Raw genomic sequence first — 144,179 nt, 5'->3', positions numbered from 1 at the left:
CACACCAGATAGCTCGCCTTTTACTCCGGGCTGGCTGCTTCATGAAGGTCTAACCGAGCGTTACCGAGTCGTTCCGTCTTCTCCCACGTGCGCTGCAAGACTCCGATGCTGTGGTTACAGCAACAAACATGGACGTGCTTGGCCAGCGTCATAGCATTGTGTTTCCTCGGATCTCGAGGACGCAGCTTGCGTTGCTTGTTTTCCCTTTTTTTCAGTGGCAAAATCACTTTGATACCTTGGTGTGGTAGTTAACGTGTAATAAACACAAAGCGTCGTGAGAGTGCTGATTTGGGTGCTCCGGAGCATTCTCGAGGGTTCGAGATGTGCGAAGTTTTCCAAGTACAATAAATGGGTTTACTTTTGTCACGTGTGCTTTCCAGGTTTCAGTGGACTCATCAGCACCGACGTGTTTGTACGTATGTTCATGTACGGCATTTCGATTCTTAGACAGTGGTCATGCATTCCATCCAAAACTTAGGTGTAGTCACATTCCGATGCAAGTGATTTTGTCTTCAAGTTCAAATTCTTTCACGTAATCATGCTAGATCGGGGATATCATACACCACTGCATTTACTTTGATTGCACCGTGTTTTCCGCACATCCGCTGCATTGTCACGTGTTACTTCGAGAAACCGGACCGAACGACAAGTTATAACTGGTTCCAGGCAACGCTTATAGACAGTGCTACTCCCATGAATTTACAGTGTTGTTACAGAAACTCTTCCTCTTTCTTTCGCACCCCATTTTTCCTTTCCAATTACACTGCAGGGTAGAAAAGCAAATACTCTTTATAACCTCCTTGTCTTTCCTGTATCTTTCTCTTTATGTCTTTCACGCCATCTCACCTGGAAGAAGCTATTACACAATCAGTGTCCAAAATACTGGTCAGACTATAAACTCATTGCATGTACTTTTAAACGAACGGTGGCTAAAGCAAAGGCAGAGTATGATAAAAAGCATTTTGAATTTCGTTTGAAATCAAATAACAAAAGAGCTCTATTTGGATATCTGAGACATAAGAAACTAATTCCTCAAGCAGTAAATCCTGAATGTATAGTTTTATCACCTCAGGAATTGAAGAAGTCATTGGAAAGCATAGCTCATGGTTCGGAAAAGTGATTCTCGATTAATGTTTATCCCCCTCCAGTAATCTGACTATTAAGTGACAGTTTCACCAAAATACAGGTTATGAGAAAACTTCCGATGGCGGCTCCAGGCCCGGATGAAGTCACTTCAGCAATGCTGAAAATTTTATTCACTGAATCACGGGAGGATGTACTCAATGTAATAAATTATTCGATAAGGGAAGCTTGGATTCCATCTGAATGAAAAATCGCGAAAATCATACCTATTCTAAAAAAAAATCCAGGTGGAGGTTACGTTTTGGACAATATCAGGCCAATTGCACTTACCCCCAACTTTGTCAAAGTAGTGAATGTTCGCATAATGAAATTTGTTGATAGAGAAGGGGTTCTTCACCCATGTCAAATCGGATTCAGGCAGGGATGTTCCATATGCAAGCGCATATCGACCTAGAGAGTCGCATACATCTGCCATCTGCGTCAAAGGCAGTACGCTGCTCTAGTTACCCTGGACATAACAAAAGCGTATGATGGCGTCGACCATAGTGTAATAGTCAATCATCTGATACAAATGAATTTGCCAGATTATTTAGAAACGTGGATAACGGAATTTTTAGGAAATAGAACATTTTACTGTTCGCAATATGGTGTTTCGTCACGTACTTATAAACAGAAAAAATGAGTACCGCAGGGCGCCGTTCTTTCTCCGGTACTATTCAACATTTTATTAAGCTCGATCCCATGCAATGAGAATGTTCAGACGTATGTTTATGCTGACGATATCGCAATCTTTTCGTCTGCTCATGACATTCACGCTCTCTATCAAATCCTCCAAATGCACTTATCTGAAGAGCACTGGCTCGACGTTATTCATCTATCTCTAAACGTGAACAAGTCCGCATTATTAGTATTTCCGATAAAAGACCCAGTATACATATCTTTCTGATACAAAATTGATTCCATTCCACAAGTGCAAATCATTAAATATCTAGGAGTGATAAACGACAGCTCTCTAGTATGGCGAAACTCCATAGAATATAATGCGGCAGAGGTTGTTCGGGTGACTGGCTTATTACGGAGGATAAGCAACAGGCGATCAGGAATGCGCAGAGCCACGTTATTATCAATATACCCCATGTATGCGAGGCCGATTCTAGAATTTGGATGTGTCTTATACTCCCGGGCACCTGCTTGTAAGCTATACGTCCCCTTGTTCATCTGGAGAAACAGGCACTGCGCATGTGCTTAGGGCTACGTAAATTTGTAGCGAATAACGTTTTATATATAGAAGCAAGAATTACCTCACTCCTCACCAGATTCAAAATATTGACTGTGCGAACGTACTTAAGGGCATTTGAATCTCCTTCGAGGCATAAAGAAACAGTTTACATTGCGCGACCTGGTTTATTTTTTAATTGTCATTTGCCTAGATTTCACACAACTCAAGTAAAGTTTGTACAGTCTCTTCTCGACCCACAGTCCGCGCAAAATATGAAGGTCCTGCCAATTTGTAGCTCGACAAGTTCTCTCCAAATATACTTTGATGACATTTTCTCTAATAGTGCTAAACACCTGCCGAGTAATTTTTTAAGAGCTACTTTACAGGACTACCTGCTAGGAATGCAAGCACATGTCATCATTGCGACAGACGCTTCGCAGCGAGATGAAAAGAGTGGCATCGGTATATTCTGCCCTGTTCTAGACTGGTCCTTTTCCCTCCGATTTCCAGATTTTACACCTATCTTTACTGCAGAATGTTTAGCCGTAGTATTGGCCTTTCGAAAGCTGCCAACATCAATGAATTCTGCCGTAATAATTACCGACTCCTTGTCGGTCTGCATTGCTCTCACGGTATCCGGTGATTCGAAAGCATTAGGCGAATTCAACTCCCTAGTACCAAATCACTTAACCCAGGTGCGATTAGTATGGGCGCCGGGGCATAGAGGCATAACTCTAAATGAAACAGCTGATGCACTAGCGAAAGCGGCGCTAGACGTACAAGCTATCAATATTACCCCTACAACAGCCTTTATAGTAGGTTCTAGATTTCAGAGGCAAATGATGATGCGAGAATTTTCTACACCATTTTTAAAAAACAATTTCTGGATTTCAACTATCTAAGAATACCCTGGAAAATTTCCTCATGTCATGATCGATGGCTGGAAGTTTTAATCACTCGATTTCGCTGTCGTATTCCTCAATTAAATTTTTATCTGTTTAGAGCAGGCTTGACTCCCTCTCCACTTTGTTCTTTTTGTGGAGAAGAGGAAACTGTGGAGCACTTTTTCGTCTCTTGTAGAAAGTTTTCAACGTTAAGAAAGGTATCACTAGAAATACCATTACGAATCCTTGGCTTAGCTTTGTCAACGTAAAATTTACTATCCTTAGGTGCACATACCCTAGGGCACAGCAACGGGAAAGTGTGCGCGGCCATGCAAGATTTAATGTACAGTCTAAGAGATTTACTTAATAACCTCAATACCAAAAGGTTCTCAGTTAACCCATGTACGCTATTGAAAAATTTTCTTTGATATCAATATTTTAAGGCTCAGTCAATAGGAACTAATACATCCCAATAATTTCTCAAAAATAATTTACAAAAAACATTATTCCTGTTAATTTTCATTTTGCTAGTATTATTTATATACATTCGTTTTTTTGGTAAGCTACTTGATTCTTGGCCGATCCCCCACAGTGCCTGTGAGCCATGAGTTCAGGATCTACATCTACATCTACATCAATATTTTTGACAAAGAGCTCAAGGTTAGCCAAATAGTATCAGTTGGCTGAAAATTGCTTTACGCAGAATGTTTCTGCGGACGTGATTCACCAAAAACTAGGCATGTTCAGCATTGCTGTAAAAGCATCATTAGCATTATTCGTAGTGTTTATTTATCAAAACAGGCCTCAACGCTGTAGCGAAAAATCGGCAGATCCCACGTACTTGTTAACCGAGGTTATACGAAGCATGTGGAGGGAAGGTGACTGTGTTGCAATTTTTCATTGAACGAGACGTCATGAAGTGACGCTAAAGATGTGTACAATATTTGCATGCAGAGACATACACTGAAGAGTTGCAGATGTCTATATAACCAGTTGTTTGCACTTTCACAGCGATGTCAACTGGAACATGCGTATTAGCAACACCAGAACCTGATATGAATCTCTGATGCTCGCGGGGATGCTGGCCCTGGACACTGCTACATAAATCAACTTCAGCGCTTGGCAACTAACCACAATTGATGCTAACCCGACGTGACGGCTGTATCAAAGGAGTACATGTGTAATGTTTATAAAAGTGGATAGGCATCACTGGAACCACTATTGACGCGTCACAAAGATTAGTGTCTATTTGAGAAGTTTTTTTTTTTTGAGAGCGGGCGTAGCTCTGTGACAAAAAGCTTCGTTGCCTTGCAGAAGGCTTGGATTCGATTCCAGGTGGTATTCTGACATTTATTCTTTGCCTTCGTCGGGTGGACGCTACCGATGTCGGGTATTTCTTAACCGTGCGTTAAAATTGACCATGTGTGTTCTCGTCGTCCCTGGCTAGATACTAAGTGTCAATCGCCTGTGGCACATACCCGCATACCAGCGGCACATACCCACCCGTGGGTGTGTGCCACTGTCCGGTAGGAAGTGTTTGACGACGTATGCGCGACGTGATTGTGACATTTTTCATGTCTTGAACAGCGCGTCATATTCTTCACAACTTCTTACCGTTCCATGCTAATTTTGGTTCATGCCAAGGGGGTGACCACGAGAGCACCCAAACGTAAGTGGCTAGATAGATAAATACACTTAATGTTGCCGAAGTTCTCTAAGAAATGCTTCGCATTTAAAAAAAAAAAACATGGCTAAACCTTGTTTCGAGGCATTGGTACAACATGGAAGTGAAACGTCTCTTGACAGAGGTCGAGCGTTTATTGTGCATTGTTTTCCCACAAGGGAGAAGGAATGAATGCTACAGCAACAGATTGCCAATTCGCGCAAAGAACGGCAAGCAGCTTGAAACTTGCAGCGCGCACCTCAAGCAAAAAGGACGCACGAAAGGAGCATACACAGGACGAGTGAGAAAAACTGCCCTAGCTAGAAAGCGCTGTTCAAATAGAAAGAAAGACGCAAGAAATGAGAGACCTTTTTACGGAGAAGAGTATTTCCTCCTTTCTGGCAGGTTGCTCGAGAATACAAAAACCGACGACACAGCTTCGGCAGTGAATTTTTTGGGCTGTCACGTGGCCTAACAACCACCCTGAGAGTACTATGACGGCGCCCAGGAAGCCTTTAGTGAAAAGGTTGCAAGACAAGTGTGAGGCGTCACAATTCTTATGTATACCTCCGTGCATGAGCGGCATGCTTCTTTTGTAAACGTGGTCCCAGCAGCGCGGGAAGTTCCTTTCGTGCTCTCCCGAATCACGAGTCTGATAAGCTCGCGCACAGGAAAAAAAAAAAAAAAAACACGCTCCGTTGAGGCGGCGATCTTTAAAACGCTAGAGGCGACGACCTTTTGAGCGCGCCCAATGCCACACCTTCGCGCCATCTCGTTACTGATAACAAAAAACACACCGAAGTCGTGGAGCTCTGAGGACCGCAAAACAGTATATAGTGTATATAAACAGCTTGCCATTAGCACGCTTCATCGCCCTTTGTGGTTTTACCACTATTCTTTTGTGTTTTATTGGTATGTGAACAGTCTTGATATGCAAGGCAATAAATATAAGAACGCTTCGAGGTTTCATGGTTAGCGCCATGCGCTGCAAATTGAGAGGTCGCGGGTTCGACACACCATGACAGAACTTTTCCTTCTCAATTTTGTCTTGGCAATCTGTTATTATTATCTTACAACGTCATATCGGTAACGGAAATACGTCAGTGGAGCTGTGGTGGACGCCGACATAAAACACCTTCGTGTTAAAATATGCACACGTGTTCAAGGTTACTGTAACGCTTTTAGCTTAGTATGGCAGGCATGATATAGTCATACAAAAAACCAATAAAACGCGAACACAGCCTTTCGTTGCGTTGCTGTCTCCTGTTTTTTTGTTTTTTTTGTCAAACGTGACAAATTTACAGACCACATTTCCTTGCTTATCACACGCAAAGACCCGTCATTTCTCTCTAAGTTCTCTCTCTTTTTTTTGTATAATTTTCTTTTCCTCGAGAGACATCTTTGTGCTCGTGGCGCTGAAGTAGCGCCATTTCCCAGCGATGGTAAATGTTCCTTCCCGGGCGCCTAACCAAATCTCCGGCGCAAAGCTCTTTCACACGCTTTCCCGACTTGCGGGCAAAGCACATTACTGCGACAACGAAGGCTTTCAGCAATTTGGGCGGCTTGGCTTCGATTAGTTTTATGCCGACATTCGTCGCGAAGTGCCGACACTTCACGCTAATCTTGAGCCCTTCGCCGATGGGAAATGTCGTTTTATCTCAGCTAGAAAAGACAGAGAGAACGAGTGAAAGCAAAACCGAAAGAAGAACTGTAAAATGTTCCGGCCCGGGTTACATAATGCCAGACTTAGAAGAAATCTCCTGATAACTGTGTATTTCAAGTGTATACCGTGCTACAATTGACGCATAGGCTTCACCACCTTGGGCTGTTGAAAAAATGTGTACTTATTGTGGCTAAAGTCTCAGATGCTTCATCAAAGGTGAAAATGGACCGTAGGCACTAACGCGAGATACGCAATATAATCATCCCGTAAAGACGCTAGCAGATTGCGTGATTATAACGCTGTAGGTTAGCAAAATTTGTGACGTCATCTTAACATGACTGTTACGTGACATTATGACGTTACCACACGACATACTCGTTTAGTCAAGACAGACTGGTCACGGAGGTGAAAATTAGGTGACCACAGAAAGCTTGCGATGCCTCTGATTATGTGTTTAGAAAACGTGTTTAACGATTCTGAGTGTATGTATATATATATATATATATATATATATATTTACGGTTTCAAGATTGGAAGGGTTGTGCCCCCCCCCCCCCCCCAAAAAACAAACTTCCGATCACCCTCATTTACCAGCTCGTAACGTCGCAAATCAAAGGACGTTCACGTTTTTTTCAAGGGTAAAGAAAGTTTCTTATGAGTTTTTCAGATAAAAAGAACGTGCTGAATGTTCAAGGCAATCTCTTCTAGTTTTTATGCAGCTCAAAATAACATTTTATTGAATATATTTGACCGAATGATGGAAGAAAAGTGTACAAAATCAGCGGGCTATTTTCTAACGTTCTCCTTCCTTTTTCTGCTATCCAAGCACATCGGTGGACGAAACCGGAAGTCATCAAGGGTATATATACTTCGTACATATTTATGTTTTATTTTTGTCTCTTGTTTACCTTGAAGTATTTTTTGTGGTTGTGTTTGTGTGAACCATCGAATGCACATGTTCTTTCAACGTCATCTCATATCCATGTTCATGTAAATGACGTCTGTTTTGTCATCATCGTTAGAGTATGTCTAAGAAGGAAATGTTCTTTTGAGTGTTATTGAAGTTTGTGGAAATAAATTTTTTCTAAACATATATACTTCGTACTCAACTATGGGAGAGCAGTAAGCTGTTCCGACTATGAAAAAAAAACAACGACACGAATGGACTGACACATTACAGGACTGGTTCAGTTGGCAGTGAAAAACCGCGTCAGATGCAGAAAACTTTCAGAGGGGTGCATCGGAGGGCCAATACATCGACTGATAGATAAGAAAAAAAGAGATGGTTTTCAACTCGAAGTCGTCTTAGGTTAACGCAAAAGAGATCATGACAATTTTGATTGGGTATAGCGACTAATGTCGAGTGAGGCAATCCAAGCTTTTTATGAGTTCTCGTGCGTGTGTTGAAATATGGCCAACCAATGCATGTTCCTTCTGCGGCAATATAGCCAACTTGGAGTGTATGCTCTGGCGGTGCCCCGCGTTACGCGGTGGGGAAGTCATCACGCTGTACAAATGGCAGGGCGCTATTACAAGCTCTGAACTCGAACAAAAGTTATGGGCAATTCACCGGGCCCACGACGCAGCAGAGAGACTTGGCCTTTTTGTTCCGACGTGGGAGTGGCCCGCAACGTGCTCAAGCGCGTTCAGAAGAACCAAATAAAGTTCATCCATCGATACATTCGTGCGTTGTAGCACATTGTTGCTTTAGTTATAAATTTAAAACGGCAAATATTGCAGCCCAATACAGTATCACTGAAATCAATCCGCAAAATAATCTCTATCAGTTCAAGACAGAAAATGCCCGCAAGAGTCTGTGTAGCCTAACCGCTGATAAGCTCGGCTGCATAGCAGTTTAGGAATAGGGCCTTCAATTGGCACTGCAATGCTTCCATTGTTGCAACAAAAGCGTTAAAACAAGCGCAAACGCGCTTTTACAAATACAAAATCTATTGCGCAATTTTTCCGTCATTATTACCTATATGTTTGCCGAAGTAATGCACTAGCCTCTTGCTCGCATTTCGCGAGCTCAGCCTTGTTTTTTTTCTAAGCAAACGATGCATTAGCAGGCAGTGAGAGCAACAGTGTATTTTCTTGTTCTCACGAGCTTTTATTGGGTTTAAAGCACGCAATGAATCATACTAAAGCCAAATAAGCGCAGCATTTTTCATGGTAATGCGTTATTTCAGGCGTAGCTTTTCCAGTTCCGATATTCACTACGCAAGGCTCGAGTGAAGCGAGTGTGTGGGCTGCAGATTTCATTTCTTACATCTGTGAGAAGCGTACAAAACTTGACGAACTGATGGCAGGAGCATATGTTTCATGTAGCATAGGAAGTGTCCCACAAGCATTTGGTTATCGAGGAAAAATGCAGAACCAAAGACCATCTTTAAAGCCATGTGCACGATATAAAAAGTCACAGTTATGCCGGAAGGGCGAAGCAATGTATGCGATAGCAAGGAATAGAAAGGTCACCCGAAGACGACAAGCAGCTAGCAATTTGCAGCGCGCCACTTAAGCACAAAGATGAAGTGGTAATTGCTGTATAGAAAGAGTTTGCTAATCATTTTGCCTGAAGAACTATACACGTTGTTTAGTGAATAGACGACACAAGCCTCATAGAGACGCCTATCCCGCACTCGAGAAAAAACGGATTATTCTGTGGAATGACCTCAAGGATCAGCTGGAAACACATGGCGAAGAGGCTGCCCTTCGGCGATGGCACAGACGTTTCTTCAGAGTATATGGAAGGGACAGCTGTAATTTCCAGTTGCTCTGTGGTAGGCAAGTACCCACTATGGTACGCATTCATGCGTGTCATTTTCTGAATTGTGCATAACTCGTTCCATATTAATTTTTTTAACTGGTAACATTCGGACATGCAGAGATAAACTGGAGTTTTAGGGCTCATTTGTAAGATAAATACACTGTTTTTACTTGTTTGCGTTGTTTCGTTTGGTTATGTACAAGTTATGGGTACAATAAAACCTCCCTTCTTTAATCGCACTTTAAGTGAAACCCGTGATGTAGAAGATATATTGTTACGTGAGTAACGAGACAAAGTATTGCGAATATATTCGAAAAATATATTTGCAAGAGCGGTTGCAGCACTGGCCAGTCTGGCTCCGAGCTCGAGCAGCCAGCGAGCCTCCTCTTCTTCGTCGGGCGCACACGCGCATTCGCACTATGGTTTGTGGCAGCCTACAGGTAGCATATAACCCCCGTCGGCAAAGGCGCCGTCTCGGCGCATCTAGATGTCAAGATCATTGGGCGAGTGGTACTGCTTCAGGCGTGCGACGTGTACGATGTCGCTGGCCCTAGGGGTGGATGAAGACGGCGAGGCAGCAGGAGTGATTTCATAAGTGACGGGAGTCACCTCACGAAGCACTCTGTAGGGCCCTGTGTACCGAGAGAGCAGCTTGTCAGACAGGCCAACGTGCCTGGTCGGAGACCACAGCAGAACCAACGAACCGGGCGAAAAGTGCACATCGCGGTGTCGTTGGTCGTACCGACGCCGTTGGTTTGCTTGGGAGGTCAGAAGGCGAGCACGAGCGGTTTCGCGTGCGTGGGCGGCCCGGCTGATGGCGTCCAGAGCATATTGTGAAGTTGGAGCTGCTGGTAACGGAATCGTCGTATCGAGGGGTAATGTGGGTTCGCGGCCGAACAGCAAGAAAAAAGGGGAGTAACCAGCCGTGTCGTGGCGCGAAGAATTGTAGGCAAATGTCACGTATGGTAAAGCGATGTCCCAGTCAGAGTGATCTGAGGAAACGTACTTTGCAAGCATGTCAGTTAGGGTTCGGTTCAGGCGTTCTGTGAGGCCATTTGTTTGCGGATGGTACGACGTAGTGAGCTTGTGGCGTGTTGCACAAGAGCGTAGAATGTCCGCTATGACTTTCGATAGAAATGTGCGGCCTCGGTCCGTGAGCAGCTGGCGTGGAGCACCATGTTGCAAGATCACGTCGTGTAGAAGAAAATCGGCGACGTCAGTGGCGCAACTTGTTGGAAGGGCGCGTGTGATTGCGTAGCGTGTGGCGTAGTCTGTGGCCACAGCTATCCACCTGTTGCCAGCAGAAGACAGAGGAAAAGGGCCGAGTAAGTCCAAGCCGACGCGAAAGAAAGGTTCAGTAGAAATATCGAGTGGTTGAAGGCGCCCAGCCGGAAGCGTCGATGGTGTTTTGCGGCGCTGACATTCCTCACACGCCGCGACGTATCTTCTGACGGACCGTGCCAGACCTGGCCAATAGAAGCGACGGCGAATCCGGTCGTATGTGCGGGACACACCCAGGTGACCGGCAGTAGGAACGTCATGAAGTTCGTGGAGTACAGCCAAGCGGAGGTGTTTGGGTATGGCAAGCAGCAGAGATGGGCCGTCTGGATGGAAGTTATGCCGGTATAATGTGCCATTCTGGAGTACGAACGAGCGATAGGATCGGTTCGATGGGGAGGAGTCGAGGCGCTCAATGATAGCTCGTAGGGCTGCATCACGGCGTTGCTCGTCGGCTATGTGGTTCAGTTGAGAAACGGAGCACACGCAGGCGTCGTTGTCAGGTATGGTGGCCGATGGGTCAACTGGATAGCGAGAAAGGCAATCGGCGTCCTGGTGCAGGCGTCCAGACTTGTATATCACAGAAAAGGTGTATTCTTGCAGTCGCAGAGCCCAGCGACCAAGTCGACCTGTAGGATCTCTTAAGGATGAAAGCCAGCAGAGCGCGTGGTGGTCGGTGACGACGGAAAAGTGAGTGCCATATAAATATGGACGGAATTTTGAGACCGCCCAGACAAGAGCAAGGCATTCTCGCTCTGTGATCGAATAGTTACGCTCTGCAGGTGTAAGGAGGCGGCTAGCATACGCGATAACGCGGTCGTGTCCCTGTTGGCATTGGGCGAGAACGGCTCCGATACCGTGACCACTGGCATCAGTTCGGACCTCAGTTCGGGCAGATGGGTCAAAGTGGGCGAGGATAGGGGGCGTCGTCAAAAGTGTTATGAGGTGAGAGAAGGCGGCAGCTTGAGTGGACCCCCACGAAAATGGAACGCCTTTCTTCAAAAGATCGGTAAGTGGTTGGGCGATTGCCGCAAAATCTTTCACGAACCGCCTAAAGTAGGAGCAAAGTCCCACAAAGCTCCGGACATCTTTGGCGGATTGGGGTACTGGGAAATTCGTGACGGCACGAATTTTCTCAGGGTCCGGTCTCACACCAGAAGCATCGACAAGGTGGCCCAGCACGGTAATCTGTCGGCGGCCGAAGTGACACTTCGAGGAGTTCAACTGGAGGCCGGCTTTGCGGAAGACGTCGAGAATGGCCGACAGACGCTCAAGGTGGGTCTCAAACGTAGGTGCAAATACGAGGACGTCGTCTAGGTAACACAGGCATGTTGACCATTTGAACCCGTGTAGCAGAGAGTCCATCATACGTTCGAACGTGGCGGGGGCATTGCATAGGCCGAAGGGCATAACCTTGAATTGGTATAGGCCATCTGGAGTGATGAAGGCGGTCTTTTCTTGGTCTTTCTCGTCTACGGCAATCTGCCAATAACCAGAACGAAGGTCGATGGATGAAAAGTAGCGTGCGCCGTGGAGACAATCGAGGGCGTCATCAATACGTGGTAAAGGATACACGTCCTTTTTGGTGATTCGATTTAGATGCCGGTAATCGATGCAAAAACGCCATGTGTTGTCCTTCTTTTTAACCAGGACGACGGGTGACGCCCATGGGCTTGATGAGGGCTCAATAATGCCTTTAGTTAACATCTTATTCACTTCAGCTTGAATAATCTGGCGCTCCGACGCGGACACGCGATACGGTCGACGGTGAATGGGAGCAGCATCACCGGTGTTGATGCGGTGCTTTACAAGAGAAGTTTGGCCGAGTGGGCGGTCGTCAAGGTCGAAGATGTCACGGTAGGAAGCTAGAAGGCGTGCGAGAGCGGCTGATTGCGCTGGGGGAAGGTCAGGGTCGATCATGGGACGTATTGACATGTCGAGGCATGTGGCATCGAGTGGGCGACAAGGAAAATTGGGGCATGCGTCGGCTGCGAAAGTGGTGACGTGATCATCGGCTAAGGACCGCAACGTGGCAATTAGGATGCCTTCAGGGAGGACTTGCTTTGTGAAGCCGAAATTTATGACGGGTAGACGGGTCCGGTTGGAGGCTACAGTTACGATGCAGTGAGGGACGGTGACGTCACGTGCCAGTAGGACATCAGGAATCGGCGTGACGATGTAATTCCCATCCAATACGGGTGAGGTCGTGGCGAATTCGGTGAATGTGAGGGCTTTAGGCGGTAAGCGGAGGAAGTCTGTGGCAGAAAGGCCGTGTTGAGGTTCAGGGTGAATATCCGGCTGAAGAGGAAGGTCTAAGCAAAGAGTACCAGCGGAACAGTCGATCAGAGCAGAATGGGTCGACAGGAAGTCCATCCCTAAGATGAGGTCATGAGGACAGTTCTGGAGCACCGTGAATAGAACAGGGATGTAACGGTCGGCGATGCGTATGCGAGCCGTACACATGCCAATGACAGGAACAGTGCCGCCATCGGCCACACGTACAGCTTCGGTAGCAGGGGGCGTGAGTACTTTTCTTAAGCGGCGACAAAGATGAACGCTGATTATGGACACATGAGCGCCAGTATCGACTAGTGCCGACAGAGAAATACCGTCCACGTGTACATCGACAAGATTTTTGTTCGTATGAAGCGTCAATGGAGGGTTTGGTTCAGACAGGGATGATGCAGCACTACCTCCAGGGGCTGCACTGTCTAGTTTTCCGTCGGGTACGATGAAAAGTTAGGCGGCGAGTGATGGCGGCGTGGCTGGGGCGACGGGGAACGACGGCGTTGAGGGGACGGAGAACGAGCAGGAAGGCGGCTGTTAGACGTGTCGAAAGCAGGGGCGGTACGGCTGGACGAATACCGGCGAAGATCTTCATATGGGCTATAAGGTGCGAAAAACTGGCTCCTATGTGGCGGCGTCCAGGAGGCACGGCAGTAGCGGGAGACATGTCCAACGCGGTGGCACCGGAAGCAGATCGGTTTGTCGTCAGGAGTTCGCCATTCCGCCGGGTTGCGAGATCGTGGAGCAACAAATGGATCACGTCGAGGTGCATTAATGGGAATTGGTCTGGAGGAGGGGCAAGAGATGGGGCAAGCATCAGGGAACCCGCGGTTGGCGAATTCTTGTCGTACGACCGCCTGAATAACGGAGATCGCGGGGGTTGTCGGTATCGTATGTTCGAAAGAAGTGGGCTGAAGCGGCGCTGGACTTGCTGCTTCAAGTTCCCGTCGAACGATACGCGTTACACTCTGCTCAAAGGGCGGTGTGACGGTAGAATCGGAGCAGGTGGACGTAGCCGCCGTGTTTGGCAACCGAGAAAAAGGAGGGCGCACCCGACGGCTTTTTGCTGTTTCGAAACGGCGGCATTCTTGAATTACACGGTCGATGGTCGAGACGTTAGTGTACACCAGCAAATTGAAGGCGTCGTCCGCGATCCCCTTCAAAACGTGTCCAACCTTTTCAGCCTCAGACATCGCCTCGTCCACTTTTCGGCAAAGAGCGAGAACTTCTTGGATGTATGACACATACGATTCAGTTGGCGACTGGACACGGGTAGCCAGCTCCTGTCGTGCAGCTGCGTGGCGACCGGTCGGGTCCCCAAAGATGTCACGTAGCTTCTCCTTGAACGTGTCCCAGCTGGTGAGTTCGGACTCATTTGTCTCGTACCAGACACGCGGGGTTCCGTCCAAGTAGAAGAGAACATTAGCGAGCATCATGGTAGGGTCCCAACGGTGAGTTTGACTGACCCGTTCATAAAGGCGAAGCCATTTGTCGACGTCGAGGCCAGGTTGCGCAGAAAATGTCCCGGGATCACGTGGTGTTTGGACGGCGACAAAGGTTGTCGGAGAAGCCGCAGATGATGAAGCGGACGCGTTGTCACTGGAAGCCATGGCGGGAAGCTGGAGGATGCGGCCACTGCGGAGCTGCGTGGTGAGGACGGGGATCGTTCCACCTCCACCAAATATGTTACGTGAGTAACGAGACAAAGTATTGCGAATATATTCGAAAAATATATTTGCAAGAGCGGTTGCAGCACTGGCCAGTCTGGCTCCGAGCTCGAGCAGCCAGCGAGCCTCCTCTTCTTCGTCGGGCGCACACGCGCATTCGCACTATGGTTTGTGGCAGCCTACAGGTAGCAATATAATTAAAAAAATGATTTTACTAAGTGCAGGCTCCACCTAATTTTGTGACGGCATTTGTCAATGAATGGTAGGCCTGCTCGTTTCCTACATCATCAACACTGTGCTAGATTTGATGTTGCCAAAGTTGGAACTGCAAATGGTTCCTTTAGATATATTTGTACGAAGAAAATCATACCGGTAAAAATAAAATAATGCAAACTAAAATGTCATATTCTGGCGTACTTAAACTACATTGTTTTCTGATGATGGTAATAAGCGTCAAAATGCACAGTCTTTGAAATTCACGTCGAGAAGAGTCAATTTTCGCACTTTTATGGTCGCACTTTCAGCTCTTTGTACCTAAATATTTAATGTGGTGCCTATAGCACTAGCGTATAAAGTTAGAATGGCTAGTTAACGCCTTCATAGAAAGATTTCAATGCAAAGCAGTCCTCACAATGGATAAACAACACATTTATATACATTGTTGCTTCAAGCCACAAATGCCGCATATTCCACTGAGATAGTGGCAGCCTTCTCGTAGACATCCGGCCTGTGGGGAAGGAGCAATAAGCTCTTTGAGCCTCTCCGTGCATATAAAAATTAAGAAAATGTCATCCAAACGCAAAACCACAGTAGACTAATGACGACGCTCATTAAGTGGAAAGTGCCTGATCAAACATAGGATCGGTCTTGGTCAAACAGCATTTCCGACGGCCATGATCCGCTTGATAGTCAAGTAGAGCAAAATAAAAAAGAAATGCACTCTCGAAGCCTCACGCCTTGCTACACTAATGTCTACGTCCTTCGGGCCACATTTTCTGACAAGCCTGTCTTGTGAGTGGAGTACGAGAGGGAAAGAAACCGTTAGATGTGCTCTCGAAGTATCGATGGGGAAAGTAGTAATAAAAAACGCTGGGGTCTGCTTCCGGTGAAAGGGAGATTTCTTCCGGTATACCCAACTATAGAGAAGAGCCCCCTAGCGTCGTCTTCCTCAATTCATCATTCGGCTGTCAGAACCTCCAGGATCAGGCTGGCCCGCGTGATGGGCCCTGAAGAAGCGTAGCGGGGCTAGCCATACGCCCACCAACCCGACACGGCTTGACTCGGGCTTGCTTCTCGATGCAAGCTCTGCAGCAGCTGTTCCCGCAAATGAACGCTGACGAGACGCTGTGTCTAAAGCCGAGAAGGCATAGGGCCATAGCTAGCATTGGCCGTGGAGCTCCAAGTCCCTTCAAGTCGTCGGTGCGCAAGGAGAACAACTACAGCACGAGAAAAAAAGGCTTCTCGCAAAGGGCTGGATATGCCTGAATCTTGTCACGGCGGCCAAACCTTACCACTTACACCGCCACGGAGAACCATGGGCTAATGTTAAAAGGCCTTGTTTTTGGGCGCTTCTTTACAAGATGTAGTTGCCGAATGCCAGACACTGGTTTCGGGAACTGTGATGTGGAAACAGTCGAAGGTAGAAGGCTAAAAAATAAACCGTGCAATGAGAAAGTTGGAAAGAATTGTCTGCTTTGTTGTGCGATGTATAACTATGGTGAAATGATGTAACTAACTAGAAAATGTGATGGCTGACCCGTAAGTTTATCACGGATTTGTTCCTCAAATGGCAAATAGGTGTGGGACTACTTGATTTTCTAGTGCTTCCCGTAAGAAGTTTGTGATTGCTTCAGATTCGGTTGTGACTTGAGGGCAAAGTTTAAGTAGGTCAACAATCGAATTTCGAGATATTATGCTCGCGGATCAAGGCAATATCTTTAGAGAATGTGAATATCGAGACCCCAATATCTATCACCCCAGTTACAGCAATCGGTATAATTACAGCTTTTACCACGACCATCACTCGATTAGGATAATCTCTGGCAGGGATATTTCTCAACAAGTTGGGATAACTGTGCCACCAGTGTAATATAATGCCCTCGCAGTATTATAGCGTGAATATTATGCCCTAGACTGTATTGTTTTTGTAACCGGGAATGCGCGTAAGTTTTCTCACATTACCACTTCTGTTTCGAGGCCAAGTAAATGGGGCTGCCGGACACTTTCAAAAACACAAAATTCTCAGGCTCTGTGATTATCGTTGGTGGTAGAGAAAGCAATGTATGCATAAGTTCAGTTTTTGGAGTAAAGCAGCAACAGTAACCTATTGTAATTTTTTAATGTGGACTACGGCTTGCGCACTTTACTCATTCTCTCCCAGTTTTTCTCAATTTATTCAATTTATCTCTCACGCCCAGTCAAGTTTAACAAACAGACCATTCATCCGGTTGATCTCCCTTCATTTTTTGTTTTTGTTTTTTGTCTTTGTGTGACAACGCTTCGAGACAAATTCCCTACTTGATTTTTGCATTTTTTTTTGCTAAGTGCCAGCTTCGAACAGAACAACTCCATGCTCAGATCCGATCAACGAACATTTACAGAAGGCACCCTGAACAACTGGCTAGTAGCCGCAACTGTCTGTGTCAGAAGAACAGGCCGAAGTTTTATTTCTTCGTTTGTGTAAACCACCAACTACCAAGTCCCTACCAGCGTTCGGTTTTTGTCACACAAAAGTTGTAACTGCGCGGTATGTTCCACACCTATTTGACAAGAGAAGGAGCGCATTAGCGTTATCAGCGCCTATAGGTATATCGCACTATAGGTGATCGAACGATGTGGTCAAACATTTGTTATCATTGAAGGCGCATGTTGATAATCTAAAGAAAAATACATGACTGTTACTCGAGTTTCCAAACCATAGTACTTGGAACAGTTCGGACGCGAGGCTACAAGCCCTTTCTAGCAACTAAAGCGCTAACTCGCGATATTCCCGCCCTTCCGTGACCAATAAGCATTTGTCTTCGCCTGGCAGCCGCACGAACCACGAATCTGCACAGCACCGGAAGTTTCGGCACATCGGACGTGGCCCAACAACAATAACGCAAGAATGACAACGTCCTCGTTTTCGTTGGCCGGCGGGCCACCATTCCTTCTTCGCCGATGGGTACGGGCCGTCCGGTTGGACCACTTGCACATAGAGCTATCGTCGCAGCCAGAAAGATACGAAACACCGAGGCCTATGGACCAGTGGCCTGACCTCGTCGCCTAGAGCGAAGATCATTCTTTCCGGGCCCGTCGTCGACGTCGCCTCTCGTTTCCTCCCAGTCCTGCGCAACCATTAATCCCGCTCTCAAGAAGCAGTCAACCTTCGTTGAGGGCCCCGAAAACGGCGAGCAAGCCGTTCGCGAACAAAGACACACTTCCTTGCTACCAAACCAGAAGCCGATCTGCCCAATGTTTCTTCTGTCCGGGTGTTTCCGTGAGCGACGCGACCCGCTCAAGAGGATTCCAATGTTTCATTTATCACAAAAAAATTCTTTTACTCCAACACCTGGTGGATTGTAACAGTTATTGCAACACACTGTGAAAAACACAAACACTGGCGCAAACACGACACTCTGTGTCCGTGGCGTTCCACATTTCGTGTCTCCGTTGTGTGTCACACGTTTTCTTTCTTTCCTTAGAGGCAACAACCAGACCACACACTAAGTTTCCGTCGCTTCTTAGAGCAAACAAGACGCGCTCTCAAGAACGAAACGTGAAATCGAATACTCGAATTGTTCATATTATTTTTCTTGTGTTTCGTCCAGCTGCCTGTGCTCATGTATATTCAGACGACCATTCACAAGCGTTCATCACTGTAACAATCATGCAGCAAAGACTTGATGACCAAAAAATTTCTTTCATACGCAATGAGAAACTATTGATGTTGACAACCATTAACTTCAAAAATATTTGGGCGAGATTTAGTTGAGATGCAGCATAAGTGTATCTGCGACACCTTTTCGCAGCTTTGCTTTTTTTTAACGTTGAGGCGCATTTTTACATTGGTATACGTATTTTATCATCGTATTCCCTGTTATACCTATTTCCTGTTATGCCTGTTATACCGATTCTTGTTATACCGATTCCTTTGACATAGATATTAGTGGTTGTTGTTCATGCAAAGCATTTATTAACCAACTGCATGCACTTTGATTGTTCCCTTATGTCTGTCTCTCTGTCCATCCATCCGTCCGTCTATCTATCTATCTATCTATCTGTCCATCCATCCGTCTATCTATCTATCTATCTATCTATCTATCTATCTATCTATCTATCTATCTATCTATCTATCTATCTATCTATCTATCTATCTATCTATCTATCTATCTATCTATCTATCTATCTATCTATCTATCTATCTATCTATCTATCTATCTATCTATCTATCTATCTATCTATCTATCTATCTGTCTATCTATCTATCTATCTATCTATCTATCTATCTATCTATCTATCTATCTATCTATCTATCTATCTATCTGTCCATCCATCCGTCTATCTATCTATCTATCTATCTATCTATCTATCTATCTATCTATCTATCTATCTATCTATCTATCTATCTATCTATCTATCTATCTATCTATCTATCTATCTATCTATCTATCTATCTAATCTATCTATCTATCTATCTATCTATCTATCTATCTAGCTATCTATCTATCTATCTATCTATCTATATCTATCTATCTATCTATGACGAGATCACCTACTTTTTCTAGGTGCTGTCGTGATCACCTCTTGAACTTGACCTAGACTGATATTGGTATAAGGGAAGATGAAAGTGTTTGAGGAATAATAATATCTGGTAGCGATATGAATAACGAGAAAATTATGTAGCGCACGACGTCCAATCCTTTCGTCCAGACATGAATCGCTCATACCCGTAGATCATGGGCCGCGATAGGCGTATGCGCGCTATTCATTCATTCATTCATTCACTCAGATACACACAGCACCCAATGGGCATTATTGTATGGAGGGAAACAAACAAACAAACATACAAACAAAAACAACAACCAGGCCTGCGCGGAACACGCAGCACATGTCAACGCGAAGGCGTTAAGAGCCTTTCAAAGCCTTTTTTGAACACTCTTTGGGAAACTGCTACAACGACGCTTGCTGGAACCCACTACGCCATGAATAATATTTCTGTGCAGTAGGCTGGCTACCTTTCGTTAGTCTTCGGAGAAGCGTTGCAGCCGCTACATACCTGAGAGTAATTTTATGCAAACTTTTATACTTTTATGCAGTGGCTCACAACGATAAAGAATTAGACCTGAAGTTGGTATGCGCCACAGTTAATAGCTCACGAAGAACAAGGAGGAGGAGGAGGAAGAAAGTTTAAGCGGAAAGAACGGGAGGTTAGCCAGTTCTTAGACCGGCTGGCTACCCTGTGCTGGGGAAAGGGGTGAGGGGAATGAAAGATGTTAAAAAGAAATGTTGCGAAGAGAGGGAGAAATTACAAAAAAAATTGCGACAGAGGAAAGGCAACATCAAAGAGTATAAGACACTAAAGTCTGTCTCTGAGGCCAGTTGTCCGCAAAAAGCGCAGCAAAGCTTTCAAAGCCTTCTGGGCTGAGGATAGGCTCGGCCAATGACCCAGAATCCTTTGTTCCGACAAAGGCCGATCGTCTAGCCTATCCAGAGCTGCAGTGAGTTCTTGTCTTTGCGCGTTGAAATGGGTTCACTCACACAGAAGGTGCGCGATGGTTTCTTCGCAACTGCAGTAAGTGCATGTAGGAGAGCTGGCCATCCCAATGAGATAAGAGTATGCGTTCGTCAAGGCCACTCCAAGCCACAGGCGGCATAGAAGAGTCTCCTCAGCTCGAGATATCCTTGGGGGAAGACGAAGCTGCAGATCGGGATCCAAGTTATGCAGGCGCGCGTTTGTGAAGTCTGTTGAGTTCCACTGTACCAGTGTGAGGTCACGTGCAAGCGAACGAAGTCTTGTAGCTGCGTCGGTTCTTGAGAACGGTATGGCTGTGTATTGGGTACCATCGTGTGCAGATTTAGCGGCCTCATCTGCGCGGTCATTGCCATATATACCGCAATGACCTGGTATCCACTGGTACACTATGCTGTGCTGTTTTTCGGTTGCTCGGTGATGAAGAAGCCTTATTTCAGCTACTAACTGTTCATTAGGTCCATGGCGAAAGGGTGATATAAGACATTGAAGAGATGCCTTCGAGTCCGAGAAGATCGACCAAATTCCTGAAGGTTCTTTCACTATAAACTCCAGAGCTGCACGAATGGCTGCAAGTTCTGCAGCTGTCGACGACGTCAAATGCGATGTCATGAATTTAATTGTGATGTGCCTCGCGGGAATAACCACCGCCCCTGCAGAGCTTACTGAAGACACCGAGCCATCCGTGTAAATGTGAAGGCGTCCATTGTGCTTCCCTTGCAGGAAAAGTAATGTGGCCTGTTTCAGGGCTAGATGCGACGACGTTTTCTTATTTTGGATGCCAGGAATTGTAAGAAGGGCTTTGAGTGGGTGTAGGCACCATGATGGTATCGGCGGCTGTGCTGCATGCGTGAAGTGCAATGGAAGCACTGCGCAATGCTGAGCTACAGTTGCGCTGAACGCTGAGTGGGGCCTGGAAGTTCGAAGTGAGGCGAGGTGACGAGATGGAAGCCGAGCGAAATGTCTTATGTGCATTCTCAAAGCGTCTACGCGGATGTATGCGTTGACTGGATAATCACGCGCAATGATGACTGTCGCTGCTGTAGACGCGCATCTCGGGAGACCAAGGCATATTCTCAGGGCTTGGGCTTGGATCGACTGGAGGACGCGCAAGTTTGTTCTTCGGATCCCGCAAAGCACGGGTAAGCTGTATCGCATATAACCGAGGAACAGAACAGTGTAGAGTTGGAGCATTGCTCGTACCGATGCACCCCACGTTTTTCCAGCAAGAAACCTCAGTACGTGGGTGATCATGGTGAGTTTAGTTTCATGTGGGCGATGTGAGGGCTCCAGGAGAGGTCGCGATCAACTATGACTCCGAGGAATCGGTAGGTCTTCACGTAGTTGATCGTGTGTCCGTTGATTTTAATAACATATGGGCTCATAGCCTTATGCGTGAATGCTATAAGCGAGCATTTCTCTGATGACAGCTCTAGTCCCCGTTCTTCCAGGTACTTTGTCGCTATTGTAGCCGCTCTGTAAAGCCGGGCACGCAAATGAAGGCGTGTTACGCCTGACGCCCAGATGCAGATGTCATCTGCATATATTGATAGATGGACAGATTCTGGAAGTGCGTCGACCAGGCCGAGTAGCGCTAGATTGAAAAGTGTGGGGCTAAGAACACCACCTTGAGGCACACCTCGACGGTTGCAATGGTGCGTTGTTGTGCCATTCTCCGTCTGTACAAAGAAAGTTCTGCCTTTCAGATAGCTGTGGATCCATTGGTAAAGCCGACTCCCTAATCCAACATTTTCCATGACATCCAGAATGGCTTCATGTGAAACGTTATTGTATGCACCTTTCACGTCCAAGAACAACGCCGCAGATAAACGTTTCAGTCTTTTTTGATGCTGAACAGATGAGACCAGGTCTATAACGTTATTAATTGCGGACCGCCCACGCCGAAAGCCCGTCATAGCATGAGGGTATACCTCGTGGCGCTCCAGGTACCACTCTAGGCGAGTCAAAATCATCCTCTCCATCACTTTCCCGAAACAGCTGGTAAGCGCGATGGGGCGATAAGAGGTCAAGTGCAGAGGAGATTTACCTGGGTTAAGCACAGGGACGAGGCGGCTGGATTTCCATGAATGAGGGATAAATCCGCTGCTCCACGAGTCGTTGTACACGGATAGAAGGGCCCGTCGAGCTGCTTCTCCGAGGTTGCAAAGAGCCATGTACGTGGTCCCATCCGGACCAGGCGATGAAGATCATTTGCATGCCGTCAAGGCCGCTTGTAGTTCCTCTAGAGAGAAAAAAGGTGTCCATTCTTGAATCTCTGGAAACTGGAGCGTTTTGTAGGTGGCGCGTGGTGAACGCAGACGCATGACCGGCAACTTTCATGCAGAAATCTTCTGCTACTTCAATTTCGGTGCGTCCCTGGTGTAGAGAAAGACACTTGAAGGGGCGATGTTGATGTGGCGATGTTCGTAAGCCACGGACAATCCTCCATGTCTGCGTCAAAGGCTTGAGTAGATCCAAAGATTCGCACAGATATTTCCAGCGAAAGGATTGAAGTGAAATGATTCGCCACTGAATTTTTTTTTTGTAGGCGCCTTGCCTCCCTCAAGTCGTGAATGGACTTAGTGCGCCTATATCTTCTTTCTGCGCGACGATGGATCGCTCTGAGCCGTTCCTATTCCGCTTGATGTTGACAATAATCTGAAGTATGTTGAATATGATAGGTCGCTTCTTGAGTAGCACCTCTAATCATATCCTCGAGGGTGTCAAGAGGAGGCGTTTTATTTTCTTGACACCTTTTTTCCGTCAGTGACCTGAACTTTGTCCAGTCGATGCGAGTCGAAGTGTCGTAGTTTGGCGATTTTTCCAGGCCGTTGATCGTCAAATAAGTTGGTATGTGGTCGTTTCCATGAGTTTTATAGTCTGCGAACCACTTGACCTTTCCATTTAGGCTTCGTGACACAAATGTCAAGTCAAGGCAGCTGCTGTATGTCGTTTCCCGTAGAAACGTTGGGCTTCCGTCGTTTACACAAAGCAGCTGCTGCTCCAGAGCAAAGAAGAATACTTGCGTTCCGCGACTGTCTGTCTTCTGACTTCCCCATAGTGGGTGGTGAGCGTTGAAATCTCCGGTGAGGATCCATGGTCCAGGTGTGGCTGTTAACAGTGCACGTAGTCTTTCAGGTTCAAAACGGTTTGAAGGTGATATATATGCACCTACAAGCGTGAAATTGAGGTCTCTACGTTTAAGTGTCAAGCAGACATACTGGTTGTCATCGTGAGGTGCTACACGGTGCTCGATATAGGTAAGGTCGCATCTGATATATACAATGACTTTACTCTGTTCGTTGCAGGTAGCGGACTTGAAGGCTTCGTACCTGGATAGTCGTCTTGCATTGTGTAGCCTTGGCTCACAGATAACAATGATTGGAAACTGGTTTTTAAACACAAATTGTCGGATATCAGAAATGCGGGGCTTGTGGCCTCGGGCATTCCACTGAAATATCGAAGCTCCTTTGATCTCTTTACGAAAGGCTTGCAGAGGCGGAGCCATGGTGCCTTTCCAGACTTGATAGCACCGGCTTCAGCGCATCCACTAACTGAAGTGCACTCTTTGCAGCCGGACTGTCAATGCTAGTGAGGAGCATACGAATGGTATTCATAAGGGCCTTTACCATGGCTACGATTTCTTTGTCGCGACTATCACCGCATTCTCGTTCCGAAGTGAATGTAGACGAGCGATGGGGTGGCTCAAACGGTGGGTCTATCGTTGGCAGCGCTGGCCATGCTTCAGGCGAGCCGGTAATGCTCTTGTCTTGCTTGGAGAATTTGTTGTCGGCGTGTCTGGACGCTTGAGGTGGTATGCCGGCGGTCGTTTGGTGAGGTTCAATCCTTGCTTCAGCACTGGGTCTCCTCAGGGGCCTCCGGCGACGAGACCGCCGGCGTCGTACTTGGGCAGCGGCCTCCCTGTGAGTTGAGCCATCCCGGACCATTTGCCTCAACACTTGCATTTCCTTTTTCATGATTGGGCAATCTTTTGACGATGCTTCGTGAGGGCCATGACAGTTTCGACATTTTCGAAGTTCTGCCTGGCAAGCGTCTGCGCTATGTGATTCTGAGCATAGCGAGCACACAGCCAGGTTTGTACAAACAGCACTGACATGTCCCAATTAAACATTTCCGGCATTGAAGGGGCTTCGGTACAAAGGGTCGCACTGTGTGTCGAAAATGGCCGACCTTGACTTGCGATGGAAGGCTGTCACCCTTGAACACGAGCTTCACGCAGCGTGAAGTTCTGCAGACACCGGTTTGATGAGAGCAGCAAAGTCACTTTCGCTGATGGAAATGTCGACGTCGTAAATGACGCCTGCCGTAGAGTCGCGGCCATCAGGTATATATGAGCGAACATTGATGTTATCCAACATCTTGACGTTGCTCAGCACTTCCAATGTGCTTCGTTGAGTGACGTCTACGGCGAGGATATTCTTACGGCCATTGATCCGCACGTCCGCGATCTCTCCCTGGGCGAGTTCCTCAAGAAACCTAGACGTGACTTGACGATTGAGCCGGTCGAGACTATGAGCCGCATCGACCGGCACAAACAGAATTGTGTTTATCGTGGGCTTTCGCGTCGTCGTCACATTCTTACTTGTTGTTGGAGACGGCATCACTAGTCTTCTTTTTCGCTGCCGCCTTGTCACAGGCACGAAGTCACCTTCAACGGAGCTTTCGTCGCTGGCCGTAGAGTAAATCAGCGTGTCTTCGCTGTCGGCATCACTCGGGTGGCCCGTATGTTTTCTCGTGGTAGCTGCGGACGACGTCGATGGTTGCGGTGGAAGCCCAGGTGAATCCACGTCCATCGGCGCAGTCACTGGAACCGTGTCTTCCACAGAGTCGCAGAAAAACTTTGAAAAATTACAGATAGTGACAGCAGTGTTCTACGCCAGAATCACTTCGTCGTCGTCGTCGACGAAGAACAAGCTTCTGGAAAGGGTTGGAGCATTGGATGACCCACACGTTACGCAACGTTACGCAACGTTACGTTGTCCACGAAGAACAAGCTTCTGGAAAGGGTTGGAGCATTGGATGACCCACACGTTACGCAATTCGCACTGTGTTACACATGGCGGTTCCTTTGCTATTCTAAAACGCTTTATTACTGATATTAACGCCATCAGGCCTGCCTAAGGCCAGCTTGCAAAGGAGTTCCACGCACCAGCGTGGCTCAGTGGTAGAATAATGAACTGGCACCCAATGGGCCCGGGTTCGTACTGCACGGCGTCCTTGTCGTTATAAATTGGCTGAGTTTTCAATAGGGGTTACGGACACTGGTGGCGGCGACGACGAACTACGGCTCTGCACGTGACTTGTGTTGTGATCTCATAACAGCCTGACGATAAAGTCGGGTTTAACGTCCCGAAAGCACCATAAGACTATGAGAGACGCTGTGGCTTCGGAAATCACAGCCACCCGGGGTTCTTTAACGTGCCCCCAAATCTGAGCACACGGCCCTACACCATTTTCGCCTGCATTGAACATGCAGCCACAGCAATCGGGATTCGATCCCCCCCGCGAGTTGCCGGTCAGCAGCCAAGTGCCTTAGCCACTAGACCACCGCGGCTGCGTGCCGTTAAAGTAAGAACCCCTCATGAGCTTAGAGATGGATGTGTCTCGCAGCTCACGAAGCCGCCAATAAAACGAAAAAAAATTCTACCTTGTTCAGTGTTCAAATCAACACTAAACTGAAAAAGGTATTTAAACGACACAGCGAGAAAGAAGCCGCGTTGCGAATCTGCAACGTTTCAAGGGTGAACTGAGCTTATACAACATGCATGCTATATATGAAACATCGCAGCTTTATATGAAACATCTTTCTTTCGCGATTTTCTTTCAGTTCTTTTCCTTCCAACCTGCTCTTTGCATACGGCTGATATGCCCACTTTGGTATCTGCTTCTCGTGACGTCTCGTGTTCGTCTCGTGAAATGACAGCTTCATCTTCGAAATATTGCTTCGTGTGAACCGTTAAGATTCTGGAGATGTTGGTGCTCTTCAGCGTGTGCATTCGTATGTGTTCGTCTCCTACAGGAACTCACTTTCCGCTCCTAGCTCGCGTTTCTCGGCCTCTAATGTGATGGACCGAGGGGTGATGTTCTCACTTTCTTCTCTTTTAGCAATCTTTATATTCTTTTCGATTTCTTTCAGTTGCTCACAGCCTGCTTCTTTTATCTCTGCAGTATCTCATTTCGCGCAGCGAGAAAGAAAACGTCGGATGAAACAAACGGGCGAATGCCAGGAATGATCGATGACCTCCCAGACTTTTTCATCAACTCAATGGAAACTTTAAAGCAGCGTAATGGTGGAAGAAGATAGGAGGTAACAAGAAACTGGGAGAATTTTCCAGTCTCTACAAAATGGCTTGACTGATCGTGGCTCCGGAATTTTTCGAGCAACAAAAAAAAAGAAAGGAACGTTTCTGAAAAGATAATACTAAAGAAATTCAGCCCTTTTTCGTGCGTTATCATTGTGCTTCGAGAACTGAAGCCACAAACCTGCCGTAAATTCAAAATAAAGTTGTTTCCCTCTTTCCCTCACCTGTAAATGCAGACAGTGTCCCTGTTTTGAGCACATTTTGTATTCCTGTCCACGGCGGGAAAGTCGTAGTAACGCGATAGCGTTATAGAACTCATAACTCGTTGCACGGAAACTCCGGTGACGATATCGGTGTCGACGTCAGTGTCATTGGTTGTGAGCGAAATATCCTCACCTTATGCGTGACTGAAAAATCCAGTCCAATGCAAATTAAGTAAATGAAAAAAAAAAAGTCTTCCAAGCAGAGTGGGGACTAAACCAGGGTTGTTGAGTCTAAGTGTAGATCACACCTGGGTCCTTTGCGTTCCAAGTGGATGTTGTACCACACGGCCATGCCTTTACTTTTAAGAACAGCGGAAAAAACTTATTCTGCTTGGAAATGCAGTGAAAGTAGCTTTCACGCTTCGAAAACAAGCGCGTCTTGTATACATTCTCCACAATGCAACATGAAATATTGCAGTAATGATGCGTGGTACAAGCATTCATTGCCAACGGGTGTCATGAATATCATAATGGCTCATGGTTATTATAATGGCATAAAGCCGGTATCCCACTACAAAAGACACATGATACTGCACATATTTCTTTAAAGCCACGTTCTGGGCACATAGCGAAATTGAAAAGGTTTGATGAAAGGAGTGTTTGAAATACACACTAGCAACTGCACGTCGCTGTCGCGTTCAACTCTTAAAGGCGAAGCTACTTGTAAGAACAGCGGAAAAAACCTATTCTGCTTGGAAATGCAGCGAAAGTAGCTTTCACGCTTCAAAAACAAACGCGTCTTGTATACATTCTCCACAATGCAACATGAAATATTGCAGTAATGATGCGTGGTACAAGCATTCATTGCCAACGGGCGTCATGAATATCATAATGGCTCATGATTATTATAATGGCATAAAGCCGGTATCCCACTACAAAAGACACATGATACTGCACATATTTCTTTAAGGCCACGTTCTGGGCACATAGCGAAATTGAAAAGGTTTGATGAAATAAGTGTTTGAAATACACACTAGCAAGTGCATGTCGCTATCGTGTTCAACTCTTAAAGGCGAAGAAGCATTAGGGTCCGCTAAATTTTTAAGCTTGTTTTAACTCTAAGACACAGAAAAAGTGATTTCACTTTTTTACGAAAGTGTGGACCTGTAACGTATATGACTATATAAGAAGAGGCACGTGAACTTTCTTTGGAGATTATTATACTCTCGTGGCTGGGTCATGAGACCCAAAAAAGGATTATTTTGTATCAAAGGTCACGTACAAAGATACCAAAGAAAGGTCTTAAATCACCGCAATAAAAAATTTATGGAGATAGTAGAGTATGGGAAATTGGTGAAACTGCATTCTATCTATAACGCATTAATCACGCTCAAATTGGAAGATTTGGAGACACGTTCAAGATGACGTTATAGTAAAAGCACCACGAGTAATTACTTCCTTCATACGGGATCTAATTTTACCGGCACTAGTCCGAGCGTTATCTACGTTGATACGTTGAGGCATGTTCACATGGTCACAAATGATACATCATAGAAACTGGACAGGCTGGTAATGACAGAATAAACAGCCACTGTGCCGACACGACAAAACAACTACTAAAAGCAGTGATCCAGTGCTCGATATAGCCCACAACAACTTTGATGATGTCAGACTTTACATACTTCAATTAAACCTATGGTCTTGAAGTGCCAGAAAATGTAAAGATTCGTGACTTTGCCGCAAGCTCAACACAATCTAGCGAGCCGGTATACACCTATCTAAGAAGGCTGTTGTATTCATTTGATATAGTACACTCACAACGCAAACAAGGGATGCTTGAGCCCTCCTTCAAGAAGTTTCCTACCAGTTAATATTAAGTGGTGCACCTTCTAACAACAGTGGTACAGCAAAACGTCTGAGTCCTATCCCCTTTCCATTCCTACTTTTTTTTTTTCATTCAGAGAATACCTGTTCCTTTTTACTAAAGGAATTCGTAATGGTGGCTTCATCCCCTCCTGTACTGCCACATGCACAATCGTTTTTTCTCCTCCTTTGTTCTGATTGGATTAGAGGGTAGGAAGCATATACACGCTAGCGCTAAGAAAATGAGTTCTACCTTTGAAGAACAACTTGTCGGAACGCCGGGTAGAGCAGACAGCCGATGTTCATGAATTGTTTCATTGCAAAGTTCCATCTTCTGCTTCTTGCTGTTTTTTTTTATCAAAGAGACTTACACACTTTGTAAGTAAAGACTACCCAGAAAGAGTGAAACATACCTTTCTATAGTGCAGTTTTGCATGTTCGGTTGCAAGATAAGCGGTAGATAGATAGTATACAAGTGCATTTTGCAGTTATTACGGGACTGTTCTGCTGCATACAGGTAACGGGAAGGAACTCTCAGCTCAGCACGTTTCTTATCGCATTCAAGGTGCACACCTTCCTTGTCGTAGAAGCGGTAAGTCAGGAGTGTAAAGCCAGAACCACACGTACGCTGCCCGAGCGCGAGCAGGAGTGCGTCAGCGCGCGTACCGCGGGCGCGACTCGCGAAAAATTGCGGCTTCAACCTGAAGACCCAAAGGGGTCTCCGGGATAAAGCCGGTCGAGCTGGAGCGGCTACTGGTGCCCTGGATCGGGGAAACCTCCCTTGACGTTCTCCCCTCCCCTTTTCTCTTTTTTCATCATAAATAAAGATGTTGTATCAGCATCATCCACCCACACAACGCGCGCAGGCGAAGGCGGGCGCGCGCTTACCCCAAGAAGGCGGGAATAGGCGGGTGGTGCCAACGTGCTGAGCTGTTTTCGAGCTTCGAAGTGATTTATATGAACCTCATCACTCTCCGTGAGTTCATGTGGTGCCAAAAACTGCCGTACCACACCACTCAGCACGGCCAGGCAAACAGGAATGCGTACACGAGTGCACTGCACATCACAGTTACGCGAACAGGACGCGTAGTGCACCGCCGGCAGCTACGCCGAATCCGCCGCGAAGTGATCGAGCCCAACGTGTGCTGCAGGTTAAAACTACTCAGCACTGCACAACATGGGCAAACGACCATAAGAACACACTTTAGTGCACGGTGTGCATCACTACGATGTGCACGACGCGTCGTTAGAAATAGAGCTAAGTGGTCTGATGCAGTCATATATTGTGGCGTAACATGTATGAATACAGCTCGTAAATGAATAAATATGGCTGCGAGTGCACTTGTGATAAACATAATAAACATGAGATGCGTGTAAAGAACATGACTACATAATTCGCAGCTATTCACAGATGGTGGCCTCGCCATGTGGCATCCATCGTAACTGTCGTTTGGGGGATGTCCACGCAGCCAGCTCATGCCAGCGTTCAGTCGGCCTCACTTTGGCGGCTCGCTGGTGTTTTAAATTTTGTCGCTGGAAATTTCTACTATGGTTATTGTGAAGTCGGACAGTTACTGCGAGTCGTAGTAGCAATGATTTAATCTTTATTGTTTGCTTGCTGAGCTAGAATAATCACAAAATATGTTGGATGCCGCTGTGCAGACGCCGTGCAGTCAAAGGCAAAGTTTCCTGCTCTGCACGAGCACGGCCACTCGATCTTCCCCGGCCGTGGCATGAGCAGCATTCACAAGAAAGAGAGAGAAAGAGAGAGAAAAGACTTTATTCACAGAATGCTGCGTGGGGTGGGTGCCGGCCTAGCAGGGCACGGTGTACCCTTCTAATGTTCTAGTCTATACAGTCCTAGAAACACTGGGCCAAGAACTCGAGGGTTGAACCTGACCCGACAGAAGATACTTGGGTTCCCGCGACCCGCGCTTGCGGGTCACGAGTTCCCGTTCTCCTCAGCCTGGCCAGAGCCCCCTCGAGCAGCGTTCACAAAGCGGTACACCACAGCAGACGATGTGCCCTGCGTTCGTCACTTCTTTTTCTTCAATATACGCCGCACACGTGTTTCTCAACACGCAGCGTGGGATATAATACATGCTAGACTCAATTACCTTCTCAGCAAAGCCTTGACAACACGGTGGCTGCAGCCGAAAATACTACACAGGCCGAAGTGACGGGCACACCGGCGGCAGCTGCCGGCACGCTGGCTGCACGATCCCCCAAACGACAGCCATGTTGGGCTTGCACCAGCGCCCTCTCTAGGTAATGAAAGTTGCGAATACACTCATGATGCGCTCACAGCCGTTTCGCTAGCGTCACTGTAGCAAAGTCGGTATTACGCGACGCTAACGGACGACATAGGTAAATGACACATCCATGCATGATAATCACGACATGCGTGTCATGTAACAACATAACTACATGCCACACTGATGTTGTGCTCGTGGTCGTTTCGCTAGCTTCACATATGCCAAATTTGGTATTACGTGATGCCAATGGATGACGAAAGTATGTGACTGGTGCAAACGTGATAATGACGAGATGCGTGTCATGTGAGAACATGACTACATGCCACATTAAAAGCGCTAATACACTTTGACGTGACGCGATGCACGTGCTCGCCGGCGTTCATTTCGACGCGTCACGCAGGTGTTGCCACGCCAGGCACCCATCCTGTCATGCTTAGACGCATGCGCATTTCAGCGCGTCCGGCGTCCCTCCGTCACGAAAAGAGGGAGACCCAGTGTTGTCTGGGTAACGCATCGGCGTGAAATACAGCATGTCGCATTTTGCGCCAGTTGCCGTTGGGCCGCGCCGACGGACACTGGTCTCGTCTTGCGTCAGACTATAGAGTGCTCGTGTTTTGCTTACGTAGCGTCATTGTGCCCAGCGTGCGCGCGCGTCAACGCCACATTGGAGTATATTGGGCCCTTCATGATGCGGTCGTGGCTGTTTCGCTAGCTCCACATATACCAAATTTGGTGCTACGTTACTTCAATGAATGACGAAATATATGACTGGTAGAAACAGAATAATCCTGACACGCCTGTCATGTAAGAACATGACAACATACCACGCTCAAAGCATGCTCACGGCCGTTACACATATACTAAATTTGATATCACGTGACGTGAATAGATGACGAAGGTAAACGACACATCCAAACATGATAATCATGACACGTAAGTCATGTACGGCATCATTTACCTCCATCTCGTGGCGTTGTGCTGATTTTAAAGTGACAAGTCAAAAGTTTCATTCGTGCTTCGCATATCATGAGTTCCCACTGTACGTGGGATCTGTCATTTTTTTTTTCGCAGTTAGATTCAGTTTGGATAAAAGTTGAAACAAGGTGATCATCATCTTCATTTCTAACAGCAATTACACTCATTCACAGGACTACAAAGGACAGCTTGGGAAAAGCAGCTTTCCGGCTACATTCTATGGTACTATACGTACAATATGGTTATTAGTGACAATTCTCATGTCTGACAACGGAACATGGCGGTCTGTAAGAACGATGACCGTTTATGATGAAATAATAAAGCCTAAGCTATAAATGCCCCATCCGACGCCAAGTGACCGTCGCGCTGTTAGCACGAGGGATGATATATATAACCTCGTGTTCATGAAATCACATTTTCCTAAACCTCGCGACGCAACATTGACGGCAACATGACGTCACAATAATAGACATTCTGTGATGACGTCATCGCTTGACATATTCGCTTTGTCGTAAGTGGGCCGATACAAGAGGCATTTCAAAACCCCATCAAGGGTAGAAACCTTACTGGAGTCCCCTCGACAGAGGAAATAAATGATTGCTTGACGCCTTCAAGCTGTCTTAGATCAATGGGCTTAGGCGAAATGATAAGGGAACTGAAGCCACTTACTTCAAGAAGGCATGCACCAATTACCTATAGTTCATGAAGGCATACACACTCTAAATCATGTTAAAAAAATCTAACTTCACAGCACGCCAATCGGAACAGGCACTTTTAGTCTCGCTAGGACCTAGCACACAAACGTGGATAACTGAGATCTGTATCATCATCATCATCATCATCATCATCATCATCATCAGCCTGACTACGTCCACTGCAGGACAAAGGCCTCTCCCATGTTCCGCCAGTTAACCCGGTCCTGTGCTTGCTGCTGCCAATTTATACCCGCAAACTTCTTAATCTCATCTGCCCACCTAACTTTCTGTCTCCCCCTAACCCGCTTCCCTTCTCTGGGAATCCAGTCAGTTACCCTTAATGACCAGCGGTTATCCTGTCTACGCGCTACATGCCCTGCCCATGTCCATTTTTTCTTCTTGATTTCAGCTATGATATCCTTAACCCCCGTTTGTTCCCTAATCCACTCTGCTCTCTTCTTGTCTCTTAAGGTTACACCTACCATTTTTCTTTCCATTGCTCGCTGCGTCGACCTCAATTTAAGCTGAACCCTCTTTGTAAGTCTCCAGGTTTCTGCTCCGTAGCTAAGTACCGGCAAGATACAGCTGTTATATACCTTCCTGTATCTGTATAGTATAGATCTGTATAGTGTTGCACAATCTATTGATATGAAAGGATTCGCTTCAAGGCACCTGTGTGGTCGCATGCTCGCAGTTGTGGGAGGATTTCTACACTCTTGGAACACATCGTCTTGCTTTCTACAGCTTCGACACTTTTGCTTCGATTAAGCTTCTTTAAGAACTCGCAAACAAGCTTTCATAAGTATACCGTCGGCTCCAATCTATGCAGTGGAACACATTTCTAGTAATGATAATGTCACTGTTTTATTGTGATGGTTACCTTGTACCAAAGTGCTGAAGTATTTCATCTACCCATTCACGTTTCGATGAGTTTCTTCGGAAAGATGAATCACCAAACTGGTATGCTTGCGCCTAAGTAAAAAAAAAAAAAATAGCTTCCTTCTTCGTCGTGATGCGAGTGCAAAACGGTGGGTCTTCTGCGTTTTGTGTCTGCCCCTTTTTGTTGCGTGATATTTCCATCGGCAGGTGAACCGCAATATTCTGTTCCAGTATGCAAAAAGTTTAGCATATTTCTCATATACTGCTTATATTACACCTTGTTAAAGTCTACGCACGGGGTAATCATGAAACCTGTCATCACTATATCGTATTTATTTGTGATGGATGGTATTTACAGATGCCCTCGGAGGGATATCAGTGGCGTGCACGGAGTAAATGAGATATGTGCAGTAGACAAACATTGATGCACAGTTCAGAAGCCAACTCACATTAAAAAAAAGAGACGAGAGGCTGTACGTAGAGAACAAGTACATGATCCTCCATGATGCGAAGCAGTGACGTGACACTTCCCACTATATTGATAGCCATGGCATATCGGTATGGAGTAAGCATCCAAACACGCGAGCGAGTAATTTCACTGTGCCAAAGTCGTACTGCAGCATACAGCCTAATAATACTGCACGTGCGTTTTTTCTCCTCTAATCGGAACCATCTGCACGAAGTTCCGATACGTCGAACTGTCTATTGCTGCTGCCGCAGAGAATTGAATCTAGCCAAATTGTAATTACAAAGTTTGTCACATTTACCTGACGGATTAGTTTTAAGCGTTGAACACCCCGATAAGTTCTAGGTAAGAGACTACAAAAGATTTTTTTAAACGCAATTCACGCTTTTGTTGACTACACACCTTAACAAAACTTTATGAATAGTGATGGACTGGGTATGTGCGTGCTTAACAGAAGTTGTTAGTAGTGTGTACATGTGACTACTGTATATATAGCAGTCAACACCTGATACATGGAGTATCAAGCCAAGCGTAAAAACTCGTCAACATCTCCACTGTAACCATTTAAAATTAGCTATCTATCTACATATCTTTCCATAGCCAGCCAGCCATGTAGAGTATTACTTATCGCGGTTTATTATTCCCTCCCTATTGTCGCTCTGGCATCGCTATTATGCTAGCGCATGCAACGTCTAATTCAGCTGATTCGAACAGGCGCGGCCTAATCAAAGTATCGCACGCGAGTGAAGATCGGTGCTTCTCTCCACGTCCGTGTCCTCTCCCCGGAACAAGTCCGCATTATGTCAATGCGCGGCGCTGTTTTCCGACCGAGAAACAGGAAATTAGTTTCCGCCCCCCTCTCCTTGCCGCGGTCTTCCGCCCGCGTGGATCGTAAGTTCGAGTTTGCGTGTACTACACGTCGGAAGACCAATCACCTCCAGGCGAGCCGGACTTGATAATTTTGGGCCACTCGCCATCGGGGCACGGAAGCTTTAACTCAATTACTCAAGACGTGAAACGGAAGGTGAAATGGTAAAATCGCAACGACAAGGACCTGGCTACGCTCCCCAACCTCTTCTTTTTTTTACTACTTAAATATTTTGTTTTCTCATACGTAGGCAGGCTCGAGAGCTTTAGCCGCAGTGAAACTCGAGTGGAGCGCTCCAGCGCCTGCTTCGCCAAAGTGAGTCATCACAAACATTGAACGTCGTCGGTGCGCGGCTCTCTATTAGAAATTGTCAGCAATTTCAGCGTATAGAAGCGAAGGACGTTTGTTTATGTGAAACGACGTCGAATTTAAGCGTGCGAACGGGGCCAGGCCAGCTCCTCAGCGCTCTTCACGAACTTGATTAAGAAGTATAGACTTTATTAACAGCGCCGTGCCCACACACCATCTCCGACCACTGTCGTGCTTACGTTCATCGTGAATCTACGTGCACCCATGTGCCAATCACTCGCACTTCTATGCTGGCTGATTCCGAGAATTTCAATAAAATGTAAACTTAAGATGCTATTCTTTTTATCGTATTTTTCAGCGCGTACAAGCTCGATGTGATAACCACGCTTCTTCTATGGAGTGAAAGAGCTTTAAATGCAAATCGCATTAGGTCACTTTGGACTGTCAGTCTCGAGCGAAAAAAAGTGAAAATCAAACCGGTAAAGAGAAAAAAAAAATCAGCAGCCATGGCTTCATGTTCGTATCGTCTCTTTAGTACGTCTAGAAGTATATCTAGCTTTATAGCTTGTATCCCTGTAAGAAATGAGAATCGCTTATAGCAAGTGAAACAAAAAAAAAAAACTATCTTAGCGCGTTTGTGCCGTACAACACTGTTATTATAATTGGACTCAATTGCTCTCTTTTATTATAGATTCATCTGTTTTCAGCAATGCTGAGGTCAATTAGGCAAAATTACAGAAACTTTACGAAGTCATACTGTCTGCGAAAACGAAAGCACACGAGCAACATACAAACTGCAGTGAAGACTCGCAGCGAACATTTCGAAGTGCAATCTAGTATACGTTTATTTTACCTTGAAGACTCACTGAATCTCAAAGGCAGCTAAATGAAAAAAATTAAGACAAAAAATATCGAGTTGAACTTGGATCAAATTACACTTAAATGTTTAGCATCACATTGAAAAAGTGTACGTCGTAAAAAAAAAAGACTATGCCGTTACATTGTGTGGATGATATGCGAGCATTATGAAAGAGGCCGTTTCATGGTCACATTTCCTTTAGCTCTGCTTATGAGTAAATAGTTTAGAATTGGTGTTTCACTAAAAACTCTGAACAACCTGCGATGAATACTGAAGGCCGTATATTTAGAAAGAGATGCGCATGTTTAAAATGTTTTCGAATAATTGTGTGACAGCTAGTTAGCACAGCGACCAAAAGTCGAATTTAATTAAGTGATTTCCGCTTACCGAGTGGTTGTCCAATTGATATAAGATTTGTGTGTACCCGTTCAAACCTCTTTCCTTCATACACATAAGTATGAGTGGTGGTGATCATGCGGGCAGGACTCCTAGTCTAGCGACTCCACAAACTGAAAGGCTTAATTTGTTAGGTAGCGGCGTGGAGGCTGTTTGCTACCACTTCACATTATCAAGATGTGTGTTAAAGATTGGCGCTTTGTGCATAAGTTCACGAAATCACCCACTGAATGGGGCATTGTGCTATGGCAGGAGTTCTCAAACAAGTCCAGAGAACTCACCTCAAACTCTGTTACGTGCCAAAGAACACCCCCCCCCCTTTCCCCTTCTACCCGTCATGCAAGCATTTAAGCATTTTGATTTTGGTTCCCGCTACATTCCTGTGTAATAATTTCAAAAGCAAGGTTTCAAATGAATTTAGTCACTGACATGCAGCTGAAATCACTTTCCTTGCACAACAAATCGAAGGGAGGCTTTATCAAACTTAGGGCCAGCCGCATGTCGGCTGCAGAATTCAGCTGATTCTTGCGCTTACTTTTCAGAACGCCTTTTTACTAGCATATCTTGTTGCAAATCACAGCTGCATGTCCGATATCTTCTTTTAGACTTCCAGAAGGAGAAATATGCATCGAGGCACATGCGCATCAGGCCTCCGAGATTCAAGTAGAATAGCTTAACCACGCGGTCCATTTTTGCAGTGTGGCTGCAGGAAGCAGCTGGTGGGATTTATAGCACAGCTTTTGCGTTTCTGTCAAGCAGCGAGATGTGCTCATTGACACTTGGGCATAAGCATTGTTGTTCCTCAGAGAGATCGCGTCTCGGTTCACCATGTAAGTGACTTGGCGAGTGTGCATTATGAGAGAGTTTTATCAGTGGCTCACGAAACTCCAAGGAGAGGCCTGCGGAATCCACTTTGAGAAATCATGTGCTACAAAATAGCATCCGTAAAAAGGCACCCCCCCCCCCCAACTTGTAAGCGACACAATGACTAGTTACTTTGTACACATCCGTACGAGACTCAGCAGCAATAACTATTAGGTTTAAACAACGCGCATAGTTTAGAAATTTTATGTTTGTGTAGTTGTTGTAAGGCAATGTGGTACTTTTTATTATTTCATTCAATTGTTACAATCCGTCATCAGCTGTGCCACAATGGCTCGCAGTTCAGCTTCTGAAATTCCCTCAGCAGTGTGTCGGTGTACGCAGTAGGTGTTCCTTCAAAGACGTACTGAAAAGTAAGCAACAACAAACTTTTTCAGGAGAGCACAAATGCAAGCCAGCCTACCAACAAATGATAAAAATAAACGGTGGTAGTGAACCAGCAAAGATTGCACAGCATTTTATTTTTAGTGTCCTTGAGCCGCTTGATTTGGTATATCTTTTTTTTTCTTTTTTTTCTTACTCTCTGTGAAGCACGACCTAAAGATGTCTTCGAACATTCAGAAGCTTTGACATACTACGAAGACTGAAAGCGAATAGATGAAAGATTTTTGATGGCAGAGAAAGATAATATCGTGAATACTTTCTCTAAGCGAAGTGGAATGATTCGGGAAGTGTTGGCTGAAATAACATCATTTAGGTTACTGCGTGTAACATGTTGACGAGTGATAGCAAACACAACGATTACTTATCAGGAGGAAAAACTTTTTTAAGTGCCACAATTATAATCTCTATGCCCTCACCTGCTCTTTCTGCCCGTTTTTACGGTGCTTCGCAAGAGTGTACACCTGAGTAAATATATAAGAAAAGCGTGAATCAATAGCTTTGCTTAGTTTGCCATGTTACCGCTACATAGGGAGGACAAAATTTCGTAAACGCAATTCGTTCACGTCTCTCTTGAAAGAAGTTACATTGTTGCAAAGTTTAAAACTACCGAGTGTGGGCGTCTGGAACATGCTTCGCTTGTTCAGAAATTGAATATTCATGAATAGGTGAAGGTCAGCTGCTATAAAACGCACAATGGCCCTTTGAGAACAGCAACAAAGGAAAAAAAAACAGAGAAGATTAGCTAGGAGGCTAACGTAGTACACGTCCGACTGCATACTTTCTTTTTGGGATGACTGAAAGAACAAAAAGAAGGAAGAATACAAAGTAAAAAACAAGCAAGGAGCAGAAGCGAGTGACAAGACATTGACGTTAGCTGTCTAGAAAACGTAACATGCATGGGAAAGGTATGAAGATGTTTGGACGTCAGAAGTATAGAGAAGAAATAGAGAAAGAGAAAGAGATTCTGTGCGCTAACACACAGAACCAAACTTCTTACAGTCACAATATCGCTATTGATTTATCACCACCAGTGCAAGCCAGATGTATTCAAAAATTTTAGCAATGCCTTTGTTGCCTTCACACGTGATAACTTTTCAGGACATCCTAAAATGAATAGCTTACTATCATCATGGATTTGTGGTGAAGGTGAGAGTGTGCTGTAAAATATAAAAAAATTACCATGGGAATAAATATTGTGAGCACACATAGACATGAGTTATCAGTTCGCAACTTTTTCGTTCATCCAGTTAACCTTACGGAACCGTCGTAGGACTTTCTCGATCTCGTATTGTATAGACACCACACGATTAATAATCGTGTGGCACCCATAAATCCTATGATACATTCGGATCGTTTTCTTTGCAGTTGGGCGAAAAACACATCGCTCACATATATGAGAACCAGCATTATTAATGTCGCCTGAAACAAAAATGAAACAGCTTCTCAATGACACGTGGCCACATTTACAAATGTCCTCTTCATAAAACATTGCGGGCATCGTGCCATGGCTGCTGTTAAGGACATAAATTTTGTCAATGTCTAATTGCCGAATGGAGTATCCCATGCCAACTTCATTACGAATGCTGAGATAACCATCGTGTTGGTATTTCATACACTGAGATGTCAAAACACGCGCGCCTACGTTTTCGTTTGCCCTCGTAAATGCATCTAGTGCCGCCCAAGCATTGCATTTGTCACACTTCGTTCCGCCACTTCTCCGACATGTGCAACATTTTTCCCCAGCAAGCACACGCCCTACACACACGCTGGCAGTACGCAAACAATGTGATATCCGCTGCCCATTACCGGGCTGCGAAATTTGTACTTATTATCAAACACTCGCAAACAATACATGAGAAGCACGAGTACAGTATGCAACCACATTTCCTCATTCGCTCCTACACGACAAAGGGTACACCTACGAAGGGACACAAAGAAGCGAACAAGCTTAGAAGCAAGCTGTGCAGCAAGGATTGCCACAGGAAATGACAAATATCCGACTCGCCGTCGCTGCCTTCAGCACGAGGGCTCAATACCGTTTGGGTTTCTCGGTGTGGAAGTACGTTAGGATTAAACAGGACGTTGTTTTTGTTTATTATGAAGGCAGGCTTGTCCTGTCTTGATAGATACGCCATGCAATGGTAATCAAGAGCCGACCGCATCTGCAGTTCGCACGTGGGGCTGCGCTAGCGAGAGCCGCCTCCGTGAATTTCTCATGAGCCGAGTCTCGAACGAATGTCGGTCGGAGACCAGGGATTCGCACAAGCCCGACAAGACACACCGAGAGTCGCCGGCATTCGTGAGCGAGTCTCGGTCAAGATTCGAATGCCTCTGCGCGCGTTCTACGAAAGCAATGACCGCCTTTTCAAACATATTCCACCTCATATAGAGAGACTGCCGCCGGATATTGAAACAACTCAAGAACTGAAACTTATACAATAACCCCAGGTGACTCGAAGGTGAAAGCGCTGTTCTCTTGTTTTTTTTTTTAAGGCGAGCACGTTACAGAGGTCGTTTCGTAGATATTTTGGCGTCGTAGTAGGTGTCGGTATCGTTGGTGTCAGGTCGCTGGTGAGCGAAAAACGTTCTTTACGTTACAAAAAAAAATCGAGAATTATGCAAATAGAATAATGACTAAAATCCCGAGTCTCGTTGCCGATTGAACCCAAGTCGTTTGCTTGGCAAGCGGATGTTTCAACACACAGGCATGCCTCTGCTTGTGAATACCATGAAATAACTTTCGCTGCTTAGAAATGCAGTGAAAGTCACTTTCATGCTTTACAAACACATGCGTCCTGTATACATGCTTCACAATACAACATGAACCTTTCCCACTATAATGAGTGGAACAAATGTACATTGCCATCGGGCGCCAGAACATCGGATTAGCATAGTGGCCTCATCGTTGAAAGCAAGGTACCCACTATTAAAGGGGCACAGATTCTATAAGGTTCTATAAGCTTCTATAAGGCCACGTAGTGTGTGCATAGCAAGTTCGAAAATATTTCATACAATAAGTCTTTGAACCACGTACTAGGAACAGAATATAGGTACCATGTTGAACTCTTAAAGGCGAAGCTTAAGGGTCTCCCTTTTTTTTTTTTTACATTCTCAATTGATGTGTTCATCCACCCACACCACATGAGACAGCTTTGTGAACCTGAATTGGTTTCAAACTGCCTCCAGGATTGGAGCCATTAGAATCTTTCAACTCATGACATGGTTTTGCATAGCCTCCGTGATCAGCCTGCCCTTGACTAAGTGTCATTATCCTGTGATGTCATCGTTATGACCTCACTGTGACGCCAAATTTGTGTCAAATTGTGACGTCCTCGATGACTTCTTGTAACACTGAAGTCATGGGACTTTGGTCGGACTGCGTATACAATCACTTGAGTATAACGGAAACGTTCACTGATTTTAATTGTGCAGTAGTTTTTCAAACCCTTCCTGTTGATGACCGCTTGCGTGTTATGCAAATTGAAAGCATTATTCAGTATGCTTATGTCCAAATTTCCGTCAATGAATAAAAATAACAGCTTTTATGTATGACGAGAGCTCAGGAGCATTTGTACAAAAAGTGTACATAGAAAAATTATGCACACTTGTAGAATAATAAAACTGTGTTACACTACTTTATCTATATTCCAGAAACTCTGAAATGCTGTATACAAACATGTCAGAACACCTCATTAGATTCAAAAGGTGTCTTTTGGTATCTAGTTCAAGCGTAAGGAACTTTTTTTGTGCAATGATATAAAAGTAGTCATCATGAATTACAGTAACACCACCAGGAAAAGACCAAAGAGACATTAAAGGGAAACAGGTAAACAGAGTGAAATTTTTAGTATGAATGATAAACTCCCCTCTCCACCGACATCCCCTACCAACACAATGGTAGTAACAAAAGAAGGGAGAAGAAGATTACAAATTCTTGAAAACAAAAATCAGTGGCTATTACTTCTAGTGTAAGTCGTTTCTATTCGTTATTGAATGACAAAAAAACACTCTTTCCCACTGAAGAATCGATTTCCCGGAGCAGAAAGAATTCGCAAACAAAAACGCTTCGCTGCATTTATAAGATGACATTCGTGACGGAAGAAGTTTATAGCGCCGTCTGTGAATAGAAGCTCATCTTCCCTTTTTTTTTCTTTGCCCAAGTAAAACACTCGAGAGTTTGAACAGAAAAACTCGAACGAACTGGCATCACTGCTGCACCGCTGACCTCGATCAAATCGACAAGAATCCTACGTACATGCACCTTCACAATTTTTCTTCACTTAGATCGAAGGAGTTTGCGAATGGCTGTTTTTTTTCCACTGCCTATAAAAAAGTATTTCTACTAGAAAAAAGTAGGTGAAGTTGCAGCAGAAGTTTCAATGTCTGACACAGCCAAAGCCTTCGATGGCTGCGCTTTAAGAAAAAAAAGATAAGAGGGAAGAAAGAGGGCATTGGAAGCGGAGATCAGTCCGACATTGAGTCACAAAAGGCTACAGGGAAACACTCGCATTTTGAGAAAACGTCACCTCAGATTAGTAGTTTTTCTGCTTTTATTGTATACAGGCTCGTCGTTGAGAGAATAATCGAAGTTGTTAGAAGGAATGAATGGAGGAAGGAGGGGGAAACAAAAAAAATCTGTGAAGTGTCGTCGTGACAGAATCGAGAATCAGTGCTTCAAGATTATTAACGAAGGTGTTTAAGACCCGCGCTCTCAGAGGCCGTTACTGTTGACAGCCAAAGAGCGCAGACAGTCCGGAAAACTTTGGACATTGTAGGTTTAGTTCCATCTGGCGAGCATTCCTAACAGAACGCTAGAGTACGTGGAAACAACACGGCGAAAAAAATTTTTCCTTTCAGAAGTGGTGGACACAACTTAGCTTAGGTTCTCCAAATACCGAGCCAAAATATGCACCTGTAGAATGCAGCTTGCCAGATTTTAAGGAAGGATACACGTATAGGACGCTTAAAAAACAGGTAGCGAGGCTAGCTGGTGATACACATTTTCAACAGCGAAGATGTTTGTGGGGCCTTTACGGTGTGCCTAGCAGGTATCTGCCGTAGAAATTGGGCAAATCCCACTACACTCCTTATATTCTTTAAAACTTTCTCTGAACCCTACATTCTCACTTTTATTTCTCTGTTGAAACAGCTTCACTGATTTAAAAGTGAATCTGTTTAGAAATTGTTTTTTTTTTGAGAGTCAATTGCAGAAATTTTCATCATCTTAACGTGTATGTGCTACCCTACGGCTTAAAAAAACGTATCACCCCCATAAACGAATCGTGCCACAGAAATTGGGTAAATGCCACTACTTATCAGTAGTCTTCTGAAAATGATGGTGATCTCACTCCACCGAATGTTTCTCGAGGGACTGATTGGTATTTTGAGATTGACATTCATTCTAAGCTCCTATCGTTTGGAGCCAGTCAGTTTGGCACAGGCTGCAGTGCTGTTCTGTCCGTGTTACATGAATTCGTTCCCGCAGCCGTAAGGATACGTTGCAAGTGGTAGGACCTGATAGATACAATTCTTCATCCCCCTTTTTTTTTCTTGCTAACTTTTCGAATCATTCCGTCCTTCTCACTAAATGACATTGTATTTAAATTTCTTTATAAAGTACAGTGTGGTCAGTCCCCATTGGAGGTATGAGCCAAGATATTTTATGCGAAAAATGAAACGAGACAAATGACTTTGAACTGACGGTGGCAAGCTGAAGACCCCGAGTACACACAGTGAGATAATACTAGTTACCGGCAAAGGTGAAGGTGTCTGCTGCAAGACCCCGAAGCGATAGAAGGACAGCGTCAACGTCGCGTGCCCATAACATATGAGAGGTGCAACCTGTTGGTTTCAGTGCAACTTTCTGTCTCGGAGTTTCGGCATCTGTGTCCTTTGTCTAGTTTTTTGTGGACCTCTTCGTGCTGACAATGAACGCAGAAACCACATAGCATCACTGAGCTAAAGCCCAGCAACGACGTAGAAGCAGGCTAAAAATAACCCTCACAACCTAGACACCTAGCTAAGGCCTATGAATACAAACCGAAGCAACCAGATCAGTCTTCATAATCGTCCAGTTTCACTGTGTCAAGCCTTGCGTTGTTTAGTTCAAGCTTCGCTAATTTGGTTGAATCTTCAGCACTCAACTAAAGTTTGTATACAGCGTACACCATGAAAGGGCCCTAATACTTCACAACATTCAGGATGTAAAGCTGTAGAATAAAATGAACAGGAAAAAACTAAACAGCCAAGCGCAAAGTCTTTTAGGTTGCTTAAGCCGCTCGAATGTTTAAAGTGACGCATAAACTAGAGTGCTACTACTATGGACAAGAGCCTAGATCGTATGACGTCATGCTGGTCACTCGTTGCTTCAGTGAAAGAAAACTCGCGATTGGTCTCTAATGACACTGTCTTGTCTTCCTTTCTTTCTTTTTGAGCTCTACCTGACAGGTGCACTGTCGAGGTAGCTAGTTTTAAACCTCACTCATTCACTGTGACACACATATGGTTAGAAGAATGCGTCCGCTGTTGACACTGACTGTGATTTATTGCGCTGCCACAGCCATAGGGTTTCTCTACAGTGACTCTACAAGAGTAGAATAAAAACATTGCTAGGGAAGTGTAGAATGGGATTACGAGAAAGGTGCATATCTCAACCCCAAAACCATTTTGTCTGTGAGGGCCAAGAGCGAAACGCCAGGTTCCTAAACCACCAACAGACAATCGCGCTCGCTTGGTCATATGATAGCAGATGTGCGCGTTTGGTTGCGTTTTCAGATCAGACGCTGAAAAAGGTCATTGAAAAAGTGGACAGACCAGCCAACGAACGCATTTTCTCTAGACTCGCGCTTAACTGTAACAACGCAACTAAACTTTGACCACTAGGTGGGTTAGGGACCTTCCAGTAGTTGAACTTAAACAGAGTATCTTTATTCGCAATCAGGCATACAGCAGAACACTCAGTATTTTTTCAATAAAGAAAACACAAAAGAAGCATCAAAACTACATTTTGAATGATAAGGCGTCTGTTAAAGACGATAACACCGTCCCACACGTTCCCAGTAAACATTAGGTTGAAGCTTCTATGCACTTCACAGGAGGGCTTCGAATGACTTAGAACCGCCCTTCCTTCTTCTGATATTTCATTCCCACTTTCATATAAGGATAACAAAAAAAGAGACGCGGACAGCAACTCATTCAGTTTATTCTAGGGCTGCCATGGGTAGACCATAGAAATTAAAGACACCAAAAGAGCGATGAGAATACAGTGCTCGAATAAATATACCAATTAGCCTCGCTGAAAACATTCGGAGAACCAATCACAGTCTGCCGCAGGGACAACAAAGCGATTATCACTAAGATCACGCAAACGCAAATTAAAACACACCCCGCTACGCTCCTCCTCATCATGTGTGGTGTTTGATTCAGCTTCACTTGACATTCACGCTCAAGGGCGGCACAACGGGCATTTTTTTTCAGGAAACAACTACATGTTTAGACGTTCGCTTTTCTCTTATTGGTACACTACAAGGAAAAAAATAAGCCAGTTTTGCTTTGAAAAGCTACAGTTTACTTTGTCAAGGAACAGCATCAGCGGGCGCGCGCACGCACACACACACACACACACACACACACACACACACACACACACACACACACACACACACACACACACACACACACACACACACACACACACAAGCACGCACGCACACACACACACACACACGCACGCACGCACGCACGCATGCACACACACACACACAGAAAATCCCCACGAATGCACATAAAATCCACGCATCTTCCCCAAGTGAACCATGACGACATGACGAGTGGACAAGAAATTGCGGATCGTTCTTACCGTAAATACCACGTGAGAATACCGCTGCTTCCTGTGCTTTTGCCTCTGGGGTAGCGAGCCGGTTCGCGTTTGCTTCGATTAATGACCGATTAAAAATGTGTGGTCTGGAACGTGCTTATTTTTCATCGTCATCGTCATGGTCTATATGGCTACCTTTCATCGTCATCAGCTTCCTCATCATCATTACCATGGGCACAGACAAAGAACACGCTTAGACCCTAAACATAGGTATGCCCATGCTAACGCCTGATTGATTGATATGTGGGGTTTAACGTCCCAAAACCACCATGTGATTGTGAGAGACATCGTAGTGGAGGGCTCCAGAAATTTTGACCACCTGAGGTTCTTTAACATGTGCCCAAATCTGAGCACACGGGCCTACCATGCTAACGCCTCCTTCGTTTCTTTAATAGCAGTGCCAACGTGCACTTCTCAAAGGGAGCTGTCAGATTTGTTCCTTCGTGCTGCTTTGTGCATGGCGCGAAGCAATGCCATCGTTGCCTCACAACGCAGCGCATGCAGTAGCGTAGCAGTGACGCTTCCTCAGTGGTTGCCAGCATAGCGCCACGAACGGCGACACACTATCTTGTGTCTTTTACAGAGCCAGCGTGACTACCAATATTGTGAATACAAGGAATACAAGACGTCGCCCCGCGGACTCGTACACAACTTAACAAAAAATGACTTCATACATAATTTTCGTCATGAGACACCGCATGAGGGATTCGCTCCACCATCACCGCAAGTCACCCGCGAAGGCTGGGCGATGGGGTAGAGCAGAAAACGGCTAGATGAGGGGGTGGTGAATGGCTGTACTGGCCACACCTGGCTTGGCATTGATAAAATAGAGGAGGCATTGCCCACACTGAGGAGGGCCAGCATCGCCATTCTCGCTATTCACTACCACTTACGACGCTCGGCTATTTCCGCTAAACAGCCGAGTGCGCAGGGCAGTGTGCTCCTGCCTGTGCGCACAAAGCAGATGGAAAGAATGGGCGAAGGCTGTCCACGACAAATTAAATCCAACTTAAATTGAAGCAACACAGACTACACCACCGACACGATCGCTCAAGGAGCGCGGAGGTGACAAAACAAATACCAAAGCGTGCCCGCCAGGGGCCCGCGCAGATAACACGAGCAAAGCTTTCCAGGAGAGCGTTTCTATCAAGCCTCAATGTCGGGATGCGCGGGACGAACGGAGCCAGGCCGGGCGCGGCCATTAGCGGGATGATTCAGCTGTCGTGACGCGTTGTTTGAAAAAAGGGGGCGCGCGCTCTTCAGACATTGCATTCCCCAATGGCTGCATGACACTCCCTCTCTCTCTTTCACTTTCTCACTCTGAGCCACAGCTAATAATATTGCTGCTCTGCTCTACGGTTATTCGAGACAAAGCGCATGCATTAGGACGGAAGGAGAACTTCCCGACGTTCGCTTCTTCTATACGTTATACGCTGCTTCACCGGCATGTTCCGCCCCGCGGCAGCGTTCCTCCTTCCCAGCAACGCTTTCTACCCAGGGCCGTGAGTGCACGGGGTAATGGCACCCGCTCGCCGTGTGGCCGTACGCGTGCCCTTGGGACGAAGACCAACCACGCGTACGCTTAGATAAGGATCACATTTTCACACCGCGCGGAATTACGAATACACTGGCCACAAGCTACCGCGACGCGCGCACAGCGCGTTAGCTAAGTGGATCGCCATTTCACTGCCACCGTGTTGAGTGCCTCGTGAAATGAAGCTTTCACTCACAGGTGGTACTCGCAGTTTATGAGGCATGTTAAAGGAAAATTTATTGCCTAATTTATTCGTCGCCGGCATATTTAGTTGGATGGCCACTGTTTCTTTAATCTCGGAGAGCCTTCCTGTTAGCATCTCGAAATGAAACTGCGCATTGCGAGTAATGGACGTGGAACAAAAGCAAGAGCATCCTTGAACCCCGCGATACGCTGTGTGCGAATTGAGCGCTTAACATTTTCAAACTCACGAAAGTGGCATAGTGAGTGTGGTCATATGCTGTTCAGCAACGGGTTGAGCATTTGAATACTACCCCTCGGTCGCATTGTGCTATAGGGCGAAGCGCAAGAAAAATTTCTGATCCGTATAGCAATGATTCCACTATCGCACATGCGCAAGATATTTGCAATAAGATAGCAAGTCGGGCCAGCTGATTTGTACAGCACCGTCTTTCCTCTTCTTTTGCTCTTTCCTTGCGTTCGTGTTTCTATAGTGTTGAGCTGGAAACCAAATTACGAAGATAATTGCAGAACTAAGTTTGTCCTCGCGTAGATACCACGTTTCCATTTGTCGCGAAAGCTGTTATCAGTGTGCGCACTTGATTTCATGCTCTTCGCTTTCTTCTTTTTAGTTTCCGGTACTCCCTTACTCAGCGTAAGTCATCAAAGTGGGTGCAATCCAGTAAAATAACCGCAAACCATTTTGTAGTCAGTAATTTTCTTTCTTATTCAGTGCTGACAATCAAAGCGTAACTGTTTGTCTACAGAAAGTCGCCTAGTCAAGTAATCATGAATGGTGCAATTATAACCCAAACCATTGCTTTGACATCGTTAGCTCCCTATAAAGTTATACCTTTCTTCGAAACTACTGTTTGTGCAGCTTGCCGTATTGAAGTGGTTCAGGCTGTGACAGACGCGGTAACACGAGCCGTTCACTGAAAACAATCGAGTAAAATTGCAGGCCAGCTCTGAACATCAAATAGACCACTAATTTAAGATTCTATATTTCGATCAAAAAAATAAGTGTGTTCATTTTTCAAAGTGTGGCTCTTTAGACCAATGCACTTTTCATTTCTCCCAGTCTCGCCATGGCAGGCCAACTCAACAACCACTATTTACAACCGACGTTTCGCGATTGTTAGTCGATGACTCAGGGCTTCATATTTTATCATCTTCAGCCACGCAAGCGGGTAAAATAAGGCAAGAAATAAAACATCAACTTTAAGTAATATTCAACAGGGCCGCCACACGTCAAGCGTAGACGAAAATGAACGAATCCCCTTCTCGTGATGTTGGACGAGCGCGCCAACCACTCTCTTCAATTTCGCGATGTGGCCAGCTCGTTATTTATCGACTTCGAACCAACGCCCCGTCGCTTATACAGGGGTGAACGAAGTGTGCGGCGTGTCATATATACAACGATTTGCAGGTCATAATCCTTGCCTCCCCGCGCATATTTCACACCCCGAGGCCACTTTTATCGTCTGCTCCTCGCTGCGGACTCGGAGCTTTTCCCCGAAGTCCCGCTCTCCCCAATTTATTCTCCCTTTTCCCCAAACGAGCACACGCAGCCTCTAAAAAGCTAATTTTCAGGCCTCCTTCTAAACATTACTTAGCTGCCGCCATGGTCCCGTTGCCGCCAATGAGTGCGGTCAACGGCGTCGTCACTCTTGAAGCATCATCGGTAGGTGGCGCCGCAGCCGTTGTGACACCAGAGTAAAATATTCGGATACTACTGGGTGTTTCCCGTCTTGATATACTGGCAGTTCGCGCATTGTTGATGTGGCAACGCCTGTTGAGTTATTAGAGAGAAGGCAGGAAAGACCTCTATCAAAACATTGTGCAAACAGACTGATGTGGGTAGCACTGAAGACCATAAAGACGTTACCGAGGACGAGAATGTTAAAGTCGCATCTCTAATTGCTGCCATAGCGTAAGCCTTTGAGTGGAATTGTGTTCAATGACGGGGAAACGCCAGGTCCACGCTGAAAGCGCGCCACAGTGAGAGCGAATGTTGAAAGAGCGGCATTTCTAGAACCAGTTCTAAACTCTCTTGGAGCTACTATACAAGTACGCTTGCAAGGTATGCTACGCAAGAAATCAAAATATCTCTCAAGTTTAGGAGCGAGCACTACTCCATTATTGTTCATTCTTCGGAGAAGCGAGATACCCGCCACGCAGTTCCTAGGCATTATGTGCACATTGTTGATGCAGTGTCGGCCCATAGAGAATAATTTTGGCCGAGACCTTTGTAATGGGTTGGGAGCATTGAAAGATGATTCGCTACGCAATTCGTATTGTTTGAAGCGTGATTACACAATTCGCATTGGGTGATGCATGGTTGTCGTTTTTTTTCCTCTACCGTGCTATATTACGCATGTTAATGCTATTTCTTCCCGACATAACGCATGCGTAGCGTCTCTTTGAAACAGAGTTTTGAGCACCAGAATGGCTATGTAATGTTTAAGCCTGACATGAGACCACCAGCAGAGTATCCTAAAGAAAGTATAGCAGATTTATCGAGGAAGAAAAAATAAATGAATGTGTTCCTTTATGGTTACAAATGGTACAAGACCCGCTAACTAAGAAGAAATTTCAAGCCCCAATGTTCTTTGTCAGTGCTTGACGACCGTGGAAGCGTTCATTGTAGCACCCGCCCATGGCACCCGTACCCACGTACGGGCGGATGGACTGATGGATGTAAGCACAGACGGATGCATGGATGCTTCACTCCACTCATCATTATTCACTCTGTGGATATGCTGCGATGTTTTTAGTTTATTCTTTTGTTGAGATTTCATTGACACGTTCATTATAAAAACGAACACACGTACTTTTTTCTATCTTCTTGTATCAACGAACTAGAAAGATAAATAAAAAAAACAGGTAGGCAACAATGCTCATTGCCCGTTTGCAACCAAACATATAAATTAGCGAACATGAACGGCACATTCACATTATGCCACGAAAATACTCTTTCTGCTTTTGATAATACTCGTGAAGTTTCGACTATGCACTCACTTGATCGCCATGCTAGCTATAATTATCGCGCTAGATTTATAGTCTCCGTACAGCTTGGTAACGACCCCTTATTCAATTATGTATTTCTGCCATTAGTAGGAGGGTTGTGATTTGGGCTAGTTAGTTATTGATGATCGTCTAGAAGAGCGCATGCGCGAAAAATCAACTATTCGGACAAAAGATAGTAGTTGATTCATTTTTCTTAGTTCAACCCTTGTCTGCGCGTTCTTTCCACTCTCTGTTTAGGCAAAAATAAAGAAATGTGAAGGTGATACCACTGACAGAACATCAGCGGCAACACAAAGAACTGAGTGTTAAATCCATGAAGGAATAAGACGATTAGAGTGTTGTGACACGCAAAAAAGAAAATATCTGAAGCTAAAACGGTGAAACGTTTTTCCGTCAAAGTACTAGAAACAAAAAAAAAGACAGTTTCTCCAGCGAGAAGAAAAAGGTAAACACAACAAAGTCCGCTTTCTGATGTACGCGACAAGATAACAGCTCAAGTCTCGTGAACATCGATTTCGAATCAATCGACGCCTTCCCGCCTTTTTCTATAGCGTCGCCACAATTTTCGTTTCTATTTATTTATTTGTTCTGTGTTTGTTCGCAGTAAACTTACAGCTTGTTTTGTGTGTCCCTACACTGACGCACAAAAGAACGAGCCTACCAACAATTATTGAAAAAGATCAAATTTCAACCATATTTTTTCATTTTTGGTGTGGCGGGTGAAATACAGAAAAGGTAATCTAAAGGACAAGTGAACCAGCCAAGTGATGTAGCCCCAAATTTTGGGACTAAATATAAACAAATAAAAACAAAAAGCTTTCGAACAAAGAAAATGACACATTTTTCACTGGACAGAACAATTTTAGTGCAAAATAATGTTAGATAAATTTTAATCATATTGTAGTATTAGTTGCTGATATATAGCGTAAATATTGTAACTAAATGTTTGACCTCACAGAATGGCAAAGGATGTTAGATTCAGTCGTCGGTATAATAACGAGCTGATTAAATGCATAAATTATCGCTGCTGAAACACAGATCATCGAGGAGGTTGAGCGTGTTGTGTATCAAGCGATGCCTTTGTATTTTCTTTTGTAGTTAAAACTGCCCCCTAAAAACGTACGAAAATGTGCTCCTTTCAGTACCAGCTTGCGATGTGCAACGAAAAAAACAACAACAAAATCAAACGCCGGGCACATCTATACTTATTGTATACGTTACCTTTAGGTCATTTAAATGCAGTACGCTCAGTTCGCGAAAACGTTCCAAAGTACGGTGAACGTTCAGTTAACTAAAACGTCCAAAATGTCTATTGCACCGCAAAGAAATTGCACGCGTTTCTTTTGGACTGGGCAACGCACGTTGAAAGAAGCACGAAGGAGAAGCAGTAATACATTAGCTACACGTCGTCATTGTAGTTGACGACTCGCCTGTAACAAAGAAAATAAGGCTATTATGCACCGCATAAGTTGTTCATTGCAAAGCGCCTGCTCCAGATACGCAAACTCCACGCTGAAAAAAACAGAGTATCTCGGTATGTAAACGTCAATATAAAGCTTCGCCAGGAATATTAATATCAGGTAAACACGGTAAGTTCTGCGGTGCGGAAATGAGAGCCGCTGGTAAGCTATAGAGCTGCCGCTCCAAGCACCGAAATTTAATAAGCACGCTCAATAACACCGCCTTCAGAATAAACGGCCTTCTATTGTCCTTCGCTGATCGCCGGTTCATTTTGAACCAGTAAACCACCGTCCTCAATATGTAAATGAACTCCGCGTTCTTTATTAAAGGCATGCCATAATGCATCCGCGTCGCTCACAACGCGATGCCCGCCGCAAGTCTACCGCATACAGTGCGCAAGTTCAGAAAAGCTTTGTTTGATTTGAACTAATACACTTGTTAAAGAATTATTCGGGAATCGACACGCACTGTAAATTCTCACGTAGAGATGAGCTTAGACATGAAGGAATCTTATAAATCATACCACGGTGTTGTATAACTCTGAGAATAAACATCATCTTGCGCATAAACTAATTTTTACTGGTTGAGCTATGTCAAGTCAAGCTTTTCCAGCAAGAACTATTTTTTTTTGCTTCGGGAATGGATGAGACAATTGGATTGCAAATATTTCACTTCCCTTCGTGTATTGGTTTATGCCAGGATGACGAGAAGTCTGCACGCTTCGACTAGACACCGCGACCAGAAAGGCCAACGTGTTGGCCTAAATTGGAAAAGACGCGTACAACCCGGCGCCGTTGGCGCCATCTGCGACAACGTGCAATGAATAGATAGATCGAGGCATGCTATGATCATCTCCGTTAGATCGAAGCACTGACGAGTGTATCACCAAGCTCAACAAAAAAAAAGAACATTTTTTAGGTTGGCCTAGTGCCTTAAATGTATATAGCGTATAGATGTTGCTTACCTTTAAAAAAACCCAAATTCATAGCCACATTCTGTGAATGTCCTTACATTTCCCACTATTTAGTTGCCTCTTTTTTCTCTTGCTTTCTGCAACCAATACTCCCACCATCTCTTATTGCTTCGGTGGGCATGTCTAGCTTTCCATTAATTGTTATATCTAAATACCAAGGCTTCATGTTGCCTCGTGCCCAAGCGTACACCCGGCTTCATATCTCCTAATTTATATGCTTCATTGTTGCCTTATTTTGCCTACAGCATATTCACTGTTGTTCGTTACTAAATCTCACTTTATATCTACGCATTCTAAGCTTCAAACAGTAAATTGCTTCTCTTGTATTAACATACCATGCTTACCTCTTTATTTTCAATTGCTTTTCTGTTAGTTACTCAGATCCAGTTTTTCTCCTTCGCTGCCATCCAGTAAATCTTCTCCGCCTCTATGACATTTAGTTTAACGCTCTTTATTGCCATAGCATGAGCCTCTAGTTCTTCTTCTCCTGTATATGTGTGAACGCCCTTCCTTTAAAAATAACAGAAACCCTTTTCTGCCCATTCACTTTCTTTCATATTTTCCTTAGCCCCTCTTCAATTCTTGTTTGGCAATGAGATACCTTCGCCTCAGAACCTGTACTCCCATATCACCCTTTACAGCCTCATTTGTAGTATTTCCATGAGCGCCCAACACAAGGCGTCCCACAGTCCTTTGATTTAAATCTCTTATGCTCACCACTGAGTTCCGAAAAGGAGGCCCCGGAACCATTACACCATTCCAGAAACATCGAAGAACTTCGCACCTATTGTACCCCACAACGCTCCGTGCTTCATTATCGCAGCATTGCCTTTGCTGCCGAGGCCTTTAGGAGCTTGCTCTTTTTGCTAGGGGGTTTCTGTCGTTGCGCCCATGTGTGCGCTAGTGTTCATTGCTCCCGCTAGAGGCGCAGATGTGCTCTTCGTTTGAGTAACGCTCACAAAATGGCGCGCCGCCATTCAGGAGACGATCGCTCCACTCTCGGTGCGTAGCCGACTGCTAGGTGACGACAGCTATACTTAGCGCTCACTCTCAGCGCACTTTCTTTCTCTTTGGCCGAACATCACTCAGCGAGCGTTGATACCGCTACATATTATCAGGCGACGCTTGCTCTACTCTCAGCGCGTGCTCTAGTTTAGTACGAGACCGCTGGGTGGCCGCGCCTATATATAGCGCTTGTTCTAGGCGCACTTCTTTTCTCTTTGGTCGAACATCGCGCAGTGAGCGTCGATACCGCTACACACAACGAACACCAAAGAAGCCAAGGTGGCGGTGCGGAGGGCTCGCAATGTGGCTGCAGTACGGGCTCACCGTCAAGGCCCTCTTCGAACTTTCCACTACATCCTATATTTCAAGATCATCTGACTTTGTACTTTACGGATCACAAAGCCAATGTATTATAAGAAAAACGTTCCTCCGAGCTTATGCGATCCGTAAGTAAGCTCTTGAACAAAGTGTATATACTGCATCAGTGTGTAAATATCTACACATTGTACATTCATGTGTATATGATAGACGATGTGTATACACGTGTATATACAATCACACCACAACAAAATATCCTGTAACGTCTTTATATGATAGTGATTTCGCATATGTACAGAGAATTCATGGTTTACCAGATTTAACCTCACGAGCAAGCTTCTCCGTCATTGACCTCGCGGATATGCGGGAACGTTTTTTAGCGCGATTGCGTTACAGAGCTTGTTTCGCAGAAAGTTCTGTGTCGGCGTTGGTGTAGGCGTCGGCGTCGTTGGTTGTGAGCGAAAAATCATCACTTTATGTGTGACCAAATATTGAGAACAATTAAAATAAAATAAATGATAAAACAACGATTGAGCAGAGTGGGGACCAAACCAGGGTTGTTAGCGTCCGAGTGGGGATCGAACAAAGGTGGCTTGCGTGCCAAACGGATGTTCCCCCAAACAGCTACGCCTCTGCTTGTTAAAACAGTAAAAAGAGCTTCCTCTGCTTGGAGAAATTCAGTGAAAGTAGTTTTCATGCTTCACAAACATACGCGTTCTGCATGTATGCTTCACAATGCAACATCAACTATTGCAGTAATAATGCATGGCTACTGCGCCCACGCTACTGCGCACGCTACTGCGCACGCTACTGCACATATGATCTTAAGGCCCCGTAGTGGTTTCATAGCAAATTCGAAAAGGTTTCTTGCACTAGGTGCTTGAAGTACACAGTAGGAACAGTATGCCACTATCGCGTTCAACTTCTAAAGGCGAACCTTTAGGGTACCCTAATGTTTTTTTTTCTGGCTTGTGCGAGCACTCATTAAGCTCATTATATCCCACGTACAAGCAGCTAAACTGATAATACCACTACTTCCGTGCCTGTAACAGGCAGCAGACCGCACAATGCCGGCACAACTGCCACAACATGAAAACACTGCTCACGTGCTTAGAGGGCCGGGCATGCTCAGACACATCGTGCACAATTGACCCGACAAGCGCGTGATGTGTTCATTTGTTGGCGTCTTGAAATTATTCCACTCGGACACCGAAGAAGGCAGGGAAGGAATGTGGCTTGCGAAAGCTACGCAGGAAAAGTGACAAGAGTCCCAAGCTCGCTTCCTCGAATCAAGGTTTCATGCCGCTTCAACACGTTGGTTTTTAAAATTCATAATGAATCAATTGTAAAAATGTTTATTACATCGGGTACATTAAGCACACAACTGTCATTGTCTAAGAGAAAATCAATTATGTGACCTGATGCAGGGCCCCTTAAGGGAACACTGAGCTTGGTGTATGTGAGTATGACTCTTACCCTCCTTTCTAGAGTGTGGTACTTACCACATTCGAAAGCTGTATTTTCCATTGGAGAGCTGCATTCTTAATATGATGGGCAGCTTCAGAATACCTCAGTTCGTATTCCTATTAGGAACTTCATTTGTATTTTTTTCAATATATGGGGAATCATTTTGGTAGTCTTTAACTGTTTTTTATATTACTATAATCCACATTTCTCGTAAACATTGTTTTGTAGATGCGTATACGAATCAGATAATGAAACCCGTGAGCTTACGATGTCCCTGAGATGCGCGCCAGTATTAAGGTATACTGCCCGGTGTCGGCGTATTCACACTAACCTCAATATTATCATTAAGACTGTGCAATGTTACAACAAAGTCACATTTTTAAGTGATTCCGAGCATACCCCTCGCACCTAATATGTTGCTATAGCTGACCACGGATTCTATGAAGCTATTATGACATTCGTTCGCGTAGGTTGGCCTGCATAAAAAAGGAAATGTCCAAATCTACGAAAGCTGTTTTCATGCACTCTGTGAGCCAGTGCAAGGTGTACTACAGCTGCTTGCGACAGTCGAATCAAATTCACTGTTGAAATTTAAAACAATACCGGCTTTTCTAGTAAAAAAAAATCCAAAGGAGAGCTTCAGTCGAAACGTCAACTCATTTTAGCCGAGCACACGTGACGCTGCACAGCAACAAGGTTTGACACTGTGGAATGACTTGCTCCAAGCAACCAGAATGGGCAACCGCGTATTGGGGGATACTAATCTTGATTCAAAGTTCTGAACAAGCTTCTTGACGAGCGGGAATTCTTTTATTATATCAGCAAGGCATGCTATGCCAAAATACAATCCAATAGAAGCAATCTTCTTCTCCAAGTTGAAACTAAAACATGTTTGGAAGTTTCAATTTACTCAATCTTTCATTTGTTCATCGACGTTACTCTAAGATGTCACTGTGCGTATGTGAATTGAGGCGTCACGTTTTTTATGTATCTTCAAAAATTCGATTCGTGGTGCCGTCACTCGGGAGGATGTAATCAATTCTAGCTCAAGTGGGCAGCTTCTGTGATATCTGTTTCACCTCACTGTTTTGGTTTATGTCTTTATAACATGTACTTCATCTCCAGTTCTGCAAATCGCTTCTTCGAAATGTTTATTCTAAACCTCGCAGAAACAGCCACTTTCTTAATTGAATTACACCCGTTGCATAAAGAAGAAGAGCTAATAAAAGAACACATAGCAATGTTTTGAAGAGGGGCGCTACAAACTTGTTATTCTTTCTCTATAACTTTTTCTAACATGTGGATATCTGAACACTTGTTATCTATTTCAAGCGCTCAGAAGATGCCCATTGCCTCCGGACATGAATATTTTTCCCAACTGTTTTACGTATAAAAAGGAAACTGTGATTTTTTTGTTCATGCAGAAAAATAAAAACAAAAACCCATTCTCGAATTTGTGACGTTATACTTTCTTTTCTTATTTTAGTATTTATGCAGCTGCATACGAAAAAGCAACTTTCAAACTATGTTCAAGACAACTTATGTCTACAGAAAACGAAGGGACTAAATCCCTGTGATGAGATAAGGACGCTACCAACAGTATACCGATTGCCAATCCTGCTAAATTTAACAGAAACATTACGTCTTGTAACTATATCTGCAGTATCACTAAGGACATGGCGGCCTTATTTCAAGATGAGACGGTTGCCAATGATCTACACTTTTGTCATGATAATGGTAACACTAATCTAATGGTACGTTAATTATTACCGCTGCAAAAAGTTACCTCATATAATATCACATCGAATCGGTATGTATCGCTGCGCAACAGCATTTTGATCAAGACGGTACGATGTTTATTTAGCCGCTTGCTTTGTGGGGCATTTCGGGAGAAATTCCGAAACATATTTTGTTGACCTTTTTAGAAAAGCTTTCTGCCAGCCTATAATTACCGCATATAATTTGAGTGGTTAATTAGATTCTATTTATGAAGAAGAAAAGCATGACTGGCTGTGCAATAATGAGAAAAAAAAATTGCACGTACCATGAGAATTGATGTCAAGCGAAGCATGCGGAGGAAGGCCACTGTGATGTAATCTTCATGTTGAGCGAATCGTTACAAAATGACGCTATACACGGGTACATATAAGTACAGACTTGTGTGTAGAGCAGTCGCATAAGTTTCAAGTAACTGGTTGCTTGCATTTCCCTTACGATGCCAACAACAACATGAGGTAATACGTGCACCAGAAGCGGTAAGTTGAAATGTAGCGCTTGTGCTTTCAAAGATGGTAGCCCTTGATAGAGCTAGCTAGAACAATTTGACTGGATGACACTTAACTCAACTTGACGCAAACCTAGCGTGAAGCCTGTATCGTTCGAGCGCATATGTAATGTTTATTAAGTTGAATGTGCAGCACTGCAACCACAATTGACGTTTAACCAACGTTACACCTGCATAAGATCTTTTTACATAGGAGTTCAGAGATCTGGCGTGGCTCTGTGGTAGAATAGTTGATTGCCACACAGAGTGCTTGTGTTCGATTCCCGCTGGGACCACAATATATATTCTTCGCAGTTGCCTAGTCAACGCTGCCGATGTTTTTGTTAAAACACCCACATTTTAATTACCAATGAATATTGCTGCCGTTCCTCGGCAGATAAGGTGTCCAACACGTGTGGCTCACACCTGCATGCCGCGGCCCGTAGTGTAGAGGTATGTGCCTCACATGTATGAAAGAAAGATATGGACGTGGTAGGTGACAGGTTTTTCCCATTTTTTTATATCATGAGCAGACAGTCATTCGTCAAACTCATCATACCTTGCCAAACTAATCTTGGTGTACCTCAAGTTAAGGAGGTGATCACGAGTGCACCCAGACGTAAGCGGATAGATAGATAGATAGATAGATAGATAGATAGATAGACAGACAGACAGACAGACAGACAGACAGACAGACAGACAGACAGACAGACAGACAGGCAGATAGATAGATAGATAGATAGATAGATAGATAGATAGATAGATGGATAGCTGGATAGATAGATAGATAGATAGATAGATAGATGGATAGCTGGATAGCTGGATAGATAGATAGATAGATAGATAGATAGATAGATAGATAGATAGATAGATAGATAGATAGATAGATAGATAGATAGATAGATAGATAGATACGCTCAAAGTCGCCGAGGTTTGCTAAGAAATGCTTCGCATATAAAAGATAATCAAAGAGGCAGTATATTGTGCAACCAATACTGGAGTAACAGATTGGGAGAGTGTTTCCAGTAATTCGAGGGTGACGTTACGTTATCGATGGGAAATCTTGAGTGCCACTCACTTCCTGTCTTTATAAAGAAACTTCCCGTTGACCGCGTGCCTAGAGACGAACTGTACCGCCTCTGCATCGAATACGGTCCTTGTCGCGGAGCTGCTGGCGAAATCTCCGTGCACCCTGCCCACAGCCACCAAGAAGCTCAGGTTGCACCTAGAAAACAATTTGCAGAACTTATTTCTTGGCGCCCCGAATAAAATACCCCTGAGGTTCCAACGGAACGTATAATTCACACAGAAAGAGCATGCGCACCGAATATTCAAAGGAAGTTGAAGTACTGTGATCTAGTTCTACTTCAACAAATTATCGTGCGAGAAATGTGACGCAGTGCAGACCTCACTCTCGGCCACTACCCGCAAACTGTGTCTCGTACTCTAGTTCTAGATTCCGGACTTGAAGTCAAATACAATACCGATGCTCAGCTCTGCACTTTGTAATTATTTTTGTAAATAGAGTGTGAAATGCCGCAAGTTAGCTTAATTTTATTTCTTCGACGCCGTGGGAAGCGAAATGAGCAGCTGCAGACTTTCGTGCTTTGGTCTCTCACCGGTAGCTTCCACCTGCATGTCGTTTTTCGTGTGACATTTGCCCCGCCGCGGTGGTCTAGTGGCTAAGGTATTCGGATGCTGACCCACTGTTCGCGGGATCATATCCCGGCTGCGGCGTCTGCATTTCCGATGGAGGTGAAATTGCTGTAGGCCCGTGTGCTGAGATTTGGGTGCACTTTTGAACAACCACAGGTGGTCTAAACTTCCGGAGCCCTCCACTTCGGCGTCTCTCATAGTCATATGGTTGTTTTGGGACGTTGAACCCCACATATCAAATCAATTAGATAGATAGATCCGATAAATAGAATTCAAATTGATAAATAGAATGCACAGAGTGCGAAAAGAAACGCTTCGCATTTATTATTAATGTTTGAATTACAATACTGATAGCAGAGATATAACGGGCCAAGACCAAGGCATTACGAGGTGCGCCATAGAGCAGAAGTCCAGAAATTTTGACGGTCAGGTGTTATTTATTAGGCCCTGATTTCGCGTAGTGCATGGGAAAATAGCAGTTTACCTCAATTTAAATGAGACCACTGCAGCTAGGTTCAAACCCGCTACCTTCCGGTTACCAGCCTAGCACTACACTCCTGTTTCACCGAGGTGAGTGGAGACTGTAACTGCAATTATGATAGTAAGATACATCATAATTTATTCGAACACTTCAGCTGGCTTTACAAGTGATCTTAAGAATCTTGAGATTTAATTACACAAGTGACAAGCGTTTACAGGCACTTGATCATTCTATATGCGTCGCAAAGGAACATGATGCCAATGGGGAGGATGCGTGTCAGGTTGTCAGGTTGACGGGGTTTATTGACACAAGTCAAGCCGTCTACTACACGGTGGACTGTTACAGAAAGATCATTCGCGTTCACGTGTCTGCTAATTACCATTACCATTCTCAAACGATGGGACTGCAAGCTATAACGTAACTCCCGTCTCTCACAGTGTTCCTGTTTATGGGCAAAGTACCTACAACCAACGTGTCCTCGCGACGGCAATTTGACAAAGCGCGCAGCAATGAAGCACCTGCGGCGCTCTGTACTCAATCCCGACCAGAAAGCCCGTCAGGGGGGAGCTTGGCTCTCGTCGTAATCACATAAAGACGCTGTTCAGGGCGACGGTCTGTCCTAGGAGCGGAGAGACAGAAAGAGAGGACAAGCAGGGGGTTAAGGAACGCCGTTCTGAACGCCACAATGGATGCCATTAGCGTCTAGTCGCTCCCAGGCAGCGATATCTTTCGTCGCAAATGAGAGGACCCGTCTCGGCTTGGTTCGGTTTGGCGCTTAGTTTGTCTAACCCCTTCTCCTCGCACACTTATATCCCGGGCAGCCTTCGTTCTTGTAGATGAGGACATCTGGAAAGACCTTCTGCTACGAGTGGAGATTGAATAGTGTATGGAGTCTCTGCGCTGCACCAGTGCTCTTGTGAGTCGGACCGGATTCGAGTTTGTGTCTGCTGTAGATGACAGTTTTGAGTGGACGTGCTCGACTGGCGGACAAAAACTCTTAGCAAGATAAGAAACGAAATGCGGAATCAAAGGTTTTAGGGGGAAGCTCTTGAGGGCCCAGCCTTGGTGCTCGTCACGCACCGTAAAAATGAAATCGAAACTGAACACAAGCTAAAAAAACAAAAAAAAAAACAAAAAAAATTGTGTAAAAAAACTAGCTTATTCTGTACGTCAATCAAGTATATGACAGCACAATACATGTTCACCTACGTCACCCGTAATAGTGTCATACTGGCTAATACCCCTATCACACCGCCCCCACCGAACTCTGCTAAACTCGATCAACGCTACACATCCCTAGGAAGTTTGACGGAGATAGGGTTCCGCCCATGTCACACGGCAGTTTTACAAGACTTGTACAGAAGCCGAAGGGGGGCTGTTAGGCGCTGCAGCGCATTCTCCGCATGCTAGGTTTCGCGTCTAATACTTCATATAACTACCTCGTGGTAGTTATACGAGCTATCTATCATATTCATCTAGTGGTATCATGACTAACTACATCGTGGTTTAAAGCCAGCTACCCATTACAAAAGACACGTTACTACGCGTATTCCCTTAGGACCACCCAGTGGGTGCATAGCTAGTTCGAAAACATACTACCCCTTACAAAAAATGCAGCAATTTGCGAAAGATTCTCTGATTGTTTCAGATTTATCAATTGCAATGTGGTTATCTACAATTTAAACTTCTGGAATAACATCATGCAATGAAAAGTATGCACAAAGTGGGTGAAGTAAGGACTACATAGGGACAGAATATTGCCATCGCGTTCAACTTTGAAAGGTGGAGCTTAAGGGTTCTCCAGTTTTTAACCATTAATTGGCTCCGCAGCACTGACTTTGGAACTTCTCGCTCGTTTGACAGTCAGCTTTTACAGAACAAAACAAAACAACCAAGTGCGGAAAGCTTGAGCTTTGTTGCGCAATGTTTGGCATAGAGAAGCTAGTTGATCCTCAGGTCTTTAGGCTAACGTTGCCCCGCCGTGGTGTTCTAGCGACTAAGGTACTCGGCTGTTGACCCGTAGGTCGTTGGTTCAAATCCCTGCTGCGGCGGCTGCATTTCCGATGGAGGCGGAAATGTCGTCGGCCCGTGTGCTCAGATTTGGGTACACGTTAAAGAACCCCAAGAGGTCGAAATTTCCGGAGCCCTCCACTACGGCGTCTCTCATAATCATATGGTGGTTTTGGGACGTTAAACCCTAAAAATCAATCATCTTTAGCCTAATGTCTGTTGGGTTCTGAGTAGTCTTTACTACGTTGTAACTAGGTTTTGCTTGAGGATCAACTATGTTCGCTTGGTTTGCTTTGCGCGACTTAGCGTGAACTTCCCATATTTTTAGGTGCGAGGCTCTTTACGCCGTGGGTCGTATGTCTTGTGCCATCGTAGTCGTCGTAGTAGCCAGTTGCATTGCATTGCATGTCAATAAAAACAGTGTCACAGCATATGCACAGAGTTAATGATGATTGGGGCGAAGCGTCCGCCAGTCCGTCCGTGCATCTATTCATCTGTCTTTCCGCGCGTCCATCCGTCCGTCCATGCGCCCGCTTCGCCCATTCGTCGTCATTCACCTCATGAATATGCTGTGATTTTTTTTGTCTATATTGTCTCTCACTTCATTTCCTTCAATTTAGTTCTTTAATTCCTAACTTAAATGTGCGTCACTTTCTTTTCTTTCATTGTCTTTTCTTTATATCTCACTTGCTTCCTATTGCTTTCTGCCTGTCTATTTATTTATTCTCTTTTGGCTTTCTCTCTCTCGCTCTCGTTCCTTAATGTGACACTAAAGAGCAAAATGGTTTTTCCCGCAGTAGTGAAGTAAAATTTCAAAATCCCGAGAAAACACCTCTTACCACGACACGACATTTGGTAAGCGAGATAAATGCGCGAAAAAAAATTTTGGGAGGAGGCGCCTACTTGAGATTACCGCGCCAAACACTGTTACGTCATAAATTTTTCAAGGCGTCTACAGGGTCCTACGTAGCTTCTCCTCGATAAAGTTGAAGTACATTGTAATCTGTGGCTGCCTCAGGCTCATTATATGGGAAGTGTAAGAAGATTTCATTGAGCCAATGTTGCGAAAATACAAAAAGTGCGTTGTAAAATGTTTTACGTCAAGCGCGGAAATAACGGTGCGAAATTTAAAAATGAAACATAGACCTAAACTTTTTACACTAGTAATGAACTTATGACAGATTGACATGTGATGTTAGAGTTCTCATAGTGCAGTTTATCAAGCTAAAACAACTCATTCTTTTCTTTAATGTCCCTTTAAATGCTATGATATATTCTACCTCTCCTCATATCTCTCCTCCTCACGCTCTCTTCTCTTTCCCACCATTCTCTAATAGATACCATAGAACTATAGAAGGCTATGCTATGCTCTCTCAGCAATACTGGATAGCCGAGGAGTTGAGATGGTCGCCTTCTGATTGAGGTCACCTTCGGACCCCCCACCCCATGAATTTTTTTTATTTCCCTCACTCCTTTGCTATACGCCACTCATCTGTTGCCCAATTTTTGTATCAAATACTCGGTCGTGATGATGATTGTTCTAGCATCGCGACATTACACCGAGCTAAAAAAGTTTCCCTACTATGAGAACTAAGTCTCTACATTTTCTTTTTCTGTGCTTTCACAAGTACCGACAAGCCCTGAAGCGCCACCAGTGAACCTCATTAACTAACGCTCGTTTTCGCTATAGGCATGTTCTTCACAACGCTTTTTCAGCGGCTGATGTAACTAACTTTCGCTCATTCTCGACAGAGGATTGGCAGGAGAAGAAAGGCGCTTCGCGTTAGGATATTGTCCACTGAAATATGCAAGGCTAATGTGCTTGGACGTACGGGGCTCCGTTTTGTAAACCTTCCAAGTTAGAAAGAAAATCGTGTCAGACGCCGGCTGCACGTTAGTGAGGATTGGGAGAGGGGGCACTTGTCAGTACTTGGGAAAATGAAAAACTTTAGAGACATCAATAAGGTCGAACGCCTCGTGTTTCACACCCCCAGAAAAAAGCAGGAGGGGAACGAAAGACAGGAATCGATTGATATGTGGGATTTAACGTCCCAAAACTTCCATACGATGATAAGGAACGCCGTACTGGAGAGCATCGGAAATTTTGACCACCTAGGGTTCTTTAATGGCACACAAATCTGAGGACACGGGCCTGCAACATTTCCGCCTCCATCGAAAATGCAACCGCTGCAGCCAGGATTCGATCCCGTGACCTGCGGGTCAGCAGCCGAGTGTCTTAGCCACTAGACCACCACGGCGGGGCAAAATACAGAGATTTTATCCAGTCTAGAACGACCAGTATGCTATCCTACACTTGGGACAGGGATGAGGGAGCTTGAAATATAGAGAAAGGGAGAGAAAGGATAGCACGCACATTCGAAGTCGCACGTCAAAGTCATCATAACACCCCTGTATATCTTAAACGTAGGCGGGATAAAAATATCCAGCCTAATTTTTGTCACATCGGTTTTCATTTCGTCCTAAACATCAAGCTCTGCAGAGGATTGATTGCCTATTCCCCTCAGAGGGGAAATGTGGTAGCGGGAATCGAACTAGGGGCACCTCGCTCAGCGTACTGATACGCAGCGGACAGTTCAGTTGCCGCTGTCTATGAACGAAGGCACAACGTTACGGTGGTTTTACTATCTCCATGCCAGCGATCATTGAACAAGTCCGTCGCTTTTCCCTATCTCGCCAAACGCACACAATGGGGATAAAAATAAAAAGCGATAGCAAAAGTCACGTTAGAGAAAATAGTTGCGGCGTGGCACACAATTTGCAGAATCTAACCTGGTCTGCACCCCCCCCCCCCCCCACCCACACACACACTCCCTCTGTCTCTTAGCGAAAGTCTCTTGGTTCCCGGAGCAACGAGGATATGGAAATGTCGTTTGCACCGTGTGTGCTATTAGGAGCGTGACGTCGGCTGAGCAACCCCACCGGACTAGCCAAATGTCCGGCGCTGTTATGACGGGAGCGGTAAGGGCACCCTGCAAGATCGAGGTCATTTCATCTTGATCAGGTCCAATAATCCGGTTTATTGAAGCCTGTAAATTCACCAGCTATATTACTGAAAACCGCTGAGATGATGAAGGTGGGATGGGGAAGAAAACTGTGAGAGTGCAACCATCCCTTCTTACCCTTCGTTCCGCTCCGCAATCGAATTAGGAATAATGCGCGGAGCACTCGACCCCACAGTGTTTGCTTTCGGTGACGTAATGCACAGGCAAGAGCTCCGACTCTAAGGATGTAGAGTCATTTGTATCCATCCCCCTCCTTCTTCTTTGCCTCCTTGCACAACCTAACGGTTTCGCCAAAGGAAAAAGGCAAAAGATGCGAAGGAATCGGAAAGGATAGGAACGTGACCGAAAGAAAAACAAATAGGAAAAGCAAGTGTACTCGTGTACCCTCATGCGCTGCCGTAAAGAAAAACACGAACGCCATAAACGCCACGAAGTTTGTGATTTGTAGGACGCACAGAGTTTTAGCGCTTTTAAACGACATTCGTTTCACGACCCCATTCTGGAATTCCAGTAATACGGTTGTTTCTATGGGACGCCTCTGTGCGCACGAAGGCAGAGTCGGGGTTCGGAAGAAGAAATGGCTATGATCGTTGTTTAAAGCCAGTAAACATCACGACGTGGGAGCTTGCAGTGCCCCTATCTTCCAAAGGGAGACGCGAGACGCCGACTAGCTCAAGAAGGCGGCGTATTAGCTTCGTGCATTTCGAGGAACTCGATGACTTCATACTGCCATTTCGGAACAGTCGGAGTTTTGAAGACCAAGTTGGCTAAAAACCAAAAGATATAGTTTCTAGAAGAGTCAACTGATAGCTGTAAGCTTAGTTATTTGGCAGTGTTCTCAAGGAAAGCATACATCTTGTTGATGAGCATAAACGGCTGCCACGCCTTTTTCTGTATTGCACGAAGCATTACAAAGGAAGGTCCCTTCATCAAATGGGGAAGTGTTCCGAATTTCAGCAGCTGATCTCCCATCCACGCTAATCAGTTATACGACTAAATGGTTAAGCGAAGATAACCTAAGGAGTAGAAAGGGTACCCTCAGAAGTACACAGACAGTGAGTTAAGTACATTAATCCCAGAACCATTACGTGACAATTAGGCACACCGTAGGGGGACAGGGGGCGGGGGGGTTAAAGAATGCAGATTGCCCGATTTTTTCAACAACCACCTAATTCTCAGTACACGGGCCTCCAGTATTTCGCTCTCAATGAAATGTGACCGCACTCAGCATTCAAGCACCATGGCCATTAAATCACCGCAACGCAGGGAGAGGAAGCCCAGAGGGTGATCCCTAAATTAATTGAATGATTCAATGCGTGAGTGATTCCATAATCTATAATAAATTTTCTGACTTATAATAGTTGACAAGATAGACCCTTTGAATTGTTGGCTTCAACTTCTCGGTATTGAACTTTCTACGTCTCATCAAGCACTGCAAGAAATGGATGAAACAACCGATCTGTTCTCTTACGTAACCGCAGCACTGGTTGAGAGCCAGTGACGTCACTTCTTCCCGTCCCAGCTGTTTTCAGTACCATGCCTTGTTATCTTAGAACAAAATGAGGTCACCTCGCTGACCGGAAAACGCCCCCTTTAATCGCACTTACGCGTATTTAAACGATGGTGTGCTGCCACTTCCGTTTCAACGTCCATCAGTTATCTTGATGCAAAGTTTAATGTGGGGGATAATATGAATTACTCAATGCCCATCGTACAGCTTTGACTTGCGTTAGCGATGCAAGTTCGCTCATGCTTGAAGTTTTGAGAATAATTTAGTGGGCTGTCAGACGGAGAGCGACTCGGAGAGATTGTGAGTATATGCGTATTTTTGTAGATTGCTAGATGGAGAGAGAGAGAGTGAAAGAGAGGGGCAAAGTAAAGGCAGGAAAGTTAACAAGGCTTTATCCAGTTTGTGTTCCTACACAGGAGGAGGACGAAGGGTAGAAGAAGTATAGACAAAGCAAAGAGGAAAGAGACAATAAGCGATACGCGCAAACAAGGCTGGACAGAGATACGTTAAAGTCGTATAGCGATATGATTCGATATACTGGGGCATGAAGTATTTGATACAGATGCCAGATAATACCGCAATAAGTCTATCCGATATACACTTTGTATCCGATATACACTTTTTATCCAATATACACTTTTATTTACCTAGTTTTTTTCATATTTCACACGATAGTCATTACGGACACCGGCGGCAGCGGACAATTATTGTGCGTACGTGACCCGTGTTGTGGTCTCATAACAGCTTTTGCTGCAAATGGGGCCAGATTAGCGCCATGAATATAAGATCTGTACCTGGATCCGGCAGTAACATGGACGATCAAAATAATACGTGAAATATCTTATGCACTCGTCTCATACGATTAGACGTTAGGACTCGCTCTATGATTTTCGTGCCGACCGGTTGTGCCCCCGCGACCGGTGGTGTCCCATCCGCGGACTCCTGCGACCGTGTCTACCTTTCCTATCTCCTATTTACTTCCGTCGTTTTCTGTCGTTCGCTGTCCCTGCGCCTCACTCTCTCCTGCCTCTTTCTATCTATCTCTTTACCTTTTAATCCTATCCTTGTAATCCCTCCTTACCCCCATCCCTCGTGAGCTACTGTTAAGGTGTTGCACTCCGATGCAGACAGTTACGCGGCTCACTTTTCTCTTCTTTTCTCTTTAAGAAACACAGAAGAAAGAAAGTCGTCAAAGGTCATTTTTTTTTCATCACTCCCCCCTCCCCCCTCCCTCGTTCTTCTAAAGTTTTCTGTCTGCGGGATGCACCAATACTCCTTCGATTGTTCCGGCAAAAACCCACCTACGACTAAACAAAGATATCATGTGATGATGTCATTGCGTGACCTCACATTTATGTGTGATTGACGTTACAATGGCGTAACAAAATATTTTGCCCTGTGACGTCATTACGTTATTATCGAACTTGCGACTTTCAGCTCCTAGTACATCAACTATGTCGGAGCATAAGAATAAGAAAATAAATTTATCCAGCCCATGAGCAGAATCTGTTGGAACGCAATTTCAAACGAGAAATCGAGGTATGCGTACTTTGTGTTATTCATGCAAACGCGCTAAACCAACTTCATATGTAGGATTTTAACCTTCCGAAACCACCATATGATGATGAGAGACGCCGTAGTGGAGGGTTCCGGAAAATACGACCACCTGGGGTTCTTTAATGTGCACCCAAATCTGAGCACACGGGCGCTACAACATTTCCGCCTTCATTGGAAATGCAGCCGCCGCAGCCGGGATTCGATCCCGCGACCTGCAGGTCAGTAGTCGAGTACCTTAACCACTAGACCACCACGGCGGGGCGCACTAAACCAACTGAGCAAGAGAATTCTTCAATAGCTGAGTCACCACAGCTGCTACGCGCGCGTTATTGCCCGCTGAGTTTCCCGGAAAAATATTCTTCCAGGCACCGAACGACAGCCCCAATGCCGTTTCTTTGCATTATTTTCTCCCGCTCCATGTAACGCGAAGCCAGCTCGAAGAAGCAAGACCGGTCGCCCTCTACGCCGCCTTGCGTATGCGCCGGCATCCGTAAAGTGAACCCAGGCGGCCATCTGCATGGCGAGCACGTCACACTGGTTGCCGAAAAAGCAACATGATTCCCAACCCTCTTGTTCCCGAATGAAGGCTGAAAACAAAAACAAGAAAAGCAAGATGTTTTATGTGCTCACACCAGCACGTCCCCGCAACCGCCCTTTCAGCCAGGACTGAAAACAACACCTATACTCTTATGCCCCCTTATCTTTCCCACCTTTTTGCCCCCCCCCCCTCTCCCCTACTTCTTCTGCTCTTTCTTCCCTGAATTTTCCAGCCTCTCTATTGACGCTCTTCAATTGTACACCTATTCTCTAGAATTTAGTGGTCCTTCTTGCCTTCTCTCCATTCTGCTTATTGCACATCGCTATTGCTTTTAGCAGTATTGTGTGTGTTCTGTTAGTAGTAGATGTAGAAGGAGTAGTAGTAGTTGTAGTAGTTTTAGTAGTAGTTGACGTTGTTGGCTTTTCCCTGCTGAACTTCTAGCCCCTCGCTATATTGCCTATAGCTATATAAGTCATTTACTGTTTTTTGTTGTTTAGCTGGCCAGTTTCCTGCTTTTAAGGCAAGCGATATTTATCGAAGCTACAACTTCGGCGACCAAGTGACGGGGTGCTAACGAAAAAAGGAGCAGAAGAACAATAAGAAAATTTAAGTATAGACGTCAGGTCTCGCAAGATTTTCAAGATTTCTTCAATGTAATCAGCCGCGTAGGACGGTAACTGGGTTGCGAAGGTAGCTCTCGCGCTACGATGCCGAACTTTCACTTGATCACAAAGCCAGTAGTAGTATTGTTCACACTGCTTACTATTGCATTGACCTTAACCTTTGAGGGCGCATTTAAGACAAGAAAAACAAAAGACCACAAAAGTATTCGTCACCAAAGGGCATATACTGAAGGAGTATACTTTTCTCCTTTTCTTCCTTTTTTTCTCCCTCCTGATTGATTTTCATACGACTCTGTTTTTCCACAGTTCTACAGTAGTGCAGAGTAGCAAACAAAATATCTATACTCCAGCTGACCTAGGTGCCGTCCGCATAACACAAATTCATCCATAGCATAGGTCCAGTCAACTGATGTATCTATCTATCTATCTATATATATATATATATATATATATATATATAAAGTGGAATAAAAGATAACTTGGCGTGGGAAGGAATCGAACCGGCGGCCTTCGATTAACGCGTTCTATGCTCGACCAACTGAGCTACCGAGAGTAGTGTAGCCTATAAGACATCTTTCCCGCTAACCTTACTGCGTTTCCCTTTTTGTTGTCTTCCTTGCTTTCATTAAGTGAGCGTGGCGTTCTCTAAAAGTGCAAGGCGCACAGCGAATGATGTGCGCGTGGTAGTGCATTTGGGTGCTCACGCGTTAGCGAGCTAGCCTGGCCCTAAATGATCCTAATCTCTATCTTTATTGGTAAGTAAAGCACGCACAAATTGAATTACGCGATCTATTGAAAGTTCATGCTTGGCGAAAAAAAGATACACAAAAAGTAATAAAGCGAATCAATACAACTAACAGTGTTTGATAGCAGAGTACAACCATAGCAAGTTTTTACTGGCAACTGCCTCGCCGAAGATAAGGGAAGAGCACACCTCTTCATGCAAGTGTCTTGCGTGTTTTAGTGCTTCTCAGTTTGTACAGTGAGAGTACGCGTTGCGTGTCTGTTTTCTTGTTATAGCGTTATAATCTGTGGCGTAGGCTGACTAATTGCTTGCCCTTATGAATTTTTTTTGCGTGCCCTAAACTCTTCTATAGCAGGCCTCGCATATATTTGAAATTTTCGCGTGGCCGTCTTTCCCTGCCATGGTGGAAACAAGGCATACGTGATAGTTTGAAAAGAAGCATCTGGTTGTTTTTCATCCTTTTTGGTTTACGCTATTTGTAATAGAGATAGGGCAAAATTAGGTTGTAGAAAAAATTTTGTACCTAGAAAAATGGTTGTTAGGATAGCACCCTATAACCTCCAATCAAACTTTGCAACAATGACACCAAAAGCTATTACAGAATATATCCTAAAAGTCACCCTTTTGATGCCTTATAAAATCATATTTTCCGGCTAAACATTACAGGGAGAGCTGTTGCTCAGTGTGAATGTTTTTTACGAGAGAACCAAAAATAAATATTACACAATTGTGTCCATGTTTCTTCGCTTGTGGCAGTGTTTTATTTATTTACTCGTGCATTCATTCATCATAAGTATTCACTGAAGTAAATAAGTTGTATGAGAAAAAAGCTCTGTTTTAAACTATGGGGATTTACGAAAGCTTGAAATTATGATAGCCCACAGTATATGTTTCTTATTAATTCATAAATGTCGTTTTTATTCTTGAAGTTGTATCGCTTTCAGTTGGTTCTCTTTTCTGTCGCAACTGTCATATTTTTGTGAATTTGTCATGCATGACAGTGTTCGCATCAGTGCCGCGGGTCACTCCTTTCTTTTCTATAGTGTCTGCAATTTTTTTCTCTAAGTCTGGCAAAGATGAATTTCTTTCTTTCTTTTGCTATTTATAGGCTGTAGGGGCTATTTTGCGTGTCTGGCCGTTCAGCCTTTCTCACCTGGCGCCTATCAAGAGAAAAGTGACGAAGGAGATGAATGACAGATGACACTCTGGTCTTTCATTGTTATATTGGGCCGTTTAGAAACTTTTGGTACAAAAATGCATTACAAGTTACAATGCAAAGTTTTTATATACGTATACAGAACGTGAGATATCACATCGCGCCATCTCTTTGTTTAAGCGTGGAGGGGGAGCGGGAGAGAGGGCTGTCGACCTAGCACAGTATGATACAGCGGCAGAAACAAGCGCATCAAGACAGGGTCAGAGAATCAGCTTAAAATCAGGAATAAATGTAAATATTTTTCACAAAGTTTAACCATTGAGCCGGGACTTCTCATTCCTTTTAAAGAAAAAAAAAAGTTTTACCTCTCTGAATTTTTAACAAAATCCTAAAGAACCAATATATATTTCACAGCTTCCGAGCCCAAAGGGATACTGCTATTGACCACTCGATTGAACCAGATATGGTCAAGAGAATCGCTAAGTCAGTCTATCTACATAGTAAATCTTTTATTAAAAAAAAGACTATCCTGGTCTACACGTTGGACCTACTGAAAAAAAGGGTGAGAACTTTATTATCTTTATTACAAATCAGCTTCTGGAACTGTGCTTCCCAAGCACAAACTTCGGTTTTTGGTGTAAGCTGGTAATGCTATTACTCTCTAAGAAAAACATAAGATTAAAAACATAGTAAATGAAGGAGATAATAATATCGTACAAAGCGACACTAAACGTCACTTGACTCCAAGTGGCAAATCCCTCGTCTGGCTAACCCAATCAGGGAACGCAGGTGCCTAAGAGGTCTTAAGTGATTCCGCTTTGCAAGGAGGTGCTATTCCCGTGATGTAGCGCAATCTTTCATAGTGCTGCATGCAACCAAAGCACTTGATATAAAGTCGGTGGCACTGCGCAAAATAGCAAGAACGAGGTTATACAAAGCATGGGCTTGCAAGGCGAAGCCAGCAGCGTATGTTTGGTGTCCGCTAATAAAAACAAAGAGAGAAAAAAAGGGACACAGGAGTTATGCTTGCTGGGTCACAGCGGGAGCCATTGGTGCAAGAGCAGCGCTGTTGTGACAGGAACAGTTGCGCCTGGCAGACACACTAATCCAGCGCGCTTTGGCTGCCATCCGGTTTGCTGACTGTGCGCGCAATACGTCACCATAGTACCGTACAACTAGAAAAGTGCTTCCTTACCGACCACATAGCGTTATCGCAATACAGGGTGAAGGTTTTTGGATCAGATTGCACCGACAGAAAAAAAAATAAATTTTGTGAAATTCAATTTTTTTCTATTTATGGAATGATTACTTCAGTACAATGAAAAGGGCCCTTAATAATGCCCCCTACGGTGTCCTTGATATGATAGCCTGTCGGGCTCATTTATTTGTGAGTAATGCAGAAACAAGCATCACGAAAACGATTTACCTTGTTTAGCTTATCGCAAGATAGAGAAACGCCAGTTTGTGCTTACTAACCTTGTTCGCGGTGCGGGATACTTCATAGAAGGAGCATTTTCACAACTTCAATACTGCAACATCTCTAAAGAACAATACAGACGACAAGACAAGGTACTTTACTTGCTACTAAATCTTCGTTTTCGTTGAAGTCACAAAGGCTGTACGTGAAATCAATGAATGGAAGTCATGCTATCTTTCACAACTCTAAGATAGAAAACGCTAAATATCTTTTGGTAATTAGTTGAAATATTGAGATGCGGTCCGAGATGTTCAATTAATAGTGAAAACATGCAGTGACGTAAACCAGTTAAACAAATTGTTTGCTTCTATACGATAATTATTCATGGAGACTGGACATATAATTTTAGGAATACGTATCAAATATTTATCTTCGAAAATTCGTAATACAGGTGAATTTATTGCTTCATGCTTACTTTCCTATACCTTCAGCTGGTCGCATCAATCTTTCGCCTTTTACTTTATTCTAGGTTTATAGAAGGTTCTTCTTCCCAAATTTATTTTTATGCCACCAATCTTCCCCTCCCATATGCCAATAGTTTTCAAGCGTCGACTACCCCATACCTGTTTATTTTTAATTTAAAATGCTTTCTTTCTAATTGCTAAAAAGCAAGGTACAAGCAATTAAACTATTCAGATTTTATGTATACAGTAGAAGCCATATTTCTGGATGGTTTCAGACCTATTATCACTCATGCAACAGGCAAGAACCGTGCTGTTCTGAAAGATCCTGAATTGCGTAAATTGAAGGTGTTTGTGAACAACGAGTTATCGTTTCTTGCGGCTCAGAGCAGGTTTGTAATGACGTGAACCTACGTGTCCGCGCGAGAAGTAGTTTCCTAATCTTCAGACTCAGACTACTTTGCACGCAACTGCCAGGACGCGTCTGCCTCCAAGCTTCTTCTATACGGCCCACATCGACTGCCTTTTTGTGGCTAGTGGAAGAATGAGCGAGCAGGCAGTGGCTTTTTTGTCGGGAATTTAGTGGCCCCTTCTTTCTTTAGAGTCTACATATACGCGGGGAGTGTCGGGCTTCTTAAAAAGATTGTGCCAGCCTCTTCCGGTCACCGACACTCTTCTTGTCACTTTGTATCGATGCGCCACATTTCTGAGCAGACGTTCTCACTTTATTTGGAGAGGGCTAAAGAAATGCCAAAGCTATTTTTGTCTACGTGTGCTTAACTTTTAATCAATGATATAAGTGAGAGACTGTTGGTCTCTTGCGCGAACACAGCCAAACATTTGCATATGCTTAAAACTCTAACGCCTCAATTATAAAACTGCTGATGAAAATAATATTTTCATTTTCCAGCTTTAAATAGCCAGCTTTACATGATTCAACAGTGGATTTACCTAAAATGCTCCATTAATGTATACTTTTAAGCACATTACGAATTCTCCACATACCACAGAAGCGATGACCTTTCAGCGAAAAATGTACTTCAGAACTACGCAATATGTAGTGTCCCACTTCCTGAGTGCGTACACACCAAATAAACAAAAGTATTGAAAATAGAACTTGCGTCAGCCAGGCGAGAAACAACGAAGGAATGAGGGCTCTTGCACGCACCCCACGCTGTCCGCCATCACCTACAAAACAATTTGTTCTAGCATAAAGAACATAACACGAGACCGAGCTAGATTTTTCATGCTGAAAGCTAAGGTCTCCTTGAGCACTCCGCAGCCGTAATTACAGGCGGCACGTATTAAGTGACTTGCTTGCTCGAAATCTTTCAGTATGTCGTCAATTTGCGGCACTAGGCAGCAAGGGCTCAAGACAATACGTGAAGTAATGCTTCAAACCACCTCACTGGGAACGTTCTTTAATAGACTGATTTTAAAGTTTGTTACACGTACTTTATAGGTGAAAATTGGGGCTTAAGACGACCACAGTCTAGTGCTTTTCTTTTTTTGCTGTGAACATAGTTTTGATTGCAACTAAAAACACTCACACTGCATGTAAGCAAGTTATCGCTGCCCGGTAAGAACACCTCCTTCCTAGAAATTCTTGGCAGTTCACATCTACAAAATATCACTACGAATTGGTTCAGCTGGAAAGAGAAAGTGACCTGTTAAGCGATATCGTCAGCCAAGACAGACTAGTTGAATGAATTTGTTATTGCACTCCCAGAAAAAAATAAAAGAAAACGTTGTTCTTTTTCAAATCCTTCTACCTGATCCCCGCCTGGAAGGCCTCCCAACATGCATGAAAGGAGCCCTCTGTGCACTATCTATGAAGTATGACCAACCGGCCAACCCTCAAGATAATTCTGATCGTCCAAGCACTTCACTTTTACAGTGAAATCTGTTATAAGATCACAATTCAAGTCCCGTGCCATCGTAGTTGTCCGCCATTACCGCTGCCGGTGTCCGTAACCACATTACACAAAATTAGAAAAAAAGAAATGGCAGCATATCCACGGAGTGAATGATGGAGAGTGGGGCGAAAAATTCGTCCGTCCATTCGTTCTTGCTTCCGTCCGTCCATGCGTCCGTCAGTGTGACCGTCCATGCGTCCATCAGCCCGTCCGTGCGTGCGTCTGTTCGTGCGTCCGTCCCTGCGTTCGTCCATGCAGCCGCCCCTGCGTCCGTTCATGCGTCCATCCATGCATCTGTCTATGTGTCCGTTCGTTCCATCTATTCAACACTCCAAGTACCACCATCTCGCTTCTTTTCATCATATATTTCCCATATAGAAGCACCGCAATCCAGCGGACATTCCAAGGACTAAACGAGAGGTGGCACACGCACACTTTCTTACGGCTTGCGCTTCGGGTCCACTTCCCACCTTTAACCACCTCGAGTTCATGGTATATACTAGTTCACTGTATTCATGGCACTGCGGCCGAACGCTCGCTAAACCTTTCTAAAACCAAGGAGGTTACGCCCAGCGAGTAGAACGTAGCAACTTTTTCCTGTCAGATAGTGCTCAATGTACATAGCGATGGCTGCTAATGGGAAATGAGAGACAGGAGAATTCGGCTTTTACTTTCTTACGGCTTGCGCTTTGTATCTACTTCCCATTTTTAACCACCTCGAGATCATTCATGGTATATACAAGTTCACTGTATTCATGGCACTGCGGCTCAACGCTCGCTAAACCTTTCTAAAGTTAAGGAGGTTGCACCCAACGAGTATAACGTAGCAACCCTTTCTTGTCAGATAGTGCTCAATGTACATGACAATGGCTGCTAATGGTGATCGCAGCCTGCGCGTTAACTAAAAGCCGAATGCTCCTGTCTCTCATTCCCCATTAGCAGCCATTGACATGTACATTGAGCACTATTTTTTATTGTTCAACAACGCACAGAAGAAGTGTCTCACCGGCACCACCTTGGAGGTCAAAATGTTATACTTGTTACATACTACGGGGGACGAACGGGTGCCGCTATAAAAAGCTTCGCCCCTAAAAACAGCGCCAATTACACTCTAGGGCTCAAATACAAGTCTGCTGGGTGCCAGCCCACTATTCTACCAAGGAGCTACGCCAGTGCGTGGAACTTGTTGGCAAACCTGCCTTAGGCAAGCTTGATGTCGGGAAAGCAATCACGTTAATACGACCTATAAGGCGTCTTAAAACAGCGAAAGAACGATTTGACATCGCACAGTGCAAATAACGTAACGAGTAAGTCGTCCAATGCTACAACCCACCACAAAAGCTTGTTCTTGTTCTACTACTATCTGTTACGAATACCCACTTCAGGCATAATACCTCAACGTCGTCAGACACTTCATGAACAATTAGCACAAAATTTCACGCAACATTTTTGTGGATGCCACGCTTCTCAGAAGAATAACAAAAAATAGCATAGCAAATGCCGGCCTACAACCCAATTTTTTAAATAATGATGCCGTAATGGATATCAAGCAAGTGTGCTTGGAGTAGCTAACCAATTAGTGCATAGAAAAGGCTCTGAAAGGCCACTATTTTAGCTTTACTTGTGATTGTGCTGTGCCTTACGCGCACGCATGGCATTTTTTTTCTTACTGAAGAAAAATTTCTAGTTACTCTCACACACTTTCTCTCGGAAAATTGAGACAAAAACAAAATTTTAGAGAGCTCAGAATTTTTTTTAAAAATTGCTTAAAAGAAAGAAGTCATCTGTTCCTACACTCAGAGAAAAGCAACAAGATAAACTGTTCGATCTAAAGATGGCAAACGTAGCGAAAACTTAGAACGTCTATTTAAAAAAAAAAACATTGCACGGGCGCGTTTGTGGATTGTCAGAAAAAATGGGAGTGAAACAAACATGAGAATACATTGGTTGTACCTGTGTCCCGAAAAGTCATGGTTATTTTGCAGAGCGCTAATTGATTACACCAATATTACTGGTTTGTAGTACGGAGACTAAGAAACTTTGAAACTGCTTAGCCACGATGTGAACGTTCTTCATTAGAGGCACGAGACTAAGCAACGCAGATAAAGGGTCAGCATCATAAGATTTATACAAACTCCGGTGACATGCTATCTGACCTGCATGATGTTTTGTTTCTTACAGTTCTTGGTAAAACTTATGTATTCTGTCGGCAATATTTTATTTATATACTGAAATTGCAGAGTCGCACCCTCACTGAGAGTGCATCGTAATAGAGGATAATACCGAGATTCCAGACGTACGTCCTTGAAAATTCTAGTTATATTACGGGAAATATGACTCAATCATATTTCTCTTTCTCATTTTGACGAGACGCAACGAGATCAGCGATACGACGATCGACGTCACACCAGCGTTCAGACCACATGATCACACAAATGGAGCTGATAGTCGGTATGAATCTAAGCAAACAACCTGGCAAGTGGTGCTCCCACACTGTTGTGTTCTTCCATCCTCACCCCTCAGATAAATATCGCCACAGGTTATAGGCGGTCAAGAACAAAAACATGTGCTCTTTGGCCTTGCGAATCTTGGTGGAAATATCTTTACATTTAGCCTGCGCATGGTTGTCGAGAAGAAAAGAAGAGGAAAAGAAGAAAAGGCAGGAGGATCAATTGGGACGCGTCCGCTTAGATATGCGACTCTGGGGGTAGGGGTATAACAAATTTAAAAATAGCGAGATGAAAAGAAAGAAACATACAAACATTTTGCTCAAGCTTTAACAACACTGCCACGTTTCTGGGTACTAGGCATCATGACTCCCCTATCTACCGTGCAACATGATTCACTCGAAATCTTGCCTGGGTGTCCAAACGGCGTGAAAATTAAGCGGCTGCCCCCCCCCCCCCCTAAAATTTTGAATATTTTTCTATGCAGTACCTTTAAGCTACACACATTGGTTAGCACAATTAGGGCAGGTATATTTATGTACAACGCCCTTCAGCCTTGCAAGCCAACATTGCACGCTACACGCTACTAATAACTAACCTAGACAGTCATGCCAAGGTGGGAAAAAGAACGTGCCCTCAGGCCCCTCCCACCAATCCATGGATTCACCCCCTTGCAAAAAGTTCTGTAGAAGCGCCCTGAGCTTTCATCAAGTGTTACCATGTTCACGGCACTGGTCAACGCTCATATGATTTAATTATGAAGAATCGCTTGAAGGTCAAACTCTACAATTAGCACCCGGTCAACTTTAATAATACGCCGCGGTGGTGTAGGGGTTAAGACACTTCGCTGTTGACGCGCAGGTCGCGGGATCGAATACTGGCTCTGGTGGCCACATTTTCGATGGATGTGAAAATGCGTGAGGTCCATGTGCTTATATTTAGGTGCAAGTGAAATAACACCAGGAGGCCGAAATTTCCAAAGCTCTTCACTACAACATCGCTCATAATCATATGGTGGCTTTAGTACGTTAAACCCGAGAGTTACTAATATTATTATTCATTATATTACGCTTTACTAACAAAATCACAAATGGAGTACAATGGTATAAATACCAATTATACAGAATTATCGCAACAATCTGGAATTAAAATGAAGAAGAACGCTACTGATTTCCTATTTGAAGTACCGAGCACCTACCCGCACGTCTGCCAGGGAGAGCTCTAAAACTCAAAAGCTTACTGAATACTCATTTTTAGCAAACGTAGTGCTTCCATTCCTAATTACTTCCGGTGGCTATAGTCTCCGATGCATCTGCTGGCATTACGACCCAGTCGTTAAAGCCAAACAGTGATGCCGAAGTATGCAGCATATGTAACAAATACCTCTCGCGAAGAGTAGGTTGTGAGCTGGCTGAATGCGTAGATTAGAAAAGAAATTTGAATGTTCCCGTTAGCAGAATTCACCGATGAAAAAAAAACAGAAAAGGAGGAACAGGACGGGGGAATAGTCGATAAAGTACCGGATTTAAACAGCGAAGCATGCGTAAAAAAATATGCCGCATTCGCAACATAGTGAAATGGCCTCTTGCACAACGTGGAAATATAAGGGTATCTATATTTTCTACCGTAAAGTAAGGCGGGCTCTAAGATGTCTCTGGAGACCATGGACGAATGACTCTCATGCAATGTGCGTCTCAGTGCGTATGCCTATAGAATGAACCGGATTGTACAGTTTGGTTCCTTTTTGTATTGAAATGAATAGTTACGAAATTAGGAAGTAGAGGAAAAGTAATGGAAAAGTGGGCGTGTTAGTGTCGCTTCGTTAGGTATGTGGGGTTTAACGTCCCAAAACCACCCTATGATTATGAGAGACGCCGTAGTGGAGGGCTCCGGAACTTTCGACCACCTGGGGTTCTTTAACGTGCACCCAAATCTGAGCACACGGGCCTACAACATTTCCGCCTCCATCGGAAATGCAGCCGCCACAGCCGGGATTCGATCCCGCCACCTGCGAGTCAGCAGCCGAGTACCTTAGCCACTAGACCACCGCGGCGGGGAAGTGTCGCTTCGTTAGAGAAACCAGCCTGTTTATACTCATGGGCTAGGAATCAGCTCTTGCATATTGCTACCCAGGTTCGTTATACGATAACAATCAGGAGTTACCACAGCCGTTGCTTAATAAAGCGGAGGACAGCACTGAAAGACAACGACAAAACGTATTCGTCGGAAAGCTTGGGGCATGAACTGGGTGACGCGCTTGTTTCCTGAAAAAGCTCCACAAATAAAAAGATAATTGTATTTATCGTGGTATAGGTGCTAAAAGCCTAAAGTGACTGCATGTGTTTGTGGGTGCGTCTGTTTGCGTGTATCTTTGAGGCGGTTAGTGCTTTAAAGCAGCTTGTAAACAGGACACAAAGCAGGCTTGGTAAAGGTATCGTCAAAGTTATTCATGCCACATTGAATGAAACATATGCGGTATACACAGAAAAAGTTCAGCCTGTTAGGTCAATCTTTCATCTCAATGAAAATCACTTATGTTTACCGAATTAGGAAAATCCTTTTATAAAGAGAACTGTTCACCACATGGCCAAAGGTGCCCTTGTAATTTAGTGGCAAAATCTTTCAAGAAAAAAAAGGACCAGGTTGAAATTGACGTTCCAGTCACGGAGTTGAACAAAAATCGAGCGCTCCCTCATTGTGGTAGGAGGTGAAGCGTATCTGTAACGCACACTGGTGTAAAATTAGACATGTAACATGGTACCTGTAAAGCATGCACTGCCTGTAAGGTATATTTGTTATGTGGTAAAATACTTGTAAAGCGTATGCTGCATGTATAGCAACGTAGCATAATAGCGAAGCATTTCTATAATCTGCACTGGTGCAAAATGACATGCAAAAAAGTACCTGTAAAGCATGCACTGCCTGTAAGGCACTGTTGTCTTGTGGCCAACTACTCGTGAAGCATGCGTTGCTTCTACGACAGTTGTGCATAGTGGCGAAGCATCTTCATAACGCATTTTTGGTGTAAAATTAGCCATGTAAGAAAGTACCTGTAGAGTATGCACTGCCTGTAAAGCAAAAATGTTATGTGGTAAATTACTTGTAAAGCATGAGCTGCATGTATGAGAACATTGCATATTTGCGAAGCATTTGTATAACGTGTACTTTCGCAAAAAGACAAGTGAAAGAGCAGCTGTAAAGCGTGCACTGTCTGTAGAGCACGGCTGTCTTGTGGCAAACTACTCGTGAAGCGTGCGCTACCTGTACGACAGTATTGCATAGTGGCAAAAAAAGTGATTCGGCAGATCCCGCGTACCTGGGAAACGATGTATGCGAAGCATGTGGACGAAAGGGGACAGTGTTGCAATGTTTTTTACTGAGTGACACGTCATAAAACGATGCTAAATTTATGTACAAACGTTGCTCGCACAGACATATGTTTAAGAGTTTTAGTTGTTAATATAACCGGTTGTCTGCACTTGCGCAACGATGCTAACTGAATCATGCGTAGCAACACCGGAAGCTGGTATGAAGCACTGACGCTCGCGAAGATGCTGCCCTGGATACGGCTACATAAATCTACTTCAGCGAATTGCAACCAACCGAAATTGACCTTAATCTGACGTCAGGGCTGTATCAAAGGATGTAATTATTTATAAAATTGGGTAGGTAGCACTGCGACCACTATTGTTGTTTCACGAAGATCAGCGTTTATTCGAAAAGCAGTTCCGAGACCTGGCGTAGCTCGGTGGTGAAATGCTTCATTGCCAGACACAATGAGTGGGTGTGATTCCATCTGGCAACCTGATATTTATTCTTTGCATTCGTTCGGTCGACGCTACTGATGTAAGGTATTTGTTCACGTGCGCGTTGAAATTTCCCATGTGTGTTCTCGTCGTTCTTGGGTAGATACTGAGTGTCAATCACGTGTGGCACATACCCGCATATTAGCGGCACATACCTCCTGTGGGTATGTGCCACTATCTGGCTGGAAGTGTTCGATGACGTACGCGTCGGGATTGTGACATTTTTCATGTCTCCATAAAATCTTGAAAAAGCTGTCATCGTCAGCCATCAGGAGAGGGGTACCCCCCCCCCCCCTTTCAGTAAACTAAAAGCTCTACATACCCTTGCGTGCAAGTTAAAGCAACTTTTTTCATGAGTGCACCACAACTTTTACATAGACCCTTGTTCACTGAATTTTCCCCATTTCCTTTTCTTGTGCTGCCCCTAACGCGCGGCGAGAAGCCTTAACAACACGATGGAATGAATCATTGAGGCGACCTGCGAAGCGGAAGAATAGCTTCTAAAATGCCTTTTGTGAATACGTCGAGTTCGAGACAAAGCGTGGTCATTTGTACAGGGGCAGTGACCATGGTCAGCAGCAATCGTCCTTGCACAAAGGTGCACTACCTCCAGGTGCACACTGAGCAAATTATGTGAGTGCATCGTAGTTCTCGGTTTCATGAGGATAAAAAAACGTGAGCATAATGCGAACACATACTTTCGTTGAAGTGACATCAACCTGAAGTTTCTCAATCAGTCCTTGCGGATGCGTTGCCATCGGGAGCCACAAACGACTTTAGTGTGCAGATACGAATAATTCCACAAATTTTAGTCCAATTTGCTTTTAGGCTGTTCTATCCAATCAGCAACAAATTCATGAGGGCTAGTTGGTTCTTATTTAGACCAAAAAGAGTAACAGCACGAAAGGAAATAGGACGAAAAAGATGCGATGACCACGGAACAAGTGCTATCCCGTGGTCTTTATTTCTTTGTCGTCATTGTTCCTTTCATGAATGTTATTTTTTTGCTTCACCTGATTTTCTTGCTTCATTTCCATCTTTTTATTCAGACGTGGCCAAGTCGGTAGCTTCTGAAAGTGTACTTCATTGCTTGTAAAAGCTTCATTTGCTATTGTTATTGAAGTTTCATTTTCCATGCTGTCATCCAAAAAAAAAAAAACAAAATCAGAAAGAAAGCTGAAAGGCGAGGATGTTCAGAAGATACAAATTACCTGATAAGTATCCTTCCAAGGAAGTGAAATGCTGTTATGAAGAAGTAATACAAGCAAGAGAAAAATAAATTAGGATGAAGACCAGATGAATAACCAAATTTTAGTGTCCGGTTTGCTAACCTGCAAATCGTAGTAAACCGGATAATTTTGGGTCGTTCATAGGCCACAATATATTAGATTACACATGACAGGGTCTTTTTCCGCTTTATATTTTCCTTTCAGACCACTAACATACACTCTTAGCAGCACAGAATGACCATTACCGCAGTCAAAATAGGAATCCAGGAGCGCCCACATCCCGTCTTTGGAGATAATAGTGTCTGTAAATAATGCTAAGAAACCAAGTAAGTGAATAAAGACTCCTTAAAAATCTGAGCTGAAAAAATCTTTGAAAAGTACAGAAGGAAGTTAAACTCATTTAGCTTTCGGCGTGTTACAAGAAGCGCTTGCTTCGCTAGCGATTCCTATCTAATTGATTGAACTGTAGAGAAAATTTGGAACACGCCGATTAGAGAAAAAATGAAAGGTTTCTGAAAGAATGCTGACGCTTTTCGGTTCTCTACTAGCCTGCTTGGATACCCCATTGGCTGTTATGCAAACATTCGTATCGTGGGTACGCGGGTTGTAATACCACCTTTTCAAGAAATATTTTCAACAATAACTTTTTAACTGCTTTTTTCCCCGTCAACCTTTTATCTTCTCTCTCTTTCTCTCTCTCTATGTACTCGTTCTCTCAGATAATTAAAATTATCCTGTTCTACACCAAACAAATTCGATGCATGTTGTATGTGCCCGAAGTTGGAGATGAAGAAAAGGACAAAGAGATGTAAAAATTACCTCATCTCCCACAAAAAGAAACCATGTGTATATATGAAGCAGCGGGCGCTAAAGCTTACAGCGGTGGTAGTGTTGACGCTGGTGATTATCGCAGCGTTACGCATCGGAGGAACCTGGGGAAGCGCAAAGCAAGCACTGATGGACTGGTGTTTTCTTACTGGAACATGCCAATCGCTGCTAATGAGAAATGAGAGACAGAGGATTCCAATTGGACTTAGAGAGCCGCAGTCCGCTTTTAGTTAAAGCGCAAGCTACGAATTTTTATTGTTCGACAACACATATAGGAAACTTCCTACTGGCTCTACCTTGGAGTTCAAGATCCAGTGCCTATATATGCGGGGTGGCCACTGAACAATTGTGCAGCACGAGTAGCCAGTGTTTTCAATCAAGAAACTCGCTAACAGACGCTGCCTGCGCCGGTGTTGAGGGAGATTAGGGTAACATAGCCGAGAAGGGCGAGGGGGCGCGCATGCGCAGTAATAAGCGGTCACGCCGCACAGCTGACTGAGCTCGACCTTAAGTCGCTCCGCATCTAAGAAGTGGTTCTTAGAGTTTCCTATATACGCTATATATGCACTGCATATGCACAATATATACACTATAGACACACTAAATGCCAAACAATTTTATGAGAGTATGACTAAAAAATAATAGATTGTTAGGTAGGTCAAAAAGTGAATGTGTTCACACTGGCAGTATGTTCAACGCTTTGCGCAACAAAAGGCAACGTAAAAATTTCACCAGCATCAGCCTTGAAGACAAGTTTTTGCATCGAGTTCATAGATGCCTTCTTTCAGCACTCTCTATGACACCTCTTCTCTATTGCGCATATGAAATATACGTAACTATTACATTAGATACCTGGAAGCCAGCTGTGTGTGCCACCCACAAATTTCTCAGTCGTCATTTCATCGGTGAATGAAGAAAGGCCGTACGTATGAAATCGCTGCCTACTTCAAGCAGGAGATAATGAGAAAAAGTCTCACGATGGCCGCGTTAGTACTGCGTGCTGCTATTCTAAACCGTCCATGTACTGGAATAATATGCTCATTCATGTCCTTTGTAGACGTCGTATAATACTCTGTGAACCTGCCGACAAGCAAGCCTTCAAGAAAACGTTTTTGTTCAAAAGGCTGTATACGTTGAACAAAATTTGACGGTTTTCCGTATAAAAAAATTATGTGGTGCCCAGCATTCCTTTCCTACATTGTTCTCAGTGATTTAGAAAATATGCGAGGAAGAAAAACGATACTCTAAATAGCATCCACTTTACACGAAAGTTTGTATTAACAATCTTCAAAGTGCATCCCTAAGCGTTGAGAGCTCGGCTAGCTTTGTTCCCATGAACACTGCGAAAATTTATTCTGACGAACAAAGAGACAGACAAGCACCTAAATTCCCACTTCTTTCCTACATTGGCGTTGTGGACCTCTTGCTATAGGCTGTTCGTGTGTCTTCGTTCGCCGATAGGATGGTTCACAGTATTCCAACTCAATAGTAGATACCACCGACTGCCACTGAATTGTGATCATACTCCGACCCACCCACATTCACGAACATCGCTTCCTTTCCTGCTCCCGTGGTGCCACATTCACTTAGGTTCACGTCCTTTTCGAATCTCCCCAGACGCACCCTACTGCACCTGTTCCAGTCGGCGTTCAAGTACACTCGCTCGTACTGACATAACTTCAATTGAGAGAATGTGAACAACACTATGCGTTGAACAAAATTTCCCAGTGTAGCGTGATGCAGGTCAATGAACACTTAGCCAGCGTTCGAACACGAGCCATGAGGTGGCATTGAGATCCTTGTTCTTTGCAGGCTTAGGAGAACTAGCGCTTGGGAACCCACCAATAAGCAGGAGGGTCCTCTAGCTCAGCTATCCCCGTGTTTCATAACAGTGTAAGTAGTGCAAAAGAAAACCAACGAGAGAGAACACCGCCGCAACAATAACCTTCAGAACAACAGTGCACGTGCTTGCGGTGGAAAGACCGTTTGAAGCCATGCGTAACTTAGGCGTCCCGATGGAAAAACAAAGGCGTGCTAGAGCGAATATCGATCGCTCGTGTGCATTCGAGCGATGGTGCATTTTGTATCAAAGTGCGATTACAAAAGCACACGAAAAGTTTAGTGTACGCGGCGTCAGCTTGGAAGCTGCTTACCGAACTCAATTAGTGAAGTTGGAAGCATGCGAAAGTTGCCAACCTTTATTTTTCTTGGCCAGAGAAAAGAAATGAGTAGCCGCCCTGTTTACTGCTTTTGTAAACAATTACGGATCTCCTGTTACACGGTAAGAGATACCCTTGCGATGGAGCTCCTATTCAAGGTAATTAGCTGCCACTGCTTTTGTTAGATGGCAGATAATTACCTGTAAACTAAGCTTTCTTCTTAAGTTTGGGGCTGTAGTTATTCCGTTTGATTATGAACGTGAGGCTAATTTGTGAGAATAATAAAACATCTGAACACGAAATTACCTCATGATGAGAGTCTTTGGGTTTTGTCTCTAACAACAAGGGGGGGGGGGTACACTTCCAGCTCTCAATGACAAGATTTGGTATTGCCACAAGTATAATGGCATGTATTAGGTGGTATCATTGCTGACGGAATCATATGTGCTGCTAAACAAAAGACAATAAAGGCTGGCACGCGAAAGGAGACAATAAGTTCACTTTGCCAGTGATCGGACCAGCTTGACGTTCTGCCGACCTCCAGTCACAGGTTGGCGTCCGCATACTAGGACGTTCTGCCGACCTCCAGTCGGTTGGCGTCCGCATACTAGGAAAAATGGAGAATAGCCTGTGGTTCGTTGAACTGACGTGTTATATGCATACGTGACAAAGGGAAGAATGGCATCCCAGTTGTGATGGTCCAGTCGGATCTACATGGACAGCATGTCGCACAGCGTGCGGTGAAATCTTTCCCTTAAGCCAATGGTTTGTGGGTGATAGCTAGATGTTGTTTTCTGAACTGTTTTTGATGCTTTAAGAACTTCACTGAGTGTGCTTGAAAGCCTTGCCCCGGTCACTCAAAAGAACACGAAGGGCTTCGTGACGTTGGTAAATAGCATTCAAGAAGAAAGTTGCTACTTCGGAAGCAGTTCCTGAAGTGATCGAGGCCGTCTCTGCGTACCGGGTCAAGTGAACAAACACGGTGACGATCCATCTCTTGCCGTCTGATGTAGTTGGGAGGGGCCCGAAAAGGTCAATTTCGATGACAGAGAACGGCTCTGCTGGGCAAGGAAGTGGTTGTAGGGTCCCGACTGGAGCAGTAGTGGGCCGCTTGCGTTGTTGGCGATATGCGCATGAGGCAATATATTTAGCTACTGTCGCGGAAAGACCTGGCCAGAAGAATCAACTACGGATGCGCTCGTAGGTTTTTAGTAACCCAAAATGGCCTGACGTCGGGTCGTCGTGTCAAAGCGTCGGCATCTTCCTGTTGTCTTCTGGTCTTGTAGATGACGTCAAAGTCATATGATTGTAACCAGAGAGTCCAGCGACCAAGTCGCCCCGACAAGGTTTTGATTGTGGACAACCAGCAAAGAGCATGGTGGTCTGTCACAACAGTGAAATGTGGACCATGTAGATATGGACGAAATTTTTGGATGGACCAGACAACAGCCAAGCACTCTTGTTCAGTTATCTAGTACTTCTTCTCTGTAGAGGTCAGAGTGCAGTTTGCATGCGCGACAACTCTCTCGCGAAAGGCAAGGTCGCGCTGGATGCCATCCTTCCCTTTGTCACGTATGCATATAACACGTCAGTTCAACGAACCACAGGCTATTCTCCATTTTTTCTAGTATACGGACAACAACCGACATCACCACTCGACATTTCATTCTTTTCTGGCCCCATCAACGCTTCACCATTCACTTGCGACCAGTTTATACAATATATATATATATATATATATATATATATATATATATATATATATATATATATATATATATATATATATATATATATATAGTATAAAATGGTCGCAAGTGAATGGTGCCTTCTCTTTATGTCTAGTGTCCATTCCGTTTTTTCACCTTGTTTCATTGCCGTACTGTCTACGATACCAAAAACAAAGTTTGCCTTCCGGTTAAACTCCCTGTCTTTTCTCATCTCTCTACACTATTTCTGTCAGAACTGTGGAGTACTTCCGCAATGACACTCCCTTTAGGGCATATTTTGATTTTTCGCACCACAGTTTATCAAGATCAATGGACATCGTGCCCTATTTCTCTTTTTACTCAGCACATCCCAATACGGCTTGACAAAGCAATTCCTTTGAATGTTCCCGATAAGAAAGGCGTGCTGAGAACAAAAAGAGGCTGATAGAATGAGAATAGTTCTCACCTATTATCTCTAGATGAATGGCGTCTCTCTTTCAGACAATGAGCACTGCCTGCTTCTTTTTTTTTTTTCAGCACTCTAAGGGATATTCTTAAGGTAAGCCAGCGGGAGAAAGAAGACGAACAAACGAATGAGCCAGCTACAGCTACTGCTTGAGACTTGGCCCCACAAGAAACGAATGTTCATGAAGCGAACAATGTTTAATGAATAACAGAAAGAAACAAAAGAAAGAAACAAAAACTAGTAACCTCAAAGCAAAACTACGTGCTGGACCTTTAGGCAAACTGGGGAAAACAACTATTGACGAGAAAAACGCAACATCGATGAGAGAACAAGGAAAGTACTAAAGGACAAGGAATGTGCTTCAAATGGTGTAGACGGACCTTCAGGGCACTCGCTTAGGAATTCCTTTGTACAAGCATTTCCCAGGTGCAGAGCGATAAAACAGCTCAAATGGAGAGTACGCGTGTGATCACAGACCTCTGGGTTTTTGCGGCTCTAAGGCTTAACTATGAGCAGTGGGGCTGCTTTGTCATCTTTGTCAGTGGGGGTGCTTTGTCATTGAGCTCTTGCTGGAGTCCATGACAGGTACAATATATGTATGCCACGTAAAATTTATTTTTTAACTTCGGATAAATTTATTCCGTAAAGCACTCTGACATTCAATAGGTAGCATTTCTTGTTTAATGCCTATAGAGGCGTGAAATAGTTACCAGTGAGTGAAAAAAATTGACAAAAGCTTGAAAAGAACGGGAATTATTGGGACACCTCACAAACAAGAGCTTCCTCGCCACCTCATAAATGGGAAGAGTTTGACGGGCAACAACCGCATATATTTTGTCGGTTGTTACCAGCAATGGTGATTCATTTAATTTATTAGGTAGTTCCAAAACCAGCAAGCATTACACCAATATCCTCATGAGCCACATGTTGAAAAAAAGCTTTAAAAATAGCACGGCTTGTACAAAGTCACGCAAGATGATTTACAGGAAAGGTGCTGAACATGTTACTGCTCTTCTTGTGAAGCCTCTGTAGAGATTGCTTGGACAGTGATTAAGCGCGTGCTAGCTTATGATCGCGATAATAGCCAATCAAGAGCACACGGCAAACCTAGTGTATAGCAGCTCTGTGGTAATAAAGCGTTCAAATAAGAAACTGATGGGGTAATTTAAGCGTAGACCTTACGCGACTCGAAAACGGAAGTCATCTTTTTCTTCGGAGTCGGGGTTGAATCCTCTTTCACCTCCCTCAGGAAACTTCCTACGTTGATAGATATGTGGTGTTTGACGTCCCAAAACTACTAAATGGTTATGAGAGACGCCGTAATAGAGGGCTCCAAAAATTTCGACCACCTGGGGTTCTTTACCGTTCACCCAAATCTGAGCACACAGGCCTACAACATTTCCGCCTAAACTTCCTAAATTTAGCGCAATTTTCCACTCTCACCGGCAACGGAACCATTGTAAGTTTCCTGCATCTAACATTACTAGCCAACTTTGAGCAACCCCAGGTGATCAAAATTTCCGGAGCCCTCCACTACAGCGTCTCTCATAATCATAAGGTGGTTTTGGTACGTTAAACCCCGCATGTAAATCAATCAATAAACTTTGAGCAAGCAACGATGGCATGCGAGACGTCATAGTGTGACATCATGACGTCAAAAATTTTGGCGCAGGTGACATTAGGACATTAGGTGATGTTAGCACGTGACAATGACTTTTCTAATACTCCTGTTGCCACCTCCACCACCTACATTGTATTTTCGCCTTTATTAAAGCATCAAAGGTTTTATCTTTGAAAAAAAAAAGGTATTCTGCTGATGCACAGGACAGTAGCCGACATTGACGTTTAAGCTAACGAAGCACTACCGAAACGGAGGCCCCAAATCAGGGAACTAGGGTGGCAAGACTCCATGTCAGCAAGGGATCTTCTTGTGAATAGAATATTTACCAGGTGGGCAAGCGCTATTGGTCAGGTCTGCCTTCTTTTACTAACGTCCGGTAATGTAACACCAGAATATTTCGTGATTGTTTCTTGAAAGTAATTCTTTCCCGTACGCGTGTGGATTTTCCACGGTTTTAGCCGATGGGAAAACCGTGTCTCGCAGAGGCACCCGAGTTTCGAGGTAATATTTATCGCCTTCCTGTCTTCATTCGGGTAGCTCATCCCTTATGAAAGTCACGCACAATGGGGACTTCTTGCGCTGTCGAAACGCTCACAGCTCACTCTGAAGTGCACGCGCTTCGCAAACTCTGCGACAATACTGTATCCTGTTACAAACTGTGAAACGAACGAAGGCGGCATGAAATGTTTCTTTAAGTACACCACCGGTATAGTAAAAGTTCGCCGATGCGTAACACAGCCTTCAATTCATCGGTGAACAATTATAGAGAGAGAGAAAATTTATTGCGGAAAGGCAGGGAGGTTAACCAGAAAACATATCCGGTTTGCTACCCTGCACTGGGGAAAGGGTAAGGGGAAAGGGAGGAAGAGAAGCACAAACACACATACACACACTCGCACACAGTAGTGTCACAATCGTTCAACGAGGCGGGTCGCTCGCAGAAACTTCATCAGCGCCTTCGTTGCTTTCTGGCGTGAAGCTCGATCTTTCCGACATTCCAAGATTGACTGCTCAGAAAATGGCTGGTCGTCGAGGCGAGCAAACACTGCTGAGATTATAGTGAATCTTCTGATTACCCACGCATGTTGTGAACAGAAAGGTTCCCCAAGATGTTAACAAACTCTTACATAGCAGCGCCTATGGAAGCCCACTCATTGGGGGTCGCTTCGAAGGACTAATTAAACTTTGTTTTCAATAAATATTTCTGCAATGCTTGGCGACGTGCTGGCCTATCACGGTTGATACCAGTGAACAAAATTGTCGAAAAAAAGGCTAAACAAAATGCTATAGCAGTAAACAGAAAAAATAAGGGCTGCGAGAACAACCAGTATGTCCCTGAATGCTTAATTGTTGGAACAAAACAACCGAAACGTGACTCAAGTGTTTTATGCGCACACCCTTCGTTATTTGTATTCTTGGCTACTTTAAGCAGTGCGCTATGGGGCAGATAATCAGTTGAAAAGAAAAGCAACTAAAGAAGAAAAGGCAAACACACCGATTCACTGCACTCAACAAACACTTCAGCCACTGCGTGAACGTATAACTGCTTCGGACAGCAACACAACGGGGAATTAAATTTATGGTGCCATTAAAACGCCTCGCGGAAGCGTGACGCGCTGCTTTAGGTGCGGTGTCCCCGGTTTCCGGCAAGCGACGCGCCTTTGTGCGCGCGTACCGGTGCAGTGCATGCGCAAGGCACGCGTCGTAAACGCCCACGCAGTAAATGTAGACGTCGCCAAGAGAATGCAAGAACCCAGGAGAGATTTACGGGGGCTTCGGAGAGCTGAAAGCTGTTGACAAAAGTGCGTTACTCTAACGGCCATTACCGACTCTTTGCCACGTTGCTTGATTCTCAATCAATGTGAGCGTTTTTTTTTTTGGAACACGATGTATCCCAGAAGGATGTCGAAGGCGTTATAAATCAATCGACACGTGCGTTGTATTCGTTCGCGTTTCCTTTCGATGTACAGTCCTCAAGAAGGTCACTGGGTTAAAAAGTGGAGCCATATGCATCCTTTGTTCCAACTTTTGGAACGTGGAGCAGCTGTAGAAGTAGATCTTTCAAAACTTGCAAAAGAGCTTGCTCCCACTTGCACGAGAAAAATCAAAATCTTCGGAATGTGGCTCACACTACAGTGTCTAGAAATATACTGCCTAGTGTGCTGAGCGCGGGCTAGGAGATGGCCCCGCAGCTGATGACTGCCGGCGGCGCCCGCATGGTGCGCTGCTGTGCGAGTGGGTGCATTTACGTTCACTCCTTGCGCTCCGCAAGTGCTGCGAAGCCTGCAGGAGGCCGAGCCGCGCGAGGACAACTATTATTTTCCTGCATTCTCGGAGTATTTTTTTTTTACATATTACTTTATTGTATCAGAACTACTCTATTGCTTTCACAGCACTGGCGCTTTTTGCAATACAAAATGAAGATCATTTAATGGCATACATTTCGCCATCTGCTACAGCCCGCAAAAAAAAACACAGATTCTGCGTAACTAGGGGATCAATGCTATGCAAGGTGACTCTGTTGTAATTTTTTTATTAAGTGAAACATTATGAAGTGGCGCTTAATGTATGCGAGAAATTGGATAGTCAACACTGGAACCAGCATTGGCGTTTCACGAACATTTGGCTCTTCTTGCAAAGTATTTCGAAGACCCTAAGTTAAGGGGGTGATCGTCAGGTCTCCCAGACATAGGCGATTCAATAGATAGATAGATAGATAGATAGATAGATAGACAGACAGACAGACAGACAGACAGACAGACAGACAGACAGACAGACAGACAGACAGACAGACAGACAGACAGACAGACAGACAGACAGACAGACAGACAGACAGACAGACAGACAGACAGATGGACGGATGTACAGACGGATGGATAGATGGACAGACAGACGGATGGACGGATGGACAGACAGACGGATGGACATACGGACGGACGGTCAGATAGATAGATAGATAGATAGATAGATAGATAGATAGATAGATAGATAGATAGATAGATAGATAGATAGATAGATAGATAGATAGATAGATAGATAGATGCTCAAAGTGGTTGCAGTACGCAAAGAAATTAATTTCAAAAACCATTGACAGTATAACCACCAGAGTTATTTTTAAGCAAGAAATATCACAGAAGACCCTAAAACCTTTACCTCTTAGCCTCCATTCTATTAGGATTCAAGTGAAAACAAAGAATGATAACATGCCAATGAACAATATGACACTCGCCGCATATGATACTCAAAGCGCTGTTGGAAAGAGAGTCCGACGTTGACATGGGAGAAAAACTGTGTGAATGAAATTCGAAAGGGTATCTTCAATTTTTTAGATAAATATTGATATTGAAATTATGCCTAAACGGCGATTTCGTTCTCGACACCGTTCACCCTAATCTGAAAAGATAGTTCGATGGAGTCACTCTCAGAATGCTATTCTCACACGACAGCCTTCGGATGCAGCCTTCTGTCTGCCCTCTTGATCCTATATTTACATTCAGGAAACCGTGCTGGATCCGTTAGTGCGGGGAACAAGACACCTTTTCCTTGTTCGACCGATAACTTCTTTGTCACAGCAGCACAATACACGTCCTTTCTTTGCATTGCCACTTAGCTTTTCACACCTCAGGGTGTTGCAGCGTACATACGGCGCCGTCGAACTTCACAGTAAATCAGATGGCAGCCGTCACACACTGATTTTAAACGTGGCGAGGCTCCAGCAGCAACAGGACGAGAGAAATTTTGCGCGTTCGTGCAGCCTCTCGACAAGCAGCGCCGCTTGTGGCATCTGAGTGCAGTCATCCCATGCGGGGCCACCCTCTCTCGTACGGAATGCGCGCGCTCAGCACACTAGCCAGTATATTTCTAGACACTGTACTCACACCAACAGTGGGTATTGGCTAAGGATCACTTGGCTTTCAAGGTTGATGTGAATTTTGAAAATACTTGATGAGTACACTTGAGAATGCATTTGAAGAATAAAAACAATGAGACGCTATCGAGTTTTCTTTCTTTCTAATTTGTGTCCGAGTTGTTTGAGCTACTGAATGTTTTTAATTAGATTGCTTTGGCAAGAAACACGAGCTGAAATTATAGTTAATACCTGTTTATTATTGTGGATGCGCCCTTTCACATGTTTCTCCCTGCTGCAATTACATGAATAGGTAAAAAAAAATAAACTCGCTGAGGCCTAATCAATATTTTTTTTTGGGGTGGAGGGGCTCATTCGAACATAGACTTCCCAACACATTGCTCTATCGGTCTCAATATCTGTAGCGTTAACTGTGGCCGAGCTCTCTAAAAAAATTAATATGCCCCGCGAGTTCCGATCGGCTAAGCTGCCTTTCTTCTTTAGTTACAAAAGTACTCGCCTGTGCCTGGAGTACTTTTCTCGGCCACGTCAGCCAAAGGTGACTGTGAACAGTTCTTGTACACATAAGCATGCTTTGAATAGTTGAAGTGGTCAGTGATCTATGTCCATCTCTCTCTCTCTCTCTTTCTCTCTCTCTCTCTCTCATAAATCAAGCATAACCAGTTTGGTGCACAACTAGACTAGAAATATATCTGTAGGCGTGAGTTTCAGTAGAAAGGTGAAGCAACACAGCACCGATAACTGCCATTTTATAGTTTCCTGAACAATGCATCTCTGTGCATTCTGGAGCCGGAAAGTAACCAGGTTCAAAAATGTCGTGGATCGCACAGCTGCAAGCACGGTGACTATTTTTAAAAGGCAGCGCAACGTACTGGTACGTGCAAACGGAGGTAGTTATTAAGTAATCGCGGACACAGAAAAATGGACGATAAAGCAAGGTGTCTAGAAACAGGCGCGCCTAGGTAAGCTACGTGAAATGCATCGTTCGTTAGTGTATCTGCCAAGGAAGATACCGAGGACACTAATTACAGTGGTTGACAAATTGTTACAACGCGCACTGACTCGAATCGCGCTTAGAACGAGCCCATTGTTAATGCCACGGATAGGGAAACAATGCGACTCCATTTGTTTAGCGTTGACAGCTGCGACAGAGAAGTATGGCACGCTGAGAGAGCGCTTCCACGTGTTTCTTCCGGAGACGCGCTTGCGAAGGTATACGTTTAAGTTAGTAAATCAAAGCTCATACTGCAGTCGGACCGTCGGCAATAATTCACAAATATTAGGGCGCACACAATGCACATGGCGAAGGACATTTGCGCGGAACCGGATATAAGGTATCTTAATACACAACATATGACGCTCCCGCAAGATATCACAAGATAAACTTTCTGACTGTTGAAAATGGTAGTTGAAAAGGAGCAATTAGAAAAAAATACTATACTGTAATCATATATATATATATATATATATATATATATATATATATATATATATATATATATATATATATATATATATATATATATATATATATATATATATATATATACAAATGCTGGGACTAGAACTATATTAAGAGTATTTCTAAAAAAACTAGGCATTTACATTGTAGAAGTGCCACGCCTGAAGGAAGTGTATATAAAGTTGGGCAGCCTGCCTTGTTTTTCTATGTTCTTCTCTTTGTTGGTACCTCCCATCCTTTCTTGTTTCTTTTTTTTATTTTTAGGGGCGAAGCTCCTTAGGGGCGAAGCTCCCCTGTAGCCTGTATGTAGCCACCTCTAGTTTAGTTCTTGCAGTGTTCACTAGATGGCGGTACCGTCCCCTGTATGTAGCCACCTCTAGTTTAGTTCTTGCAGTGTTCACTAGATGGCGGTACCGTCTCCTGTATGTTAGGGTGCCTTGATGCCCGCGCGCTCCGCTGAGGGTGAGGACAGCCGCGTCGTCTGCTACGACCGCCGCCATTGCGCCTTCCCACCAGAACTCGACCGTATGCGAAGCCCGCTACGCAACGCTCGTGTGGTGCCCTGATACGCCCGGAAACATGTGCAAGCTAGCGAGCTTTTCTTCTTATTGAAGCTTGGACATCTTTTAAAGTTAATTTTGCCTGAATGCATGCAGGGAGCGCATATTTCATGTAAGCTGACGGCTTGCGCATGATTTATGTGCTAGAGGCAGACGCTGACTCTTTCATGTTGAAAACAAATCCCTACGCCGGTTACCACAGAGGGGATTCTAAATCTATATCAGTGGTGTCGTTTATATGCTTTCTTTGTTAGTGTTAATTAATATCTGAGGCTTTTACGTTCTAAAATGACGCCTGATTGCAGGACTGCAGCAATTTTGACAATCAGTTTTTTTTTTGCCTGCACTGACACAGTACATGGGTGTCCTCTGGTGTTTTACGTTATTCAAAATGAGACAGCCGTGGCCTAGATCGAAAGCGTGAGCCTCGCGTCAGCAACCGAGCACCGTGCCCACGGTACCACTGAGGCGGACGCCTTTCTTTTTGCATTAACTATTTCTCCACGATCTTCTCATCGCCCAACTTGACTTGTTTTTTTTTTTTTGCGACATAGCGTGTTCATTCTACACAGTGGTGCCCCATCTTGTCTTTATGCATCTTCTTTGTATGGACGCTTCGCGAGTACTGTTTGCATAATCACTTGCGTATGATGCCTGATAGCTCACAGTATTAATAAATAAACTATTTACTTAAATAATAATGCGTGCTGAAAGAGTTTAAATACTGACGGTGTGTGTGTGTGCGTGTGTACACGCCTGCCGTTTCCCCTATTATCATCCAGTGTAAAAATAATTTATTTTTGTGCATTAATGCAGCGCTGCCAGAAGCAACTCAAATTATACGCTCCATGGCAGAATTCACTGAGTACTGTCACTAGTTGCCTCGCAGTGGTCGTAAATGATTAAAAAACAACATCAATTGCGTTATGATTCGAGACAGGACGAAAAGAAAACTTGAAGTACAGGAACAATGAAAAAAATTGGAACTGCACACATTCTTACAAGGGTCATCACACCAGCATAGAAGGCGTACCTAAACCGAGGAAAAGATCGCAGAAAGAAAGAACCTGTGTGGCTTTGTAATGGTTTGGGCGCTCGAACGGTCGGTAATCGAATTCCGGCCGCAGTGGCCCCACTTCGATGCAGATGAAATGCCGGAGTTCTTTCACTTAGGTGCAAGTTACATAAAAACACCTGTTCAAAATGTCCGAAGTCCTCCAATGTATACCGCGTCTCTCGTGATCATATGGTGATTCCGGAACGTACACACACTCTTTAAACTTCAGTGGGTACGACACCGCCGCTGCGCAAAGCTTTATTCCCACAAATGAATATTACAAAAAAAAAAACAAGGATATCATCTGCAAAGAAACACGTGTAATGTATATTGAATAATAAAGTTCTCATCGCACATAGTGAAACCAAGAATGAAGGGCAGATACAGTACCAACCAAGAGCAGCAAGCAATGTTTACGAAGTGAAATACGCGATTCATGCACACGAGAATCAAGCATACAGCCGTCAGCGTGTCTGTTGCTTACACGAAATTGGTGCCGGTACAAATTATGCATGCGGAATACCGGCTGGAAACTTACGCTGTGAATGGATGATCTGTTTGTCGGATGCCACTTGTCATGTTTGATTTTCACTGATGAAAAGGCCTTCATTTCGGGTCTCTTAGGAAACGATACAGCTTCCAGAGTTTTTGCAGTGATTAGTGCCCTGCGGCACGCAATACCCGCTACGGTGACGGTAGCGAGCGCATTAAACCGGAGAAAAGCGAGCGCCAGCACAATTATTCGGGCGCAGCGAACACGCAGAAGTGACTGAGTGGAGTCAAAATGGCGGCCCTGCCGCCGCTAAGGCCGAGGAGGCGGCACCTGCCCTTACAAAGGCTGACACCACTCTAAGCGGGGGCGCGCGCATCGAGGCACTCTACTGTATGTAGCCACCTCTCGTTTAGTTCTTGTAGTGTTTACTAGATGGTGGTACTTGTAGCTGATAATGAAAAGATGCAAGATGTTATAAACTAGAAAGCGGTACTTGTAGTTGATGAAAGACGCGAGATCTTATAAAATAGGAATGATGTCACATATGGCGCGTGTCATTGGTTGAAGGCAATCGTTCGATTTAGTGCGGCGACGCACGCTAAGGGGAGCGTTGTAATAAAATCCGTTCGCTGTTGGCGCGCGCTCGGAGTCGCCGGATGGATAAGGCTGCACAGCGGAGAGAGCGCAAGGCGGCAGCAGCGCGCGCTCGCAGACAGAATCCCGATGTGCGAGCGCGCGAGGCAAGGGACATCGCAAGCCATCCATCGTCTAAGAACAAATAAAAGTTGATTTGTGTATATACACACAGAGCGTTTCTCACGTCTTTACATGATGATCGACTGGGCGAATTACACGGAAGATTCACAGTTTACCGATGAATCCCTGCGGAGCTTCGCCCATTCATTATCATTCACCCCGTGAATATGCCGTAATTTTTTTTCTGCTTTTCTGTCTTTCTTTCTACTTATTTAAACCATTTCCGTCTTTTTTCTCCGTTTCTTTTTTTTTCTTGCTCTTTCTCGCTCTTAGTCTCCTTCTGTTTCTTCCTTTTCCTTTTCTCTCAATTTCTCACTTCCTCCAACCAACTAGCCGTTTAAAATCATTCTTCTATCTTCCTCGTTATTTTTACTTTTTCTGTATCTCTCTTTCTGTCTATTCCTCTCTTTCTTTATTATTTGTCTTTGTCTTTCTTTCTCGCGACCTATTTTTTATTGCTTTTTGTGCATGGTTATTTTTGCATAGTTCTCTCTCCCAGTCTCTCTGGGGGCTCGTTTTCCCACCCATCGGAGTTGGTGCACCCCAGCCAGGACAAACAAAAAAAGAGAACGTAGAAAGAAAACAGCGTGAGCTGGTTTACGAGAACATTTTTTCTATTCGCTCTGCACGGGTTGACGTAGTGCATAAACATATGTGATGTTCAAAACATGTAGGCGTTTTTGCTCGTTAATTGGCTCTCTACAAACGTTATGTACCTTTTAATTAACAGGTCGGAGTTAACTCAACTTGAAATTGGTCAACTAACTGTTATTATAAAAGACCATTATCATGAAATGTTGTCGATCCTAATGGTGGTTGGTGGAGTGGAAAAGGTAGAGAAAAGATAGATGTTGGGTGCCTCGTCGAAAGCACTATAATTCCTGCTTAACAATCCCCACGGCCAAAACGTAAATAAACGTGCCTACGAACGTTAATTATGCTGGAGGGGAGACCGAAGAGGGCACATTCATAGCAACAGCTTCACATTATAAGTGTCTTTTCTGGGTTGAAGGAGATGCATTCTATGCGCATCTATCCATATGACTAACTGATTTCTTTCATTCTCGATTCGAGGTAGCATTACAACATTATTCACCACTTTTTCATCACGTCCTTATTACAATGTCCACTATTATTATGGAAGACCTTCTATTGTTATTGTGGATGAATGTAACGGGTGGTGAAAAAAAAAACGTGACTGAACCCTCTATTTAGGCATTGGTATATGACGAAAGTCAGCGCACACTTGCAGAAATCGAAACTTGCAGCGCACACTTAAAGCAGAAATCAAGCACGACATGAGCATAGAAAGGACAAGTGTGGACTAATAACTGTCACAGCTCGACGCTTCAAGCACGCTGTATAAAGAAAAAGAAAGACGCACGAAACGAATTAACAAGTATACACAGGACAAGTGCAGACGACCGTCACAATTCTTATATCTTGTGAAGGCAGAAGCAGCAGTGAACGAAGTGACCTTTGCGCTCTCCCGAATCACAAGTCTGATAACTATAAGCGCACGAGCAGGAGAGACCACGCTCGTTGGAGGCGGCGCACGTCGAAACGTGAGAGGCGACGACCTACAGAGTACACCAAGCACGACCTCTTCGCGCCATCTCGCTACTAATGACGAAAACGCGATGAAGTTGCGGAGCTCCGAGGGCCACCAAACGTTATAAGGCCTATATAAATTGCTTGCTGTTAGCTTACCTGACAACGTACGCTTCGCAGTTTAGCCGTTTGTGCCGCGCATTGCGGATTGAGAGTTCACTGGTTCGACGCAGAAACTTTCTTTCTCCTTTTCGTGCTATCTGTTAGTATGTATTTTGCATGGTCATATCCATGACAGAAATACGTCACCATAGCTGCGGTAGACCATGAAATAAAACGCTTCTATGTTAAAATGTTTAGTAGGGCGTGCATCATAAGGTTGAAATTTGTTAGTCAGAGACTGCCGTGTTCCAATATTTCTTATACTTTTGTACGAGTGTTGACACAGTGCAGTGACTCAGACCACGTGTGATTATAGTTCTGATGACGTGCTCATGTGATCGGTGGCTCTGAAGAGAGGTTTTGGTGACAAACAAGCATTTACGTTTGTTATGCTGCTCTCTTGGTTGGATAGATTCCTCAATACACCGGGTGAAACGTTTGCCTAAATGCAAAAAAAAAAGTTTGTGTAATCAAAGGAGGATAGTTGTGTCTTTTTCTTTGAAGGTTTTATTGCGTAGAACGAGAAAATGTAAAAAGATTCTGAGGTCGATGGAAACAATAAAACATGTTCTGATCGAACACATTGGATTCCACCCAGGTATACACGTAGGTACAAGCCTACCTGAGGCTTTGGGTTTTAGGGACAAACATGGAAAGCTGAACACGTCGGCGATAGAAGCAAGTAAGCGATGGTTGGAGTATTGGTGGCTGAAAAGTAGAGATAAATCACAGAAATAGTGGGAAAATGAGTTAATTCTACCTGAAGAGGCAGAGTGACTGAACATATTTGTTTTTCTAAATGCGAAGCATTTCTTAGCGAACTTCGGCAACTTTGAGCGTATCTATCTATCTATCTATCTATCTATCTATCTATCTATCTATCTATCTATCTATCTATCTATCTATCTATCTATCTATCTATCTATCTATCTATCTATCTATCTATCTATCTATCTATCTATCTATCTATCTATCTATCTATCTATCTATCTATCTATCTATCTATCTATCTATCTATCTATCTATCTATCTTTCTATCTATCTATCTATCTATCTATCTATCTATCTATCTATCTATCTATCTATCTATCTATCTATCTATCTATCTATCTATCTATCTATCTATCTATCTATCTATCTATCTATCTATCTATCTATCTATCTATCTATCTATCTATCTATCTATCTATCTATCTATCTATATAGCCGCTTACGTTTGGGTGCTCTCGTGGCCACCCCCTTAACTTGGCCTGAACCAAAATGAGCATAGGAGGGTAAGATGGTTTGACGAATATGACGCGCTGGCCAAGACATGAATATTGTCACAATCCCGTTGCGTACGTCATCAAGCACTTCCTGCGAGACAGTGGCACATACCCACGGGAGGTATGTGGCGCTGGCATGTGAGTATGTGCCACACGTGATTGGCACTCAGTATCTAACCAGGAATGACGAGAACACACATGGGTGATTTTAACGCGTGAGCGTTAAGCAATAATCGACATCGGAAGCGTGAACCCAACGAAAACATAGAAGAGATGCCAGTGTTACGAAAAACCTAACATAGGCAGCGTAGACCCCCCGACGAATGCAAATAATAAATTTCAGGGTCCAAGCAGGAATCCAACCCAAGTATTCTGCGTGGCAGTAAAGCATTCTGCCCCAAAGCTACGCCAGATGTTGTAACTAGTTTTAAAATAGGCGCTAATCTTCGTGAAACGTCAATAGTGGTTGCAATAGCCGTCACGTCGGGTTAACGTCAATTGTGGTTAGATGCCATGCAATGAATTTGATTTACCTAGCAGTGTCCAGGGCTAGCATCTTCGCAAAAATCAGCGCTTCATATTAGCTTCTAGTGTTGATAATAAGCATGTTCTAGTTGACATCGTTGCGCAAGTCGAAAGAACAGGTTATATAAACATGTGCAAGTCTTCAACATGCGTGTGCGTGGAAAATTTGCACAAATATTTAGCGTCATTTCATGACGTGTCGCTTAATAAAAAATTACAACACGGCCACCTTCCCTCCGCATGCTTCGCATTACGTCGATTGCAAGGTACGTGGGATCTGCCAATTTTTTCGTTAATAAGATTGATTGATTGATATGTGGGGTTTAACGTCCCAAAACCACTATATGATTATGAGAGACGCCGTAGTGGAGAGCTCCGGAAATTTAGACCACCTGGGGTTCTTCAACCTGCACCCAAATCTGAGCGCACGGGCCTACAGCATTTCCGCCTCCATCGGAAATGCAGTCGCCGCAGCCGGAATTAGATCCCGTGACCTGCGGGTCAGCAGCCGAATACTTTAGCCACTAGATCACCACGGCGGGGCTTCGTTAAGGGCTGTGTGAACGAAGCGACCAATATCACTGTTCATACAAGTCACCTGTTGAACCGCGGAGTTTTCAAGAACTGTGGGTGGTGGTTAACTGGTAATCACCAGCCACGTAATTAGTCACTGGTACTATAGCGTAAAAATGGGCCTACTCTTTCGCACGCACTGCTCGACATCACGCGAGGAAAAATATAAAACCACATGTGGGGACGCTAAGGCTGGCTTCCGTGTCCTGATTTACTGTCTTCATTGTAGCAGTTCACCGCGGTGACGAAAATTGCGTGCGTCGCGGTTGGCTCTCCCACAGAAAAAATTGATATATCATGCTGTGTCTAACTACACTAGTTTGTAATATTTAGAGCAGAAATGTTTGCCCCCCCCCCCTCCTCCTTATTTTGTTTGCTGCTTCGGAACTCCGTTCATTAATGGGCTTTGGGTACAGTCATACAAAAACAGGCACAGGTTCTGCGTAAGGCTGAATCAATAAATGCAAAAGCAGGACATTTAAATTTTATATTAAGGCTAGCTTCTAACTTCTTTAGCATCCGACGTGGCACAACTCATAAAAACGCTGGCAAAGAGAACACGACGGCTGCAGCACCTTGGTTGGAAGAATGAAACAAGCTGCATTACGCTTTACGAAAGAGTCACAGCAGACACTAGGAAAAAAAAAAACATTGGCCTGTTTATGACAGCAGAATACGTTTTGCTCGAACGACTGTGCTTAACACAGCGTTTCGCCAACACGGAAGAAGTGCTTTTTTTAAAAAAAGATAAAACATTGTTCGACGTGGATTGCGGATTTAATCTGCTTCCGAGCGTTGGCACCGGTTCCTTTAACACTCATGTATTCGTTCCGCTCTCTCTGGTGCCACGAACGCAGCTGAAATGATCTCGTTTTGAGCGCCCTTCCCACCAATACACACAAAATAGCGATTTTTCAGTATGGTAGACGAAGCCAGAACCCGAGATTAAAAGAAAGTACCATTTGAACTGCTCGAACATTTCCATCTGAAAGTGGAGATAACATATAGAAAAGGCAGTGCGAATGACATTTCTTTTAGTTCCTTCTATCTTACCTCAAATTTCAAAAGACGTTACAAAAAGAGCGTAGAAGTTCCCCATCATTATGCAGAAAATCAAGAGGTTGACGTTGAGGTTGAGGAAGTTGTAGGTAGCCGGCGGATCTAGCCTTGCATAATTTGCAGGCAATTGCCCCGCCCGGTTTTCTTTTTGCTAGTTGTAGCTAATGTCCTTTGTTTTTTTAACTAAGCACGAGCAGGCTTCTAAAATAAAAATCGTGCATAGCGTGACGTAATCCTGCATAATACGGCGGCCTTTGTGCTATTCCACTTGCAGTATTGTTCCAGTACTCTATCTCGCTTCACTATACCCCAAACATAATTGTCACTTATCACCAGTCACATGCGAGGTCCATAGCAATCAAAAATTTCAAGAGAGGTCGTGACACCTGTTTCCTGAAGATTGAGGAACCACGCGGAAACACAATATCACTCATGCTGTGACATGGCGAGCCTAACTGTTGCAGTTCCTCAAATAAACCTTGCCATTCCATCTTAAGCTCACGACATTTAAGCAAATAGTGTTCTATATAACCGTTTTCTTTGCACTTCGAGCACCAGGGCGTCGCGGAGAGTCTGATCTTGTGGAGCCATGCTGGTGTACGCGCTGATTCCATTCGGATGCGATGAAGCAAGCAGGCCTCTTCCCTTGATAGCCCTGGTGTCACACATGGCTGGTGAGGCGTCAGCCATATCGAGCGAAAATACTTATTGACAGCCTCTCGTAAGATACGCTGATTGTCTTTGGGAGCCTTCTTCGTTGGTTTAAGCTCCAGAGCATTCCGGGCAAGTCTGTCAGTCGCCTAATTACCCGCTATACCCACATGTGATGGAATCCATTGAAACTTATAGCTTATACCAATGTCACGCAGGTCTTTAAGGATTCGCAGTGATCTTTGAGTGCATTGATCCAAAAGCAATCCTTGTTTTAGCCACTGCAAAGCGGGCTTATTGTCCGAAAACAGCACGACTTGTTGCTTCCTACAAAGCTTCAGTTTCTTCAGGGCTGCCTGAATTGCCACGCTTTCAAAATCAATAACTCAGGTCTTTATATAACCCTTTATTACTCAAGATGGCAAAGGCTGTTTTTATTTTTATTTGCACACCGTGTGGAAAAGCTGTTGTTAACATTGTTCCAGGCATTAATTGAGGAAAAAAAATACCACCAGGCCTGCGTGGAACGTGCAGCAGAGTTACAGCGAAGGCTGGAAGAGTGGCCTTTCTGAGCCTTTCTTAGGCACTTGTATAACTGCTACAAGCACACTCTCATGCAGGGTACCCACTGCGCCATAAATAATCATAATTTTCGTGTGAAAGTCAGGCATTCACTATACCATTACTTCGTCATTCTTAGGAGAATCGTGGTACCCGATACGTGCTTGGAAGAATTTTTATACTGACCAACAAAAACAAAACAAAACAAAAAAAAACACCAGGCCTGCTTGGAAGGTGCAGCCTTCCGCGTAGGCCTGGCGATTTGACACAGTGGGACAATGACACAGCCCCACTGTGCCATTTGTACTAAGTTTTTTGCTAATTTCGCGCGATGTGGTTACGCACACCTGCACCGGCGGCGGCGGCGCACAACTGCGGCGCTGCGCGAGACCCGAGTTGTGATCTCATAACAGCTCATGCTGTAAAACTGGACGAAAACAAGACAAGAACACAAAGGACACATGAACAAGCGCAGACTAGCTACTGAATATTTATTCAAAGAAACACAAATATAAATAGCACAAAAATTTTGCAAAAGATTAGAGGTTGGACGTTAGATAAAACTAAAGTTTCCTGTAGTTATGAACTGCCAACTCGCCTATCGTTCAGGTCTCTTAGCTTTATGCCATTATATTTTATGCGGGGGCTGACAACAACAAAGATTTAGGAATGAAGCTTTTGTAATAAAGGGGGGAGGAGTTCAAGCATCTGACAACCCAATCGTTACGCGCTTTCATTGTGCGACGCCTCGCTGTTCATATGCTGTTCTAAAACGCCATATTATTCATGTTTACGCGATTCCATTCCTGACTTCAAGCGTGCTAAGGCCAGTTTGCAACGAAACTTCAAGGACCGCCATGGCTCAGTCGTAGAATACTAGACTGGCACGCAGGAAAACCTGGTTCAAATCCCATTGCGTACTTTGTGGTTTTTATAAACTAAGTTTTTTTTTCTTATTTGTTGCGATAAAGGTTACAGACACTGGCGGTGGCAGACAACTACGGAGCTCGCAACCCTTGTTATGATCTTATAACAGCTTTCGCTGTAAATGTCTAACCAGCGCGAGCACAAATTGAAGACGCAAAAATTTACGTAAACGGCCCTTAAGTCAGAGAGGGGAGAAGTAATTATTTTAAGTACTCCATGCTCAAAATCGGCTTTGCTCAAGGAATGAGCGGTCTGCGAACGCAGATAAACAACAAAAGACATTTTTATGAAATATTGTACTTCATTTTTCGGTAAACTAAGAAAAAAGTCGGAATCCGAAGCTCTGTGATGACGAACTATGTGCAGCAAGCAAAGGTGTGTTAGTGTACTTAACGCAAAGTACTTCGTTTTTTTTTGTTTTTTATGTGCAATAGAGATTTTTTTAGTAAAATTTTATTAGAGGGACCACTTGTTTTTGCGCATGAGTACTATATCGAGGTGGAACTACTTTTAGGCAACTATAATGACATCTACGGGGCTAACTAACAAAATCTCATTAATTAGCTTTTCAATTGCCGGCTTATTTTCTATTGTTTCATATTATGAAGTTGAAGTGCTTCATAATTTATGGCATACCAAGTTTTTTATTTAGAAAAATTGTGCGTAGTTCTATATAAAAAAAGTTGATATTGCAGTGTTCTTTTGCACCGTTCGAACTAAATGAATAGGCACTAAACGCTACACACAAAAGTAAGATGTTGGCTGAACTCAGGTGTAAGAATGTTTGCACGTTTTCGCAGAACCAAGGGGACGCAGGACATCTTTATCAAATATTTCTCACTCTCTTGTGTCAGGTAGCTCCGGTATGACGATGCGGGAAGAAAGTGCTTCGTGCACGCTTTGCGCGATCCGTTACCAATTTCGCCTTTAAATCTGGTTATGAATATCTCCAACTACGTGCAGTTTTTACGATTCCTAAAAAAAAGGTATGTCAATAACTGACATGCACTACAACTTCGTATTATATACAACTTCCTTCAAGTCACAAATTAGAAAGGTAATTAAAGCATTCTTGTCAATCCGTTGCAGCAGTCTATTTTAACTGCGAAATCTACTTCCGCCGTGGCATTCCGTTCAAGCTCGAAAACAACAACGACCCGAATATGATAGAATTATTATAGAACGATGTATTACTTAAGAAATTCAGCATGTGTAAGTCAAGAGCGGAAAGTGCGCCTCCTAAAGGGCCCCTAAAGAATAAAAGAATTTAGGCATATAAGTAAAGTACAATATCAAAATCCCTAAAGCACCACCCTTACCACGGCATTACGCTTGGTAAGCGACAAAACGCGCGAAAAGAATATGAGGGTGGACATGCCACTGTGACGTAGTAAAACCTGAAGGCGTGTACTGGGCCTGTAATTGCTTGTACTGAATCAAAATGAAGTACATTGTCTTCAGTGAGTGGCCTAGACATAGCATACGAAGTTTCGGAAGATTTTCTTTAGCTAACGTCGCGAAATTAACAAAAATTTATTTTTCAAAGCTTGTTACGTCACACGTGGTGGCGCAAAGTTTGAAAGCGAAACTTCAGCCCTGACTTTCTATGTTAATAAGGAGAGAGAGCGAGAATTATTTACTGTGACAGAATCTTGGGAGTACATCGGACCAGAGGATCGTATGCCTCGATATGCAACTAAGCTGTGTTCGCAAGGTCATAAAGCGAGAAACGTTTGTTCCTGTGTTTGAACGTGCACTTGATTTTGACGTACTTGACGTACTAGACAGATGATTCGCACATTTTGTATCCCTCTATTAGTCGAATAAGTACTCAGGTAATCAATCACCTGTGGAACTTTTTTATAACCCTTGTGAGAAAGTGAATGGATGATTTTGTACCACGTAAGCGTAATATAAAATACGGAAGACTAACCCCTGGAAACCAAAGAATTAGTACGCTTAGGACGAAGACTCAAAAACAAAAATAAAACAAAAACTTAAACGGAGGAACGAAGCGTCCACAAGCAACAGTATTTGCGCACTGAGATTGCCGCTTAAAAACTGTAGTGCTGACGCTAAAGCTCATTATATTAAAATGTGCTACTAAAAAAATGTATTTCTTCGTCTCCGGCGAAATTTTGGAGGTGTCTGTTGCCAAATAAAAATTCGGCACCTACTTTTGTCATAGACAGCAATGCTGTGACTAACAGCTCAGAACCAGCACGCATACGCAATGAATACTTCTGCTCAGTTTTCACTAATGATAATGAAACAAAACCTCAATTTCTTTTGTTTGGTGATTTCCCACTGATTGGCAATATAGAAATAGAGAAAGAAGGCAAATTTTCTGTCATGCTCAAGTTAGACGATAAAAAATCAAGTGGGGTCGACAACATACACACTAAAAAAGAGTGAGCAAAAAGGGTGTCTTTTTGTCCCACAACAATAATCGTCATCTGTATTGCGTTCCATCCTTGCGCTATCGTCCCGCGCCCGGTACATTCCGGACACATTCGACATGCCCATTATCAGCGTTACATTGCATTCTCAATAGGAAAGCGGCCAGCGCCGAGTTGTCAGGAAAGGAAGCGCATGCAAGCCTGATGACGATTATAGTTGTGGGACAAAAAGACACCCTTTTTACTCGATATTTTTTTAAAGTGTACCCAATGCCTTTCTGGTGCGCTACGCAGAATGACATTTCAGAAATCACTTTCTCGAGCAAGACTTCGTCATGACTGGCGTTATGCCAAAATAACTACCATACCCAAAAAGGCAAACCAGTGCGTACCTTCCACGTAGAGACCAATATCGCTGTTATGCACACGCGTTAAAGTTCTTGAAATTATAATACTCAAGCACCTTTCCGCGTTCATCGCAAGCAACAGCATAAAAGACAGTCGTCAGCATGGCTTCCGACGCGGTTTATTGGCAGTTACACAACTGCTTGAAATGGTGCATGACCTTGCCTTTGATCTTGATATACAAAGTCACATTGATATATTATTTCGACATTTTGAAAAAGCGTTTGGCTACGTGTCACACCGTAAACTACTAATAAAATTTAGCCTATTTTAAAAAAATGACTCTTTATTGACCTGGATCGAAGCATACTCGAGCTGCAGGTACCACTGCGTCACGGTCGATGAAACCAACTCGCCTTCCGTACCAGTTCAATCCGGCATACCTCAGGGTTCTGTCCTGGGGCCTCTTTTCTTCTTGGTTCTTATAAATGGTCTTGTCCGCGAAATACCAGTTAAGATAAAGTTTTTTGCAGATGACTTTTTGCTTTATCAAGAAGTGAATGATTCTAACAACCAGCTTCTTTTAAACATTTCTGTTTCTAAAATTCAGGACTGGTGTGCGAAATTGCATATTCGCACAAACCCCCCCCAAAAAAAACTGTTGCGAAGACCATAACCCGCAAAAAATCTTTTAAAGTTTCAATACAATTTAGGCCATCACTATCTGTCATTCGTTTCACAATACATGTAGCTTGACCTTGTAATCCTACCTTATTTAAAAGGGAACGATCATATAGCTTACATTAAAAAAAAAGGTCCAGAGAAAACTAGGTTAGTTAAGACGGACACTACCTAAAGCAACCCGTGAGAATAAGCTTATCGCGTATAAAACATACGTAATACCATTATCACAATACGCGTCGTCTGTGTGGTACCTCCACACACAAGCTAGCATAGATAAACTGTAATCAATTCTACGAAAGGCCGTACGGTTCGTGTTTAATGCCTACCGGCACGACACATCTCCATCAGCTCTTTTGGAAAGCGCCAAACTCGGAAGTTTGCAATGGAGACGTTACCACGAAATAATGAAGTCATTCTACCTCGTATATAATGACAAGCTAGCGATTCGGAAAACCAAATACATTGTGTAGAGAGGAAGAAGATTATGTGCCACAGTGCGTCACGCCTTTAGCGAGAGGAGCCGAGCGCGAGCTGTTGCCCCGAGCGCTGTGATTCTTGAGTCCGTTGTTTCCACCCGCTTTCCGCATCAATAGACCTGCTGTGCAAGTACTGTACTTGCGCTAATAAACCCCGTTTCAGAGTGGTGGAGGTGCAGGGTAACTCAACCTGGAACTCCGCAACAGGAAACTACCTGCCATCCCAGAAATGGCTGAAGGAAACACCCAGCAAGATACGACCCAGCCTCCGATGGTCATCGTTCCCACTGCGCTACGCGTGCGCGATCCACCTTTTTTCGACGGTACTGATGAGCAAGACGTAGAAGATTGGCTGTCGACATTTGAAAAGGTAGGCGCAAGCAACAAATGGGACGACACATCGAAGCTGCAATATGTACCCTTCTACCTGAAAGAGGTAGCCAGTCTCTGGTTTAACAACCACCACTCGGAATTCGCCCCTTGGGGTGCTTTTAAGCTACGCATCACCGATGTGTTCGGTCGCCCCGGGGTACGCAAGCTTCGTGCCGAACAGAGCCTATTGGGACGCGCCCAGCTTCAGGGGGAAGGATTCACAAGCTACATCGAGGATGTGCTCAACTTGTGCAAGCGCCTTGACCCTTCAATGATCGAAGCAGAGCAGATCAAACACATCTTGAAGGGGATAGACGACGACGCCTTCCAGATGCTGCTGGCCAAGGGCCCTCGTACTGTGTCCGAACTTGCCACTCTTTGCCAGAGCTTTGATGAGTTGCGCAAACAACGGGTCATGACACGGCGGCCAGCGGCTACCGATGAAGCTCTCGCGGCATTGACCCTGGTTGGAGACCACTACACAATAATGTCGGAAATTAAATGATATCTGTGCGAGAAGGTGGCTCGACAACTTTCGTGCCTGTCGCACCTACCGGCAACGGAACCCTCTTCTGAGCGTCTCGCGCCCGCCATCAGGCAGGTAATACAGGCGCAGGTCTCTGAGGCACTGCCGTCCATCTCTCAAACAGCAGCGTAAGTCAATGGCGCGGTGACGGGTCACCACTCTGAAACGGGGTTTATTGGCGCAAGTAGTACTTGCACAGCAGGTCTATTGATGCGGAAAGCGGGCGGCAGCAACCAACCCAAGAATCACAGCACTTGGGGCAACAGCTCACGCTCGGCTCCTCTCGCTAAAGGCGTAACCCACTGCGGCACATAATCTTCTTCCTCTGTACACTTAAACCAAATTTACGCCTCGAAACGCGTTCCTCCCACCCTAAAGAACTGGTGAGCTCCTCCGTCATACTATAACATATACAGGTACTTTTTTCCCCGCTCATTCAACGAGTGGAACAAATTGCCACCAGAGGCTCTGGAAAGTGTCGACCTGAAATCATTTCTCCGTAGCTACTTTCTTCATCTTTCCGATAGCTACACTACCATTTCCTTTACAGAGCCAGTGTTCTAGTGTTCGTCTTAGTCAAAATGTTTACCTTACCAGTTTGTGACGCTTGCAACTAACATACCTGAATGTACTTTTTGCATGTTACCTACTATACTTGTACTTCACCTGTTTTTTTCTTTTTTTTGTGCACAGCAAGATCTGTCGAGCACTACTTTTGCGCAGTTTTTGGTGTTGCTCTGTATGGCATGGCAATTGTGGACGTCGTTTCCCGTTTACTTTCTATATGAATCAACGCGTTCCTTTTTTTCTAAACATTATTTGTACTGCTTTCTAATCTGCAAATTATTTTTGGCACTTCCTTCATATTGTTGTGTTCATTGTACCGCCTACCCCTTCCCAGAGTCTGGCGTTTAGGCTGGCAGCATTCTTCTAACTAAATAAACTACATAAATGGAAAGGCTTGTAGGTCCTGCTAATAATGTAGTTGTGACAGTGAAACCTAAAACACTTGAGTTCTCAGAGTGCAGTTTATCAATCTGAACAAAGTCATTGTTTTTCTTTGAGAGAGAAAGGTTTAATGTGAGAGAAAAGCTTAGAGGTCGGCCTGAGTCAATTTTCTGACCTGCTACTCAGCGTTAGGTAAGGGAAGGGGGTGCTGAGGAAAGTAGAGAGAAATTGTTGATGATGGTAAGAATTAAGGCGATGATGTATCGAAACCTTGAGTACTCATGAGATATTTCAAGTATTTTTTCGAGTTCTGTTTCTCGCAAACACTTGTTAAGAGCTTTGATACATGTCACTAATGATGACATGTAGGTCCCAAAATAACTTTTTCCAAACTTTTTCCTTGACAGTATGTTATGAAAGCTGGCCATCATTTTTCGTGTGCGTTCGAGCGTGTGTGTGTGTGTGTATGTGTGTATGTGTGTGTGTGTGTATGTGTGTGTGTGTGCATGTGTGTGTGTGTGCGTGTGTGTGTGCGTGTGTGTGCGTGTGTGTGCGTGTGTGTGTGTGTGCGTGTGTGTGGTGTGTGTGTGTGTGTATTATATTGCGGACAGACACACAAGAAGTGTTCAATGGTCTCCGGAGTGCCACTTACTTCGCGATTCGAGCTGTCTGCATGGCCAATAAGGCGCAGGTATCGGCGAGTAAACGGCACACATAGGCGTGGTATGTGCAGTAAGCTATTTTGAAATGAATTGGTGGGATCACTATACGTAGACAAAGAAAAAAAGGAAGACGCATCGGATTTGTGTAGCTTTTGTGTCTCTAGTCATCTGCATTGCCCTTTGAAATGTGAACCCATCTATAAGGCAAGTTGACAGACGTTAAAGCTGAGGAAAGCGTATGAGTGGGAGAGTGGGACAGTAATGAAAAGAATGGAAAGCCATCACTTTCAGAAATCGTGTAGAACCGAAATGGTTCAAAACCCAGATGTGTTTGTGCAAAATACTTCAAAATTAAGTATAAAAACCCTCCACGGCTCCCTGAAGACATTGATCATGCGAGGTATGGACGACAGGGGCATTTAAAGGCATCGCCTTGAAGCTGTCGGCGCCAACAGACAACCCAACGACGACCGTGTGACATCCCCGGTGCATCGGTCTCATTTATTTTCTTCCCTCCCATGGGGGTCGGTATTTTTGTTCGATTTGTCTTGCTCCCAAAAGAAAAAAAAAGGCAATCGCCATGAACCATGAACTGAGCTATGTCTACCGGACGTAGTCACCATGTGTCCTATCCACCACCCAAGCCGTCACCCAAAACGTCAGCAGCTAGGCACTCTGAGCATAGCATTTCAATCACCGAGCACTGTAAAAAATGCGTAATATTTTTTTAAGACTTATTACGCCTTCGTGTGGTTCTACGAATTAACAGGTGGCAAGAAAAGAACAGAGAAGTGACACGCCTACACACGTGCACTGTCACAAAAGGAAGTAGCAAAAGCGCAGCTTTAATAGACGCGCGAGAGACACAGGACAGTTGGATTTGGAAATGGGAAGACAGAAGGAGAAACAGTATACACCAAACAGCGAGGCGAGGACGGCCAATATAAACCCCAGCCTACCCATTCAGAAGCACCCGCTGAGCTCCGCGGGAGCGCGCTTTCAAAAGAGCGGCTTTCATTGAAGCTACAAGGAAAGCGCCAAAGAACGGACAGCAATGCTGTTTTGGTGCCGGTAGCAAAAGAATCAGTGCGTCGGAGAGAAGCCCTCTTCATGCTTCCCGAACATGTCGGTCGGGTGCTGAGTTTCGTTATTGCACCAGGCGGCGCTTTTCACTCATGCCGGCACAGAATGGCGACGAATAACGCGATGTCAGTTCGGCGGTCAGAGCATTTGCCAAGCGCACAATATCGAAATCGGCTTTTAGGACAAATAGATGGGATCATTCGGGACATGTAGAACAGGTCATTTGGGACAAGTAGGTCGAGCCACACACACTCGTTTGGTTCCCAGCTCCCATGGGATTCAGTGACCACCCAATCTCAACGAGTCAGCTCAGATAACTGCCCTAGTACTAGTAAACCGTGTAGCTATCAGAGGGCGTGACGCTGACGTTTGCGGAAAATCGGGACCCTCCCATCTCGTATAACGAACTGAGAAAGCATTTTTCCACATTTTTTTCCTGGTGTGGAGGCACACCACCACACAGAAAATCAAGACCTCAGGCTCTGACTCTCCAGCTTCTTCAGGTCGGGGCTTACCCTAACCCCAGGTTATTGTACAATATATCTATCCTGAAATACAGCCAACTAATACCTGTTCGTTCTACGATGATATAGCTAACTTGGTACACATGCTCTGGCAGTTCCTCGCGTTACGCTGTGGTGAAGTCATTATGGCGGGCAAATTGGTGGGCGCTATCACTAGCTCCAGAATCGAGCAACAGTTATTGGCAGTCGAATGAATTCACAACGCAGTAGAGAGACTTGGTCTTTTTGTTCTGACGTGGGAGCGGCCCGTTTTGTGCTAAAACGCATTGCAAAGCACCATTGCAAAGGAAGCGCATTGCAAAACACCACAAGAACGTCCCGTTTTGCACTGCTTTAGCCCTCACCTTCAGAACGTACAACGAGAGAACACTAGGAAAGGGGAAGGCGACGGTGGCTGCGAGAACAAACTAAAGCGATGGAAGACCTACGTCAACGACGATGTGCTCGCGTCGTGTTGGTGAATCTGATAATCTGTCTGCTTTAACTTGACCTCATTGCGCTGAGAAGCAATGCAGAAACAACCTCGAGTCACATACCTATAGGATAGAAAAAAAAAACCTTGAACCAATTAGATTATTCTTCCGGATAATAGAGTTCCGTTGTTTCGAGATTAACGTCGCTTAGAGCAAGATTCATGCTTTACTAACATAAACTTACATCTTCATTTACATGAACTTTATATATTTACAAGGAATACGGTCTAATAAATCGGGTGATTAGTTTGAAAAAATAAAAGTGCATGATATGGAAAATATAAAATCAGTGTGTGCAAACATCCTTCCGCACATACATCACATAGAGAAGTTGTGTACTAAGGCAAATGTTGTAGCATATTCTGGCGGTATATCTGAATTTCTGCGCATTTAAGGCGACATATCCATGCAATTTTGGCTTCTCTGAAGTATTGAAATGCACATGAACGGAACTAGACTGACATTGTTGAAAAAAATGCAAAGTTAAATATACGTCGACCAAGTAAGACGGTTGGCAGTGACATTACTGAAGCAACCATGCTCTAGTGCAAGCAAGATAGTAAGCTTGGTTAATGACGTTATGTGAAGGCTTATCAGTACATTGCAGGCGGGTTCTCTCCTTAGTCTAAAACAGAGGCCAATATGGTGCCGGCCACGTCTTTAGCTCACTAAAGCAGCTTACTCCGCTGTTCCCTTTGTCATAGTAGCCACCACGCTGTAATGTGCATAAGCTGCATCAATGACGTCAAGCTCAACCTATATCAGTCGACAGCACCATTGCCAGCTGATGCTGTGCTTCTCACGACATTATAGGTCCTTCACTCATTTCAAGAGCAACTTTCTTTGCGATGCCAAGATCGCCGCCAGCCACGCTTCTACGGAAAATACACAATTCCAGGTCGAGGTATTAATCAGCTTCAAGAGAAAAGGGCGCCCCCCCCCCCTTCCATTCCAAGAGCCCGTTCACATGACCCAGATTACGTTTGTTAATTGAGTGAGTCGGCCTCACTCCTGTGACATATTTGCCACTACACTTTCACGACACGAGAGCAGACACATGGACACCCCTCGAGCATTCGCAACATTCTTTTTGCTTATCTTTTTTGTTATTTCTATCCTCGATCAGAATATTCATTTTTATTGTGAAGACAGTGCTGGGGGAGCCAACGCAAGCACAAAAGGGAGCTTCGTCGGCCACGACGACATGGTGTTAATGAATTGCATCAATCCTTTTGGATGGCGGCCGATGTCCCGTTCACGTGAACGTGCGCCGATCCGGGCGTGGAAGTTCCACGAAAAAGTGCCCGTCGACGCCTTCATTAGACACACTCCCATGGTCGCTCCCTAAAGAAAATGCTTCCCCGACCAAACCTGCGCTGTACGGCTATGGGTTGGCTAAACTTTTGCAAGTTCGATGGGTTCTTGAAAAGACAAACACTCGTCGCTAGGCGTTGATGACGTCACGTGAGGTAATACATTATTTTGGGGCCTCTATAGTCCCAAATATAAGGCACGATTACGAAAGGAGCCGTAGTTAGGAGCTCTGAAAATTTCAGCCAACAGTGACTTTCAAGTGTGAAGCACTTTAGTGGGCCGTTGTACGCTGTAGTGTGCTGCTGTTGTCGCTTGGCGTAAACGATCCATGTGTAACGTATTGAGCGCTTGCTCGCGCCAAATTATTTCCTTGTTCTTCCAGCGTCTTGATGAGGATCCCTTATCGAAATTAGCAAAAGAACTAGTGCGCATGGCGCTAGGCAGGCAAAAAACATGTATAAAAATAAACAAAAAGCACGAGGCAAGTGCGGGACAGAAAGAGAGAGAAAATGAAAAGTAGGAAAGATAATATAAAGGTAAAAAAGCAATAGCAACAGAAATGAAATATATGAAGAAAAAGAAAACGGGAAAGGTTAAAAAGAAAGAAGAAAAAAATTGGTGCATGTCATGTACAGTGAGAACTGATGATATGCGAAGCACGAATGAGGAAGGTTGGTATGTCACTTCAAGATCAGCACAACATTACGAGACAGATGTAAATTATGCCGTACTCGTCTTCCAAGTCGTGATTATCGTGTTTGCGCCTGGCATTTGTGTTCGTCGTCTATCACGTCACGTATTACCAAATTTGGTACATGTGAAGCCAGTGATACGGCCCCGAACACGCTACGAGCGTAGCATGTAGTCATTTTCTCACATGAGACGCGTGTCATGGTTATCGTGTTTGTCATCCTTTGTCGTCCGTTGCCGTTACGTAGCAGAAAATTAGGTAAATGTGGCTTGTGAAACCGCCACTAGCGCATCATTGGCGTTGTACGCAATCATGTTCTTACCCGACACGCATGTCATGATTATCATGTATGGACGTGCCATTTACCATTGTCGTTTCACGGCACGTAATACCAAATTCGGTATACGTAAAGCTAAGGAAACAGCGGCGAGCGCGCTATAAGCGTAGCATGTATTAGTGTTTTAGGGGCGAAGCTCATTAAAGCGGCACCCATTCGTCCCTCATAGTCGCAGTCGTAGTGTGTAACGAGTGTTACATTTTGACCTGCAAGGTGGTGCTGGTGGGATATTTCTCCTGTGCTTTGTTAAAAAATGAAAATATTGCGGCGTGCGTGTTAACTAAAAGCCAAATGCTCCTGTCTCTCATTCCCCATTAGCAGTCATTAACATGTACATTGGGCACTATTTTTTATTATTCAAGAAGCACAGAAGAAATCTCTCACCAGCGCCACCTTGGAGGTCAAAACGGTATACTTGTTAGTACTACAACGGCTATGAGGGACGAACGGGTGCCGTTAAAAAGCATTCGCGTTCAAGTTGTTTATCGCAAACTCTTTCGCACCATACGGCATACACGCGGTTTTCATTGAAACGTAAAAATTAGGTGAGAACGAAATGTAGATGCACTATGTCTAGGATACAAAATGAGATATAGAAATAAAAATAGAAACCAGGCCTTCCCTTTTTTGTGAAAGGAGTCATGCAAAATAGCAAAATTGTCGATGTGTATTACCCTTTCCCGATTTTTCTTTGTGCTTTGTGTCTCTGGAGACCGCATTAAATTTAATTGCGCAGATGTAGGCGTTACGGCAAATTCCGCACCGGCAATTTCACGCGTCGAAACAAAGTATTCTGAAACCACCAATTTATTAAAAAAAAAGCAGTTCTGTCTTTCTGTAACGTCATTCTCTTCTCAGCGATTGTCCTGATTGCCTTCTTCAGCCTGCTGAGTTACGGAAGAAAAGCCATCTTGCACACAAAAGAAATGCGGCGAGAAGCTGGTAATGCGGGAGTTAAAAAAAGAGAAGAACGGACACGAGAAAGCTTCTTCGGCCGCGCTTCTTCTAGCAAGAGGTAGATTTGCGCAGCCCTCTCGGGAATTTCATCAGTTATGCTAATGTAGTCTGCGTGCTCCGCCGTGCCCTTGACTTACGGCGAGACCGGTACAGTTTCTTGTCCTTTTCCTCGCCTTTTAGTACCTGCTGTTGTATTCTCTCCTCTCTCTCTTCCCTACCCTCCTCCTCTTCTCTCCTCACACCTTATTCCTTTCAGCGGCACTTCCGCAGGAACAAACCTGTTACCGTGCATACGAAATTCGCCTGGACCTCTCCTCACGAGACGTCAGATATTGAAAAAAAAGTTGACTGTCGAACACATGTACAAACGAAGTGCCACGTCGAAAAAACAACAACTAAAAGCTAAAGCTAGCACAGGCCAGAATCAGGCATGATTCAAAGATAACAATCTTCTATGAGTGACTGCAAACATGGCCCTCAGTGTTTCTGTTGTATCTTTCTATACTGGCTCTTAATTTAAATGTTTCCGTTCGAACTTGATGAATAAGTATAAACTAAGCGTCCACTGAAATAGTGCTAGCACGAAATGTGAAAGAAGAGCTTTTCCAATCAGATCGGTACACAACGAAGGGAGTGCTGCCTCCTGCACGTCAGCATCTCCGCCCCCCCCCCCAAAAAAAAGTAAAAAAAGAAAAAAAAGAGTTTGTCACCGCCTCCACAAAGGCCAAGAAGTTTCGAGAAGCGCCGCCTAAGAAGTAGGGTCGATGGATAACGGTTGTACGTAGGCGTCGGGGTTGGTGGTCTCCTCTTGTAAAAGCAGCCGTAAGCAATATGCAAAACAGGCTCGTTCATAAATGGGAACCCGACACACATCATGGAGGATGGAGGTAATAAGAAAAAAAAAATCGAAGACAATATTTACTTTTGAGTCAGTCGCGAGTGACTAGCCATTGGTGATGCTGCTTTTGGACGGAAAAAACAAACAAAAACTTTTGACTGACATTTCAAAAAAAAAATTGCCTAAGAGAGAGCTCCTTGCGGCAGCTGCAATATGAACGGAATGAACGAGCGGACCATGCTTTTTGGCTTTTTTTTTGTGAGGCATTCGACGAAGACTAATTCCCGGAGGTCGTGACTTTCCTATAGGAAATCAGAACTTTTAGCAGCTTTCGTTAGTCCTCTTCTATTAAATTTCTCTACAATTCTTATTTCTGGTACGTGAGAACAAGACAAATCCTGTTTGCACTGTGAATACTTCCGCATTTTTTGTGAAAGATCAGGTGGTGGCCTTGCAAACTGAAGATGGCGTTGGCCAAAAAGATAGTGTTTGCTTAGAAGCAAGGTGAAACCAATCCACCAAGTTGTATATTGTGGCGTCCACATGACAAACCGCCAAAGCGAAAATGGCACTAGTATACAAGTGAAAAGAGGCTATTCAGAGTGTTACAGCCAGCCTCTATGCTCGCCGTAGTGTTACAGCAAGCATTTCCGTCGAGGAGTTATAATAACTTCAAAAGGTTGAGACATATGATTTTAGCAAACAGATTAAGGTGCTGTGAGAGAAAAACGCGCTATCAGTGTGAAATATGAAGTGCTCAACCTTAGAAGTATTAAATTGCAGTAAGTTTTCTTGTCGTACGTCGTACCTACAATTGCACAGAAGTCAGCGGGCCAGTCTTTTAGCGCCCAATACTTTCATGGTGTCAGCTGCAGCATCAAACAACACTGTACTCTGTGGTAATTGACAGAAATACTGAGAGAAGGCCTCCACTATGTATTCGCAGTAAAACGTCAACAACAATAACAACAATTATTATTATTATTTTTGTCGTTGTTGTTATTAGTAATAAAATCTCTTAAATTTTGTCTTGAACAGTGTAACGCGATAGCATTATCGGACTCCGTTCAAGTCACCTTCCTTTCGCTTGTCATGCTTCGCATCTAAGTGGGCACCACAACTGCACCATGACGAAACGAACGTCTGTGCTCATGGCACTGGCCGTTTATATATGATGGTAGGAGATCTGTACGAATAATTTGGGATTTACCCTATAATCTTGGAGCAAGCTCCTCTATAACATCATTCACTTTGTGGGTATGGTAGTCATGTTTTGTCATCAATGGCCAGCTTTAAACTGTAAACTCGTTACACAATTGACGTGGTGGGACGCTTGGTGCGATTCTACTATTCTGCGATGCAATATTACGTGCGTTAAATGACTGGTTGCCCGATGTGTAGCCTATAGAATGTGTAGTGTCATTTCTTTTCTTTTTTTGAAGTAATCATAAGCACTGGCATAGCTATGTGGTAGAAGACATGACTGTCATGCAGGATACTTGTATTCGATCACACCTTAATTTAAATAGAGCTTTTTTTGTTTTCTTGTATTCATCAAGTTTTTCCGGTCATGAACAATGCCACTGATGCCGACATCTGATATTGGGTGACACGGGCACTTTAATAAAATCGCCACACAGTGGAGTTACGTTGCATTAATCTCCGTAGAGCACATGCACATAGTTAAATATGTGTGTTTAGAAGAAGTGGGTAACGATTTAGAGTACTCAGTACTCTACTATGGGAGAGCACTGAGCCGTCCCTGGTAGCCACCAACGGCAACCCGTTGGTTGCCGTTGGTTTGGATGTGGTTTGGATGTAGGCACCAGCAGATTAGTATGTTATCCTGCTAATGGTTGCATAAATAAAGTGATCAAGCAAGGTAAAAAGAAAGATTACCTTATTGAACGACAAGTGAAGTAAACAAGTTGTCTACTGAAACAAGGTGAACTTTAGTGTCTTATAATATATTTTTAAGGTGTCCTGAAGCTAAATATGAGGGCTCCGATGAAGTTAGTATTTTATATTTATATTGATATTAAGAAGCAAAAGCACATCAAGCATCCCTGTAGTACTGAAACCATCGCAAAAATTTGCCATGAACACCTTCGCTGAAAGAGGAAAGTTTGCCTATTGTAGCACAGACAGATTATGGTAACAGCGTTGGCTGTGACGAAGGAGATTTGAAATTTTTTTAAACCTCCTTGGCTGCGACTTAAGTACAACGACATTGTGGAATATTGATGTTGATCCCACTGCAACAGAGGTAGCCTGTCGCGACGGCACAGCAAGTTGCTCGCTTTTCTAGTATATTGGTGTCAAGTTCACATGCAGGCATATGAATCACTCATGCAAAGCAAGTGCAAGTTGAAATAGTAAGTACTCAATATTTGAATGTGCCAGCTTGCAGGTTTCTTCACATGCACCGGTGTTGCGTTCATGAATATGAAGCCCAAGTTATCTTTGCACACACCCCACTCCTGCATAATATCGGTTTGTTTCGTTTGGGTGAATGACATTTAGCCAGCCCTCAATGGCAGTCAGCAGGTAATCTTTGTGAATTTTTATCGCTTTTTTGGTACTCCGTGGTTAGTTTTAAGATGTGCCACGTGATTAATCGGGAATAATAAAGCGAACGTAACACGCCAAAGTAGAATCAATACAATGTTCTTCGCTCTTAAACAACTATGTAGCATCATGAGTAAGCTGTGTGCGCAACAGTTAAACTGGGAAACTTACTTTACCATGGTGCCAGGATTTCAGGTTCATACATGTTGCACACCAGCATGATACAAAGCAACGCTAACCGATTTGCTAAATACGGCGTCAGTAACCTACGTGACAACCTTTCCACAACGCTGGCTATACCTGCCGCTGTGGCCTCACGGTCACGGCGTTGCGCTGCTAAGCACGAGGACTTGTGTTCGATACCAGGTAATGGCGGCTGCACTTAAGGCGAAGCACTAGAAATGCCCTTGAGTTTTTAATTATGTCCACTAAAAGAACCGAGGTGATCAGCATCAATCTGGATGACTCTATGGGGGTGTACCTTATATTCACATCGTCAACATGTTTTTTTTTTTTTTCGCAGGAAACATCAGTATACTATCTTTTTATATAATTTTAACAACGATGAACGATATTATCGATTGAGGTGGATGTCAACCAAGATAAAATTCTGAGATATGATACGAGACATAAAACAAAGACATGAAACAGCATGATGACAAGACATCAAGTGTCCACGTACGCTTCCCAAACGAAGGAACTATTGAAGAAGGGAACGCATAAATTTGAGTAATTTCAAGGGAAGATGAGTGTAAAATAAAAGTAATGCGTTCTGGTGAGCCAGCGGTAAGCACACACAACGACAACAAGCATTTCACCGGCAAAATTGGAGAGGCGCGTTGTTCCAAGTTGCAATCACTGGGACGCCGCGTATGAGTGGCGTCCGAAGAGTAGCAGGCGAACGCATGAAATGCTAAGCGGATAACGTGACTCATGCACACACTTGTGCATACAAGGTTGAGGTAAAGAATGTTGTAGGTAGCCGGTGGATCTAGCCTTGCATAAAGCCTTGCGCGTGAGTAGCGGTAATTAAGCCGCACGTAGCAGACAATATTGCAGGATGGTAGGTGGGAGATAGAAGAGTTCAATCACTAAATATTATTCTTTGGGTGTTGCTTCGAGGAAAGGCCACATTCTGGTTGACTTTCTTTTTATCTTTTTTACACCTCCTCGCCCTCAACAGCGAGGAGTTATTAAGCATTTCAAAACGGTTCGCTTTTACAGCGAGAGCAGTTATGAGATTACAACAAGGCTCACGTGAGCCGCAGTAGTCCGCCGCCGCCACCGGTGTCTGTAGCTACTATCACACAAAATGAGATAGTAAATAGAAAACACGAAGGACACAATGGTATTCAAACTCGGGTCCCCTGCGTACCAGCCCATTATTCTACCACAGAGCTACACCAGCGCTTGGAACTCTTTTGTAAAGCTCCTTTACAAAGAATTTATTTAAACCCTAGGCAGGCTTCATGTCGTTAAAGGAATCGCATTATCGTGTGTAATAAAGTGCTTCTGAACATGAAACGAGCACCCAGGTGTCACACTAAGTGCACTGCATAGAGAATGGGTCGTCTAATAATTCCACCCTTTACAATCGCGCTAAGCTTAATCCTTCATCGGTGGCAGCCACAGGATTTAAAAAAAAATAACCCGCACAATATTTCTTGCATGTGCGTAGCGGTTAACAAGCTTCTCCGAAGAATGGCGAAGGATGACATAGCAAACTTCTCTTACTAAACAAAAATTATGATGATTAATAGCCTCGTGGGTACCGTGCAAGTGTGCTTGTAGCAGTTAGCGAGCAATTGTTAAAAAAAAACTCCCTGAAAGTCACTCTTATAGGTTTAGTTGTGACTTTGCTGCGCGTTCTATGCATGCCTGCCGGTAATATGTTATATAGACTATTGACAGAAGCGAGATAGCGCACTTGCCAATCATTTTCTCTTCAAGTGATTTCCACCTACACATGAACAAAAATGCAGAAACATAGCAGAGAACTGCGGAAGAACATTTTTTTTACAGCCATCCAGCATTTCTTTCTTATAACATGTGTCGCCAGTACGGATCGGGGGGAGACCGGAAGACGAAAAGGAATAGGGGGGAGAGAAGGCAAGAACGCCTCTCCCGAGTTGTCCTCTCAGATAAATACGTTTATTCTGTCTCTCTCTCTCTCTCTCTCTCTCTCTCTTTACGTACTCTTGTACTGTTCTATGTATCTTGGAACGGTATCGCGCTATGCGCCAATAACGCCTGCAAAAAAGACATTTCCCGCAATATCACTACACTCTAGTCCAGCGAAATATTTTGAATAGACCTTGCTGTATACTGTCCCAGGTTATCAAACCAACTAGTTAGTGACAAAAAGCAACTCATTTGGTGAAGTTTCATAGCACGTGATATCCCTTGAAACTATTGCACATACCGCAAGTTCAGTTTTTCTACCTAAAAAAATAAAAAAACAAGAACACAACGAAGTGCTCACTGTAAGTTTATCTCCTAATTTGTCTGAGTGGCCAATAAAAACAACGTAGCACTAGGAAATTGAAGAAACATTGCAGAAAAAGCGTACAGACATTGATCGCAAACTATCATCCTTACAACGACTGTTTGCACAGCAACCGTCTTCGTGTGTTGTTCGGTCCTCACTATGAAGCGGTTCGCTTAGCGTTACGGTCGCTCGTAAAGACGAAGCAAGCCACGAATAAGACTCTTGCTTGGTAGAACGAGAATCATCTTAAAAGACTGCGTAGACAAAGCCGTAAAAGCAAATGTTAAGCCTCCTGCGGCCATCACTCAAGGCCTCGCCGTCTCCAAGCTGTGGAAGTGTCAGCAATGGTAGAGTACGGCTCGCTACGGATTAGAACAATGCGATGGTGAAGAGCAAACGTGGTAGTATGCCTATTATGCCTATACGATACCAAGGCGTAAATAATCAAGTAATCACGGTAATATTTAGAGTGGTTGTATCTGCTCTACCCAGTCAATTGCTGCTCGGTCAATTCAAGTTAAGAAGAACAAAGTGGTCTGCAGAAAGGCCCACCAAATCGGTTCAAACCAAAACAACAGGGACACTATTTTCAAGAAAGTAATTAATATTCTTAGGTTTTCTAAATGCCAAAACTAAACCCTCTGAAAGAATAAATAAGTAGGTGAGTAAGTTTGGATTGCGATTGTTTTTCCAGAAATACTTAGAAGTAGGTTTATGAAGATCACATTACAAGCGCTTCACCAAAATTATTATCCTTACGGTGCTCTGGAGTGAGATATAAGAGTAGCTGTGAGAGAAACCACAGACGAGGAATTTGTTTTTGCTTCAGAAGGCTCAGCCAATCTAGCGCTCCGCTGCTGAACGCTCACAATAAACCTTTATGACTCATATAATTGCGAGTGGGTTGCTGGTTAGTGATCTCACTACTTGTTGCATTAAAATATATATTTGGTTGATTGATTGATCGATTAATTTCAAAATGTTTGGAGTTTATTTTAGAATATGTCCCGCAGCCAGGCGAAGTTATGAGGCTGATGCCAGTCAGTATTTATTCTCCATTTTCTTTCATAAACGACAAAAAAAAACAATGCCACACAAAACACCGCCCTTATTGTCACTTGGTGCAGTGTGCGTTTTCGCGTCTTTTTGCGTACTTGACTTTCAACTGGCGTGATGTAAGACTACTGACTTGTGGATGCAGAGCAGCTTTTTGTCTGGCCAGTGTAACGCCGTCCCTCCGTACGAACGCGCTGCGCGCCGCAGGTGTTGGCACGCTGCCAAGTAAGTCACGCCGCTGCTGCGCATTGACGTCACGCTTTATCGCAGTGCGCGGGTACGTCACTCTCTCCCTCCCCTGACACGCGCTCGCCACGGTGCCTGTATCTGCTATCTGCCGCCTCGTCCTTTCGCCCGCAACATCAGCAGCGACCGCCGCTCACTTCACTGCAGACACGTCGGTACAAACGCAATAAACTTGACGCGCACCTAACGTACGCCAGCCATCGCTTCAGACGAATCGTCCAGCGCTCGCCGCAGCACCCGCATTAGCGCGGTTTAGAGTAACTGTGTACGGTAGCGACCATATATACAGTTGCTCTAGCACCGTCTAACCTGTGACACCACCCGTGCGCAACGCTGCTGCTACACATCCCATCCGGGCTCTCTTAGAAGAGATGGTCCAAGTTTTCTAGAGACGATAGTTTTCTAGAGCAAAAATTTTGCTGTCTGTCTGTCTGTCTGTCTGTCTGTCGGTCTGTCTGTCTGTCTGTCTGTCTGTCTGTCTGTCTGTCTGTCTGTCTGTCTGTCTGTCTGTCTGTCTGTCTGTCTGTCTGTACGTTTGTCTGTTTGCCACTCTTACCGGCAGCGGGTACTTGAGACAGCCGACCCCATCCGCAGCGACCATCATTGTTGCTCAAGTTTGAGCGTTCATGCTTGTGCAATTGTCAATTAAAAAGCAATTATTACGCATGTATGGGGCACCATAACAACACGCATATATTCTGCCTATGCACCTCTTACTAGAAAACGCATATATAAGTAATTTTAAGGACCGTAGCGCTTATCAAACTGCGCTTACCATGCAACGCTTGCACGAAACGGGGAGTGTTTCCAACGCTTTGCTAAGACGAGATGGTGGTGGCACCTACCCATCGCCTCGCGTTCTACACCTTATCACCTCTGCGACGGGCTCGCATGGCCACACGCTTTGTTTTCCAAAAGAAACTGCCTGATGGCGCTCACGAATCACGTGTGACGTGACTTCATGTGCTCGTTCACCTCCTCTGCACCCTCGAGGCGCTCTAACGCAGCGCCTTCGGACTACCATTCACCGAATTTCGTGCGCAGAACATCAAATAAATGTTTTGTTCACTGTCTCCACACACAAGGCTATCGTTTTTCGACGACATTTGCAGATTACATGCAGATACGGGGCCATTTTTTTTATTGCGAAGCATTTCTTAGCCGATGTTATAACGATTCCCGAGGTCGTGTCATCTGCCGAATTTCTTATGGTCAAGATGATTTTGACTCATAGTTGTAGCAGAAAGCAGCACACACACACACACACACATACACACACACACACACACACACACACACACACACACACACACACACGCATGCACACACACACACACACACACGCATGCACACGCACACACACACACACACACACACACACACACACACACACACACGTGCGCGCGCGCACGCAAAAAATGCTATCCTATCACAATTCTATGAATTCATGTTTACTGTGGCTTGCTGTCTTTTCTGTTTGTGTTGTTTATTGTTTGGAGAAACTAGTGCGTTCCTTTATTACTGGTACTCCTCCTCAAGAGATTGATGATTTATATGGGAGGTTTACGTCCCAAAATCACCATGCGATTATGAGAGACGCTGTAGTGGAAGGCTCCGGAAATTTCGACCAGCTGGGGTTCTTTAACGTGCACCGAAATTATGAGCACACGGGACTACAACATTTCCGCCTCCATCTGAAATGCAGCCGCCGCAGCCGGGATTCAATCCCGCGACTTGTGGTTCAGCAGCCGAGTACCTTAGCCACTAGACCACCGCGGCGAGGCTCATCCTCAAGAAACAAGCAAAACCTAAAGTACGGAATAAAGAAATAGATGAAGTGCAAGAGACTAAAAAATGCCAAGAACTTTCACTAGGCTCCACACAAACGTTCCATAAACAGAAAAGATGGCGCCTTATCTGCAAGTTTTACTGCAAATGTCATCGAAAGACGAAAGCCTTGCGTCTGGAGAGAGGAACAAAACGTTTATTTGATGCTGAGCGCAACAAAATTGGTGAATTGTATTCTGGAGGCGCTGCGTTGGAGAGTCTCTATCCGTACAGCGAAGGCGAACGAGCGCATCGAGGCACGTTATACATGAGTGCCATCTCGCAGTTATCTTCGGAAACGAAGGTGTGCGTACCCGCGGAGAAAGATGCGAGCCTGTCTCGGAGGTGATAATGTGTAGAACGCAAAGCGACGGGCAGGTGCCACCACCATGTCGTCTTAGCAAAGCCTTGGAAACGCTTGCCTTTTTGCGCATCGCGTTACATTGTCAGAACAGTGTGATAAACGCTGCAGTACTTAGAATTACTTAAGTAAGACTTCTCTGCTCTAACGACACACATAAAAAACATTGACGTGCTGTTATGATGTCTCAGATATGCGCAGTAATTGATTTTAATTGACAATCGCACAATAATGAACGCTGAAACTTGAGGAATATTGGTGGGCGCTGCGGATGGGGTTGGCCGTTTGGGGTATCGTTTGCGGCCATTTGAAATACCGTTACGGTGGACAAACAAATATATTGATAAGAAGTATCACTACCAGGAAAAACAAGGGAAGCACGGGTAGAGAATGAAGACGACGTTGCCTTCACTGCGATCCCTCTGAGTGGATACGAGCCATGGCGGTAGAGATCATCATCACTATACTGTGATCTCGGACTCAGGGCCCATTAAAAACCCCCATAAAGTTACCTTGCCTTGTGTAACAATTTGGTGGAAGGTGCTGGGTAGGACGAACCCAAAGACGGGAGCTTCACTACCAGGACTTCGTCATAGCCGCCGCCTAGCCGGACTTGCACCTTCGCCGATCGTAATGGCCCAAGAGCAGCCTTCCAACGCTTCAAGGCCAACTCCGATGGGTTCCGTGCCGTACTACAGAGTGCCACCAAACTTCGGCGGGACATCAGGAGAAGACGTCAACGTGTGGCTCAAGAACTATAAGCGGGTGAGCAGAAGCAATGGCTGGGACTCAAACGAACAGCTCAATCATGTCGTATTCTCGTTAACTGACACCGCCCTCATGTGGTACGAGAACCACGAGGACATGTTCACGACTTGGGAACGTTTTGTTGAAGAAGTGCAGAAGTGCTTCGGTGATTTGGACGCAAAGAAGAAACGTGCGGAGCAGACATTGTCACAGAGGGCACAGCTTCCGGGAGAAACATGTACGACATACATTGAAGAAATATTGAAGCTGTGCAAGATCGTGAATGGGAGGATGTCTGAAGAAGACAAGGTTGGACACGTTCTCAAGAGTATAGCTGAAGACGTGTACAATTTCTTAATTGGGAAGGACTGTTTGAACTGCGTGTCCGACGTGATGAAGCACTGTCGTACCTTTGAATCTCTCAAGATGCGACGAATTTCTCCGAAATTCGGCCGCCTGTCCAACGTCCCAACTGTGGCTAGTGTTGAAACAGTGCCGCCTAACGACCTTACTTTGACCATACGGCAGATCGTCAGAGGAGAGTTGCTTCGATGTCAGCAGACCTATCATTTTCAGGATGTGTACGTAAACGAACCAGAACGTGTGCGGACTCCTGTTTCTGTTCCACCATGGCAGCCATCGATCAACGCAGCAGACGCTTATGAATATCAAAGCACACGGCAGGCTGGATCCCCCGTCAACCAACCCCCAACTACGAACGAAGTTTTCGCCCACCTGTTTACCCAACATCGCCTGCCTCTAGTGCCCCTGAAGGGCGGCACCACTATCCCATGCCTTCTGAGAGGACTCGTTACTCTGAGCAGCCACGTGCCCGTCGACCAATTCCGGTATGCTACAACTGTGGCGTCCCGGGTCATCTTGCACGTTTTTGTGACCACCGCCCATATCAGCGACAGTCTTGGCACATGTCTCACCCACCTTTTGACCATCCACTCTCCACGTCACGGAAACCACGCGCACCTACTGGGTCACGCTACCCCTCGCCGGCCTCTGATCGAAGTTTGACGCCACCAACAGCTCCCCGTGCTCCACCATCGCCGTCGCCACGGCGACGCGCACGTACACCGCCGCCGGAAAACTAGTCGGTGCGGCCAGTGGGGGTGAGGCCGCGAGATCACAGGTGCTATCTACAGATATACCCCCGTCAGCGTTTATGTTGAAGAACAAAGTTCATGTAGTTGTCGATGGAGTGGCTACTATGGCACTTGTGGATACAGGCGCGACAGTCTCGATGATGAGTGTAAATTTTAAGAACCTGCTAGGGCCAAAAGTGATGTTTTGCCTGAACCGAGGGGTGACATTTAGTGGTGTAAGTGGTGACGTGTTGTGTCCGGTGGGATATTGTACTGTGGACGTCTCGCTGTGTGGCAAGGTGTTTTGCACAGAGTTTGCGGTTATTCCGCGGTCTACACATGACGTTATCTTGGGTATTGACTTCTTGTGTGAGTGTGGGGCAACTGTAGACTGCAGAAGTGGGCATCTTTCTATACACGGTACTTTCCCAACGGCGCTCTTGGAAAATTCCTGTCCGGGGGAATGCATCTTTTTCGTCTCCGTGGATACAGTCGTTCCTGCATTTTCTGCTGTGTGTGTTCCCGTGACATGTTTCAGTAACAACTGTGGCACGTTTGACGCCACGCTCGAACCGATTCCCTTGGCATGCCTGAAAAACTACATTCTCATTCCCCATTGTATAGTGTCAGTCGTTGATGGATGTGCAGGTGGGTGGACAATTAACAGTTCCATGGAGCCTGCGATTCTGTCAGGTGGCATGAAACTTGCAGTATTTTGACCCGAGTCATGTACGACGCTGGTTGGGCTTGTTGATGCTACAAACCAAAATGAACATCTAGGCTTAGAAGATTCAGAAGATGCCCAATTGCTACAAATGGTCAGCAAGTCACTTCATTTCATTCATTTCATTTCATTTATTTATACTGTTAGCCCAGAAGTGGGCCGTTACAGGGTGGAAGTACAAACAATTATTTGCAAAAAAGAAGTACCGTACAGGTCTCGAGATAATTTCTCGGTACTATTGTGACCAGCAACTCGAAGTTATACATAACATACATAAATGGAACACACATGCGATGCAATACATACGCGCAGAACAGCACATGACGCATTTGAGGCGGCATTTTTGCACCGCGCTGAAGATTTGAAAGACAACTACTGCAGGATCATGCAACCAACAAAAAGTACACACACACGCAAAAAAACATATGTCACTGTTATTCGGAAAATAAACGTTTTAGATTCTGTTCAAATGATGTAAGCGAGGAACAACCAATTATAGACTCTGGCAGCATATTCCAATCTTCAATAGCACGTGGAAAGTAACTGAACTTAAAGCAATCGTTACGTGGGACTAGGGGTGGTATATACATATTATGGCGATGTCTGGAGTGTTCTTGTGTGTTGACCTGGAAGTAATCTGAATAGTTTAGTTTAAATTGATTATGAATTAACTGGAAGAGGAATTTCAGACGCTCAATCCTCGTCCTAAGTTCAGGACTATCCAGTCCAGCTTTTTTACAGAGTTCAGTAGGAGAATGATGTCGGCTATATTTATTAAAAATAAATCTCGCACTTGTGTATGACGTTCGCACTTGACCAAAGCGAACGTCATACACTGCTCGACGTTCTATCTAAGCACTCAGAAGTGTTCGATTTTTCTGAATACAGCCAAAGGCCCCTAATACCAGCGTCCCGGATACTTCATCAGATCCACACCGAGTCGGCGCATCGCATTAGGCAGAAACCTTACCGAGTGGCACCATCGGAGCTCAAGATCATCAACGAGCAAGTCCAAGAAATGCTGGAAAAGAGAATAATACAGGAATCGGCAAGTCCGTGGGCTGCTCCCGTCATTCTAGTGAGGAAGAAGAATGGTACGTGGAGATTTTGCGTTGACTACCACCGACTGAATTCTGTTACCAAGAAAGACGTCTATCCACTGCCACGCATCGATGACGCTCTAGACTGCCTGAATTCCGCGTCCTACTTTTCATCTGTCGACCTGAGATCAGGTTACTGGCAAATTCCGATGCACGCAGCTGACAAAGAAAAGACGGCAATCGTTACGACCGACGGACTTTACAAGTTCAACGTTATGCCATTCGGATTATGTAATGCTCCTGCGACATTCGAAAGATTTATGGACTCTATATTGCGTGGTTTAAAGTGGCATATATGCATGTGTTACCTTGATGATGTCGTAATTTTTGGACGTACGTTTGAAGAGCACAACACTCGCCTAGACCTCATGCTCGGCTGCATTGAAAAAGCTGGCCTTGTATTGAATTCAAAAAAGTGCCACTTTGGCAAGCGACAGGCATTGGTGTTAGGACATCTCGTCGACAAAGATGGCATAAGACCTGACCAACAAAAGACAGCGGCCGTTGAATCGTTCGAGCGTCCTAAGTCTGTGAAACAACTGCGTAGCTCCATCGGGCTCTGCTCGTATTTCCGCCGGTTCGTACCCAAGTTTGCGGATGTCGTTGACCCCCTGACGAGCCTCCTACGCAAGAACAGCTCGTTTCAGTGGACCTCCGAGTGTGATGCCGCTTTTCACAAGCTGAAGTATTTGTTAACTTCGCAGCCAATACTTCGGCACTTCAATCCTTCGTCGCCCACGGAAATTCACGCAGACGCAAGTGGCATCGGTATCGGTGCCTTTCTCGTTCAGCGTTCTGGCAAGAAGGAATACGTTGTGGCGTACGCAAGTCGTTCTTTAAGCAAGCCTGAACGCAACTACACTGTGACCGAACAGGAATGCCTAGCGGTAGTCTTTGCCGTGCAATGGTTTCGCTCATACATCTATGGTCACCCGTTTACTATCGTCACAGATCACCATTCCCTGTGTTGGCTCGTCAACCTTCGTGACCCATCGGGCCGCCTCGCACGATGGGTCTTTCGTTTGCAAGAACATGTCTTCACCATTTCATACAAGACTGGCCGTCTGCACGCTGATGCAGATTGCCTCTCCAGAATGCCGCTACCATCGACAGATTGTGAAGGCGATAACTTTGACCACCTTATCGCTTCTCTGTCGTCTGGCTTTCCCGACGCCGTGATTTTCGCCGCTGAGCAGCGTAATGACCCAAGCTGGAAAGCTCTCTTCCCTGGAGCGAGAAATTCATTAGGCGAAGGCCGATTCTGCGTTCGAAATTGTCTTGTTTACCAGAGAAACTTGTCCACGACGGGCGCCCGCTTTCTGCTAGTTGTTCCTGCGTCCCTCCAAACGTCTGTTCTGCGTCTCACGCATGATGACCCCACCTCTGGCCATCTAGGCACCGCACGAGCACTTAGTCGCACGAAGGAGCGGTTCTATTGGCCGAAAATGAGCAAGACAATTCAGAACTACGTGGCCAGCTGTACGCAGTGCCAGAGCCACAAGCGGCCCTCCTCGGGTCCAGTTGGTCACCTGCAACCTGTAAAGCCTCCCGGTTCCCCTTTTGAAAAAGTTGGCATTGATCTGATGGGACGATTTCCACGCTCCTCAAAAGGTAACCGGTGGATAATTGTATGCGCCGACTACCTGACGCAGTACTGCGAGACGGCTGCCTTATGCTCCGCCACGGCAGTCCAGGTTTCGGAGTTCCTGTTGCATTCAGTCATCCTCCGACACGGACCTCCTCGCGTGATAAGTGACCGTGGACGACAATTTACGGCTGATATTGTCGAATCATTACTTCGTTTGTGTGCCTCCAAGTTCCGACACTTAACTGCGTATCATTTGCAAACTAACGGCCTCACCGAGCGCACAAACCGAACGTTGATCAACATATTGTCAATGTACGTCGCCTCCGACCACAAAAACTGGCATGAAGTTTTACCATTCGTCACGTACGCCTTCAACACGTCGAAACACAAAACGACAGGCTACAGCCCTTTCTATCTGCTCTACGCTCCCTCACCTCGACATACGCTGGACACTATCTTTCCTTTTCTCGTCCATGACAATTTAACAATTGCGGAAACTTTGTGTCGTGCGGAAGAGACAAGTCGACTTGCCTGCTTACGTACACTGGCAGCACAAGAGTCCTCCAAAACTCGCTACGACAGTCAACACAGGCATGTAACCTATGCCCCCGGTGATCTAGTGTGGGTGTGGATCACAATACGCAGACGTGGCTTGAGCCAAAAGCTACTGGCACACTACGCCGGTCCTTTCGTGATACTCCATCGTCTCAGCGAGGTCAACTATGAAATTGCACGTGTCACCACTAGTGGCTGACGTTCATGCAAGACAGAGGTAACGCATGTTGTCCGTCTGAAGCCGTTTACACAAAGGATGCAAGAATGACTCGCCCAGAGGGCTTCGTCTGAGACCGGACGAATGATAAGAAGTATCACTACCAGGAAAAACAAGAGAAGCGCGGGTAGAGAATGAAGACGACGTTGCCTTCACTGCGATCCCTCTGAGTGGGTACGAGCCATGGCGGTGGAGATCATCATCATTATACTGTGATCGTGGACTCAGGGCCCATTAAAAACCCCCATAAAGTTACCTTGCCTTGTGTAACAATATGTACAGACAGACAATTTAAATTTTTTCCGTCGAAGTACCCCAAGTATATCGTCTATAATACTATTATGTGGCGTTTCAGATCGCAGAACCATGTTATGCTTATGAAGGACGTTGTATTGGAGAGCTCCGGAAATTCTGGGCATCTGATGTACATCAATGGATACTGAGACCACACAGTACACGCAGTGCATGCGCCTCATTTCTGTAAACATGGTAGAGGTTATCAATAACGCGGCTTCGTAAGCAAGGTAAATTTCACATATTATGGAAATCAGACCCGTAGCCAGAGCTGGTGTCCTAGCCGTCTGTCCACCACTCTTCCAAAATTCAGTTGATGGGGGTTGTTTCATGGAGAATAAATAACGAAAACAGGTGCTTTTTTAAGGTCTTAAACAAATCCGGCCCCCTTCCAAAAAAAAAACTCTGGCTACGAATGTGCTGGAAATCTATAATTCGGTTGGAATTCCGTTAACGAAACAACGGCAACACGCGAAGAAATTGAGCGTGACTCACTTATGTTACGATGTCTTGGACCTGTTCCCAAACAAATATTTTATTCGCAGCGGGGACTACCTGTGCACGGTGCACCACGTGTGTAGAACAGTGACGAGAATTATGCAGTTAGTTGTTACAAGGTAGAGTCTATAGTATACAGTCTTCTCAGGAAGTGTTTATTATACAGAGGTGAAAATTTTTTCCTGATAAACTTGCTACTTCAGGAGTCGGCCGATAATTAGTATATGAAAGCCCGACCTCGCCAACGTACGAGTGGCACCTGGACAAACACATCCACGCATTAGTGTTATTGTTATTCACCGGTGTGGTTGAATAAACGCTGTGCCTTCCTAGGCGCTGTGATTATAAAACTATGATCGCCTGTGCCGTGCTACGCAAGGCCGATGCATTCTCTATCAGGCGAAAAAGGGCCAAGAAGCTAGAAGTATAATCAGGCGGCATTACATGACACGCGAGTTACCTTCCCTCCAGGCATAAATAGCACCCCAGCCAGTGGTGGCAGCCGTACTGTGTGACGTGTCAGTGCTTAGCGCATGCCTGCTAACGACGCACTACCGAGGGGTTGGTGATGATGAATATTTTAAAGCAAGGCAACGCGCTTTGCTCGCACTCTGCCGTCCTCATTAAATCGCACTCACAAGCGTAACGTCCTCATAAATGCCAGAGAGTACAAGTTAGCACGGTGATTCGGACCCATATTTATGCTACCACTAAACAACCCATTATTTTTATGTCTTTGTTTATCTTTGTTCTGTATTCTTTTTCTGACCGAAGGGGTTTCAAAAGCGCGACCCTCATCTCTTTTTTCTTCAGGCTTGTTCTCCCTTACAAAGTTCCCAACGTTCCCAAAGGTTTACGACGTCGATGCTTGCTGAAAGTGCGTCTTGTAGTACACATTTTGAATGAAAAAAAAAAACAGTTAATTTCACGGAGCTGTGCCTAACGCAAAAAAAAAAACGCTGGTGCAATGGAGAGAACTGCAACAGCACGGCGACCACTTAGCACAACAAATGCGAGTCGGCATATGCATCCAATGCTTCATACAATTTCACGCTAAACTCCCAACAATTATTTTCCGCGATATGTCAAGGCCTGAAATATAATTTGCCGCTTTGCCATTCTCGCTGTAGTCTTAGAGGCCAGCGTGACCATACGATCACCAGCCGTATCTTGTAAACTAAGAGCTTGTTCATGAGTAAATTTTCAGAGTGATCTATGCAGACACATATACAATAAAAAACCACATGTGGTTACAAGATATTCATAAAAAAAAGAGACCAATCCCTAATAAGTTAAAAAGTAGGAACGAGAGAATGAGGAAAAAAGGAAAGAGCAGAAAGACGGGCCAGGGAAGTTCGCTAAACGCAAACGTGGCTTCTTACCTTGCAATGAGGAAGAAGGCTGATGAGGGAAAGGGAACAGACGGAACCGAGTACACTAACCACACGTACACTCGGAGAAGCACATCAAATATGTAGGCGGTCGCATGGACGTGTAGATGCTAAGCAGGGCCGTATCTAGGGGTATGTTGATGGGATTCTGACCCCCCCTCCTCCCCCAATATTTTTTCGTGCTCTAATATTTCGGGTGATACTAGAGTATTCACACACCTTCACATTGAACACCAGTTGTTAAACGCAGCCGTTCTACACACAAACATCCCGCGAATGAGTTTCCTGGCTAGCAACCAATTCCTTCGCTATAGGCGCACAGTACCATGGTCCAAGAATCTATATGATAAAATGGTTAAATTATTCGAATAAAAAGTTTCACAATTTACAGCGCATTGTCTGGTTGTCATGTGTCTCTTGTGTGCCCCACTTCTAGTCTACATTTTTTCCCGCACTTTTTTTTTGCCGAAAGACTATAACCAACTCACTCAAAGGCAAGTCTTACTGTTGAACTAAGAGTACAGAGCTTTGCGAGTCCGGTACGCTGTAGTGATGACCGATCGCACAAATGCGACTCGGTTACGGTACTGACAAACACTTAGCTTGATGCAACACTGGTGCCATATATACCCTCATGTCCCGAGCAGTCGTGAAAACGCTAAGTGTCGACGTATCGCCCCGAGAATTGAAAGCTGCGCGCAGCACCCGAATCAAGATAAATTCTGTCTCGCGGGGGTGTCTTAATGGAAAGCGGACCAAAGAAACATGCATAATGAATGTCGGTGGCACACCAAGTAGGCACCAGTGGTGATGCTCAGGAGAAGAACCTGCTATTTCTGAAAATGACTTCTGCTCTTAAATCAGGCCAGCGTCGCTTGCTTGCACATTTTGCCGTCGTTTATGTTGCCCTTTGCTAGAGTTAGAGCTAACATTGACTTCACTTTTTTTTTCAGTACAAAAACAATCATCATGACTGTGTTTCGAAGATATCCACAATTTCACTTTTTTACTTCAATTCTCTCTAATAACAAAGAGAAAAAAGTAATACGCAAAATACTCGCTTAAACCGGGACAATAAGTAGGCAGAATAATAAACGCGTGTAAGTTTCCGCCTGTAGTTGCACCGATACCTTGGTTTACCAGTCAAAATGCGTATTACCACACTTTCTTCTTTTTTCCTATTTTGTTCTTAGCGCCCCAATACCATGTAATTGCACCCTCGCGCGAAGCACGCCTGAATTACTGGGAACTTTCTAATTGATGTTACAACCTTCCGATTGTATTACGAGCTCAATTCGAACATTAACGTTGTTTCTGTAACTTGCGCGGCCTCTAGCGACAATGCTGAAATTTGTGAAAATACATTTGTGTAGCCGGGAATCTGCCTATAGACCAGGTACCAGCCAAGTCTCCAGATTAAGTCGAGCACAGAAGCCGGGCTGGTAACAGGAACGCTTTTTACAGTAACTATACATTTGAAAGGTAGCGTGATACCATACAATATTTACGGCAGCATCCTAGGAGCATCTCAGCGCTCACGTTTAAAAGCCTGGGTCTTCGCGAAATTTCTTGCAGTGGATAACAATTGAGTCCAGGACAGTCCAATGAAATTGTCTTCATCTTCAGCACCAAAATGGGAAGGTTCAATACCACCTCCTTATCAACCTAAGAAAGAGGGAAGAGGCATGCCCTGTTCGTCCCATGGTGAGATAGAAACCCAACATAATACACAATGTAGTATTACGCATGACTCAGTCCAACGCAATGATATTGTGTCCCACGTGCATAGCAAAGGTGTGGTACGGTGCAGTGCTGTTTCATTAATAAGGTCTGCGGCAGCGGGCAGACCACGTATTTCGGAAAACGACGTCATAAAGGCACCTCAAAGTACTTGGGAAAAGTACCCGAAGACGGATTCCAGACGCTTGGCTCATTGTCTGGTGCACCTCGGCCACAAAGCAGCTCAAAGATAACTACCCTTTCTAAGCCACTTTGACTTCAAATGGCCCTTCCTGGGTCATGAGCCGGTCGGGCGTGTCCAAAGGGTTTTTGGACGAGAGAAGCCGATGACTCGGAATAATCCGAAGTATGACTGTCATGGGTTCGCCTCGTTAGCTGGACCTCAGGAAGCGTTGAACCGGAACAATCAGAGTAGGCGTAGCCACAATCATCTCACTCTTCTAAGTGGTGCCAATTTAGAGAGGCCGATCATACTAACAGGCAGAAAAGCCGACATGCTTGAGCACTTGTCAATTTATCGACGACCGACGCTCTGTTCATCGCTGTCAGTGTACAGCGTGCGTCGTTTGCTGTAAAATATGACTTTTCATTTTCCGGTCACTAGTGCGGCCAAATTGGTTTCACACAGTAAGCTTGAAGGGGCAGCAGTAAGCTTGAGGAAGCTTGCTGCTGCCCTTGTCTCCTTCGCTACACCGTGAGAATGTCATAATTGCCTCACATGCAACTCACAAGACTATCGAAAAAGATCGACCGCGAAGCAGTACTGTGAATTAACGCCTTGTTGGGATGGAGTTGTCGTTCAAATATGCTGCAAAGTGGGCCAAGTTAGTAAATAGTGGTTCCAGAAGTTTACAGTGTTAGCCGTCATCTAGTCAGCGTCTTTCATGGTCACGCCTCTATACGGAATTGCGAGGGTCGAGAGTGAAATGACAGACAAAATCTCTGCTTCTAACTGATATGCAGATTCTTAATTACATAACGAGGACACCACACTTGATACAGGTGGATGTCAGGGGTTGCTTTCTCCCTCCCCCTTTGTTCTCGAAACCTGGCATTCTTCTTCGCATCCATTCTTCTTTCCACAACCTAGCGCAATTTCTTCAGGTCAGGAGCTACTGCCCAAGCAGTCGTCGTATTCCCTTCACTTCTGGCGTCTTCACTTTTCTTTATCCCTCAGAACACGCCAATTATGAATACGAAACATGATTTCAGCTGAAGAAAACAGGTCTTGGTGACGTGCGAACTTCCTTGCTTACGCTGCCTGTGCTAACTTTCACGTACACTGAAATACACTAATACGTAAGCCCCACCAGCAATGCAGAGATCTTGAAGTGGTCATGAAGTATATAAGTATATATAAGCCTATGAAATCAATCAAGATACCTTGAAACAACTTTCTGGGCTTTGTCTGCGTTAATGCTGCAGCATCATAAAATTATTCACACCACCAATCACACGATGCACTTTGTATGAATGCAGCTTTTGTATAAACTAACATCCTTTGCAACAATAGTTTTTTTGCTTAAGAGGTTTTTACTGTATCAGTTTCTATAGGTTAGCTTGTATATCACCACCACCCCAATACCTTTGCGACCATGCTGGAGCCTACTCTGGGCCGTGTGCATATTCACGCCTCCGTGTTTTTTCTTTGCTGTTCTCTCTCTCTTTTTACTACGTATGCGTTTACAGAAAATTGATCCATAGTGAATTCTTGGGCTATAAAATGCAGCACGAATCCATGTAGTAAAAACAAACGTGATTCCCGTAATCATTTGAATGAACCTTTCGACAGCCATCACAGTTCTAAATTCTCATTTTGTTGAAAATTTTCTAGTTTATCTGTTGCGGAACAGGATGGTATAGAACAGGTTATGTATACTAAATTGCAGAACAGGTTATGTATACTAAATATATTTCTTATGTACCTCAGCATTACCACAATGTTTTATGACAGACATGCCAGAACAAACGGAAAAGTGTCTGACAAGCAGTAGTCATGTGAGTTATAAGAAATAACTGCTTTGGCCCTTGTAGTGTAATATTATCTTGAAACTAGAAAGATATAGTAGGTTAGGCATTGCTCCAGGGCACGAATTTCGTATAGCTTCTGATTTTATTAAACAGGTTTTTAATGGAATATTTTCGAAAGACCACTCGGATTTCTAAGGCAAGCCTTACATCCCCAAAACAAGACTCTCAAACAAATCAAGTCAAATCAAATCAAAAACAATTAGGACGTAATGCATTCTAAATAAGCTCAGCCTTTCTTGGCATCGTTCCAATCCAGCGATCTGAGACGGCGTAGTTCACTTCGGCACATTGACAATTCTTTCATGGATTGCTGCCCCAATCTGTCTTGGAAAAAAGTCAAGCAAGCAACGAAACTACATTTGCAACGGAACTTCTGGTTCTGTATTATCATTTAAAAACAGACTAGGCACACGCGTTTTATTTTTAGGGACGCTAGCAACGAGCGTTTCTCTTCTTTCTCATCCAAGAACTCCCGGAGGAGCACTTCCGCTCTTCTCAATACTGAGAAAAAGCATTGTAAGAGTAAAACTTGTGGTTCTGGTTCAAAGTGAGTGTTTTAATAGATAAATGTGATATAGGAGCATAAGATGAGGCCCGTATAAATGCAATATATTTCTTGAATTATTATTTGAATATATTCATGTAAAGGGCAGACGCTCTTTTTGTGAGCAGCTGGGATCAAGGAGCAAATCTTAGCGAAGAGCTTCTTCCTACGTGGCCTTTGAGATTCTCTTCGGCTGTGTGACGAAGCACAATGTTTACCCAAGGAAGACATCAGGGCAAAGGACGACGAGTGTTACTACGAGACACTAAACTCAAGAAATAGATTTATGACCATTTTTTTGCTTTTTTCAAAAATACCTATACCATGTCCTGCTTTCCTGTAATCTATTGTTTAAAACTCGATATGAAAACAGGTTGCAGGTTCGTTACGAAATTATACTCACCACAGTGAATGCGGTTAATTTTCCGATGTCACTGGCGATGCAATATATAGATTCTACCTCTTAGAGCTCACTATGGTATTAGAAAAAAAAATGTTTTTATGAAGTTTTTCAGCGTTTGCGGAAAACCGTATTCCTAAACATGAGCGGCCCCTGTGCTGTGAACAGTATGCTACTCTAACATAACTTATCAAGTAACTGCGCACCAAAGAAATCATCAGACGGAATGCTGACAGCAGACACTCTTTAAGATTGGACTCAACAAAGTTTTCTCACCTGTCATTTCTGAAACAGTAATATAGCCACTGTTATATACTCAACAAGTCATATATATATATATATATATATATATATATATATATATATATATATATATATATATATATATATATATATATATATATATATTCTAATAATTATTTCGCCTTCTCTATATCAAAAACAATCCGGCCTAATCAGTGAAGTGGTAGGAACATGACCAAGTGCGTGCACATTCGAACTCAAAACCAGCAATGCTGTTTCCCTAGCGTTCCTTGCTTGCACTGGTTGCTGCGTTGAACGTAGCAATTGAAGTTCCCTCACGTACAGCTAAACACAATGCATGCCTGAGCCAGTGAAAGAGAACAAGGCGACAGAAACAGCAAAAAAAGATAAAGAGGAGTGCGGGAATGGAAGAAAGCGTGATTCCGATGGATGCTTCCGCTTCGACCGGGCTCGTACCCAAGACTCTCATGCTAGCAACCGTGAATGTAAGCTGGCTGTTGGCTGTTTAAGCTAAACGTGCGGAACTGAAATAGTGCTGCTCAAAGCCACAGAAGTGCGTGGTAGTTGGGAAAATAGAGAAGCTGGGCGAAACAAAGTCTCCCCCAAGAAAACAGCTGTGTTCGCGACCCACGTCACGTTCCAGTTTCCGAGCAATTTGTCACGCGTCCCGTGAAAGTTCTTGCAAAAAGAGCAAGCTCCTCTCTGCGTCTGATTTGAAGTCAAGCCGAGAGTGCCCCTGTATACAGAAGGGTTTCCAAGGTTCCCGAATGTCGCTGTCTCCTGGGCTCGCGAAAAAAAATTTGAAATCGATCCACCGTATGTAATAGGCGTAGATGACCAATTTTAGAGGAGTACCTCAAAGGAACCCACATTGACACCCTGAAATATTTCGAATTTTGTGAAGCAAAGGCAATAACGATTTTGATAAAAACGATAAGATATTCTTCAAGACTACGGTTATGTTTCAGCTGGCTTGGTTAGATAACGTAACGCAAAGAAAAAAGCCAGCGAGGTGTTTTAGAGAAGCAAAATAGTCTAAAATAAAAGCCGAAATTCCAAGTCTCACTGCTTTTACAACAATCGTACGCCAAAGAACACGCAGGCCCAGTGCGCTGACCAGAGGGAGCTGCGTTGCTGGCACTAGCACATCCTAAGTTCGCGGACGTTGGCCGTTAGGGGCACGCAGGGAATAGACGTGTGCACGTGCCTCGTGTATCTCTGCTTCAATCCACTCATGCGGGCAGAGAGACGCGCTCATCCCGTTCCATTTTGAGTTACCCCAACTTGTTAATACGTTTTTCTCCGCTATGCATTGCGTTCTTGCGCTGCAGTCACAGTTGAACACTCGACTGCACGGTGCATAAACGGTTCGAGACATTCCGCGGAATGGTGGAAAAGCCAAATCTGCGAATGTATTTGCGTTAACACACAGTCTATTAATTATAACCTTTGGGATTTCACGTCTTAGTACTACAATATGAATAAGTAGGACGTGGTGAATTAGGACTCCGTAAACTGTAATCAATTGGTACTCTTTAACATGCACTGATATCACACAGTGCAGGGGCCTCTATCATTCCGCTTCCATCGACTGCGACCGCCGTGGCCGGAATCGAACCCGTGACCTTCGGCTATGCAGCTGAGCACTATGGCCGCTACACAACTATGTCGAAGTTATCACATAACTTAATCCTTTTAATTTATACTTTTGCGAAGTGTTTCAGATGAGAAGAAGAGCGTGTTTTTATCGGTAAATTCGTTTCGATTACACGGCCAATTCCCAGTTCATATTATATAAGATGAGGAGCAACCCTCAAAGAAAAGACCACTAGAGTCACCATTGACCCTTTCACAATCTATAAAATGCATTCGATTTCCAGACAACAGACGCTGACGACAGTTCCCTCAGTGCGACTCTTTGTTTTGAAGGCAAAAGTTTCGAACGACGCAGCTATAAATAAACCAATTAATCGCAATGGGGCTACAGTGACCTTCCCAGGTACTAGATAGTTCCTTTCCTTTTCGAAAGCCGCCGAAATATGCATTACTCTATATGAGATAAAGTTAATGATGCAGGATAAAAAAAAACGCTAACTTAGTCCTCTTTCCACAAAGTACGCATCACAGTGAACCACACTGTTTCCTGAAAATCAGGCCAGGTGAATCGTGTAAACACGCACGAGCTGGCATGGCGTCGTGGTAGTGTCATGGTACTAAAGCTCTTGTGTTTTCCGCCTTTTAATAACTCGTAATTTCTAACCCAAGGCAAAAACACTACCAATATGGATAGGATAGTTAAAATAGCGGAGGAGTTTTACAGAGATCTTAACGGTAGCCGAGACTGCCACGACCTTACTACTATAAGAACTAGCAGTAACCCAGATGACACCCCACCAGTAATGATAGAAGAAGTCAGAAAAGCTTTGGAGAGCATGCAAAGAGGCAAAGCTGCTGGTGAGGATCAGGTAACATCAGATATGCTGAAAGATGGAGGACAGATTGTGTTAGAAAAACTAGCCACCCTGTTTACGAGGTGTCTCCTGACGGGCAGGGTACCAGAGTCTTGGAAGAACGCTAACATCATCTTAATTCATAAGAAAGGAGATGACAAGGACTTGAAGAATTACAGGCCGATCAGCTTGCTCTCTGTAGTATGCAAGCTATTTATAAAGGTGATTGCTAACAGAGTAAAGGAAACATTAGAATTCAATCAACCAAAGGAACAAGCAGGATTTTGAACAGGCTACTCAACAATTGACCACATTCATACTATCAATCAGGTAATAGAGAAATACTCAGAGTATAACCAACCACTATACATAGCCTTTATAGATTACGAGAAGGCGTTTGATTCAGTAGAACTATCAGCCGTCATGCAGACACTGCGGAATTAGGGCGTAGATGAAGTATATATAAACATTCTGGAAGAAATCTACAGGGGATCAACTGCTACCATAATGCTTCATAAAGAAAGCAACAGAATACCAATCAAGAAGGGTGTAAGGCAGGGGGACACTATCTCCCCAATGCTATTTACCGCGTGCTTACAGGAGGTTTTCAGAAGCCTAGAATGGGAACAGTTAGGGATAAGAGTTAATGGAGAATACCTTAGTAACCTGCGCTTCGCCGATGACATTGTATTGCTGAGTAACTCAGGGGCGAATTGCAACTTATGATTACGGAGTTAGACAAGGAGAGCAGAAAGGTGGGTCTTAAAATTGATCTGCATAAAACGAAAGTAATGTACAACAACCTCGGAAAGGAGCAGCGTTTCGAGATAGGTAATAGTGCACTTGAAGTTGTAAAAGACTATGTATACTTAGGGCAGGTAATAACTGCAGAGCCTAACAACGAGATTGAAGTAACTAGAAGAATCAGAATGGGGTGGAGTACATTCGGCAAGCACTCTCAAATTATGACTGGTAGATTGCCACTATCCCTCAAGACGAAGGTATATAACAGCTGTATCTTGCCGGTACTTAGCTACGGAGCGGAAACCAGGAGACTCACAAAGAGGGTTCAGCTTAAATTGAGGACGACGCAGCGAGCAATGGAAAGAAAAGTGGTAAGTGTAACCTTAAGAGACAAGAAGAGAGCAGAGTGGATTAGGGTACAAACGGGGGTTAAGGATATCATAGCTGAAATAAAGAAGAGGAAATGGACATGGGCCGGGCATGTGGCGCGTAGACAGGATAACCGCTGGTCATTAAGGGTAACTAACTGGATTGCCAGAGAAGAGAAGCGGGTTAGGGGGAGACAGAAGGTTAGGTGGGCAGACGAGATTAAGAAGTTTACGGGTATAAATTGGCAGCAGCAAGCACAGGACCGGGTTAACTGGCGGAACATGGGAGAGGCCTTTGTGCTGCAGTGGACGTAGTCAGGCTGATGATGATGATGATGAATTTCTAACCCTGCGGCAACACACGCAAGCAGTGACAGAGATTCAAAAAAAGTGACACGTTGTATCTTTTATCGTACACAGTTACACTTTCAGTCCTCCTCGGGTATTTGTAACTAGAATACACTCATCACTGAACTGACCTAGGTAAGCTCACTACATTTTATTACAAGTGATTAATTCAGCACAGCCACTATACAGACGACCGCACAACTTCGCAAAATACAATGATGCGGCCCATCAGCACAGTAGTGAGTGATGTCACTAACTTGTCATCACGTCGGTGTTAAAGGTTGAAGTGGGACCGAAGCTCGTCTGGTCAGTATGATACACGGGAAATGCAGGAAACTCGAGCCACTGTACTCAGCAATCTATAAATGTAATTATACGATGTCACGCGATCGAGTTTTGGAAGGCAGGTGTTCTCATGAAAAAGGACTGTCACGACGTCTTTATCATGAGTCGCTATTGAGTAAAATCCCTCCACCCACTCACAACAGGAGTGATGGCAATCTGCCTTCATTGTATTCTCGATGCCTACGTGGTGTATTCAAGCGTGATTGGGAAGTGTCCATACCATCCATGCTACAACTGTACAGAGGGCTGTTCATCGGATTCTTACGGTACAGCTTACCTGCAATATCTAACACCGGCAAGACCAACCTGCGAGCAATTCAGAGAATTCAAGCCCAAGCACTTAAGATATGACTTGGATTACCCCGCAGTGCGTTGACGGCTGAAACAAATGTCATCGCTCAAGATCACTCGATAAAGACGCATATTATTACCGAGACAATGCACATGTACATCAGGCATTATGCCAGGACCCCTTCTCACCACCTGGCGAGCCTAGCTGCTGAAAGGCCCCGCACGACTTACGGCACTACTGTCTATAAGCATCGTTCATCGTTTACTGAGACGTACGCACCTGCATCAAATCCACTGCTTCCTCCTTGGAGCTTGAGCCCACCGCGAGTTCACTTAATGATTCCAGGAATGAGGAGAAAATCGGACTTACCGACACATGCCCTGAAATAACTGAGTCTATGCCTACTGGAACAAAACCACAGTAACCACGTGCACATCTTCACGGATGGCTCTACTACGCCGTCTAGTTCAGGTGGAGCAGTGGCTATACCATCACAAGAGGTAACTCGGTGTTTTAAGACTTCACATGTGACAACGTCAACGACGGCAGAACTCGAGGCTCTGTTCAGTGCACTGGAACTCATCAATTCGGAAGAAAGACCAGGTAAATGGGCCGCGTTTTCTGACTCAAAACTAGCGTTACAGTGCCTGTGGTCAGTTCTCTAACGCAGATGCCACAACCAGTTGACCTACCAAACCGTGAAACTACACCACCTTTTAATACAAAAAGGCCACGAC

Source organism: Rhipicephalus microplus, chromosome 2, assembly GCF_043290135.1.
Source record: "Rhipicephalus microplus isolate Deutch F79 chromosome 2, USDA_Rmic, whole genome shotgun sequence".
NCBI lineage: Eukaryota > Metazoa > Arthropoda > Arachnida > Ixodida > Ixodidae > Rhipicephalus > Rhipicephalus microplus.
This window is presented reverse-complemented; position numbering follows the sequence as displayed.